This window comes from Daucus carota, chromosome 1 (genome assembly GCF_001625215.2).
Source record: "Daucus carota subsp. sativus chromosome 1, DH1 v3.0, whole genome shotgun sequence".
Taxonomy (NCBI): domain Eukaryota; kingdom Viridiplantae; phylum Streptophyta; class Magnoliopsida; order Apiales; family Apiaceae; genus Daucus; species Daucus carota.
In genome coordinates this window covers 39164508-39286905 of record NC_030381.2, presented here as the reverse complement: position 1 = coordinate 39286905, position 122398 = coordinate 39164508, and the positions used below count along the sequence as shown (strand labels likewise).

Genomic DNA, 122398 nt, shown 5'->3' with positions numbered 1-122398 from the left:
ATGGTGCCGAAGAATATGCTCTCATTAAGCGTAGAATAAACCTAGCTCCGTTATATACTTCTTGAATATGTTGTAATAAAATTATAAAAAAGTAAATATCTTTTCAAAAATATTAGGAAAATAATCTATGAAGTTAACTACTGTAAGTGCGCAAGTGCAATTTAACACAAAAATGAAAAAAGAGTGTGTAAACTGCTAATTTAGTGCGAGGGAGTATAAATGAGAGAGTAAATCAGTAAAGTTGAGTCTTTGAATTTTGATGGCAGACACAGTCACTACTCACTAGTATTCTGCAGCTGCCTGCAAAAATCCCAGAAAAGATGTAAAATGGGGTACTCAGGGCTCCACTTCCATCAATTATCTCCGGCCACACATGCGTGTGTGTCAGTGAAAAGATTATTTTATGTAATCATTATCATCATTCTACTCCCATAGTTTTTTTTTTTTTTTTACATTTGGTGGATTTTGGGGCAAAGATCTAACTGCTGAGTGATGCCAACATGCATGCATGTAAAGATCATAGTATTTTAGTCCACATTGTAATATTATTGTAACTGTATTGCATGCAGCATGCACAACTCACAAGTCACAAGTCACAAGTGATTGTTGGTTTGCTAAGTGTTAATGAGAAAAACAGAGGCAACAGCACATCAACCATTTGATTAGAGACTAACCTTGTGGAGATCCACAACATAAACCCAACTGTTGAAGGTTTTAACTCAATCTGTCCAATTGAAAACTCAGACTTGGGGTTATAACAACAATTAGACTTTTCCCAAATGTGTTGCTACTTTAGTCTCTGCAGGAACTCCAGAAACAAAATTTATAGCTGTGATAGAAATATGATTCTATTTTACTTCAATCTCATCATTCCCTTAATTAACTTTCCAGTAATAAGTCTCTGTACAAAATGATATATGCGCTTTGAAAAATCCCTTTATCTCCTGAACCCGTAAGGCTGTTCCGCAAATGCTTACTAAAAATGATTTTGTACCAACCATCTTCTCTGTCTGTCCCTGACCATGCAATCAGAATATACACTATTGAAGAGAATTCCAATCCACTGGGAAATTGATTGCGCTTCATTAACCCCAGACTCGTGCTTTTCCTACAATTACAAATGGCTGAACTGGTAGGGGTATCCCATTGGCTTCAGTTTAGTGGTACAATTCACTTGGCACACAGATTTCCCTTAAGGTTCTGTCTGTGGAGTCTTTGATAGCACATATATTTCTTGATGGGAGCTTCCTCACAATTAAACCACATCTTAGGCCTCCACTGTCTTGATTCTTGAAACTGATCAAGACTGAATAAAGACAAGTCATCTCCTATCTCGATGCAGCAATAACTGTTTTTTGTTTATGAAATAAATGCTTGGACTTGGTTAACATACTTTTTAAAGCTTTTAGTATGTTTTGTTGCCATCAAAATGCCAAATGCAAGCAAGCAAAAGTTTACTACTATATCTACTAACAGCAAACGAAGTTTTTTATGAAAGGTTCTTCACATTTATGTGGTGTTTAACTGTTTATACTGCATAGTACCTGGGCTTTGTCCAAAGAGATGGCCCTCTGGATTTCATGGACTGCTCTAAGAATGCAAGTTGCTCTATGGTCATTAGAATCATGTTTTGTGCTCTTAATTCATGATATTTATTTCGAATACCTCAACCAAACCTCAAATCATGTGAATGCATTCATTTCAAGTAGTGTTGACAATCAAGTACATCTTATAGTTTGATAAAGCAGTGTTGCATACCACATCTTGCTGAAGGAACATCAAAGTTAAAAGCAATCATCTTATAAATGCATATAAGTTTTTGCCAGAAACAATCTTTCTAATCTAAATACAAGTAAGAGTGCAAGACTATGTACAATTGACCTGCAGACACAGTTATTTCCGCGCTGCTTGCAGAAGTATGATCACTTCTTTTTCATTTTACTAAATACATGGCAAGTATGACAACAGAAACAATCTCTCCGTCTCTTAAAGAATGAGCCAAACTATAGGCCTAGGCGACATACATGTCACTAAGAACAGGTCTGAATTTCATACTTTTTCATCATTTGCACTGGACACCGCGGTATTCCCCTCTGCTTTCCTGGGAAGCAGTAGCAGTATAGCCCGTAAAACGCCTTTGACCACCCTAATCATCCCAACTGCAACAATTAGGTAATACAACCACCATCCTACAACATCTGCCACACCGACACTACTCAATAGATGTCGCTTGACCTCTGCAACAACGACGAGGGCTTCCACCTCATCCTTCAATCTCCACCACCACAGAACACTAAAGCTAGCCGCGAGGAGCACCCTCTCAGCCCACCCCTCCTCTCTACTAGAACCAAAAACCGTGTCATCAACAACCGGCTTCACAACCGTCCTGGACCAGTGAAGCATTGTCTCATGTAGCCCAAAGAAAAACATAACTCTGCTCACCAAACTCCTCTCATACCCAAAATTCGAACCAGTAACTCCTTCCCCTATGCTCCCCTCAATCCCCAAGCCTACAAGAATCTGCAATGCACAGATAAAAATCCAAGCCGTATAAATGTGAGGACGCACCACAGGTTCCTGACGCTCATTCGATGAAACCACAATCCTGCCATTACTCAATCCATGCAAAAAGGCCGAAACACTCACAGTAGAAACAAGCACATGGAGAAGAATTGGATTAGTGTATAAAAACACCGAGAACAACTTAGACAAAGGCTGATCATTAAGGTACAGACTCGAATCAAGAAGGTACTGCGCCGCACTCAGCCTAGCTATCAGCAGAAACGACAGAGGAAGCAGCAGGCTCAGCAGAGTAGTGGTCAGAATCTGAAAGCCCTTCTTAAAAGAAACAGAACCAGAAACAGAAGCATTCTTCTCAGCTTGGCCACATTGTTCCACCTCCATTTTCTCGAAAACACGAAAAATCAAGAAAATTAAAACAAGTGTTGCAGAATGTTTTGCTTATAGACTAATGTAATGAGGCAATGTATGAACTAGACAAGGCCTTATATATGACAAGTTAAGGTGGTTTCCACGACTTGTAGAGAAGTTGACATGGGGCATTGTCACATTCCGAGCATTTGGTCAGGGACATTGTTTAGATTGACTTGCATATGTGCAATTTTTCAACTTCAAGAACCTAAATACTTTAATGGTCATGGTTTTTTAACTACATGTTGTACATGTATAAGCATGTATAAACAAGTTGGTATCAAGTCAAATACTTGTTTTGGCTCTTTGTTTGCGATAATGAAACATATATTTCAACTGATATTATAGCTCGTTTCACCTAACAAATTCTCAATATTCCTTCTAGCAGAATGCTCAACTATCTTATATTCATACAATAATTTAATTTTTCTAGTATGTACATAAGCATATGTTACGTATTAAATTTTATATTTATAATTTATATTGATTGATTCATATTTGTTAATAATGATGAATCTGAAATAAATTAGATATATAAAATTTAGTTCATGAAAATACACTAGACAAACCGTAATAAGTTTAGCATATAAAGCGCATAAACATTTCTGACATTTATAACTTTATGGGTAAATATTGAACCGCAAAATAATGAATTTGTAAAATTTTGTAAAAGAAGTTCATTTCGATCATGAAATTTTCGAAACATTAATTTTAGTAGACTAGTAGTAATGAAAGGTGTGGATCCCACATATTTATATTAGTAACATAGGGTCGCGCTAAAGAGAGTTAAAATAGAACGAAAGAACCATTAAGATTCTGCTGCAGAACCCTAAATTTTAAATTGATTTTTAGTATTTAAATCTAAATATATGTTTTTTTTCATGTTTTTTCATCGTTGTGTGTGTTCAAAAATAATTTTAAAATAATACATCAATATTGACCTTTTTTGCATGTGAAGGCTGAAAAACCCTAACTAATACCGGAAATCTATAGGTTCTCCTTCTTTCTTGAACATGACCCTAGTAACATATACGTCCAACTAAAAATGCGATAAAAAATTATCTCATTTTGTTCAATATATATTTTCTTTAAATATATGATAGTATCATTATATTTTGGAGCGGTTGCCAAAATGTACTTATTAGGCACAAGTTTGGTGAGAATGGAATAAGAACAACCAAGAGAGCAATGAGGAAAATTTGATCGACTTGTATAGATGACAAATGTTTATGGAGAAAATGGAGGCATGTCCTTTGACTAGCAAGCGCGTAGTATCATTGGCAGGCCTAATATATTTAGGTATAAACCATGTTTATCCGCAGCAGTTCGTTAAAAAAATTCAAAAACAATGATAATAATTAATATTATTACGTCGGCGTTGATCATTTGCTGACTTTGAGAGAAGAAGTACATGACATGCTAGAAGCAGCAGCTCACAGAAAATTGCCTGTGTCTGTAATTCTATTGTTTGTATTAATATCTTATTTACTTTTAGGGTCCTGATCCCTGACAATCATTTGTCAGGACTGTTTATATAACACATTATTAAGGATTTGTTATAATTTTCTGTGGATCAGAAACTTTGTGTTGGATAAGGGCTCGATGTAAATGATTGTTATGGACCAAAACCCTTATTTTTATTGGTTAAAGGCAAGGAAAATTAAATTGAATCAAAAAACAATTTGTGCCGGGATTGCCTTGTGTTACAGGATGATTACTACTCTATGGATAAAGTAATATTTTTATTAAAATAATATTTTTCTTGGTCTCATTATTATTATTCTATTTTTTTGAAATTTAAATTTCTTATTAAATTATTTAGCTACACTTATTTTAGTATAATTATGTGTGATTTCTTAGTTTTCAATTATTGTCTAACCAAAAATATTCTCTTCTAGTTAGATTTATTACATATTTGCTTTTCTATAATATTCTTATTTTATATATTATATATATACACGAAGCCGTGTTTTATAAAATTATTTACATTTTTTTCCTTCTTTCTCCCGTTTCATTTCTTTTCTTTCATGATTGTTTGTTAATCATAAAAGTTTTATGTGTCCTCCAGTTAGATACTAGAATTTTGTTTGATATAACTTTCTTTTCTTCTCTTTTTCTTGCAAATTTTGCTTTTTTTTTCTTTTTAGGATATGTTCTTTTCATATATCAAAATTTTATTATTTAAATTTCTGAAAACCTGATGATTGTTTTTTGAATGAAATATGTATTTTTATTCGGACACTGTATTTAGATAGAACTCATCAAAGAGATAAGAAAAATATCTTCAATCCTCTTGTGATCTAATATTGTGATAAATAAGACACCACTCTATGAAAAAAAATATTGTGATAAATAGGGGCACCACTCTTCGCGGATACATGTTCAATGGTTTGAGAAAATTGCAGATTGTCCGGTGAAGCCAATAGACAAACTATACTTTAATGAATAGTCACTGTTGAGTATTGCCGCTTCAAAACGAATAGTCACTGTTGAGTGTTGCACCTTCAAAACGAGCTTCAAGCCAAACTTAAACTGAAGCCCAGTTTAACTGCACGTTGAAAACGAGATGCCCAGAAGTCATAGGAGGGTAATGCATCATAATCTTCATTTAGCACTCTAATTACCACCTTAGTCTGTGTGTATTAGCATCACAGTCTAGTTGTCTGCGACTCTGTGGGCAACAAAAAAAACCTCTATCTTTTTTCCTGAGGCCTGCAACACATTCTTGATTAAAGAAAGAGATTCTAGATAAGAACTTGTTGGGCATGAATTGACAGAGCTGAGGAAAGATTGACCGCAACTAGTTAGTTCGTCGAGCTCTTACCAATCCATTAGTTCCGCTGATTTTGACCATACCAAAGACTCTGATTGACCACATTTACATCATAAATTATTTGGAGCCATTGTACTTTAACAGAACAAAGATAAAGTAATCGTCATTTATCAGAGTAGAAATCACTGGTGTTTACACCAAATTACACTATAGACTTCAACTGCTTGTCAACTATAAATGAGACGAGCTGCTTACCAAAATCCTGAGCAATATTGTCATGTGGTACATATTTGACACTCGTTAAGATCATTAAAATTTTTAGCACATAATCAAATTGCCGCAATACATTCTATAATGCGCGAGTTTATGCACCAATACAACTAGGGACTTGCAGTAGCTGCCAGAGGCTGCAAAGCTTTAAGTGGATTCATGATAACACCATCAATAAGACCATATTCTTTGGCTTCTTTGGCACTCATAAAAAAATCACGGTCGGTATCCTGGTTTATTTTCTCCAGGCTTTGGCCAGTGTGGTAGGACAGATAACCATTAAGATTTGCTTTGTGATGCAGCATTTCATTGGCCTAAGCATAAGTTAAATCAGTAATAATCAGGACTTCAATATAACAATGAACAAACATAAACTCTAACAGTGGTTGGCAAGCCTTTATCCATAAGAACACTTTTGCAAAGAAACTTCAATACGTAACATAAATTCATAACAAATCACCTTAGCTTAATACTTATCAATCAATGCAAAGGAAGACAATTGAAATAGGTCATTTGTCTCGCTATTTGATTATGATGATACCGGACATGTTTAGATAACTATTTTGACAGTTATACTTATATTTGCAGTTAAAACTACAAATAGTTTCAAAATATAGATGATTCAAAATGGCCCTTGAATTAAAAACAGTCAGACAACTTCAAAGTCACAAATTATTTGTTACACAAGGTCAATCGAACAACTATCTACATGTCGATTATTCGAGCATAATGTATTTAATCACCATGTAAGTGTGCATGTGTGCTTAAGTATGATGAGAAAACCTTACAAAATCAACTTTAAACGGCGGATGCAATATGTACAGCCTACCAAGGTCTTTCACAAGTTGCAATAAAACGAAGAGAGTTGAGCTAATATCAACCACAAAGTAACATGATGCACATTTATATAATCTTGCTTCTTTTGTTCCTCATCTCTTTGCTGTTTTAACTTGGCTCCTATCGTGTTATCTTTCTTTTCACTGTATTTTTCATTACTGGCATGTCATGCACCAGATGATCAACTAGGTAACGACTAGTCACCATTCACTGCACTCCAATTATTGACTCTTAGCTTGGTCAACTATAGGACATATTAGGCATAAACTTCACGTCGACAATACTTCAGCGATTCAACCAGAGAAAATTTTAAGGCTAGCTAAGAGTATATTTTTGAATGCAAGGGAGATTACGCCAATAACATTTTCACACTGGACACTAATAGTTATGTACTACATGTAAAACACAATTTACCTTCCAAAGCATCAAGAAGAATGTGATGCTTTTTTTAAAGTATATTGTGGCAACTGAAAAATGGAATATAGTAAGACACACCTGAATATCAATATCAGTTTGTCCACCTTGTGCTCCACCAAGAGGCTGATGTATCATAATCCTTGAGTTTGGCAAGCTGTATCTTTTACCTTTGCAAGTCATTTAGACAGGAAAATATCAGGTTACCCCAGAACTTAGCAAAATAGGGAGAGAAACTCATAGTGAGTTATACTAAACCCCAACTCCTTACCTTTGGTTCCAGCGCTGAGCAGGAAAGCTCCCATACTGTCAAAAGACGAAGTAAAAGTAATAATTAAGAAATAATCTATGGTAATTCGAAAGCAAAAGTTGCAAATATGAGGTTATAGACCCTTGACAGCAAATCAACTGCAGAAGGTATAATTAATATTACAGCCTCAAGAATTTTAATTTTCTAAGAGACAAAAACATAGAAGCAATTAGAAGCTCTTTCTGCAGAATGATAAATTACTAATATCTTTTATTAGCTACCAAATTGTAGCAGTTAAGTATTGCAAAAATAGCACGACAAATTTTGCAGCAACCACCACATTTTCATATTGCAATGATAAGATGTTATTTAGTCTCAACATAGGCTAATGAATCACAGAGACGCACTCATGGAAGACTAGCACTTGATCACAATGGTAGCAAGGATGAATCTAAAAGCATCAACACGAGTAAAACTGATAATTATCAGCAAGCACACGACTGTTAGAAAAAAGCCACTCGAATAGCTTTACCTAGCTGCCAGACCAACACACACAGTGGAAACATCAGGTCGAATATGCCTCATAGTGTCAAATATGGCCATACCTAGGGTCATAACAACCAATTAAAATCACATCTAATAATCCACAGCATATTATTATTAGGACATCCACGAAGAGCAAAAATATTACCAGCAGTCACTGACCCTCCTGGGGAGTTCACATACATGACAATATCCTGCTCAAAAACGCCCAATTAGTTACAATGTTTTGATGGCATTACAATAATTGCTACCTAGTAAAGTATTTGGTTTCAGATTCATACAAAGAGTAATAAGTTACAAAGAGTAGTAAGTTGGTAATAGCTGTTTTCGATAATATTTACAAAAAACATAATATCAAATACATTTAACCACAAAAAAGTAGTAGGTGAAGACGGGAAAATCAGTATAATAAAATTGTTTCCATGAAATATTATATATGGCCAAATGCTCTTCTAAGCATACTAAAGAGAAGGAAGTAGTTTCTAGGATTAATAACAATAAGATACAGCATGCTCAAGTAAACTCTATGCATTACCTAAAACAACACATCACGTCAAGGAGGAAGTACGAACCCCCTTGTCATTTTAAGCCAAATAAATTAGTAAGAGCAAGGATCATTTTTTTTGTTTCATGTATTAACAACACAGAGCATCTAAGACAATTCTCTTGTAGAAAGTCAAACCCGTCCATCTCCAAACAGATTTCTAACTTGTAAGATAAACATTGAGTGCAGTCTAGAATGAAACAAGTAAATGTCCAAATCCCTCTGGAAAGGGTAGAATGTAATACAAACAAACCTTATTAGGATCAACAGCATCGAGATAGAGAAGCTGGGCAACAATTATGTTTGCCATATCATCGTCAACAGCTCCACCACATCGTATAATTCTCTAATAACACAATTATAAAATCCAGCATAAATACTTCTCATAACTCATTCAATAAACATATAAGAGCAAGATACAACTTAAACATCCCTAAAAATTAGGTACTTATAATTATATGTCTTTACGTGTTGAAAAAGTTGACTAATGACACTCTGGAAACGCTCTTGCATCATTGGAGGGGGACCTTGTGCTTGTGCATAAGCTGGAAAATACGGTGACGATGGAACTTGCAGATCATCCCTAGAACAATCAGACAACTAAATCATTCAAAACCCCATAACAGAAAAGCTAATATTAGGAATCACATATATATAAACACACAAAACCACACCTGATAGACCAAACCCCTGGCCCTGGCAATGAACTCCTCTCGGGTGCCCTAAAACCACCAGAGTACACAGCTTTCACAGAAGACGCTCCAACTTTCTTTTTATCATTTTTCCTATATTTTTCCAAAACAGTCAAAATAAAGAACAAAAAAAAATTTCCACACATCAAGAATGTAAATTGACCAACAAAGACCTCAAAAAACACTAAAATGAACTGTAAGCAGCTACACAAACATAAACAGACACACAATAGCCTTCCAATTCATACAAACAACCATAAAGTCGGATCTTTATCTTAAAACAAAACAACAATACCAAATTAAAGCCTAAAAACAAAAAAACTCAAAACTTTATAGTAAAACACAACAAAGAATTACCAAATACGAAGAGGGTTGAACTGAAATAGAGAACTGGAACAAGGGTTTTTTGGGTTTGGCGAATTGAAGAGGATAGAGTTATTTAACAAGCAAGTGGTTGAATGTGCCATCGGAAACTACGCCGGTAAAAGGGGGCTTATCTTATCGAAACGGCGGCGTTTAATGGTGGGATTGGTGAAAGAGTGAGTGGTGAGAAAAACCCAGAAGTCGTTGTAAGTGAACTGTGGGTAATGTTGAGACTTAAGATTGTACTCTTCTTTCTTGCCCTCTTTCGGATTTTTTTTTCAGGTTGAGTGCGTAATGTGACTACTGTACCATGGAGTTATGGATTAGGCTAGTGACCCGACCCGTATCATTCTTACCCGATCCACTGAATTTCGAAGTCTTTTGCATTCCTTTTCTTTTCTGAGCATCCCTTGAAGCAAAAAAGAAAAATTAATACTCCCTCCGTCCCGGCCATTTCTTTACGTTTGGTTTGGGCACGGAGGTTAAGAAATATGTATAAAGTAGTGGAAAAGAGAAAGAAAAGTGGATGAAGTGGTGGGACCCATTAATTTTTAAATTATAAAAGAGAGATAGTGGAGTAAAAGTAGTGTGAAAAGGAAGGAAAAGTAGTGTGAAAAGGAAAGAAAAGTTGGGAAGTGGTGGGACCCATTGACTATTTTTGATAAGTTTTGGAATGTAAAGAATTGGATGGGACATCCCAAAAAGGAAACTGTAAAGAATCTGTTGGGACGGAGGGAGTAAAACATTTGTCTATCTGATCGCCCTCTTTATAGGAGAAGAAAAAGCTCTTTAAAAAGGAACGAACAGGTAGATTTTCTCTATTTATCATGGTGATAGAATTTAGAAATATAAACTAATCAATTAATCTATATATTCAAAATTTATCATGGATTTTTGAATAAATCGAAATTTTTTAATCAAATTAAAATGTAGCAAATAAATCGATCAAATTTTTTCAAAAAACTAATCACATTTTTAATTTTTTTTTAATCAAACTAGAATATAATCGATGTATCAATCAATTTCTTTCAAAAAATTAATCACATATTTTTTAATAAATCATGAATTTTTAGAACACTTTTACCGTGAATTATCCTCTTTCATGTACTGTGTACATGTAAGAGAAATTGGAAGTAGTTAACGTGAAAAAGAAAAAAAATCATCACTTCGCTAATAACATTTAAAAGTCTAATTGGTAGAGTATTACTCCTGTGCCAAGTTTAGTAGTCATTCATGAAATTGCTGACTTGTCTTTTATATTATGAAAACAGTCTTAATGCAAACTAGAATTATTTGACATGAAAATATAAATGGATAGCTATTAACTTCAAAATGCATCATATAGGAATAAACATAAGCAATCCTTGTGATCTTTATTGACAAATTATATAGGAATACAAAACAACATCACAGATGATATTCATCACATATTTTTTGATTTAAATGTGAGGTAATATTTGCGTCCAGTGAAAGATGCAGTGATGCATTAGCAAGCAGTTTCGGCTTGCAAATTATCATGAACTGCCTTGTAGCACTGGAGACTGCAGAGAGGAACCCGTGATTTGGAATCTCGATACTTGTATGGCTTATCACAAGACGGACCAGCACATTTTTCCCGCGGAGGGGGGTAACTGAAAATTCAAACAGGAAACAACAGGGAAAACTCAGTTCTAACTTGAATAAAACAAGGATTAGATGGCGAAATAAAACAATGCACAAAATTGGAAAACCCAAAACAGGGATTTCAACGAACAAGTAAAAAGGCTTAGAATTTTGCAATTGAAAAAGTGGACATGCTAAAGATGTATTCCAAAAGAGAAAAAAGGAAATCAGATTAACTTGATATAAGAATTATGTTATATGAGGTGAAATGACGTCACAAACCATGTTTTACTTGTACATACGACAACTCAACATATTTTTAAGGGGTCCCACCATTTGCAGTTCGTTTCATTTTTCAAATCAACCGCTTTATAATCTATATATACTCCAATGTATAGATGTGTATATTCATGAGGTATATGTAGTGTTGCCTTGTTGCTAGAAGAAAAATTCATACTTTTATTCATGATGATTTCATATAACAGCTCTGGCCTCTGTAAGAAAGACACCAGGACCGTGAATATATCAAAACTCATTTTGTTTCATTCTCCAACTTCTAATAAAGACTTTTTTAATGCATATATAAATTATTAATTTCGGGTGATTATTCATGATTTTTTTAATATATATTAAAACGAAGGAAATAAAGTGAAAATGGGGTAGTAGCCGGTAGGTTTCTTCTGCATGTGATGAACAATTTGTTTCACTCTGTTTTAAAAAGTAAATAAGTTGGTTTAACCTGATATAAAGAACGTGCTTATATGAGGTTAATCTGATATTCAGTAACCTCATTCCAAATATTAATGATATTTTACATTAGGATGATAGGAAAAAGAAACCAGACCTGCACGGTTTGGGGTCAAATATATGAGGCAAACCAATATCCTCTGAGAATATCACTCTTGTTCCAGTTGGACCAATGACGCATCTAACAGTGTTTGGAGGAAGAGTCTGTGAATTTGCAGCCCTTTCCTACAAAGGATAACAATCACAAAAATAAGGGACCACAATTGTTACTGTTGCTAGAAGAAGCCAATTAAGCATGTTAAGTATATAATACACACTAGACAAGAAATTACCTGAGCCAATTCTTCCTGGCGCTTCTTTATCTTATCCTCTCGCTTCTTCCGACTAGAATCTTGACCAAGTATTTTCCTGATCGCCTCAGCCTAATATTGAGAAATATGATAACAAAGTCGCAGTCTAAGATGCTAGAAGAAATATATTTTATAAAACATAATTTATGACGATTTAAAAAGCAAGACCACAGCAGACCTCTGACTCCCGGGCAGCCTTCTCATTATGCATTCTACGTCTCTCAGCAGCTTCCGCTTTCTTCAATTGCTGTTCCACTTCTGTGAGCTTCTCCTTTTGTTCTAAACATTATAAATAATAATGCAATAATTTAGTGGACATAATAATTTTTGTGACTGGTATATATCTCCGCTGTTATGTTGGAAAAGGTTCCAGTCTGGATAAAGGGTTTTATGACTTCAATGATGCTCAAGATTTACAGGTCATGCAGATCTTTGAATTAGCATACATGGTCTAATAATCATAATGTCGTTTGGCTGGGGTGAATGGATTTGGAAGGAATGGAATGAAATTTGAACTATGTTATCGGTAATTGTATATACATTTCATTTATTCCTCCATTCCATTCCTTACACCCGCTACTAGATAACTAGCCGATTCGTATTTTGCCTTGACCGGGATACTGAAAGTCAAAAAAGAAAAAAAAATGATAATAATTCAAGCAATCTCGAATCGTATAATAGATACTCACTTCGGGGTGGCGGCGGCGGTAAACCGTTTGGGAACTCAATTGAATTTGATGCAGACAGAGAAGATGAGTCCTTCCCACTGAGACGGGCTCGTTGACGCGTTGTAAGAGCAAATTCCCTCTTACTTTCTGTTGGCAAATCAGGGGAATCTTTCCTTGGGATCTTCTTCTTTCTACCTTCAAGCTCCCTACCCTCAAGCTCACTATCAGATAATAGTTCTTCCTCATAATCTGTATCATCCGACAGTCCATCTGATCTATTCTTCTTCCCATCTTTACCCGATTTTGAATGGCCAAAATCTTTCAAACTTTCATACCTTGCACCTTTTGAAACCCTTGATAGACTTTTATGTTTTGAGCTCGATTCTTTCCCCACATCTTTCAGTCCCCCTGAAACTCTAGAAGTTTTAAGCTTCTCCAAGTATCGGATCTCATCATCTTCATCATCATCATCATCATTAAACATTCCACTTATATCACGTTTCTTTGACTCTCTCTTGCTCTTTTGTAGATCAGACTTCACTCTTTGTTCTTTGTTTGTTCCAGTAGAATGGTCATCCTTTTTAAGAGTAAATCCAACTCTTGAGAAATCCTTCCACGGAATTCCTCGCAAGCCAGACGGCTTACCTGAAGTAGGAAAATTGTCGTCATCCAAATCATCCTGAAATTCGCCAGACAATAAGACATTAGAAAAATATGCAACCTATCGCGCAAAAGTTACAATAAAGCAAAAGAGTTGACAACCAGTCAAAGCATGCAAGTGCAAACACCTTTGCTACAGAAGTAGCTCTAAGGAATCGCTTACATTCAGTATATTTAAAAGACTTCCATTAAACATAGATATACATAATCATATTTTACAACCAACAAATGAAAGCAAAATCTGGAGATTAAGAAGTGGTCGCGGTTTCAGAATATTTATAGATTCTTTTATTTGGAGAACATGTATAAATTATATATATAGACTGATATCAGAAAGAAAGTCATCGAAGTTATTATACCATCTCAAAATTTTCCAGATCTTGATTGTTAATTATATCAATCAAACTAGTTTAAGTACCAAGACAGACTAGAGTGCCATTATGTAATTCTGTACTTCTATATCTTTCTTGCCACATCAACTTCTAAAAATATTATAATTCCCACTGCCAACACATACAAAGAAAATAAGTATGATAACCAGATACAGGTTCCAAGCTCTTATACATCATCACAACAGCTGTCACATGCATTTGGTAAGTTGCTATTTGCCAAACAATAGAAGCCCAACCACCAACTGTATAACTTATATATGAGATAGAAATAAACCTGAAGACTCTGTTTCTGCAGTGGCCGGGGAGCTTCTGGAAGTCGTACACTCTTTGTAGAAGATCCACTTTCTGATGTAGCTTGAGAAGTCTGAATGGTACGAGTGACGCCACCAACCTTAAGCTTAACTTTTTTGAACTTGGGTTCATGTACAACCACATCTGGCTGCTTACTTGAGAAATTAACACCTTCATTCGGTCCTTGCCCGGTAACATTATCATCCTCCAAACCTCCACTTCCATATAAGATGCCTGATTCTCCCTCCATCTTCTGAAATGCAGTTTCACCATCTACTCTCGACGCTGAGGACCTAGAAATACACTGATTAAGGTTAAAAGTTTTCCTCTTGGAACTGCCATCATAACCAGTATTCTCATCACTGGAGGCCTTGGCTATATCCTCCGAGGGAGGTGTAGAGGATAAGGATGACAGTGATTCTGGTTTAGGTCGACGAGAAGTTTGGCTTCTCTTTCTTCTCACTGCGTTTGTAATACCATCGAGCCGTGTACTACCATATTCATCCATCAGATACTGATTTAAGGACAAATTACTCTGTTGGTTGTTCCCTGTAGTTCAATCAGCTGCCAAGGATAATGCTGCACATAAAATATAATTTTTTACATTGCTCGTCAATAAAGAGACTTTAACTACTCATAAAAATACAAGAAAACACTACAACAAAATATCGAAATAAAAAATTCAAGAATACAGCACATAAACACTGAACACTTTACAGCAAAATCTCAATATTAGGACCACTTTGGAGTACAGGATCCATCAGCTGGAAAACCTTTACTAATTTAACATTGGACTTTCTAATAATCACATAGCTAATACAATTCAAGAACTATTGTCAGCCCCCATGAACGATAACAATCCATAAAAATAAAAGACTGAAATGATCATTAGTAACAACTCATAACATACACCCATCCAAAACTAAAATTATCCAAGAAAACACCACCAATAATTAGTTCCAAATGAAACTCAACACACAAAATTAAAATACCATCAAACCTAATCTTCGAAAAAACATTCAAACAGATTAGTAACAAGTAACACCACAAACCCACTAAACACTATGATAATACTATTCCAAAAACCCAGATAAGAATTCACAGAGACAATGCTAATATGCCATCAAAAAATAATCTTCAATAAAATCAAACAGATTAGCAACTACTTACACACATTCAACACACAAAAGCCAAGAAATCACAATATTTCTTTAAATCCGGATGAGAATTCACACAAACAACATGAAAATGCCATCAAAACCAAATCTTTACAACATATTCAAGAACCCCACAAATCAAAATTCACAGATCCCCATAAAAATTAAAAAAAAAACAAACACAGCAAAGAGCTCAAATTAAAGAACCCCTCAAACAAAAAAACTTATAAACTACATAAATACACAATTTATACATCAAAGATAGAAACTTTACCTGTTTCTTGATGAATTCTTGAATTTGAATTGAGAAAATCAATGATAGAGAAAAGGGGGCTTGAGGGGCTAGGGTTGGAGCTGTGAAGATGAGAAATAGAGATAATGTTGTGTATGTATAATGGTAAAGATGAAGACTTGTAGTAGTAATCTCCTCCATTTGTATTTTTTTTAGTTTTTGATAAATACATGTGTGTAAGTGTGTACTCCTGTGTCCCTGTAAATTTGAGAGAAGTTTGTAATGGGCCTACGAGGCTACTACCTCAACGTTGAGACTTGAGATGCTCTGTGAGCTTGTGCAATTTCTGCCTTTCCAAATTTCATATACAAGGGGTCTTTTGAACAAAAATAATACTTCCACCGCTGCAAGGCCAATAATATTTTTTCAAAAAAAAAATTCTGAAAAAGATTTGACGTCTAAATTTTTATTTTAAAAAATTAAAGAAAAACTTATGAAATTATATTTTAAAAAAGTTTCAAAATACGTACAAATAATGAACGCAAACAACCTACTCCAAAAAGTACCTAGACTTCTTCAAAAAAATATTATTCTTATTGTTCGTTTTTAATTTTAAAAGTAAAAGTACCTAGACTTCTTCAAAAAAATATTATTCTTATTGTTCGTTTTTAATTTTAAAAGTATTATATTTAGGTGGGTCGAAAATAAAGACGTCACACTCGTATATATAGTTATCGATTATAATTTATATATGATCCAAATATATGTAAATTATGATATATGATTTTAATATATTTATTTTTTATATGATTCAAATATGTGTGATGAGGCTATAATTTCAAGACATGACCTGGTGATGTTTATTTTTTCAAGTAAAAATTATATGTAATGTTTACATGTTTATTTTTTAAGGTGTGATTTTGAATTAATATGTTTTGTTAATTGTTAAATTTTATTAGTATATTAGGAGTTAGTATTTTGTTTTTTTATTAAAAAGTATATTTATATATTACAATTACAATTTTTATTAAAAAAATAAAAATTCCCTGAATTTTCTCAAGGATCCCCGTTCCTGTTAGAGGCAGAAAGTGGCAAAGAAAAGAATCTCCGTGTGAGGTTCGGATTCTTCAGGACAGGTCGGGAATTGGTATTGAATTCGGAGATTTTGGGCCAGGATAACACTACCTATGCCGCCCATCCCCAGGCCAGAGCAAGACTAGTGGCAGTTTTAGCAACTTTACTGATAAATTATCTCCGCAAGTTTGCTCAGGAAGAAGAATAATTTTATTGGTTTCGAACAAGAATTTAATCTTTTGCCAGTATAGTTTGATCAAAGAGTTCAAAAATACCTTACTATAATATGATTAAATCGTATATAACTATAAATCAAAAGTTTCAACTAACCGAAATTTATGAGAAAAGAAAAATGCTAGATATTTCAAAATTGTTTCAATTTTTTTTTTGGTAAAATCCTAACTGACAAAATTCGATTACTGATAATAGTGAGATATATATAAATTACACAATTAAAATTAATTAATTATTTATAAAAAAAATTGGAACTGGAGAAAACTCTCTTTGTTTGTTTTAGAAGTTGTCGCAAATTAGGAATAGTTTGTACTTTCCAAACATCCCTCGGAGTTGTATAAGCTAGCTGCTATCCTATATAAACATGCAGACATGTCTGTAGGGTTTTTAAGAAACCATTCATTCTTGTTGATCAGATTAAATTCTATAATTCTACACACCAAAGCACATAGAGAAGAGAAAAAGAGAAGATGGGTACAGGAAAGAAGAAGATAGAGATCAAGAGAAAGGAGAAGCAACAGGACAGAATGGTTGCTTTCTCAAAGAGACGCAAAGGCCTCTTCAAGAAAGCTCATCAGCTTCATGCTCTCTCCGCTGCTCACATCGCGATTCTCGTCTTCTCTCCAGCAGGAAAACCTTATGTCTGCGGAGATCCTTGTTTTGATGACATTGTTGACAAGTACTACTCTGGTGCAACTGCTAATGCTGCTGCTGATGATAATGATGTTGTAAATTGTAATAATAGGAGTACTTATGGTGATGGTAATGATGCAGATGAAGATTGTAAAGAGATTGGAGAGTTGAAGTTGTGGTTAAAGAGGATGGATTTTGATGGTTCTGATAATGTGGATGATCTTCTTTTAGCTAAGAATGATTTGGAGCAGGTTAGAGACAAGTTGATCAAAAATGTTGCTGATTATGGTGAATAATCTGATAATGTATGATTTGGAGCAAGTTACAGACAAGTTCATCAAATATATCGATGATTATGGTGAATTATTTTTCTTCCCACCAGGAGCGACACTTCAACAAATTGACAAATTGTACAGGGATACAATACCGGAAGGATTAGGGACTTATTTCATTCAAATTCTACATTTTTATTGTTTTGATAGTTCTTTTATAAAGATGATTTATTACTATACATCTGCTTTAAAAATATTCATGATTTGTTAAAAAATCTCCGATTAATTCTTCAAATATATTTTACCGATTATACTCCCTCGATTTATTGGAAAAATCTTCGATAAATTCCTAATAAGTTCTAATTCGGTAGGTCAATTGATTAGTTTCGATTCTCGATTTCTGCAGCCATACGATATATAGATAACTTCTTTTTGTTTATGAGAGTGTTTGCATAACCTTACCAAGGCATATGCATGAGTAAAATTCTATTGAATTCAGCTTTTGAAAGTAGAGAGGAGAATGTAAAGTTCAACACAGACCATCATTTATCATTATTGAATGGATTCGATAATTCAAGAGGTGACAGCCTCAAGCTTGTCAAGGCAATCATTAGTCATCCCTGTAGCCCAATCGCTGAAGATTTTAGCTTCAAGATCTTCTCCTACCATCTCCCTGTAACATACGTTGCAGGTGTCGATATTTGCAGAGATTGAAGTAAGATCCATATTGACCTTGTAATAGTTATCTGATTCCAGGTCTTCAATGGTGTTCTTCATGTCATCAAGGGCAGCTTCGTACACATCTTGGCATGTCTCTAAGCAATCATACGTTGGTTTTGAGGTAGCTGGATGCTTCACCTGCGTCTCAAGGCCCTGAAGATGTTCTCTAGTTTTCTGCATTCCAAGAATCATGGCAGAATTGATGAATCGGGTCATCTGGGTCTTGGAATCAACAGGTGCAAGTGCCTCAGGGACGGGGGTCGATTCTGCTTGAGGAAATAAGGCGAGTAGGAGCGAGGCGATGGACATGACAAGGACCACCTGGCCAATGTTGGAAGCCATGGTCTCTTCTATCTATTTAAGAAGAGAGCAGGCTAACCAACAGAGGGAGGGATTGAAAGAGAGCCTGGTGAAATATAAAAGACCGAATCTCGAAAGGCCTGAGATTTAAGGGTGGTTGGATATTTGCCCAGTTATCAAGGATTTAAGAGTGGCCAAGCTTGAAATTAGGAATCTTATGAAATATATTTGGGATACTTAAGAAAGTATAGAATATTATATGTACAAGAAATCTGTATAATTACAAACTACAACTTAAGAGCTACTTTCACTCAAGTACAGACCTTCTCTCCTACAAACAGACTAATGCACTTGAAACTCAGCTCTCCTTGTATGCATCACCACAGCAGCCTCAAATAGTATCACTCGAAAGTCGAAACTATTATCTTAATGCAGTCAATTGCATACATGTATAAGAAAGTAATATATTCAGATTTTGATTAGTCGAAGATGCATACACAAGAGAAGTTTTGTTAAAACCTCGAATGCAGAAGCTACGCAATAACATCCAGAAGGCACAGATCTTTAAGGTCTATTGCTGACGGGAGCGGTGGGATCAAGTCTATGCCTTGGGACATTTAGATGCTTCCATGTTATCAGTGACTTGTTTTCTTCTAATGGAATTTGGGCATATCTCCAAACAAGGTTCTTTGAGAGTGATATCATCTTCCGGTAAGGGTGGCAGAACTCCAAATTTAAACTGCCCTCAAAAATCAAAAGAAAAAAAAAAAAACTTATTAGACACAATAGTAGGGCATAGAAAGACTGTTTCGCTGCAGCAGTAAAATAGTAATTCTTCATTTCCAGTTCCAACTTAATGATTTCTAAAACCAAACAACAAAGGAACATTGTTGCAAGTACTCAAATCCCATTAAAACAGATATTATCTCAATTAACTTAGGATTGCATGTGTTTGCTCTGAGATTATGATAAAAACATAAGGCAGCAGACAAGTAGGATAGATAGAAGAATGCCAGACAAGAGCAGCACCAGCACAATTATAAATTTTTTAAAATAGATTGCAATCTGTAAAAACCAAATAGTTTTAGAGGTCACATACCTGACAGCTATAATCGCTGAAGTTTGGCTCCATTAATAAGGGAACCCCCATGCCAGCCTTCATGAAAGTCTGAAATAATTATTAAGCAACAAAATTTATAAGACTTTGCTTCATATATCATGTACCACATGTATGAAACATCCTTTTTAAGACCCTGACAAATTTCACTCAGCGAGATATGTTGTTGCTATAAAGTCGTGTTCAAATTTACACTGACCAGCTCTACTGTTTTTGAGCACTGAAAAGTCTGAGTTCTTATTTAGTGACCATATATGATTATATAAAATAGTCAAATGTGCATTACTTAAACGCAATGACTCTACTTAACATTCAGTATCTGTTGTACAATTTGCTTAACTTGTCATTGTAAGACTGGGATAAATGGCTTATCAAAGCTCGTTGCTTAAATATATAAAGAAAAGGATATTTTTCTAGTATTATCAAGTGTCTGACGATTAACCAATTGGGTGAATATCACTATAAATGTTTGAGGTTGATAAAAAATTTATTAGAATATATGTACATTAAATTTTATATTCAATGCACATAAGTAAATGATGACAGGAACATGTATGCGGCCTATGTGTTTAGTGTGAGATTGGTGCTGATGCAAGGATTAGTAGGTCTTTCTTACAAACACACACTATCAGCTTTGCCTAGGAATATTCTTCAAAAATACATGTCAGACGAAATGCATATAGAAACTCTGGCCAGAAGTTTAAGATCTACTAACCTGTGTAGGAAGCTTGCATGTGTTAATGCATATACCAACACATTTGCTTTCCTCTAAATACTTGCATCTTTCAACAAATACCTATAATAACAAAATTAATAATGTGCACCAAAATGAAGATGACGACTGCAGGATTATACAGGTAAAGATTAATCGGGCAAGGGGAAAGGCTTTCCAAAGGCAAAATGCATTACCCCACTCATTAATGAGGATCCATCAGGAAGATCAACAGAATTAACTGTGCATGGGCCCATGAGCCATTGACAAGATAATGCAGTCACCCTGGCTTCAAAGAACAGAAATTACAAACTTTTAGCAGTCTTTTAAATAGTAGAGCACTAATAATCAAAGCAAGGAACCACACATTTATTTGTCTGAAAGCACCCTGACAAGGACGAACTTACCAACCATCACTGCCGCTACTTTCCCTCCAGCAATAGGTGCAATTAGCAATTTGTAAAGCTCTAACAGTAACGGAGGAAACAATGATCTTAGTATCCGTACCTGTTTTAAGAACAAAGCTACTGATATCGGTGACTAATGGCATATCTATTTGGAGAAAAACAGTTATCACACAAAATTGTATTCTAACTCTTTATGCAGATGTATAGAACTAAAGAAACAAAGTTGCAAATCATCTTCTAATATATCGTTTGCATCAATTCTAGTTTCCACTACTTCAATTTTCAGACCTCCATTGACATTATACTATAATGAACTGTAACATCCATAGGCAACAACATATAAAGATCAAAATACCGCTGCTTCTGTTGTTTCAGAGTTGCTTCGACCAATCATAAGACGATTTGCTACTTCAATTAATCCATCATATCCAGGCTTTCCCGAATCCCATCCAGCCTCCTGTTGCCAACATTCCTAAAAAGTTACACAACCACATGATCCAAAGATGCAGTTTTGTACTTCAAAGAAGGGAACCCAATATTCAATATTCCCAGTTTTTGCTACCCTTTAAATTAATTTCACTACTTAACTAAATATTACACAACATCATCATAGTAAATCAGACAAATACATACCTATACACACTCCAATTTCTTGAAAATTAAATGTAAAATTAAGGAGGTAAAATTGAAAATGAACTGACCTGGACCATTTTATTTCGAAACGAATTGAGGAACAGGTTGTCCAAAACATTGGGTTTGTACTCTGTGCTCAATCTTTCAACTGGTTTTGATTTTATCTGCTAATCATCAATAACCAAAGAAAATCAGTTCAGTGTCAGCATACAAAAACAGCTTCTTTCAAAATTCGAGATTTATAAATAAAAAACATCGACAAGGAAAAGAATTTTACAGTTGTTTGTGATTGAGAGAGACACGAAACACGAAAGCCATGGTTTTGATTGTATAGAAGAAGCTCAAGTTTTGGGTGAAGAAGACGATTTGAACAAGACAGAGGAAAATGAAGCAGAGCCATATATGAATATTCTAATAACAGGTTTCATTACACAACTACTTTAACTGCTTTTGTATGCTGATGTAAATACCGCCAATTGTCGTAATTAAGTTGCAAACAACATTTCAATTATCTTGTAATTATGTGTTTAACCTCCAGGTCTAGGGTGAATCATTTTCTTTTTTTTTTTATGTCTATGAATTTTTTATTTTTAGAATCTATTTAAATTACAACCACACATTTATAAATTATATTTATCTAACATCCAATAACTTTTTTTATATGATTAAGATTAAGTCAAACATTCATTTCTTAATAACCGTGTTAGTCAAGGAAGCTCGTACAAATTAGGAAGGAAGGAGTACTAAATTCGATCAAATTTCTTGCATTGTTTATATTTTATCCATGTCTAAATTTAATTTGCAAAGGATTTGGTTTTACCATATGATTCTAAAGCTCCCCAGAACCCTCATACAATTGTTTATATAGATAATAATAATTTGTAGCACGGTAAAAACTTGATACATGAATATTTGTTGCACGTAAAATGGGTCACAAAAATGTTTATTTTACGATCCTAATATAATGGAGATGCCGTCTTTTTCACCTTAATTATTTTTCAGTTCCCTAGATTTGCCAGAAAAAAAAAAAAAAAAGGCTTGTACACCCGGCTACTGTTACCTTTCCTTTCGAGTAATATCAGACCTGAGACTTCACAAACATCACTGAATTAAAAAGAATTAAAAAGAATCAAAGTTAACTGGTTTATGAATAGCTAAATGAGAGCTGAACGAAATTTACTTTAGCAGTAGAGATGCGGAAGGGATCTGCTAAATTCTAAACACCTATGAGAAATACTCCTACAAAATGCCTGCTTGACATAACTTCAACGACAGGGAGCCAGGCAAATGAATAGCCTTTTACGACAGAGCTTTAAACTTTCAGCTCCAGTTTCACATCAATGATTCCTATTGAAGATTTGGGTCGATAATGTTCATCTGTGTCAACCTCTTCTATTTCCTGAAAGCACATTGCAGGAAAATGCACTAACATTAGTGTAAACACCAAGTTGAAGAATAACACTGTAAGATATAAAACCAAAACTCATTCCTCGTTATCTTTGAAGGAGGTTGCACCGTTAATTAGCAACAACAAAAAAGAAGTGAACTTGTGTTCCAACCATTACAACTACTGTATATCAGACTGGAGTGCTTATGTATTTTAATTAAATTGGGAGTCACCCATGTCTGGCAAATAAGTATATATTTGTCTATTTTCTCAGACATAGTGTCACAACTAAGTTTGCTACTCATATAACTTCTTTCGGCCATAACAATGGAAGAGAAAATATTTTTAAGGACATGATACTTAAAGTAAAATATCACCTGAACAACATCTTCACCCCTGATTACTCGACCGAACACATTAAGCTTCTCGTTCAGATCCGGAATTGGGGCAGTAGTTATAACTAGCTCAAAACCTTCCTTGCCATGTTTTCCCTTAGAAGTACCCATCATAAATGCATCATGCTTCACACTGGACCACAATGGAAAAGTTGAGGATTGGGTGGGGGTAGCAATGAAAAAGATTAGATTTTTATCAGGAAAGGATTTTGTAAGTGAAACAACCAGTACAAGAAAAACAGGAAGAACCTTGTATCCAGTTGGTTGTAATGTCTGCCTTTAGATGTCCAATCTTCTGTAACGCCATTTATTTTTGAATCACCTCCATGGATTACAAAATTTTTAATCACATGATGAAATTGCATCCCTTTGAACTGTCCATTATGACTGTAAAAAAACACTTATCTTGTGAAAAGTTAGAGTAACTAGGCTCGACTTGACATTTTATATACAAACAATAATTGCACAACAAAAATTGCAATCAGCTTCTATATCTAAACAAGCATCGGTTAACATTTAAGAATCACATTATAAGAGTGAGTGTGTGTGGTATATCATCTAGTAATACTCGAAGATCAGATGAATTATTATTTTAGCGAACAGGAACAGGGTCCACAGACCTAGACTCGCCTAGGTTTGTTAAAAATTCCAAATACAAGAAATTGCAAAAAAAAGATTCCACTATAAAAATTCTGCTACGAGATTTTATTTATTTATTTATTTAAAAAATCAGCCAAATAATTTTAAACTAATAAATCAGATCAAATTTATCAAATAATGTCAAATTACACATATAAGAAAACTTGTTATGTCGAAACTAGTGAACAAGCAAATGTTAGAATGTAGAATTTAAAGTCATGCGCATATGTAGGCAAGATGAAGATTTACAGCTTCCAGATTACAAACGGAGTTACCAGTTAACAGGTACCCACAATTACAAAATTTTCTTTATGTAAATTACAACTTATCAAAATAACAGAAAGTAAACTACAGTACCTTTTGTTGTAGGCTACATAGTAAAGACTAATAGGGACATACTTACCATGCATCAATGAATTCATTAACAACGTCAGGAGCACCGTCCTTGTAAAGTTCCACCGTTATCATGCCTTTAGAAGTATTGAAGATCTGTGATTGATATCATGTCAAAATACACTAAAGAGAAAACTACAATAAGATTTTGCAAGTACAAATGTAAGTTAGAAATCTCAGACCAAATCATATGCCAAAAAAACCTATGAGCCAAGAAAAAAGTAATTGCTTGTGAATAATATAATGTCTAAGGATGTAACAACCTTAGAGAAAAAAAAAAAGGAAGTTTGGTCTTTAAGGGCTAAGGATTGTGCATTACAAAATACAATTAACATGCCTATCACTTGCATAGCGTCAACTTTTTGGGTCATCAAGTACATCTAATAACAATTAAATTTCAATTTATAAACTCTTACAGCATATCTGGGCACTTCAGATTTCTTTGAACCGTCATATGCACCTAATTTCTTCAGGGAAAAGAAAGAGTATGAGGGGAGGCAATTGGATTGTTATCAAATTCATAGCAGAAACCACCCAGATACAGAAAATTTATTACCTTACGTATTGGTAACCCTTCCCTTGTCTTCTGAATCACCCTGGACCTAAGCAAGTGATTATGGAAGTTCTTAAAAGCCAACACAAAATTCGGGTCATACATATAAAGTATTTCAGTACAGTATTCAGGACTATGGCCTAGATGCTCGAGAATTGGTCAACTTATCTAAGGTTTATCATTTAAATACCATATACTACATTATTGAATGGGCACATTAAAATGTATAGCATATTAGCATCTAATATGTGTCTATCTCAAGGTACCAAGCACACAGCGTTGCTTGGATGGTAAAACAGTAAAAAGCCGGAATAAAGCAAGGAAAGCAACGTACAAAAAAATGCAGAACCATGGGTGTTGACTCACTGATTTTACGCAAATTGTATCTTATAATTTTTTTAAAACAATCCATATGATGAGCACAAAACATTTACATCAGAATTAGCTTGAGTAGCATTTGACAGTGACTATTGAACTCGAAGCATCCTCATAGTGTGCTGCAAAACCAGAGGCATTTAACGTGTTGCAAACCATAAAAAATATCCCAGAACATAGATCCCTTGGGAATGAGCGAACTGCGGAAACAGTACGAGTATGTACTTATAGGGGGCCTTATTCACAGCTAGATTACTTGACAACCCAACTCGGTCTTAGTAGAGTCTTTCAGTGGCATGTTCTCATTGTCCAACTAGATTGCAGATAAAAATATCAAGGTGTCCAATACATAATAAAGACAATGCTTACATGGTTCTCAATTTTGAATCCAAAGGTTTCCAAGACAAAGTTGCCTCTATTATTCATTACTTGCAAGAAGTTGTTGATCAGCATATTGTTGTAAAGTTCTTGAATAAATCTCCAAAAAGCGGGGCTTTGATTTATTTCTCTTGTGGATGAACTAAAATTGATTTTCAGTAAATAGTAATATGTCAATTAAGTCCACCTTCATTAATTAATGCCAATACCACCCTACGGACCATACCAGTTTAGAATTCTTAGAAAAAGGCGATAAGAAAAAAGCCAAATATTTAAACATGTCATTATATATCCAATTTCACAAAATAAAATGTAGACGAAACCAAAATATGAACACACAGACCTTTGAATCCAATGTCTGTACGAGGCTAACCCGAAGAAAACCAATAGAATGACAACAACGCCATACAAGACAATTGTACTAGCACTAATTTGACTAGGCCCCTTCTTCTTCTTGCTTTGCTGTAGTAGAGCTTGAGGTTTAATTTTAGCCATGCAGCTAGTACAGCTTCAATTCTAAATAGTTTATATTCAGTTAAATTAACCTGCCCACAAGTCAAATCTCAAGGTTATAGATTTCTGAAATCCACATTTACAATATATTAGCTACTGACTTACATTTGAAGAAATATAGTCCAGAGTTGTTAGAGAGATGCTGTGGTCTAATTCTACATGTTTTTAAAAAATTTATATTTAGCGCCGCTCTGTAATTACGATAGCAATTTTTATCTAGTAAAAACAGTTTTAGCTTAAAGACAATTGTCCAGCAAATATTCTACACTTCGCTCGCACACATTTCTATAAATTTAAAAGTGCAAACAATTCTTCTCAAATTAGAAAGAGCCTGTATAAGTATATCTAATGTTTCACCGGTAGCAGCATTTACCACTTTTTTGATGATTACTTCTGTCAATTACAATTTAGAGTTCAATACTAACAAATTAAAATGTGTGCACATATATACATATGCAAACCAACCCTCCTCTCTCCCTCCCTCTCTCTCTCCCCCGCTCTCTCTCGGATACAAACTCTCTCCCTCTCTCTCTCCCACTCTCTCTCGGATACAAACTCTATCTCCCTCCCTCCCTCTCTCTCTCTCCCCCCACCCCACGAACAATCTTGTATACATACAATTTCATCACAACTGATTGAAATCAAAGATAACATCTTTACTGACAAAAGGCGATTAAAACATGAACAAATACACAAAAGAGAAGTGGCAATCAAATCTTTATACACTGTTATCAAAAATGAAGATCAATAAAGTTAATTTACTTACGAGAACAGATCGAACAGTGTTTGTGTGCACTGTGCTTCTACGCTTCTCGCTCTCAAACTTCTGTTACAACAAAGACTGCACAAAATTACGACGTTACTATTCATTTTTTACTTAAAAACCTTTTGTAATATTACAAAAATAAAAATTGTTTAGGAATTTATAAGAATAAAATAAATTAGTAAGTATTCCAAAACTCATTTTTGAAAATATTTTTAGAATTTATTTTGTTTTTATAGGACAGTGGACAGATATTAGTAATCTATATTATGCCTACTGTTGAGACATTGTAATATCAGAACATTACTATTTCATTGTTAACTTAGTCTTCTTGTTCTTGTCATGGTAACAAAAAAACTAATAAATTAACCACTGCTATAAAACATTGTTAACATCCATGCATGATGCATGTTCATATTCTTAGACAAATTGCAGAATAGGCACTTCTCCTCCTCCAAGGTTTTCCGGGTAAACAATTATGTTGAAGTTTCTGGCTTTGTTTCCATCCCGGTCACCAGCAATATGTTATCCGCATACTGATAGTCTTTTTAATTGGTTGATTATTTATATTACGTTTAGTACTTCCAACGGTATAGTTGCTGAAATTTTTATGGATTCCGAAAGTGAATATAGGTTGTTGTAAGGGATTTCCAATGAAACTAAAGAAATTGTTGCTGAAAAGCCCTTACTCGTACTTTGAAGGTTTAGCCAAATGCTTTCATGTTGGATTAGATCAAGAAACAGGCATAGCATTAATACAGGACATTGAGAAGGTGAAAAAGTCGGCTGAGCTCTTTATAAAAATGAGTAATAGTTATTTATTTTGTTTTGTCAGGAAGCGAGTAATAAACAAAAGCCACAAAATCAGAGAGCGCCATTAGAACAATCTTAAAAAGATAAATTGATAGGCAGAGATATACATGCAACCCTGCCATGGAATTTGTAGTTCATCTTATTTAACATTGTCCCTCTATTGGTAGCATCTATGCCCAATCCCCATACACATTTTTGGCTCCTGGATTGATTATGTTGCCCAGAATGTCATGACCTGAAAACGTGTGTTATAGCTGTTGAGGTTCACTTCACCTGAGGAGAGAAATAATCGTATCCATGGTTCTCCGCCTCTCCAGGCCTCTCAAGTCCTACAGATGGTTAAGGAGATAGTTAACACTAATTTTTTTAATATAGGAGGTTTCAAAAACGGGCAATCTGAGATCCTCTTCTCCCTTTTATCATAAATTCATAATCCAATAAAAGTGCTACATGAATTGATGCCTCTTGGCTCATCATCCAGGAATATTGCCACATGATGCAAGGCCTCCTCCAAAGCCATATTGCCATCATGCTCATACTTATTAATTTGCAGACATTTTTTTAAAGATTTAAAGGACTACTATTAATTCAAGATTTTACGGAAATTTGTGTACAGTATTTAGATACATCTTGCAGTTCATACTAGCCTTAAAATTCCAAACATATTCTGACTTGTGATACTATGTTTTAGAGTTACATTATTGCTACTGGAAGAGTCTGATCAAGAGTTTATTTTGAGGATTATATTCTATCACGTAGAAATACTGTTGCGTATGGTTTGGGCAATTAGAGAATATAAAAAGTTAATGAATGCATATTAAGGCTTAAGTTGGTATATTCATATGAAGACTCTTGCAAAATTACTGAAAAGTTTCAGTTTGTTCAGTCAATAAATTATGAATCAAATTATAGCAAATAGAGGAAAATTGCTACGACTTTTTAATATTTCGTTGATTATATAATATTCAGGCCAGCTTTGGAAGACTGGGATGTGCAATTGGTTTTGTCATGCAGATTTTCCAGTAAACAGAGACTAAATAGATAAATAATAAGAGACACCTTTAAACACATAATTATGTATTTAGAAGGTATCATCTGTGGTTAGTTTAGTTTTCTCACATTTCATGGATTGATTTCACACATTGCAGTAATACCCTTTCTAATTGATCTTTTCTCCTGCTCACCTTCCCTTCTGGTTGACAATCTGTGAGAAGATCTCATCAGGCTTATCCTCTGATTGTTCATTTTCATCGTGGTCGCTTCCAAGACTTAAAGTGTTCCTGTGCATAGCCATTAATTTGGCCTGATTAATCTGTTCGGCATTATCATACTCTATGCTTCCACTTGGTGCTGGAGAATGATTCACACTAGTGGGATCCGACTCAAGTTGCAGCACAGATTCAAGGTTCCAAAGGACATCTCCCATTGAGGGGCGATCTGTTCCATGATCAGCTAAACACTTTTCAGCCAATTCAGCAAATTTCTTTATACACTCGGGATTTACTTTTCCTTTGAGCTGGGGATCAATTATCTCATCCAGTGTCCCTTTTCTCTGGCAATGCATGGCATAATCAGCAAGGCTTACCTGTTCCTTGGGAAGGCTAGGATTGAGAGCAGGTCTAGCACACAAAACCTCAAAAAGAACAACCCCAAATGAGTAAACATCAGATTTTTCGGTCAATTGTTGTCTCCTGAAATACTCAGGATCCAAGTAACCGAAACTACCCTTTACAACAGTGCTAACATGGCTTTGATTCATGTTAGGGCCTGTTTTAGATAACCCAAAATCAGATACTTTTGCAACCCATTTATCATCCAGAAGAATGTTGGTGGTCTTGACATCCCTATGAATAATTGTGTACTTAGCCCCAGTGTGAAGATAATGCAATCCCCTTGCTGCACCAATGCAGATTTCCAGCCTTTGCTTCCAAGTTAGAGTAACTTTATTTTTATTGTAAAGATGCTCCCTTAGAGTTCCTTTTCCCATGTAGTCATAAACCAGTGCCATCTCATTACCCTCTTCACAAAATCCAATAAGGGACACCAAATGCCTATGCCTGAGCTTCGAAAGCATCTCAATTTCGGTCTGAAATTCATTAACTCCTTGTTCTGAAGAGGGGTTTGATCTTTTAATAGCTACCTTTGTATCTCCATCAATAACACCTCTATAGACCTTTCCGAATCCACCAACCCCAATAACATGAGATTCATCGAAGTTCTTGGTTGCCTGCAAAATTTCAGCCAAAGAGAAAAACCTGCAATTGGCTGCTGCATCAGATGAAATGTTTGTACTGCCATTGCTCTTGCCAGAGACTGTAGTAGCTGAAGTATGAGAATGTCCGTAAAGTGGCAGCCAAGATACTGAATCCCCGTGTTGTTTCTTGTTCCTCTTGTTGACAATAAATATTATGGCAGCCGCAATGCCAAAAGCAGCAGCACCACCTGCAGCTCCACCAACAATTGCACCTATGTAGCTTTTTTCAGGAGCAAATTTCTTGTTATTAAGCTCCATTTGTTTAAGCATCAAATCTGATATTTCGGGGTTGGGTCCTGCCAAGTTAGACTTTGCATCACCAAGCTTAAATATCTCCAATCCATTCAATGCTGCATCATAAAACTCAGGCTTAACATTCACATTAGGATGAAGTGCCACCCAGATCTCTTTATTGTCCTGTTTACCATTCACATTTACAACATAATCCTTTTTCACAGGCTGGTCCATGCCGCCTGCCAGTGCAATGATATCCAATGTATCTGCTGCAGTTTGGTTATTGATATAAATCGTAAACACCCTTTGATTCACCTTCTGATATAGATAGTCACAAAAATGAAGCCTCACCAAATAGGTAAAATTGGCATCAACCTCAAAAACCCATGTCAAGTTATAATTTTTGTTGATATTTGGATCCGGACCCATAGATCTTGCAGTGTTGTACACATCAAGAGGGGCTAAAACGCCTGTCAATCCGCTGTCTTTGATTGTGGTATTGGCCTTGTTGGTGACACCGCTAGAGGCACCAAATATATAAGCCGAATCATCATACCAACTCCTCATTAAACCAGCTGAATCATTTGTTGGTGGAACAAATTGTCCACCAACATTCAGTCTGTACATTGTCTCCATGCTGGCTGTCGTGGCCGACACCATCACCCCTGAATCTTCACCAGAAACTCCCACCATTTCTATATTATCATCAAACATCTCCGGTGTTTCAATGACCTCAATTCCATTAAGAAACGCAAACGTCCCACTATACTTATCAGAAGGCTTAAAGGTGAGACTCAAGTCATTTTTATTGGAAGGGGCCAATGCATATTCCTTAATTATATACGCCTGTGATAAGGCCATAGCAGTTGTTGCAGCACTAAAATTGTTCAACAGGGTAACTCCTCCAGCATTAACCGAAAAATAAGAGTTGGAAATATTAACATTCGGATACGAAGATGGATAGAAATGCAGCCTTAGGAAAATCCTACTGCTCCCATTCACAGAAAATTTATAAGATGTCTCAGCATTAAAAATCCTAGCAGTCATATAAGGAATATCAGAAGGGAGTGAAGAATCCTTTGTTTCGGCTTTGGTTTCCACCGTTTTATCCGAATTCACAAGATACTTTGCATCAGGCTCCCATTTTCTGCCATCTGCATCATTGCCACCCTTCTGATCTCCACAGCTGAGAAAAATCTTTTGGCCCGGACCAGGTTGTGCATGAATGATGCTAAAGACAATACATAGTTGTACATAAAAAACGACAAGACCGGAATTGGAATGCATGGCTTGTATTGGCGTACAGGAAAACAACGAGATCACGAATGCAAGTCAAGATCAAAGGTTGAAGATTTTCCTGTACGCCTGACAAACGACGAGGGAGAGTTTGGTTTTGGATCAAAGGGGCCGTGCAATGCTAATTTAGCTCTGCTCGGCCATGGAGAAGGAGATAGGCCAACCTACATTGCCTGAAAACTTCACATGAATTTTACTTTCATGTCATTGTTTTCCTTACTAATTATAGCTGAAATTTTAGGTCCATCTCATTATAACTATTTTCACACCCTTCAACTTCGATATTATTACAAAGCTATCATTCTTTTATTTTGTGTTATAAACTGGCGCATAATGTCTTTGATCTTTGGTGTTATAAGCAATTCTTTTGCTTTGCAACCATCACAGCTATTTTTAGGGATGGCACGGGGGCACTTCGGGGTCGGGGAGTGCTATCCCCATTCCCCGCCTCCGATCCCCGAATTCAATACCCATCCCCGACCCCGCCCCGAACCCCGAACGGGGATTCTTTTTCTCCCCGATCCCCGCCCCGAACGGGGAACGGGGATCCCCGCGGGGATTCGGGGAATTTTAGTTTTTAATAAAAAAAATAATTTTATAATATATAATATACTCTTTCAATAAAAAACAAACTACTAACTCATAATATACTAACAAAATAATATTATCTCATATTTTTAATATTAAATCATATTAAAATTGACTTATAATATAAATAAAAGACAATATTAAAATTATTAAATATATTATATTACAATATAATAATAATCGATCAATAAAAATTAAGATTTTTTTTTTAAATTTTAATAATATTATAAAAGATATCTATTTTTAATAATATATTTAGTATAATATATATAAATATATTATTATTAACATATAAAAATTATTTTTTAACATATATATACAATCGGGGTCGGGGATCGGGGCGGGGAGACACGAAACCCCGACCCCGCCCCGATCCCCGAATTTTTTATAAAATTTTCCTCGCTCCCCGCCCCGACCCCGAAAAATTCACCGAATCCCCGACCCGAACGGGGCGGGGATCGGATCGGGGTCGAGCGGGGCGGGGTAAATGCCCATCCCTAGCTATTTTGATACAAGGTCACTACTAATTACTAGAAAGTAGAAACAAGTCATTCTCTTCTGCAATAAGTGTTCGTAGTAAGAGTATATCAAGATCTTGACACTGAGTTGAACATATTGGCAGGGGGAAAGTATAACTTTATCTAGATAGGCAATTACAAAGTTAGCATGCTCTCCCGCTTCTACACAATCTCCGTCCCATTTGTTCTGTTTATCAATCAAATTCCGCTTTTTGACTTTAAATTACAGCTAGTGCGTGTTTGGGTAACACCACTTCTGGCTTTTTTCGATTAAAAGCTGACTTTTTTTCTTGACCCGTTTGTGTAAAAAAGAAGACTCATTTATAAGAAGTCGAGAATGCTAGTTTTTGAGGATTTCTAATCCAATTGTTTTCTTTACTTTAAGTCAGAAACACTTTTTTGAATTTACCTAAACAGCACAATTATTTTGTCTTTGAATCTAGTTTCTGATTACTTATTTCTAGCAGTACATTTAATTCTTATGACATGTCTAAGTGGCATTGACGGGTAAAACTACAATTTCATGGTTCTATCTTTCTAGTTACAATTAAATTGAAAATCTTCGCATTCAAAATTGCTATAACTTCTGGCAGAAAAAAATTGCTACAACTTAATAAGTAATACAATGAGATTCTGGTAAATTCAAAAACATATTGAGTTTGCTGGTGAATTTAATATTCAAAATAGAAATTTCATAAACACGTCAAAATATCAAATTGCTATGAATTTTCAATTTTGTAATTATTACAAAATAAATTGTTAGATTCTCACAACCAAATATGGTTCTCCGTCCGATGCCCACTTTCTGGTCTGTCCGTCGTTAATTTGTTTTGCTAATTCTGCTGGGCCGCTGGCTAGGTTTTGGAATAGTACACACGCTGACCAATAGACATTTTGGCATATTGGGCTGGAGCCTCCTTTTAGTGTTGGGGTACTTGGTTGGCCCATATGTGCCAAAAACTTACTTTTTCACGTTACATAGTACACTCTTGATAAGTAAAAATTGTTTCAAATTAATTGTCCCATTTTATCTTTCAATGCAATGTAGTCAATAGTTGTATTTTCTACAAAATTACATTTCCTAAATCAAATATATCCCATATATTATACTTGGTCAATGCAATAAATGTAATGATAAATGAAGTTTTCTACAAAAGTTAGTTTTTCTTAATATGTGTGATTTGTTCAAAAGTGTACCTGTATTATGAAACGGACGAAGTATAAATAAATATTATCGATTTCACGAGCCTCGACAACTAGTTTCCAGATAACTAGTATGTTCCGTATGTATATATCTCACCTTTGGTGTTCTTTAAATATTTTTAACTATTTTTATATTAATTATATAATATAGTTTAATAAATTTCTTTTTATTTATGTAATATATCAAAAAATTCGATGTATAATATTCTAAATTTTATAAAAAGACGAATTCTAGAACGCACATTTTTTGTAAAGAAATTTTTCATAATTTGTTTATAAATACAAATTCATATATTTTGAATAAAAATTATGAAAACAATTCAAAATAAAAAGAGTTCTTGATTAATGAGTTCCTCATAGAACCCAGCCTTAATTTCACATTAAAAATTATGGGTGCACGAAAATTTATATGTTTTGGCCGATTTTGATTGGTGTGGTGATTGTATATGTAGGGGCTCACCATTATTAAGATATGAGGGTCAATAAAAATCTCTCAAACTCATAAAATTTGGCCCTTAGCCATGACACACACTAAAAAAACCAAAAAATTATACTAAATGAGATGACAAAAAAGTTTGATAACATATGATCATAAGTAAATAGTAACTCGGTTGGATCCGATATCCGTGAATTCGGAAAGTCTGACATCTCTATAATGATGATCGAAATGTATTTCAATAAGTGTTGACACAATTTTGTATTAATTCCACAGACTCTGAAAAGATGTAGTTTGCTTAAAACGACTACCCTACTTATCTTAAACGTGGACAGAGGTAGATTAACCCATGTGCTGCATGCAGCCGCCGTCACTAACTTCATACTCTATCCGTTGCTTGGTACCATCCTCAAGTTTAAACAACTTCATATTATATAATTGACTTGAAAGTGAAATCACACTAACCACATTACTTAACATCCCTACAACTTTGTTTTTCTGACTTAAAAATGTGTTAATCCTATCTGTTCTGTTAATCATCTGCCACCCTTAACCACTAATCATAGCACTTAGCTGTAATTAGGACCCATATACAACAGAACGGCCCAACGGGTGCTTTCTGGTCTATATTTCCAACATATTTAAGCACCTTTAGCTAGTACTGATCCATTATTTTGTCCCTACGACTATTTATAGACTATTGATAAATGGTGATTATCTAATACAAAGTGCATGTGGCATCCTCAAGACCTCAACTTTGACAAAAGTAGTAGTACTGGTAAGTGTTAACATGTAACTTGTAGATATGAATGTAGCCCTTAAAACGGGATAGAGGTGAGGATAAGTACCTATATATTAAAAACCATTATATAAGTATCAATGTGATAAAATGACTTAGGTTCAATTATAATGAAATATTTATTTGGAGATATGAAAACAGGCATGCAAATGCAAGGAATTGAACTTAAACTTAATTTTTTTTAAAAAAAAAAAAAAAAAACACATAGATGGATATCATTTGATTAAATAATGGCGAGGTACATGAATGTCAGAAGAAAATTATGCTTGCAGATCCCAACATGAAGATCTTAACGCAACCCTTTTGCTGAGAGGAACATTGACATGTTGCTCCAGTTTCCATTAATTAAATAAGCTTCCCGCTAGGGAACATGGACATAACTACCAAAACTGCTTAAAATTGAGGAAAATTTGCAGGGTTATTGAAAACAAGTCGTGAGAATAAATAAATATATATATAATAATGCACTAATATGCATTGAATTTGGAAAAGTAAGAAGGAATAATCCAGGGTGTTTTGAGTAGAAATGAGTTGATTAAAGGAGGTGGGTTTTTTAGGTATACTTAGGAGGTTGAGTGCTATGAAGAGCTATGATCATGGTTGCATGTGCTTTAGGGTTTGAGAACATGCACAAAGCAACAAGCAAAGTGTTAAGGTATACATGGCACAATAGCAGTCCCACATTTATCACCACCCCCTTTGTATGGGAGGCATGCAACTGTACGACAGAATTAAATATTTAACAATTTGCAACATTATCCTTAATTAAATAAAATATCAGAAAACTTAAATTATTGTTCATATATTTCTGGTATAAAACCCCCATCTGTTGCCACACTTGAAAACCAGCCAGTTTTCTCTTAGACAAACATATTACTAAGAGAGTTGAGAAATGGGAGGATCTCCACAACCTATTAATCTTGTTTCCCTCTCTAGTACTACTAGATCACAACGGATTAGAAGAAGAAGGCAGATAAAGACTGGGAAAAGACCGCGAAGAATCGCGATGAAGAGAGGAAGTAGAAGAAGGTTTGGTGGTTTAGAAGGTTCTAGAAGGCCAAGAAATGAAGTGGGGAGAAGGGTGGAGGTTCTGAAGAAGCTTATTCCAAGCAGCAGTGACAGCATGGGATTGGATGGGCTGTTTAGAGAGACAGCTGATTACATAGTGGCTTTGGAAATGAGGGTAAAAGTTATGCAGATTATGGTTAAGGCTTTGTCAACTGTATGATTGTGAAGACAGCAAATGTTAATTTAAATGATTGGATTTATATATTCTTTTGCATTTATGTTTTATGATAGCAATTGATTTTGGATGGATCATATCTGCACAGGGATTAGTTTTGGTGTATTGATATTATTGTGTTTCTTGATAATGCAAGATATTGATGATCGCTGACGGAATTTTCTATCCATCACTATCTTATCATGTAATTTTTTATTGTTAAGGGACGAATTCAGGCTAAAACTCGAAGAATCCTCTTTAAAAGTTATTGGGGCCGTTTGGGTTAGCTTAAAAGAAGTGACTTCTTGCTTATAGTAAAGAAGTGGAGTAGAAGTGAGAAGTAAATAAGTTAATAAAGTGTTTGGAAAAGAAGCAGAAGCTGTGAGAAAGAAGCTAGCATTTTCAGCTTCTTAAAAGTGCTTCTACTTCTTTACACAAACGGGTCAAAAGAAGCAGAAGTCAGAAGCAGCTTCTGCTTCCGTAAACCAAACAGGCCCATTGTATTTCTTCATCTGAATTGAATCAATTTTAATGAATTAATAAAATAATATTATTCTGAATTTTAATACAAACTTATTTCCGTCTCACTCCATCATGGTGCACATTTCCATTCGCATGCAGCAATAGCAAGCAGGATATCATATATAGAAATTATGCAGGAAAAATTCACATTAGAGTATCTCCAACCATGTAAAACTATTAGCTAAAAATCATAAATACATACCATAAATAAAAAATATAGAAATTGTGTAAGAAAAACATCAACTCCAATGGCACATCTATCTTGTCTATAAATATAGTCAACATCCTGATGTTGGCTATATTTTGTCGAATCTCTATAGGCCTGTAAGAAGATTTCACATCATTTATTATCATATTCAAGTGATATATTTTATTTATAACAATTTAAAATATTATTTTTTTTAACAAATATGGCTTATAGGCTATAACCTTACAAATGAGTATATGTTCTAAGATATTCTCGAGATGAGCCACGGTCGAAAACCAGGACCTGGGACGACAGAGGATAAACTCTTAACCACAATCTAAAATATTAATAACATACTAATTTTAAAATATAGCCAACCAATATAGCTAATAAGAGCATCTCCAACCATTGAAAACCCTTGGCTAAAAGCTGAGTTGGCATACCTAAAATATAAAAAAAAAATTAGCCAACAGCTCGAAAAACTCAACTCCAACCATACTCAGCTGTTGTCTGTGAATTTAGCCAGCCTCCTATGGATGGCTAAATTTGTCTATGAATTTAGCCAACCTCCTATGGATGGCTCAATTTGTCGAACCTCAACATGTCTGTAAGAAATCTGTAGGAAGATTGCATGTCATTTATTATCATATTGAAATGATATATTCTATTTTAACAATCTAAAATATTAATAACATACTATTTTTAAATTATAGCCAACCAAAATAACCAATACCATTGAAGCAATATGTCTTATAGGTTCAGCAAATTTTAAATAATGTCTTACAAGTCTAATTTGGCCACCGATTATAGTCAACTCCGTTGGAGATGCTCTAACATCGAAGCAAAATATCTTACAGGTTCAGCAAATTTTACGTAATGTCTTATAGCTCTAATTGAGCCAACTATTTTTAACCAAAACCGTTGGAGATGCTCGTAGTGAGAAATTTGTAAAAGGATTTCATGTTATTTATTATCATAATAAAATAATATATTCTATTTATTACAAACTAAAATATTATTAATCAATTTTATTGTACATCTATTAGTTACCTAACTTTGGATGTTTATATGAATTTTTTTAATATTATATCGAATTGTTCACATCAATTAATTTGATTGAAAATTTTGATCGATGAAATTAGATTGGATAATAAAACAAAATATCATGAATATAAATTAAATCTATATGTATATATATATATAGACATAAGACATGTGTGATTCTATCCGGATGATCAACTCAATACACTAACGATGCCGAAAAGTTCTATTACTTTGATTTTCAAGCCAGATGGGGTTTTAAAGAAGTTCATGTACCAGTGTACTTTTTAACTGCAAGTTAAGAACAACTTAAGATATTCAATAAATTTTGTATTCCAGCATAATGTTTTATATTTGATCTGTGTAAAGTTTGCCCAAACGGAAGAATATATAAATTTTGACATAGTTTTAACTAGATCCAGGACTAATGAGGATTTGTGGTTTACGATTGACCATGGCCCAATACATGTAATGGCCCATACTTCTCATTGGGTCCTAGTGGATTAGAAAGGACAAATATTTATATTTTTTTTGGCTAATTGAAATGACTACTATTGAAGTTAGTGGATAAAACTATCCAATCTGAATAAAGTGATGAGGGCAGCCGCGAATGCAGGATTTAGTTCCCGGGGAGCGAAAATATGCTGAATCATTAGAAATGTTGTATTCAAACCAAGTCGAATGTTCTTCAAGTTTGAACCAGCTAAAAATAAACCTGCGATTTTCATTTTCAAATTGTCTCCACAGAAAAGTTATATTTGGTTGAAACGGACCCTTTTGTAAATTATATCTTCGCAACCTATCTTTTTCATTTGCGGCAAATGCATATACACTCTTTCTCTTTGCCGAGTCTGTTGGTAACTCAATCTAATGAGCTATATCGATGACCTGAAATGGCTGAGTTGTAGGATCTTCCTCCATGGACAAATTCATGTATCCGGAATTTTGAGTAGATATTTCAGTAGCATTCTCCGATTACTTTCTTTTCGAAAAATACCTCTCCATTCTATAATAAAAAAGAGAATTACAATTGAGTCAAATGCCAACAAAATCTATAACAAAATTTCATAGAGACAATCAAATTGAGGGCTAATTCTTTAAGAACAAAAAGTTTTAAAATTATCATATAAAACTAGCCAAATCGTGGTCTCAGTATGTTCACACCAAGCAAGATAAAATCGCTCATAATATTTCACTCCCCTCCTTCCATTTTTTTTTAATTTTTGACATCTATATTACGGTATGAGAAAATAATAATTTTATTTTAAAAAAAATTCTTATATCAAATTAAGGTTGAGATCCTTAACTTTTATTTATAATTTTAAAAAAAAATTTATATTTGAATATGATTTTTAACATCTTAAAATATGTTTAAAAAAATCAAATATCGATTAAAATAGAAAAAAAGAAATAATATTTCTGAAAAATATTGAATATATCATCTTTATCATCTCATGCAGGTGTTAGGGGCAGTGGCGGATCTGACTATAAAGTTAAGGGGGGTCAATTTTTTTATAAAAAAATTTAAAAGGGTCACAAAAAAATTAATGGGGGTCAATTTCAATTTTACAACCTAAAAATATGTATAATATTAAAAAAATAAAAATTTAAGGGGGTCAGTTGCCCCCCTTGCCCCTTCTAAGATCCGCCTCTGGTTAGGGGCATATGATTGTTAATATGTCTGGACATAGAAAGTTACTCCATCCATCTTAAAAAAGACAGGATAAATCAAATTTATTTTTTATAAAATGGAAACCCCATTTATAATCTTGCGGTCCTAGTTCAGCCAATGCCTCGATTATCTCTATCCTCTTGCATAGATCTAATTTTATTTTTTTCCCTATGGGTTCTATTAATGAAATTCTGTTTATCCAAAAAAAAAAAATGGAAACCACATGATATAGCAGCTTCAGTTCTCCACTCTATTACCCACAAGACCATTTTCAATGGCGTAAAATTTTGCCGAACTCATAAAATCTTTTGGGAAGATAATACTGATTATATAAATTGGGTATATATATTAATGATATATCATTATATCTTAAATTATTATATTCATTTTTACAAAACCAGAAATGAAAAGAATTTCACGTAAAACGAAAACGAAAATATATTCCAGCAAAATGGAGGTGCGTAGATAAGTACGACCCAGAGACGGAACAACAGTGACAGAGAGAAGAGCCGAAGAATATAACTTCCAGAAACAAACAAAAATAACGCCTGTAATTTATAATAATATTTTAATTTAAATATACTTTTGTACGTTTGTATTGAGCTCCTCAAACGTACCCAATAAGCAATCACACCACTAGTTATTTATTTAATCTTACTTATCCTTTTAAATTCACTCACGTCACACCATTCTGATATTTGTTAATTCCACTAAATTATTTATCTATTTAACAGCTCATTATAAAATGTAAAGCATTTTATATATGATCTAGAGAACGTATGCAACAAGCAAAGCCATGCCTCCAGAATATTCCCAAACCGCGTAAAATCTGGAACATGAACATGAACCGTCCGATGTACGAGAATTGACGGTGATAAGCAAACACATGAAACACGTGTGGGTCCTAGGATGGTAGACCGAACGGTCGCGCATAGGATTGCGGAATGATGGCAGCGGGTCCGCATATCGTGGTCAAGTCTGCTTCATCGATAATCGTGATTTGTAAATATAATACTCCCTCCGTCCCTTTTTATCTGTCCATTTTGGAAAAAAAAACACATACCAAGGAATAATTGATGGTATGAACTTTTTCATTAAATACCTCTAATTAATATCTTGAAAATGGTGGAATACTCCTACTTTATGTCTTGAAAACATGAATTCAACCAAGTTTTAAATAAGTCAAGCCTTGAAAATTGAAATTATGGAGATATATTTGAAAAACTATCATTAAATTAGTTTTGAAAGTATAAATGGACAGATAAATATGGACAAATTTTTACTTCCAAAGTGGACAGATAAATAGGGACGGAGGGAGTATAATTTTTAATTAAACAAAGTGATTAGGATGTGATTAGAAACTGATTAAAATCATGTGATTGTTAGCCTACTGATCTATACTTTTTTATTAGGAGTAGGCTACTAATCTTTGTGATTTGATTTTGTTCTGATTTAGCTTTCCGTGAATCGTGATACATTGCATCGAATTATGTACTCCCTGTTTTATATAAAAAAAAACATCTTTTATATTTAATTGGATCATACTCCCTCCGTTTCAAATTAGATGTCCACTTTAAAAAAAAAATACAGTTTAAAAAAAGTGTTTGTTTAAAAATTAATTGCATTAAATAATCAAAATATGTGGAGTAAGATTGATCTACGAAATATAAACAAGAGATATGTGGAGTATAACTGACTTTGGAAATATAATTTTGCATTGAAAGTTAAAGTGGACAAGTAATTTGAAACAAATTTTTTTTTTGAAAGTGGACATGTAAATTGAAACGGAGGGAGTATTTGGCATTTTATCGATTTCAGAATTTTTTTTTTCCATATCTGACTAATGTAATTTCACGATTATACTAATTATTCATTTCTTGATAACTGACATTTTATTTTAATATATTAATAAATATTTATGTATTCGATTGAGATTTTAATTGATTGTTTTTAGTTTATGGATTTTATGTGATTTTGATTTTGTGCGGATTCTTGATAAAATATCGCAGAGTTGATGAGATTTAAGTACAGTGCTTCAAAATCTCATGGATTTTGATGGGATTTCAAAAAACTTAAAATACACTGAAGAATGTCACAAAATCTATCATTTTATGAAATCTAAAAAAATCCATCAGCATTTGAATACCACTAGATTTTAATGGATTTTAAACAATCCCAATTGAATATCATTTGATTTTAAAGCATAATTTGAAATCCCAATTGAATACCATTTGATTTTAAAGCATAATTTGAAATCTCAATTGAATACCACCAGATTTTGTTGTATAATTTAAAATCTCAATTGAATATCTCAAGATTTTAATGAATTTCAAACAATCCCAATCGAATATCCTCGGATTTCATGAATGAAAAAAATGCTATAAAATCTCAATCCAATACACCCCTGTTAATTATAAACAAAAATTGGGACAGAGAAATAATGTTTTTTCCAGAGTTAATTATACTTTGTAACTCCTGTGTTTACTCTAAAAGCAGTTTAGAACTTGAACTTTAAAACGTGATAATATGCACCATACATTTGACTTTCCCGTGCAAGTTGTAACCCCTGGTCACTATTCCGTCCAAATCTGCCGTTAACTTTAAATGTTTGAGAGATAACAGTGTGTATATTAGTTTCTAACATCTACTTTACCCCGTGACCCTCAAAAATTATGTATTATATTTCTGAAATATATATCTAGATTTAGACTCTAAATATTTTTTTTACATAAACGCTATAAATTATTTTAAAATTCTAAAATAAATATATTTTAAAAATTATTTTAATTTTTTTATAGTACATGTTAGCAAAACAAAAGAGGTTATAGTACATGTTACAAATATCGCTGCAGGGTTGTTTACTTTTTTTGGATTCTTGTTAATTTCTTGTTAGTTGACTTCTTCTTCCCTTCTTCTCCGCTTTTGTTTATTCTTTACGTTCCTTCCTCTTTCCAAAGTTAAACTTAAATTTCTAGAGGGAGATAATGAAGTTTATTTATAATTTCTGAATTGGTACACTTCCTGCAGTTAAGTAGGTTCCGCTCCAATCTTTCGTCTTCTCTTGCTGTGGATAAATATAGGAGATTTCATTAATCAGAATAAAATATGCCGGGACAACCCCTAACTGACGATATAACTAGAGGTAAAAATAAAATAATTTGTTTCCTGATTGTTTAACAAATAAAATAAAATTTTAAAGATTCTTGAATATAAGAATGAAATCAAAAACATATAGATGAATCCAAATTGCACCAACATCCCTGAAAACAGTAATATCACAATTGACTTTAACACATAAGATCCATTAATAGCCCAGTGTTCAAAAACTCCGATTGCATAAACCGAGGTTAGAGAAACTGCACCACAGCTATCTACTTGTTGGATTCAAGCTATAGACATGCTGTAAATGGCTTCAAAAAATGAGTTTGTGTAATAATCACCGCCCCTCTAGCCTTGATACGGACTTTCTAGATCTCCAAACATCAATTGAATCACTCTCAAAGGAGCAAACTAACAAAACAAAACACACCAAAGTATACTAAAACATGCGACACACTCCAAAAGAAATGCAATTGTCAATTAGTTTATATTGTTTATTTTTACAAATATTTTGACCCCGGAGTAGAGGTATGAAAGTATGAGTAGAGTGTAGAGCCGCAAACCAACTTGAATCGAAGATTCCTTTATCTCTTTTTTTTCCCCCTTGAAACCAAGATTTCTTTATCTTAATTTTTTTTTTCTTTAAATAACGAATTGGAATTTGCTTTTAGGCGGGGTATACTTTTGCAATACAAATTACAAACGCACGTGAAACTTTGTTTAGGCATTTTCCATTGAAAAGTGACCAAAAGAACTACTACAAGAAAGGCAAGCCAATTTGCGATTGCCGACCCTTCTCAGGTCTTGTGGACAACGAGGGGTTTCACACTTTTGTAACAGATTAGCTATATGAGATCCTAAGTTATTATTTTAGGAAGTATGCATAAAAATTCACTCCAGCAGAGTCTCCATTTATTTTCTAAATGTTAAGATCTATTTTTCATTCCTCATAAGTACGGAATCCCTAACTCATTCCTAATTTGATTTTTAATGATTAAATATTCAACTCTCACCTTTTGCACACTCTTTCTCACATTTTTTTGGTTATCTTTTTTTAAAAGAATTTGAATTTCATATTATAATAATAATAGAGAAGACAAATAAGGATCATTGTTGGAGTTGTCAATCAATACAAAATTGCTATTATTTAAAATTTGAATTGTTTATCATATATTTAGAGAACCTTTTTAGGACACTGCTAAAGATGCTCTTAGTGGCTTATAACTTAAAATAAAATTGATGTGAACAAGCTTTTAAAGGAAAAATTATCACGGCTTTATTTTCCGAAAAAGATGAAGCATAAATAAGTCCCTGTTTTTTCAGAGTTCACTCCTCAAAAGCATTAGGACGTTTTTAATTCGAGTAAGTTATTAAAGACTTATTTTAATGCGTCAGATGCAGGATATGGAGCATCAATGAGGTTGATTATAATCATAAGACCTGTAAGGTACTATGTTAAATTTATCGAATATGTAATATATATTGTGCTTGAATGTTACTCCCTCCGTCTCTCTCCATTCTTACATTGGAGGACGTCGGCGTGACACACACTTTAATACTTCTATAAAGTATAATTCTATAATCTTTTTTAGAAATATTTTTTTTCGAATAAAAATTTAGTGTTTAAAATTTTATTCAGGGAAAGAAATTTTTAGAAAAAAGTGATAGAGCTATGTTTTATAGGCGCATTAAAGTGTGTGTCGAGCAGTTTAAAAGAAATGTTAAGAAATGAGTGGGACAGAGGTAGTATTAGTTATATTGATTGACTATAATTTAAAAATAATATATTTATTAATATTTTAGATTATTATAAATAGAATATATAAGTTCAATATGGTCAAAAATTGATATCCCCTCCGTCTCAGCCAATTCTTTACGTTTGTTTCAAACACGTTAAAAAATATGTACTCTCTCCGTCCCAACCATTTTTTTTATCCTTTCTTTTTTGGGATGTCCCATCCAATTCTTTACATTTCAAAATTTACCAAAAATAGTCAATGGGTCCCACAACTTCTCCACCTTTCTTTCTTTTTCACACTACTTTTACTCCACTGTCTTCTTTTTATACATTAAAAATCAATGAGTCCCGCCACTTCACCCACTTTTTTTCTCTTTTCCACTTCTTTATACATATTTATTAACCTCTATACCCAACCCATTTGATAATAAATGGGAGGGATGAAGGGAGTACAGAGTGGTGGAAAAAAGAAAGAAAAGTGGTGAAGTTGTGGGATCTATTGATTTTTAATGTATAGAAGGAAGATAATGAAGAAAAGAGTGGTGTGAAAAGAGATGAAAAGTGAGAAAATGGTGGGATTCATTCACTATTCTTGATAAGTTTTGAAATGTAAAGAATTGGGTGAGATATTCCAAAAAGAAATCCGTAAAGAAATGGTTGGGACAGAGGGGATATGTAATTTTACTACATGTATAACTTTGACAAATATATTCATCCATAAGAGTTCGACTATAATTATAAATAAAAGGATAGTATGCGTTGACTGTGATATTTTCGTGAGATTATCTGTATTTCTTATTTTTAATCTGTCAACTCACTTTTAAGCTAAAGGCTTATTATGGTTCGAGCTGCACATTGAATATCTCCAATAGCCTTTCTACATTGGCTCTTAATTTAAATTTTGAAGAAAGAGTGGTAAAAAGTTGCTCCAATAAATTCTTAATAGCTTTTTAAGAGCATCTTCAATGTGATTGGTTATAATCGTTGGCTAAATTGGATTTATAGGATATTATCTAAAATTTGCTGAACTTGTAAGACATTGTACTGAGTATTCTCTCTCCTTTCTCATGAAGAACTCCTTTAACGACTCTTAACTAGTACTCCCCACGTTTCAGCATGTTCTTTACGTTATTTTTTTGACATGCATTTTAAGGCTCACATAAAATATCGTTCAATAATATTACTTTTTAACTGTTTCTCAAGAATAAAAATTTGATATCTAAATTTTTATTAAAAAATAAAGAGTGATTGACATTTTGCACCCCTTATGTTTCGACGCTTTTTCGATTTGGTCTCAAACAATTTTTTTTGGCAGTATGCACCCCAAAGTTTGAAAAGCGCTTGGCTTTGCACCCCTTTGACCAATCTCCGTTAATTGACCGTTAAAGTTAACAGATTTCAGGTTTTCATTTTGCACCCCACAATTTTAATTTTTTTTTCATGAGTGTTTTGAAATATTTTTTTTCCAAAATTAGACACTTTTGAAATATTTTGAATTATTTTTTTTCTAAATTAGACACTATTGCCTGCTGGTATTAATGACATTGTTTACAAATGCGCTGAACTTCATAATATTAAGAACCATATGTGCCATAGGATGACAAAATAAGTTAGGAACTTTTTAAAGGATTGATAATATCACTTCAGAGCCTGAGGATGTTGGAGATTTCAGCCATATTAAAATTCTCATATTATTCTGTGTAAAACGAATTGCTATCTAAAACAAACAAAAATGATGATACCTGATAAATGCCCAATATCTTTGCAAGGCAGGTGGAGCTATGTGAAGTGATTGATTCAGATAAATACTTTAAATATTCTGGAGCGAAGTCGATAAAAGACTCCAGTTCTGTCTTGGTAACTTGTTTAAGTATAAACCTGTCATCTAAAGTTTTTGCAAAGAAGACATCGCTCTTGCCACCCTGCGCTCCCCACTTCTTACAACGGCTAAGAGACCGTATATAATCTAATTCGTTGCAACAGATCTTCCGCAAAGCCTTAAATCTCCTTTCACAATAACAACTTACATTGTATTTTACTTTCTCAAGTGGACCTTCATCTGTAAAAGAAACCTTAGCACGCATATTGTTGTTGTATGAGAGCGAGTCCAACCCTGAGGAGGCTTGAGAACTGGACATGGATAAGAAGCTCTCATCAGCAGAAGCAAGAGGCTTGAGAACAACAATGTCATTAATACCAGCAGGCAATAGTGTCTAATTTTGAAAAAAAATATATTTCAAAAGTGTCTAATTTTAAAAAAAAAATTCAAAATACTCATGAAAAAAATTTAAAATTGTGGGGTGCAAAGTGAAAATATGAAATCTGTTAACTTTAACGGTCAATTAACGGTGAGTGGTCAAAGGGGTGCAAAACGAAGCGCTTTTCAAACTTTAGGGTGCAAACTGCCAAAAAAAATTGTTTGAGACCAAATTGAAAAAGTGCCTAAACATAAGGGGTGCAAAGTGTCAATCACTCAAAAATAAATTAAAAACGTTATGAAAAGTTTACCGTTTACGAGATCACCTCTGGAACCCTTTCATTCAAACTAAGACACACTGACGACTGATGTATGGCGAGATTTAAGGCAGAAGACTAGAACACATGTTCCGAATATCCGAACCATTTGTCACTAAAAAATTGTTACATTTATTTTAACTAAAGGAGAATAATCTAGTCGACACACATGCACATAACATACGTACTAGATTACTAAAGCCAAACTCAAACTTTGTACAAGCCGTAATAAGCCACGTACACATGGATCGCGTTCACACAGTAACCAGATTACCGGTCAAAACCACGTATGAAAGCGTAGACCACTACCACTCTTACTTATAGCATTTAATGCACTCTCACCCGCCCCTCCTCTTTTTGTTTGTTTGGTATATTTCGTACAAATCCTTGACCGCCACCTGTCAGTCAACACTGTCTATATTCACCTCATCCTCCTTCCTTCACTGTCCCCTCTCTCTCCCTACTCTCTCTCCTCCCTCTCTCTCTTCCTCAATCTCTCTCTCTCTCTCTCTCTCTCTCTCTCTCCCTCTCTCCCTCAATCTCTCTCATTCTTACAACATGGAGAGGAAGCAGACTGTGAAACAAGAGGAGGCTCAGAAGCAGAAGAGTTTTGTAGTGGATGATCAAACTGATAACAACAACATCAGTAGCAGCATCAGCAGCCCATTAATGTTATCTGATATGTTAGGGTTTGGTGATCAGAAGAGCTCAGTGGGCTTCATGGAGCTCCTGGGCCTTCAAGATTTTAACAACACTTGTAGCAACAGTTCCATCTTTGATTTATTAACAGCAGAAGAGCTTGTAGTGGGCCGGAGCCCAGTTCAGAATCAAACTCAACTCAATCCTTATCAAGAATCATCAGAGGTTTTGAACAATCCCCCAACTCCCAACTCCTCTTCACTCTCTTCTGTTTCAAGTGGTGAAGAAAAGACTAAAGTTGTGGCTGATGAACAAGAACAACAGCAGCAGCACAAAGTCACTAAACCACAGTAAGTTTTCATTTACTACTCTTGTATTGGTTTTTCTAAAAACTAAAAAGTAAAAAAGTAAAAGGCATTTGTGGAAAAGTGAAGACTTGTTGAGTGTTGATTTGGTTTTGTTTCGGGGGAGTTTAGGTTGAAAGGCAAGAAGAGTGGGAGTCAGAAGAAAAAGAAACAGACAGAGCCAAGATTTGCATTCATGACAAAGAGTGAGGTTGATCATCTGGAAGATGGCTACAGATGGAGAAAGTACGGCCAAAAAGCTGTCAAAAACAGCCCTTTTCCTAGGTACCTTCCTTTCTGCCATTTTTTTAAAAAAAAGTTAAATTTTGTAAACATATCAATGTTTTCAAATTTATTTTCAAAAATACTGTCCGAAATTGCGAATGAGGTTGAAACGCTGATTGAAAATAGTTGATTTTCAGGTTTCTGGAGTTACAAATTCATTTGATTAGAAAATGAATAACAAAGCTAGATTTAGTATTTCTGAATGCTGAAAATTGGTTTTTAAATTTGTAGGAGTTACTATAGGTGCACTAGTACCTCATGTAATGTGAAGAAAAGAGTGGAGCGTTCTTTCAATGATCCAAGCATAGTTGTGACAACATACGAAGGCCAGCATACACATCAGAGTCCGGTGATGCCTCGGGGCATTCATGCTGGAGTTTCATCGGTTTCTGGTATCTCTCCCTTGAATTTCCCGGCCAACATTCATATGAACAACCTCATGATGCAACAGCAGCAGAACTCAAACAATTTTGCATTGCCTTCAAATTGTAGCCAGAATACAATGATGAATAATTATCCTAACGGTTATACAATTGCAGACGGGGGAGGTCTCGGGTTCGGGCCCTCCTCAGCTATGGCGTTCTTGAGAGACAATGGCCTGCTTCAAGATGTGGTGCCTTCCATGATAAGAACAGAAGATCAGTAGATGCATAACATCAAGTTTCATATAGTACGACTTATAAGTTATAAATATGTACTTATTCAGTAATTCTGTTTAGTGACTGACTAGAACTTGTAGCTTAATCTGTAGATGGTCCATCATAACTTATGCAGTTTATTTCTTTTGTTGATCAGCAAGTAGCTTCTTGCAATCTCTGATGTTTCTCAGTCTGACATGCTTCTTTGATCCAATGAAGATTCTGGTTTCTTACTTTCTTCAAATGTTGTATATTCAATGTCCATTCAACTTCAACCTTGTTATTTTTGCCAGTTTTACTTTGTCCTTTGTCATGTGTACATAGGGGTCCAATTAACGTACACTGCTGAATTTCTTCTTAAATGAACCCAATTCATATCATCATATAACGGACCTAACAGTGAAAAAGAGTAGAGACATTACGTAATCCTGAACTCGATTCTTATTTCTCACTTATAAATTAACGACATCCGCAACTTTGTTCTTGTAATTATGCATGCACTTATTTGTTGTACTAGAATTCTGAATTCGACTCTGACTCGTTCGTAACTTTATAAGTCATGATTTTCGATCGTTTATCATAACCAAAAATCTTGCTATACATGAATCTGCATCTACACAAATTACGCATATACAAAATGCCTTGGAATTTATGAAAGAATTCTAGCTTTGACCTTTTGGTACACAAAACAGCTAGCTAGATGGTGGGGTTTGGCATTAGATTGAGCATATTATTGGGCCAAATTCAAGTACGTAAGTGTATTATATAAGTGAAACATTGGATTAAAGAAGGCGAATGTGTCAGCTCATTGCAGCGTGACTGTGCGAGTCACCGACTCGCCCTATTTTAACGTGTTAATGGTCTCGCGCCGAATAACGGTATACATACTTCGTCATATTCATCTCAAAAGGCCAGTGTGTAACTACTATTTTTTTTATTTTCGCGTAAAAATTTTCATCAATCAAAATCTTTCATTCAAAATGAAAAATTATTACTAGTGTATGCATATGAGACATATGCACACACTAGAAAGACCCATCTTTAAAAGCTTTAGCACCCCGGGTGCTTTACTTTATACTGCATCAGAACAGAATACAAAAACTGATTAAAAAGTACCGCCCTCTAGCTATATCATTAGTATTAATGAAAAAAGGCCTCGATGGATAGAAAACTTGAGGAAAGTGATTATATTTTTGCAACGTACAACTAATATCCTTCTTCCTTCTCTCTTTACAGTTTACATAATACAGTATATTATGTAATTCCCCCTTCTAAAGGATAAAGGGAGTTATAATATAATAATATTAATAATACTATCAAACACTGAGAAATAATTAGATGAAGTGCAGATACACTGTTAATTTAATGTCTGAACATACAGTATGTCTGTGAAGAGAACAGTACGGATGGGTGGAGAAATGTATACTGCAGTATTTAACGGGGGAGCAGTAGAGATTAAGGTAGGGAGTGGAGAAGCCATTTTAAGTAAGAGAGGATGAGAAGAATATCTGGGAGAAATAAATGTGAGAGCAATAAATGCACAGAGATCTTCTTCAAGAGGTTGGCAAAAAGTATGAGAATAGAACTTGAACTACTCCTGACCTAATTTTATCCTATTGTGAATTATTGCACCCCCAACCACTGCCACCCCTTCACTCCTATCATTACAACTCCAGGTTTCTCTCCTATCAACACTTCAGTTTTGGGGTTCCTGGAGTAACATGTTTCCAACTCTTAATTTCTTACCCTAATATAAACCAATATCGACCGACAATCTCTCTACCAAGGATCCGAGTTGTCGACCATGGATAATTTGATATCCACACAAGAGGAGCATCCACTCGGATACAATGTTACTACTAACACCGAACCCTTGTGTAACTTTTCTCACAATTAAGATAAATATATCCGAAACGGTTTGGACATCTCCAGAACACAGCACCACGGCCATTTAACTATCAACTACTGTAATATATGGAAAGTGACTCCATCATAGAAGCCTAACAGCAAAACGGTGTACATATATCAGATTAAAATTTAGCAGAAAAATAGATCTAATAAGTGAAGGATGAACGTCATCATTATTTTAATTTATTCCACTACTAAGTGATGGACCTTTGTCATGAAAACTTAATTTTTCCTGGCCATCGATATCATAGAAGCTTTACTCTGTACTGAAAAAGTTTCTCGTCTTCTATCTAAGCAAAACATATTAAAGGTGCAACATTACAGGTACTAAAGTTATAAACACTGTTGATGAAGCATAAAACTTTGTTTGAAAACCTTTTAGTGAAATGCAAAGTTCAATTATGAAATATTAGCAACACAGAAAACTACAACACAGACACCAGGAAAAAACTATTTCCTCCTGCTTACTTTAATATACCCGGCACTATAAATTTGTATTTCAGAAGCATTCTTTCCGACAAAAACAGAAACACTTGATACTAATAAGATAACAGTGTATCTGAACATCTCTGAGCCGGTTCAGCGAAAAAGTAGAATATAAAATGGCAACTTTAAGTGATGCACAAATTAATTCCACGACTATATATAATATGCTACACAGTACAGAAAAGGAAAGTAGACTGACCAGTAACGCTACGTGATTTGATATAATTTTTCAATATGTAAGCTACATTTGAAGCTAAACCTGTTGCATTTGAAAACCTTGATCAGTTGGATGAATCTGAGAACATGGCATGTACGGTTGTTTACGCTGTGAATTTCCTTGCTCCAGGCCCTTTTGCAATTGTTGTTCATAAAACAAATATTCCTCAGGTTTCTCCCACTATTTACCAAACCAATAGATAATTAGCAATTCAAACAGTCTAAATCAGGATAAGAAAGAGTTCATACATAATTTTGTCAGGAACTGACCCGGCTCTCACAAGTTGCACAATTGTAGTAGTACAAGTATCCATCTGGACAAACATGCTCACTCCAATCACAATCTATAGAATCTTCTGGGTCGTTGCTGAAGGGCTCAGGAGAAGCATGATACCCCATTGAAGTTGAGACCTGTACGATGCTAAAACCTATCACATGCAACCTTCTGGTTCAAGAAGACTACAAGTACTAAATATAACGTTCATACTATTGCCTCTTTAAACTCCCACAGAAGTTAAGAGAGTGATGCAAGATTATAAATAAACTAAAAGAACAGCCCTTTTGCCTGTGCACTTAACTATCTTGACAGATAACACCAATATAGACTAACCTGAGGTGATGAAGTGGGCTGTCTGCACCGATTTGGAATATCTTTAAAAGATTGTACCGGCCTGCAACAAGCAAAAAACAATAAAATATCCACTATCAAAAAGAGTGAAAGGAATTGTTTCATGAAACTACAAAGTCCTGCTCGAAACTACTATTTATATCAATATTTAGAGCAATATAGAAAAAGTAAAAGAACAAAAATCTATTCAAATTTCAACATTGGACATTGGAAGGTCATTATCTAGAACAAATATTACGTGAGCATTAAACACACTTGCAAATTATATTATGAAGCACAAAATAAAAGATTCTGCTGTTTCTTTTCATGAGTCACGCTTCCATGCAGGTAGGTTAAGGGGATTTGGAAAATCAGCAAGCATGGTTATCAGATTTCAAATCAATATCCCCTGTATCATTTATTTATCATAGATCTTATTGCAATGAAATTAAGCAGCACAATAAATTTCTTAAAGTTAAGTGGTGCTGGCTTAACCTTGAGTCTTCAGTTTTTGGCCTTTTAGGATCTGCAAATCGAACAATTAGTGGCTGGTCACAACCCTGCATAACAGATAAACAGATCTCATGAAAACAGTACTCCCCAGGGTTTTGTTGCTTTGATATTATAGTATCAGCAAACATGAATTTTTGAAGAATATTGATGAGAGCGATAACACTCAGAGTGTCTTACTCTCATTATATATGTTCCATGTAATGCATTAATTGCAGCAACGGCCATATCCCTGTGTGAAAACTGAACAAATGCATATCCTATAAAGCAGACCCAAAGCAAAGTAGTTAAAATATCGAAAACGGAAGTCTAACTATAAAAAAAGATACACATATGGAGCCAATTGTGAAATGCTGCTAAGTGGTTCAGGCAAAAGCTGAATAAATAGGCTATTGGAGTTGACTCAAACAATTTCGCTTCGCTAATATGACTCTATTAATCACAAATAGACACTGATTAACTCAGAGAATAACTAACCACGGCTTTGCTTGAATTCATCGAGCGCTATGAAGACATCTTCAATAAGACCAAATGGGGAGAATATCTGATTGTATTATACAAGAAATATATAACATCTTGTTAGAGTCAAAGGCTTGGAATAACACATATATATACACTAGTGACAATAACAATAAGCAGATTGTGAAAGATGGCGATCAAAATATATTAAACTGAATCTATTGCTAATAAAGAATAATTCAGCTCCAACGATTTGTTGGGCCTCAGCTGGGATGCTAATACACACACACACACACACCTCATCATAGTTATTATGAGAAAGGTTGTCGTATTTTTGCGAATTTATGTTATTTGTTGAATATGAACCCTTTTTTTGTTGCTAAACATAGGGTATTAGTGAAAGGATGTGGTGCCATTTAGTTGATTTGCAGATTACCTATTCCTACTCCATTTTTATTGTTCACTCAACCGTCTCATGCTTGGATTTTGTATGTCCAAACACACTAATATATACGCCATATTTTTTAATGCAAAATATATAGTTATCTGGACAGATGAATAAGTGCTTTGATCACACATATCAATTTCCCGTTCTTGATGGATATGACAAATTGTGACAAACCAGTTGCAATGCTAGTTGCAATGCTAGTTATTTAACAAAACACAAAAAATTTAGGTTCAAACTGTTCCAGCAAGGACCTACAGACAAGTGCACTTAGACCAGCAGGTTGTGCAGGAAAGCAGCAAAGAAGTGGTAAGCATAAAGCAAGTACACCTGTACACACATCTAAAACATGATATGACAAGAAAAAACTAGTACTATATTCAGTTTCTGTATGACTAAGTGTGAACACAGTGGAAAGCATACTTCTCCAATTTCCCTTTTGCATGCTTGCTTGTTCAAACCACCAACATACAGTTTGAATGTATATGTCCCAAAGTTAGAGGCTGCGAAAGAGAGACTTGTCAGAAACATATAAGAAAAAGAAAAATTAAAGCTTAGTCATATATAAAGCATTTAATTCCAGTAACATGTAATATTATTAATATCCATGCAGAAAATTATGTTACTCCCAACATTGCAAGCTACAAAATAGGCATGTTAGACGAGAGTGTTTGACCCTTGCCAAAGCATGACGCCATGACCCCATTATCATATATGCATGCAAAAAGAAGCAGCATAAATGATTTATTTTCATATCGATCGAGTTCTAGTTAATCAATATTACATCTTCAGACAAAACTTCTAGGTGACACTTTCTGCAAAGACTACAGGGACAAGGTCCCCAGTCACTTTTAACTTATGCTAGGCGTCACCCCAAGGGCAAAACGGGGAATGCCGAATGCACTATTGTTAGAACAATAAAATGTAAAAATAAGTGGTAGTAAAGGACGGGGTAAGAAAAATAGGTATAAATACAGATAGATGGCACTTGGCAGGGAGGAGAAAAGGATATCAGTATTGTGTTTTGTAAACCCATTTTGGGTCTGGGACTTTTCTGGGTGACTCAAAGGCCTACTGGCCTAGTGGTCTTGTATCAAGGAAGCTAGACTTCTTATATCCTACATAATAATTAATTAATATAATCTTACTAGTTACTACTCTTTTTCTTCATATTCACTTCCTGTATTTTGAGTTTGTAAATTCATTAAATCTATACCACATTCTCACATACAAGTGCTTCTTTAATTGACTTCTATACTCATAGGCATGCCATTAAACTTGTACCAGGAGATAACAATTCCATCCACTCGTTTCACAATGGGAACTAAACAAGTACTTTTTATGATCAAAGACAAAAAATCACAAATTCCAGTTTTGAATAAGATTTGCCAAATAAATTCAAGCCAAAACTACTAAACATAGTTCTAAACCAAGTGCATAAACTTTGCTTTTGATAGAACCCATAGTGCATAAAAGAAATTTAATACATTTGTTAGTTTTAAGCACTTGATATAGATATCAACAGTGTTCCAAAAGATGCAGTACTGTAGACACAAATCTGTACTTAAGGTCACGTTAAGCACATAATTAATGAGATCGAGTTCAAGTTTCTTAAATGAGCCGAGCTGCCTTACTGAATACAAAATCTTTCACTATCCCATAATTGAGCTCAATTTCTACTTAACAAAGCAAGAACAAATTTAACTCTAGTCAAATTCAAGTTTTTTACAAGTATTTTTATCGAGGGAGCAAGGGTTGCGTAGATCGGCCAAAATTCATAAAACAAACAACTTTATTCAAATTTAGTTGATTAGATAGTTTGAGCGGGTTAAGCCCAGATAAATGAATTTGAGATCGAAAGGCTCTCAAGTAGATTGATTTGAAGTACAGTCCAATTATTGGTCTATACTCTATAGGCATGGAGGCAGGGCACAGTGTTCAATATTTACTGCAATTGTACTAATCCATGCAGAGGAACCATGACACCCAGATGAAATAGAGATATCGTACAATCTATACAATCAATTACAGAATTACAAGTCACATATTGTTTTGGCTTTCAATTAACCTAAAAGTTCAATTACCCGGGCGTCTCCGTTCTTTATCATCCGCATATCTAACTTTGATAGGGGCCATTTCCTGGACAAGACAAATATAGACACTGAGCACAATGCAACATAATTAGAGGCAACACACTTTGTTAACGTCCAGATAAATTACCCCTGAAAACGTGTATTGGTTGTCTAAAACTTCTATCGCCCGATCAGCATCCTCAAACCTTGAAAATTTTACAAAACAAGATCCTGCAAGATAACACACGTCACTTACTATCGAGGACCGGTTTATAGATATGATAGGCTGACCAGATATATAGTAAAGAAGAAAATTAATCATTAGACATGTAGTTTATCACTTCAAACATAACTTTAGAATCAGGCGTGGATTCCATCAAAAATATAAGGCCTGATTTTACCATAAAAGGACAGAAAGTATGTGCTCCTAACCTTCATTTGAATATACATCGTTCAGCAGCACATAAAAGTGGCAAATAATTATTAATTAAATATTAAGAAACAAAAATTTTTGGAGCCAAATATATATATTAGAATAGGCCTTAATAGCTTACACGTGCAGAACTGCAGATTTTAAACAGCCAGTAGACATCTTTGCATCGACTTAGCAGGTTTCAAACGTGCAGATCAAGCACTAATAAATATTTAGCACTGGAGTAAGACATGCTCCAAAAATGTTTTGGCATGTGCATCATCTGGAGATTATTGATATTATTGTAAATTTATTTTGTACTTGAAAATCAGATCATATATCCTCACTCTGTAATTTAAGATCAAGTAACAAGTAGACCATCTATAACCAGAGGCCGAGTATATTGAGGCCCATGGGGACGGTCACGTGCCCCCATAATAAAACAATTTACTGGCATTTTTTTAATTTGAACTAGGTGTATATTATACTACATGCCCCCATAAATTATTGAGTTCACCCACAAATTTATACAGAAGTTAAGGATTGTTAAGCATCTAATAAGTAATATGTAAGTCAGAAAATATCTCACTAAAAATAAAATAAAAGGAAGTTCTAAACAGTTAATTTCGCAATAAGCTGTTCAAATAACACATAAAACGAATTCTTTTTAACTCCTCTATATTACAAGTTGTCCCAGCTATTTCGAAGACATTGTGCTAAATCTAAAATTTGAACCCTTTTCGTGCTAAAACCTGCCAATTACTTATAAGGTTAAAATGTCATGCAATACAATTTTAGTTTGAAAAATTAGGATACATATTTTTGGCTTTATTACTATGTATATGGTATCATTATGTATACGGCACCCCTGGTCCACAGTATAAACAGAATTTTAGTTGGTACACTAGTACTACAGTACTCTAGTTCTATACTATACGTGCCTACATGTGTGACTTCCAGAAATCATGGAAACATAATCCATGTGAAATACGTTCGAAATCAGGTTTGAAATAATCCCTCTAGTAATGCATCAATTGGGATCAACAAAAAAATTATCAGCTATGACATCTCGGAGGCTTGAATCATGACTTCCAGTCAGATATGGACAATCAGAGCAGCAGTATTTCACGTAGAAAAAAAAAACACTCTTTCTAGCATGACAAGATTTAACGTAAAGAGTACAAGTGCACATATATAATAGTATAAAAAAGAAATAAAAATAGTTTCACAATCACTTAGAAACATAGATAGGGTCATGTTCAAGAGAGAACCATTAGAGAGAGAACCCATAGAACCTTTACCGTATTTCTAGTATTAGTTAGGGTTCTGCAGCAGAACTTAAGTATTAGTTAGGGTTTTGCAGTAGAACTTCACATGCAAAAAATGTCAATATCTATGTATTACATTTTAAAATTATTTTTGAACACACACAACGATGAAAAAAACATGTATTTAGATTTAGATCCTAAAAACCTATTAAAAATTTAGGGAGTGGTTCTATGGTTCTATTTTAAGGACTGGTTCTCTCTTGAGCGTGACCCTTGGAAACATATATATATATTTCTAATATACATGATATTTGATAGGTCTGATTTAAGAACTTATTGAGCCTACTCCTGGTGTGTGGGAATTGTGTCCTGAATCAGGACAAACTATTTTACAGGTTAAACAAGTTTCCCTGCATTATAAAACTCCTTTAAGTAAGACCAGGTGATCAACGATCATATCTCCATGCTGCTATACCTTGACATGGTATGCAACATGATGCTGCTAGAGTAGAATAATAATGTACATACGACATCTACTAACCTTGTTGCATGCCAGTTCTTTTGTCCCTGAGAAAAACAACCTCAATGATATTTCCATGTTCTCCAAACACGGCGCGTATCTGATGTTAAAATGAAAAACAGGGGTATTAGCAGTACATTATTAAAATTAAAAAGCATACAGAAGAGTCCACAATTAGTCAATTAAGTGACTATTAGTAATGACCAAATCACGCCTGCAAGACTTCCTTATTAACTCTTTTGGCATTGCGTTATTACTAACTACTTCCACTTTTTTACTTATCATTTAACCACAACTGCTCATGTTTTCAAACACGAACGAATGTTTAAAGAAATGTTACAGACAAAATAGTAGTAACAAAGACTACAAAGTACTTGAAATCTGGAAGGCAGTGAGTTAATTTACATCGTGTTCAGTAGCATTTCTCGGTGTCCCTCCTACGTAAAGCTTGGCAACAGAACCGCCTTCACCACAACCTTTAAAACAAACACTATATTCAGCAACACTATAAACAACACATATATGCACAAATATAATAATCACCAATTCTCACATAGTATCAATTTTTCCAAATTATCAAAACAACTAATACGAAAAGTGCAGAACAATTGTTCTCGCGGATTCTCGTGCTAAAACTATTATCGAAAAAAGAGGATACGGACCGGAACTGAAATGTGGTCTTTTACGGGGATGGGGAGGGAAATTGAAGCCACCGGGGCCGCCAAAGGGGTCGTGTTCCGGGTAATAATTCATGTTCTGGTTGTGATGATAGTGGTGAGCACGGGGATTGTCGGAGGACCAAGACAACGTCGTGGAGTTAGGGTGGCGATTGTAGTCGTAGAACTCGTCGAAGTTGTAATCGTCCATTGAAATTAAAGAAGTTTTGAAACCCTAATTTTTAGTGTTTGATTTTATTTGGGGAAGATGATGGCAAGTGAAAGCAAGTTTTTTTTGGAGAGAAAGCAAGTGAAAGCATTCCATATTTGGAGTGAAATATGATATATTTGCATTTATTTCACTTGTTTTCCTCATTCTAAAAAACTCGGGAGCACAAATAAAAGTGAAAGTCATATAACTTTACTTCCCTTTCATTTGCTTTCCTCTCTAATTATAACTCGGGAGCAGGGTGAAATAATTTTGATTGTATTTGAGATGCAGGTATATATATATATATGGGTCCAGTTCCTTGGCATATAGGCCCTGTTTGAGAATTAGCGGTTAGTGGTTAGATGTTAGCGGATCGAATTACCTGTTTTGACTAGTTGTTTAAATTAAATATTTTGATTAGCAGATCGAATTAGATGTTTCTCGTAAAACTGTTAGGTAAATAGTTAATTGATTAGCTTTTTATGACACAAACTAAAACCGTTAATCCAAAAAACTCCTCAAAATAGCTTTTTGAATCCAAACCTCTATTTCACTACCAAACACTAATATTAGCTTATTTTAGTGGTAAAACCTCTAAAGTATCTCAAATTTCTAATTTTGCCTCAAACCTCTAACTTTCAAATAGGGCCATGATTGCTAGGGACTGTTTAGGTGGCCTACAGTTTCTGGGGGGTTGTATGCATATACAGCGTCCAAGATTATATTAAAATTATAACATGTACAACGCCTTTTCACCGCTGGATGGGGATATTCCCATAGAATGCTTTTTTAAATAAATATTCAAAATTTTTTTAATAAAAAATTGATAAAAAATCCCAATCTTTTATAAATAAATATTCAAAAATTGATATATTTAAATATATTATAAATAAATATATAAATAAATAATATATTCATAAATAAATATTCAAAAATTGATATATTTATCAAATTCACAATCTTTTATCAACAATTACATAAATCTACATAAATAAAAAACACAATAAACAAAACACTCCCAACAACTTTTTTATTAATAATAATAATTACATAAACCCCCACCTGAAGGAAAAAACAAACAATACAGCGTCTAAGGAAAATACTGATCTTGCCTAGTATTCGCCGCTAGTTCCCAGACACAACCCCGCAGAGCTAATCACCGTACCAGTACCTCTGTTCCTGTTTTTCTCTCATTTGTTTCTAAATCTCTTGTTTATACCACACCAATTCGAAACACAATCTGAAACTTGTCCCATCTCTCTCAAGAATCATAATTATACACACATCTGTGTGTTTCATATCAATCACTATCGAGATCTCGCTAGATTTTTACACTGACCAAGAATGATATCAAACTGAGTTGTTGCTGATGCTAAACTAGTTATGGTAAGAAAGTGTAGAATTTGGTGGCCCACCCATCTTTCAACTGACCCAACTCACTCTTCAACACTCTTGTTTGGTTGGTTTCTTGAATCCCCCTCCTCGGACTTGTTAGATGTTGTTGTTGCTTTTGGATGTACTCATACTAATGTTCACTCCTCCAAGCTTCAGGTATAATGATTTGATTTACCCGCGATGCGATACGTTGATGATCCTCTTGATTTCTTGCATTTTAATGCCTTTTAGTTATATATGTGTTTGTGTGTTAACTGAATTCTTGGTTTTGTTTATAGAGGACTACAATGCTGCAAAATTTGAAATTTAGGAATGCTTTGAATTTTTGGTTATTTGTGTTATCGATCTTGCTTATAAAGTGTCTGATGGTAATTATGAATTGGATTGGTTTGATTTATGGAGTTGTGCCCTAATTAAGTTGTCGTTTATGCATGTTTTGGGTGATGATTTAAAAGATAGACTTAAATTTGGAAAATAGTCACTCAAGTTAGGATAAGATTGAGTAATTTTGTTGTAATAACTAGTTTTCCGAACCAGGAAATCATACATCGGACAAATGAAAGGATGCCAATGGGACTACAAGATAATTGTAAGCTTACTATGATTGGTTGTTGTCAAGCAAATTTCCAGGGCGATGGCAAATCGATAGCTTCTGTAGCCGAAACAAACAATGGCGTTGACTCTGTTAATGGCATTGTACATTCGAAGAAAGGTCAAAAAAGATTAAAGACGAAGAAGAAAAAAAATATGTTGGAACTTAATAGACGGGTGTCTATCAAAAATAAAAACTGGATCCAGCTTGTATATGACTTTTCAGAATATGTTGGTAAAAGAATATACTGGATTCCCAAACTGCAGCATATAAAATGGGACGGTATGACAGTACCCGATCTTCATCTCCACGTATGTAAGTCTTGATTAGCTTTATTGCACGCTTAAGTTTCAGTTGTACCGGTGTTTTTTCATCCCCATTTGTTGTAATATGTCTTTATACGTTTGCAGGTGATAGCATATGAAACTCCTAAATATGGTGGTCACCATTTCTCGTTGGGTTCTTATAGTACTTCTGAGCATACAAAGAGCACTATTAAAAAACCCATGTGGGTTGAAGACCTTCATGAAAAGCAGACGCTTCCTGACTTGGTAATATATCTTGGTTGATAATGGTATTTGTCGTTTTCCAAGATGTTAACCCCGTTTCCATGTTTCTTGGAATTCAGGATACGGCTATCTTGGCAATTAATAGTGCTGCTGCTGCCAAATCACTCTTTGAGGAACTTGTGCTTCCTAGTGTATCGACAGCTCGATTGTGCAGCCTGTACATGTAAATCATTTCTGCTTTAATATAGTTCCTCTTATTAGCTTTTTCTTCTGTCAAAAGTTCTAATGGTATGTGCTCTGTGTTTCAGGTTTCTTGCCTTAACATGGAGACTTTTTGCCATTTCTGTAGCTTCATTGTCCACTTTAATCTATGTTGTTCTTCAGTTTATCCGGATTTTGCTTAGTTGTGGATCAAAGTCATGTATACATATCATATCAACAAAGTTATTCAGCCGTACGTATAAGAATGTTCAGTTTCGCTGTTGTCAAATATTGTACTGGCCTATATTTCTTCAAAATAGTGCTCACAGGTAGTATGGTCTCTGTCGCCCAACGTATATGCTTGATAAATTTGTATTATTATTATATGTGCTAGATTATATGTCTCATTTGTTATACTCCGTGAACAAGAAAGTAGACCAATATGTGCTTTATTACGAAAGGAACGATATGCCAACCATTTTTGTCTGTACTATAATTTACCACGATGGTAGGCGACTGACTTATGTATTTTGTCGCCTTACTGTCTCATTGCATATTGGTTGGCCTGTATTTTGTCATCTTCTCTCTCTCTCTAGTCTCTCCATGTGAGGTTTTTATTTTTCCTTTCTAACAATTTTCACTGATTTGTAAGGTCTACATCATGCGTGGAGTATGCAGAAAAAGCTGCACTACGGAAACATTCAATGTGGTCAAATCTTGCGGTTGATGTTCTTTTTGGAAACATTCTCGGTGTTTTAATGCTGAGTCATTCAGGATCTGTTACCAGTTGGACTTTAAAATTGTTCGCTAACATTACTAACTATGTATTGCGTATGGGTTGCGTGTCTTTGATGGGAAACCCAGCGGGTTTTAAGTTAAACAATGAGCTAGCTATTGTTCTAGGCATGCTTTCTCTAAACGCAATACAAGTCTGGTCTACAATCTGTTTTTTCATGAGCTCCTACTTCCTATATTTCATCAGAGGGGTTGCAATATGCGGAATTCTCTTTGGTCTAACCACATCTGCTGCGCTAATCGTAGACTTCATCACATTTGCAACAATACATGTGCGGTGTCTTCATTGGTTGATCTCGCTTATATTTTCACATCAGCTACAAGCTGTAGCTGCTTTGTGGCGTCTCTTCAGGTATTTTGCTTACTGATAAAATAATCTAACTATCGTACAGTTTCCGTTCCAAAAGTACATCACCACATCCTTTTAAATTAATCTTTGTTTCTGGAAACCAGTAGTAGTGAAGCCACCAGGTAACACTATAACTAAATTTGCAACATTTTTAATGTGAAATTGATTGGATTTCCTTTACGTACCTGAATCGGATATAAACATCTATAGATTTAATAATCTGTCATCTAGTCAAGCCGAGGTCCTCAAATCAGGCTCTGGACAAATTAGCTTCTACATATTATATTAATAAGAAACATTAGTGATTTGATCTAAGATCTAACTGATATGGCTTCTCATGCTTGGTTCATAGCTGCCTCTTTTGGCCTAACTAATAATGAAGAAAACATCTGGACCAAATAAACCATAACACAACCTTTGTGGCTGTATAGTCTATATAATTGAATTACGTAATTATGTGAACTTTCCAACTGAATCCAAATGGCCCTAATCTTAGGACATCTATACTAAACTATAATAACCGAACATAGGTATAAATTTTAGTTTGGTATAGTACCTTTATATATGGTTATCCCTTCTAATGACATCCGTTAAAATTTCAATTCAGATCGATATGAACTGTTAGATATTATACTAAAAAAAATTAACAAATGTTTGAGGTTCGATTCTCACTGACAATATATCAAAATTTAACTCAGACAATATTAATTTTAAAGATATAAATAAAATGTAAACTTCTGACAGTTATATTATATTCAATTTTAAAAATATTAAAAAAGCAAAAATATAATTAATTAAAAATTAGTGGAAAAGATAAATTATTCAAAATTAACCTGTGCTTTGCACAGGCTGTAAGCTAGTAGATAGTAAAAGATGGAACACTATAATACCGAAATTTTCATCAGTGAAAAGGATTTATAATGCAACTAAATCAGAATGGCATGAGTTTTTTCATTAAAAAAGCCATTATATAGCCTCCCAAATGTACCAGAAAAAGCTTGTAAGAAAAATTCAGGCTGGATTTTGATTTATATCAGCATCTTGTATTGCCCACGTGGAGACTTGGTTGGTGGTTGGAATTAGGGCTTAAAGTGTCATCCTTGTGTTTGTGCATGAACTATGCTAAATGTCTGTGTACTTTCAGTAAAGTGTTAGTTGATGTATTTACTTTCTCCTTGGAATTTTTATAGTCATGTAAAGCAAATTGCCTTTGTACTAGACTGACCTCTTGGAAGGAATTGATCCAATTTTCTTTGTGTACTAGCTTTACTTTTTCATGTCATAGTTTACTGATTCATATTATAATGATTAACTGGAGAACATTTGTTTGTATAAAGAAAGATTTATTTGTAAATTGGATGGTTGAAATAGGAATTCACGGATGACTGTCATTTAGGTATGCGATTCTTTATATCTGAGAAAATGTAATTTATGTTGCAGGGATCAGAAGTTGAATCCTCTTCGTCAGAGGTTAGATAGTTATGATTATACAGTGGATCAGCATGTTGTCGGCTCTCTCCTGTTTACCCCGGTGTTACTTCTGCTGCCCACTAGCTCTGCTTTTTATATTTTCTTTGCCTTGATGGGCACAACTGTCAGTTTTGTTTGCATCTTCATCGAGCTTGCTATATCTGCCATTCATGCCACACCTTATACAAAAGTGTTCCTCTGGATATTAATGCCAAGAAGATTCCCTTCTGGATTATGGGTTGAAATTGTGCGTTGTCAGAGTGATGCTGTTAATGGTTTGGAGACTGGAGCAGTTGGCAATTTGGTATTGTTTCTTCACAGCAGCTGCTTAAATATATGTAAGTTATTGAGCTAATTTTTTTTGGTCTTCATCAAATTATGTTTATACATCATCTAGCATAAATAACATTATGAGAGCAAGTCCAATGCCATGCAAACTTGGTTGGCTATAATTTGGAACTAAAACTCCAAATTAGTTGCATAATTGGATGCAAAATATGCATAAATGCATTATTGGTTTCAAATTTGCAACTAACTAGCCACATTATCAATCAATCATGAATGAAATGCAAGTTGATGTACTTTAAATAAAAAAGTTGGGAGTGTTGTACAAAAAGTTAGTTAAATTTGGAATTATTTTGTTGCAAAAGGCAACTAGGATAGGAGGACAAGTTTTATTTAAGCACCAAACACCACTTTTTGTTGCCATATAGCACTGGCTATAGCCATTTTACATCTATCGTTGGACTTGCTCTAATAACTGATCACAGTGTTGCCTGAAGTCTGCTCTATGTGTTTATCAGTCACTTTCACTCTTACCCAGCATTCTTGGAATCAACATGTAAAATTAGTAATAGTTTAGGATCATTTTGCAGTCGTAAATTTATTTTCATTGCTGTTATCAACTCTAAAATGTTCAGGTGTAGTTTAAAGTTGAAGATCTTAAATGTCATTATGATTACTCGTGAAGATGATGATGAAGAATGAAAATGTATCTTTTGTTTTTGATCAGCTGACTAAGACCTACTGTGCTATAATTTGTGTGGAGGGTAGACTGTCCTAGCAATACATTTTTGAAGCTGAACTAAACTAGTTAGATCCTGCTACCTGGATCCCTCATTCCAGTAGCCTATGGCAATGTTCTTTTGAGATATTTTGCGAACACGTATAACTTTCATTGGTTCTGCCAGAGTAAATTTTGGTAACAGTCTTAGTGCGAACTTTTCATAAGCTCAGTTACCTGAACATATACTGACATATGGTTATTAATATGAACAATTTTGGCTTGTTAGAAGATGGTTTGGTATTCCTTTCTAACTTTTGGAAAATTTTCTCAGGGCAAGTAGTCTTTCCTCATTATAAATTCCTATTCTCTGCTGTTTCAAGAGTGTCTTTTGCTACATCAATGTATGGAATTTTAATTGGACGAAGGTGAGTACTATTATTCTTGGTGTATGTACTTAGATGTACTATTCAATCGCTTCCATTTCTAAAACTGCTGATATTTCCCAGTTTGCCTTCTGCAATGAACAATTTTTCATCCTCGCTGACTCGCTTACCTATGACATTGCCCTGGATGTCCATCCCTTGCCAGGAGTATTGGAAGCTTTGCTATGATGCAGTGCTTGCACGCAAAGAGTGTACTTTGAACTAATCTTTGTAAATTGTTTTCATTAGTTAGGTATATACTTTTTAGCTATAGTCTAGGGCTGCTAGAGTTAGTGGTCGTAATCGGTGCCATTAGTGTCATTCAGATGTTGCAGACCACAAGTTTACAACTACTCTGTTAACTTTACTATTCAGATTTTGTAATATCAGTTCTTAGGATGATGTTTACTCCTTCGCCCTGTGCTTTTTCCCCTTCCCCCCTTTGATGTAGCTTCTGCTGCTTCTTTTTCCCTATACTGTTTAGTTAATGTGTAATTGGAATTTAGGAACACCGAACACCAAACCTAAACTTTTTAGGGTCACAGAGGCAGCATTTTGTTCTGTTACACACTTGGACAGACGCATGAAGGCAACAATCAAATTGGAGCATTTTCAACAAAAGTAAGAAATAAATATTTAATTGGGTAATAGCAACTAAAAGAATATAGCGTTTGCCGTTGATAAAATCTAATTATTAAATTTGTATGATATTAATTTCTCCAAAGTGTAAAAGGAATATAGCCATGAATATGTGCAAATATTTTTTTATTTAATTATACAATAAAATATGATATTTTTTATTCAATTATACAATAAAATTTGACTTGTTTTTATTATTATTAATTTTTTAAACAAACAAAATTTCCAATATTCTATTGGTTACTATCAATTTCATACCAATTTTTATTCCAATACTTCTATGTTTAAAATTTTATGGACACTATAATAATAAAGACTAACTTTAACACTTCTGGTGTGAGCATTATCAGCATAGGTTATATAACATTTTTGATGGGTGAGTTAAGGTGAAAAACTTCACACTAAGAAACTATAAAGTTAAATTAATAATGACTGTTTAATAAAGTAAAAGAATAACTTTTGATACATATAAATTATTGACTAAAATTATTAGCAAGATAAGAATTATAAATTTTTAAAAAAAATATTTTTTAGTATGCTCATCAAAAACAAATATATTTTAAATTATAGTCACGATTGTAGATATCGGAAGGGACGTTTATTTTTTGATTTATGATTAATTAAGAATTTATTCAAGATTTTTTGGATTAATCAAATTTTTTAATCAAATATAATCATTAAAGTAGTAAAATATTTTAAAAATATTAATCTGGTATTAATCCAGAGTGACTGGAGTATATAAAATAGAAGAATGGGATGAGAAATCATACAATTCAGAAGCTAGAAGAGGCTACAAGCCCTAGCAAGTTCTTCACTCTCGCCGCTGCGCTCTCTCTCTCTCATCTCTCTCACTTCAATTTAAGCTAAGGTACTATCTTCCCATCGTTTAATTACTCTTTTATAATTTCACTAATTTAAACCCCAATTATATCATTACATATATTAACAACACTCATATTAATCTAGGGTTTTCACTCGATTTTAAGTTTAATTTGGTGCCAATTATGATTTATTCGTTTTGAAATTGCGGTGTTTCTGGAGTTGATGCCTGTTTGTGTGTTGTGGAGTACAGTCAGTGCTTTCGATATCAATATTTGTTAGATAATTAGAGAGTTATAATGTTAATGACGTCGTTTAAGTGATTACATTGAGAGAAATGGCTCCGTATACCACAATTTTCACAAGTAATGCCCAAACTACCGGAGTTTGGAGAAAAGGCCCTAAATATCACTTATTAATGCCGTATAATCCACGTTTTGATTTTTGGAAGAAAACACTACATAGTGTTGCGTTTAGAACTGAAAAATCCTACAAAACGTAACACGCTTTGGCGTTTTAGTGTTTTAGTGTGAAACGCAAATAGCGTTTAGGTCTTCAAAATGCTAGACGATCTGGTGTTAAGGAGTGAAAGATGGATGAATACTACACGATCTAGCGTTTTGGATTGCAAAGTGATATTTGGGGCCATCTTCTCCGGTAGTGATATTGGAGGCCTTATCCCTGAAAAAAGTGATAGAGTGGGCCAACACCCTTACATTGAGTAGGTGCATCAAATTTTTATGTTGCCGGTTACTACTGTGTACAATTTTGGAGTAATTGGAGATTTAGCTAACGATAACTTTAAAGGCAATGGTCATGAGGTAGGAAGCAGGAATGCTTTAGGTTACCCGATGTATTCCTGTATCGAATGCACCTGGAATTGAATACTCAGGGATAATCAGGTATTCCTAATTATATATATTCACTTTTAAGAACATACGGGTTTTTATGTAAATTAGAGTTCCTTGGTTTTAGATACTTATTTTATGCATTACATTCAATTTTTTTTTTTTTTAATTTTTTTAGTTTTGTAAATGGATTTATCATTCATAGCATCAAGTGTATAGTTATACTATTGTTTTAGATGCTGTGGCCCTACAGATGGATTTCTACGTTATTATAATTAATCTATATATTATGCCCATGTTGCTTCTTAGAACTGCATACATATGGAGATGAATTCCGTGATTTAAAGGACTCACCCTTTGATTGGTCTTTTCCTGATCTTTTAAGTGAATATTTTTTTGTCACTGTTGCTCTTTATTTTAGCTTTTATTTTGCAAGTCCTTAAAGGTAAAATTGTAGGCTGTAGCTGTTCAAAGCAGGTATTGTCAGTGTTCTTGCTATTATTTCATGTATCCTTATATACTAAAGACAACAATATGCAGGGAACATCGTGATATTGAATTTATGGTCATATTCTTTTTTTTCAGATATGTTCTGTATTCTGTAAATTTTACTGTCAACTCGTTTTTTTTTTTAAAATTGTTTTTAGTAGTATATCTTATCTAATCATACGCGTTGACAATAACCTATTGTGGCAAGGCATTAATTGTCATTTGTGTGCAGCAGGTAAAGTTCCTTGAAACTCGGTAATGGATAATAGAGAAGGTTCAGACATTGATGATGACTTTAGTGAACTTTATAAAGAGTACACTGGACCTCCAGTACTTAGTAATGTTCGTGCACAAGATGTACCAAAAGGAAATAAAAGATCTCATGCTGGTTCCGATGAGGAGGAGGAACCTCGAGATCCTAATGCTGTCCCAACTGATTTTACTAGCCGAGAGGCTAAGGTTTGGGAGGCTAAGTCAAAAGCTACTGAACGGAACTGGAAGAAAAGGAAGGAAGAAGAGATGATTTGTAAGATATGTGGAGAATCAGGCCACTTCACTCAGGTACTTTAAGGCTAAGTGCATTCGAATAAATGTCCTTGATTATATATTATTCAACCACAGATCATAAAGCTAAAGAGTGTCGGTAAAAGTTATAAGAAATCTACTTTGTGTGATATTTGAATATGGGGTTTCAGATTGCTGAAAGCTGAATGCTTTAAAATTTGCTCATGTATGCTGTTGCTTGGTGTATGGGTTAATTATTGTTTGAGGTTGTCATTGCAATATCTGGTTATTATATAGTGAGCCTTCTCCCCTCCTTTTGATAGTTATGATGTAATTATAGTGTTGTTGTGAACACATTAATAGATTTTTGGTTGGCATGATGTTCATTGTATCTTAACTTAAACTTTATCTGGATAATTTTATCTTTTGATATTTTTACAGGGTTGTCCATCTACTCTTGGAGCTAATCGCAAGTCTCAAGATTTCTTTGAAAGAGTTCCTGCAAGAGAACAACATGTGAAAGCCTTATTTTCACAGAAGGTGATTAATGGGATAGAAAAGGATATTGGTTGTAAAATAAAAGTAGAGGAGAAGTTTATTATTGTAAGTGGCAAAGATAGGTTGATATTAGCCAAAGGTGTGGATGCTGTGCATAAAGTTAAAGAAGAGGGTAACAAAAAAGATAGTTCTAGTTCTCACGTGGCCAGATCCAAGTCGCCAGAGAGGAGTCCTGTTGCAACTCGGTTTACACGCTCTGATTCGCAAAGGTCTAATCACAGTCCTCAAACTGCATCTCTGTTCCAACAGAGATTTGGCAAACAAGAGAAGGCAGTGGAAGATGATGTACGCGAGGATTTGAAAAAGTTATCAAGGTCTTCTCCAAAAGGTAGGGATTGTGCAGGATATATGTACGGCATCCATGTAGACATGGTGATCCATGCTTGTAGTATAAGGTCTCTAAGATCTTCAACCGTTCTATTTTGGCTACACTTTTTCCTTTTCGTTATAAATTGCGCTCATTATTGTAATAATTTGGTTGCTGCTTATCATTGTGTTTGCAGCGAGAGGTAAGTTCTTATCTTCAAGCATTATGTGTTCGATTCGGCAGTAACTATATTGGGTATGTCCATTTCAACGGGTTTTCTGCACAGACAGTAATATACTGAAAGCAAATTCAGACTCGTTTTGGTTTACAATAAAATCATAAGATAGCATACCTAGTTAAAGCCGGCATCATTAGACACTATACTTAGATGTGCTTAACCCACTCTTCCTTTGGTGAAGCTTATGTTATTGATGGAGCGAGAGGTCGTTCAAGCCATTCAAAGTCTCCAGGGCATCCTCCGTACAAGGGGACTTCCTATAAATCATATGATGGTCATAATCAGAACAGGGGAGGATACCAAACAGATGGGTGGGATACAGAGAGACGTGGATCTGACTTGAAAACTAGCAATAAGATGGATTATCCTATGTTTCCCCGGACGTTAGAAGAATTAGAGTTGGAATATAATAGGGATGCCACAGATCTTGGTAGAATTCGTGACAAGGAAGAAGATGAAGAAAACTACAAGCATCGTGAGGTAGGAATGTCTAACTCATAACTCATGCTGATTTGACACACCTTAAATTTTAATTGACATTTTGTAGGCACTAAACATCATATTCGAATATTTCTCTCCTCAGACACCCACACATCATCAAACAAACCAAAAACTTCCTAATCATTCATGGGACGGACATAGCCATATATATAAATTTTGATTTCTGTTATTTTCTTTTGTTTGGCTGATTCTATTGTTGCACTATCTGCCTCGTGTCTATCAATCTAGGCTGTTAGGGAGATGAGGGAAAGTTTTACAAAGAGGATGGCTAATTTGAGGGAAATGCATGCCAAACAGTGGGAAGAGTTTCTTCACCTCAACACCCAAAGGAAGCAAGAAAGGGCAGTCGAGCAGTTGTCCAATTCAAGGTATGCTGGTTACAGACAGCCTGGTTATTCTGATTTTGACGGTTATGAGGCAAGTGCTCATTATGGAGGGAATTTAGCACCAGAATCTAGAGGCAGGTACCAAAACTCTGTAGAAACTTTCCCTCCTTCAAGGTCCCATGATGCTTATGGTGACTATCAACGACAGAGGCACGAAGAGTTTGGAAAAGCATATAATCGATACTGAATCAGTATATTGGATTTAAGTTAGGTGAGTTGTCTCGTATTTCAAGCTATGTTACTTGGATTGTTCTGGTATTTGTTCAACTTAAGCATTAGGTATGCGTTATTTAAATTATCTCACTTACCAGGCAAAATCTATGCCCCATGATATGTTTTTTCAGAGTAGTGCTTAGGAAGAGGCCGAAAATGCATAGGGAAATTTTTGAATGCCATATGCAATATAAAGATGCATTTTATCATAGCAGTGCTACTGCTTTTAATTAAGCCATTTTCTTTTCGTAGTGGTAATTAGCAGAGATTATTTTGTGGGTTTTGCAAATTTGTTAAATATTTACTCCAAAAATTTTCAGGGTTCAACTCCTGGTCGGATACGAGTCATGTTATAGGAGAGCCCCTAATCTTAGGTAAGTATGTGAAATAGTAGCTATGATGTTATGTTTAAGAAGCTGATGATGGGAAGGATGTTGGATGCTACATTTTGGCCTGTGTGCCTTTTGAACTTCATTTATTTATTTGTTATTTTAGTAGTGAATAGATTTGAACTACAGCAAGAGACATGGTTTATGCTTGCCTTCTAGTGCACCTTCATTGACTTGTTTTTGGTTTCATGCGATCTTTTTATTATGCACCAAACGAAACCGGTTATTCTGTCTGGATTGTAAGTGGTCGTTTTGTTTTGCTTATACTCGGCTGGATCTAGTTATGTATGAACAATTTACTCAGAGTTGGCAATATCTTAAGGTCATACAGGCTTCTTTGTGTTCCAGACTTCCGGTTAAGGGAACGCACTGGACATCGAGTGAGCATTTGGTGCTTCAAAATATATCATTTTGGCAGTATAGACTATGAGATATTATCGGATAATTTTATCCACCCTACGTGTGGAGCGGATAAAGATGGGCAGTTGCTGCTGCTGCCGCCAATGGTTTATTCATTCTTGAATAAGCCACCGGTTTGCTTGTTATTATATAAATATAAAAATCGCAGGTGGTCATCATAATATTATAATTGCTGTTTCTGAAGCATGTCGATTACTGATTTGCTGAAATAAAATTATATTCAAAATAAACAGCCGTCTTACCCACCTGATTGGTAGTACATCTTTAAAACAATGTCTCTTTTCTTTAAATATAATATAATAATACTAGTATAATATATCCTGTGAAATAATCTAGAAGCCAGCTAATATTTCTACTCACATTAAATAGTGCTGAAATGATAATCTTTTTAAAATCTTCTAAATTGATTATTGAGTACTAATAATAATAAAATCTATATAAACATGAGTCATTTAATTAAAATCAGTTATTTGTCTGACACATTATAATAATTTCAGTCAAGAAGCAAAACAAATAAATAAAGTATACTAGTTTTTCATTTCGAGATTAAAAATATTGTCCAAAATTACATAAAAAATATCGCTGTTGTTTCGGAGAAAAAAGACAAGAAAAGACAAATGATTGACTAGCAAGCCAGCGTGTCATATGTGCAGCTCCGCCATCTTCATCCATCACAAGAGTTGCAAATTGTAGTATAATATAACCAAATTTCATCACCCGCCCCTGTTGGTTCGGACAAAACTCACGCACAAAGCACCTCTGTTGATGTTCTTCTCCGCCATCTAAACTGGGCTTCCCTAGATTCTTCCGGTCTCAACGATCACCTTACAGAACCGGGCTGAGTTTTTCTTAATTATATTTACTAGGCAAGGCCTTTACTTATTTATTATTTTTATTTTTTTATTTCTTTGCACTTAAATTTTGTACGTGTCATCCTATCACTTGCTTCATTTTGTTGTTATAGTTTATGATTCTGCAATAGAAGTATCATTTTGACAATCTAAGCTTTCAGGCATTGTATAATTTACATTTTCTTAGAGTTTTTCTAGTCCACCTTTCAGTCAAATAGATACATACTGTATGGATTATACTTGGCAATGTTCCGAAATTTGGGCGATTTTCTCAGGAATTAAGCCTGTGCTGCTACAAGTGTGTAGAAGAAGTTTTTTAGCAATTTGTTTTCGGGAGGGGTGTCGCTTTAGTGAGGTTTATTTGTTGTGGATTTCTAGGTAATTATTTGATAGATTAATCTTGCTTACATTGCAGGACTCTTTGGTGTTTTCATTTTTGAGGAAATTAAATGGATCATAGTGCCTTGGAAGACAGAGACCTTGAGAGTGGAGGAACAGGCAGCGAAGATGAGCTGAGTAGCGGAAGCATTTCATCCAACAAGTCAGCAAGAAGTGTGTTTGGTAGACTTAGGACTGATATTTTGGGTTTTGAGGGATATGGCAAGGATGAGTGTAGTTCGAGCACCTATAACATGTCAGGAAATTCTAATCAGGCTTTGTATGAAAATAAAGATTCTTTAACAGACAAACATTTAGAACAAGGCATAGAACAGCTGCCTGTTACAGAGAAAAAGAACATAAAAGAGAAAAGGAAAAATTCTTTTCGAAAGGCCTCTAGACCCCCTCGACCTCCCAAAGGTCCAACACTGGATGTCTCAGATTTAAAGTTAATTACGGAAATTTCTGATCTTGCTAAGAAGAGGCGTGCAAGGATTAAACGCATCAAGGCACTTAGGGAAATGAAAACCAAGATAGCATCGCCATCTTCTTCATCATCGTCATCGTTGATCGGTAGGCTAGCTGCCATGGTGGCTACACTTCTCCTTTTTATTGTTATTCTCTTTCAAGGTATTAATCTTATTTCTTCAGTTCATATGTTTCGAATCTTTTCGTTTATGTGCACTCTTAGTTGTAATCTCCTTCTCACATGTGCATATATGTATACTTGATTAACTATTAACTATTTCGTTGGGAATGGAATGTCGTGTTGTCCTGAATTTCACTCATGGGTTTCACTTCTTTAAGCTATCTAAATCCGCTTATCTGATTTAATTCATGTTTATATTTAAGCATGGTAGCAAAAGTTTTCTGTATAGATGCTCAAGCCGAGCTGCGTTCAATTTATAGATTATATAGGTGACATCTATAGCTCATCAGTATGCATTTGTATATGTACTCTTGTCGCCCAATGTTTTACTTTCTAAATTATGATTAGTTATCTAGTTGAACTTTAGTGTGTGTAAATGTTGAAGGACTTCCCTGTTAAAGGAGCTGGTATCTTTGTTTTCTTACATTGCTTTGTAATCTTGAAAGCTGAAACCATGCCAAGCATATATACTATCTCCATTTCAATTTCTTGGGAAGAAGTAGCTAATCAAGAAGTCTTATTTATCTCCCACATTGTTTTACCAGCAAAGTGTAAGCTGATTTTTAAAAGTGACTTTTCTTAATGCACTTGATAAAAAGTGTCCCTTTCGACTGTGTATGCAGAGATACATAAATGTTGACCAATAAAATTTCTACGAATCATTGTGATGGACAATTTTGACATAAGCATTGACATCAATAAAATTTCCTAATGGTTCAAAGCTAACCATCATAGATAAACCAGGACGGATGAACTGTTGACGATTATGTGATTTAGTTTGAATCTGTCTTCATCTTTTCCAGTCATAATTAAATATGTTTGGCCATCTTATAGATGCTGCTATCAGTGATCAAGTCTACATGAACACCTGTACCTTTCCTAAACCTAATATTATTAGCAAAACAGTGTGATTATTATCCAGTTGCCCAAACATACTTCTCATTGGGAGAGTTAAGAAATGCCAGTGCATGATTAGGTCCTATTACAAGAGCTGCTTAGTTAATTTTTCCAGGAATAGATCGAAACCAAAACTCCCTTCATTGTGTAGCAAAAAATATTGTCCTTTATGTTTATGTTGCAGGCATTTTATCAAAGCACACTTCAAGTGCTAGCTTCAAGGGATCTCCTGAGCCAGCTGCAGCAGCACACGACTTGATATCAGTTCGCTTCTTCAACAGCACCCCTATAAGTGGGGGCAGTGCACCGAGTTCCATACTTCCCAAGTCAGTCTTATTGTCTTGTTTATCTCTTTTTCACTGTTTTGGCTATGTTAATCTATGAAGGACGTTAGTTCCTGTCAACTGCGACAAAACAGCCATTTGGAAAATTAATTTGCACAATGACAAAGGCCAAAACCTTTTTGTTGGACATTGTGACAAGCATTTGTTACTATTCATTAGTGATATGTCAAAATTCCATAGTCAACTCCTTTCCACAAGAATAGGTTCATTTTACTTGTGAAGCTGATTTGCAAATATCTGAATCTGGAAATTAAGTATTTGTCTAAAATCAACGAAATTTTGCTATGAAGTACTTTAAGGTAGATGCTACAATTAAAACTCTTTACACGCGTGCGCGCACACATATATTTATATACTACTTAAATGAGATATGCTGAGAAATCAATTTTTAAATGGATTTATTTTGGTATATTCATTAACGTACCTTCCCTTGGGCTCTTGAATGGTTTTATAGCATTCATCAGGCCAGTCTTTAGCAGTTCATGTAAGGCAAGTTCTAATAAATGTTACTGATTTGTGTTCCAGATTGTATGATAAAGCTGGTGGAGGTTCTGGATAGTTTTATGTGTGAAAAGTGATAAAATTGGCGAGACACATACACTAGTAATGTGCTCCACCTTGTGAGTTCACTCGAGATTTTTCATTGATATTCTTCTCATTGTATGTCACGTGTAAAACCCTCTGGCACTTTAGAGAAACAGATATGAGTTTATCCTAATACAGTTAGTTCATATCAAATTAGAAATAATCATAAATCCAGGTTTGCTTTTTGTTGATTGTTGCGAATTATGTCAATGATATTAGTAAGATTGATTTGGTCAAATTTGAATGGGGATCTTTGTATATTACTCTGCTTGGTGCTACTTTATTGATCTACTGAGCACTAGCTTACTGAAGACATTTATTTTATATATTGTTGATGCATGTGGTTGCACCAACTGAGTGTGCATTCCAGTTGTCTAGCTAACCCTATGTTTGGTTGCAAGTAGATGAACGGAGTGAAAATAAATGAAATTTAATACTTTCTGCCATCCGTATCAGTACAGATTTTAAATAGAAATGACATTTCTTTCTTCATCCAGTTCATTGTCTTCAAGATAAAATTGACATTTGTTTCTGCATCCAGTTCACTGTCCTTCACAAGATTTATTAAATATTTGTTTGATACCCTTGCTATGTAACAAGGATTATCGATTTATGTCCTGATAAATTCGTAGTGCCACAGCACATGTAAGATGGACCACATACTATCTGCATTCAACATCTTATCTTTTTAAATACACAGTCTTGAATAATGCTTTTTACTACAGTCTCGACTCCCGAATGCTGTTCTTTGCACAAACAAAATGGTGGAAAACCATCAAAGTTGCTTGGTTAATTTATCTTTGACTAGTTTTACGGTTTCCTAGTGTCTGTGATGAATCTTCTTAATTGCATGCTTCCATCAATGTCACAGTAATTCTTACTATCTGGTTTCAATGTTGCAGATATTCTTATATCCCATTGCACCAGAAACCCGAGGGTAAACACCATTCCATCAACCGATAATGTATTTATGTAGATGTACAGATAAGTGGGTATTTCAATTGATTACTGAGTTGTTGGTGATTGTTACTTCTTCCTGTATGCTACAGACTTGTATATTTCTTCACCATTTTAGAGTCAAACTTGACAAACTGAGATCTAGTGTGATTCCATCCCGTGAAGCTTAAAAAGAGCACAATCCTTTTTGAAAAAGGTCCCTACAGTTAGTAGTTTAAGTAGATAAAAAAACTTGTACACTTGCTGTATGCCATAAATGGCAAATAGCAAGAACATCACAAGCAAGCACTCTCCCATGGCTGCCTGCTTACATCTGTAAATATATCAGACTCGAAATTCGACATTTTAGTATGCATATTCAGGTACTGAATTCAGCCCGTTACCAAATTCGTTGGTGAAAAACTAGTGAATATGTAATACAATGCTGCGTATTTGATTTATTAGAATACGCTCTCTGCTGATCGCGAATTGTAAGTTCAGCAGCTTTTTTTTTTTTTTTTTGGTCACAGTAAGTTCAGCAGCTTATGTGTTGCAAATACATCCACAACTTCCAGTTGTGATGTACATGTTTGAAACCATTAGATCTTTGTAAAGGTCTATATTTGTTGGTGAAGGCAATATATTTTTACACATGCTATTTGGCTGTAGACTCTGTATTTCGTGATCCTTTGCATGACTCCTGAGTCCCGTGAAGGCCTTGGTTATTCATAGGCGAGACCTTCTGCATTCACATAAAAAATCTCGTAATTACGCTATGTCCCGGGACTGTATGATAATTATGTGCACATATTCATTCCTATTGCAGCTGTAAAGTGGGAGCAGTAGTGAGATATTTGGTCATAAATAAGAGCAATGAGCTTTCATGTGGTATGTTTTTGGCAGAGAAGATGATTGATTACCTTTTTGACGTGAATATACAGAATTTATAACTTGTAGGTGGTGTTTAAATGAATCTGCTGTGTGTTTGTCTCGACACCTGGTGTCGTGTCGTGCTCACCAGGATTAAGTTAGAGCTGCTTTATCTCTGTTTTTTCAGGGTCTTAAGTTTGATTGGCTCCACAGATCAATCTCGTTTTATCACTGTCAGAACAAAAAGCCCGATACATTTGCCAATCTGTTATTCGGACTCTCCCCTGCAGTAAAAAAAACGTTTGAGAGTGTCAAAATTGTTAGATTAAGCATACCTAGATGATGTTTACCCCACACGCCGTACCACATTTTAGATTGCGATAGTTGTATATCACATGCATAAACACTAACGAGTGCAGAAATATCGATATTTATGTAACACAATTTTGAAAGCATGTAGTTAATATTTAATATCACTACACCACATTTTAGATTATGATACTTGTATATCACATGCATAAACACTACAAAAATATCGACATTTGTGTAACAACATGATTTTCAAAAAGTGCAGTCGATGTTTAATATTACAGGGTGTATCGAACTACATTTTAGATTGCTATACTTGCATATAACATGCATAAACACCACGAGTGCGAAAATATCGCCTTTTTTTCCGGGTTCATCTCGTACTTTGGTCCATTATTTTCCGTCAGTGTCATATCCATAATTAAATTTCTCCCCTACCTCTATCCTTTCCTATTTACTCCGAATCACAAAAGTTAGATGAACGAGCTAAAGGGCCAGCGTGTCACTCTCCCTGTTTGATAGATACTTATAAGATCAAGTGAATGACAAAAATTTAGCAGACACGTTTCACATTTGTGGTGTTACTGAAAAATGATTGAAATATAGCATAATAATATATATTTGAGACCTTTCTCTGACATCTTAACATTTTAGATAGACTTGTTCTCAACATTATATCACAACTCAGGTTCGATGAAAATCTCAAATTTGATTCTCCGTCACCCGAATAAGAAGACACTTTAAGATATTAGATGGACCGGTCAAACCAGACATTTCATGGAGTCGGTTCGTATAGAGTCGCCTTTCTATCGTAAAACACTTTATTGAGGCAAGTAGAATGTAATTAATGTCTATAAGTCAGTTTACAAGTCTCACGTTAATCTTTGTTAGCAGGTGTGCATCACAGTGCATGCACTTGTGTCACTGGGACATCAAATTGCACCAATGCTGTATATATAGAACATTGCTAATCAAATTTCTTCAGTATCAAATCATCCAGACCTCCTCCAGTTTAAGTCTTAAGATGGTTTTCTTTAAATCATTCTCTTTCATAAAATTTGTCCTCATTCTCTTTCGAGTTCTTCCCAAACATTACAACAAACAGAAAGGCCTTCAGATTAGTAGCGCCAGTGATGTTTATGTTGAATCTTTTCCGCAATTTAAGCATCGGTGCTCAGAATCTTCTGAGACTACTTTGATCTTCAATGTAGAAGGAACTTTGTTGAGATCTTCTTCACTGTTTCCATACTTCATGTTGGTGGCTTTCGAAGCTGGTAGCATCATTAGGGCTTTACTTCTCTTGCTGTTATACCCTTTTCTTCGTTTGATTAGCGAGGAAATGTCTTTAAAAGTTATGGTTTTGGTGTGTTTCATGGGGATAAAGAAAGAAAGTTTCAGAATTGGAAGCTCGGTTTTGCCAAAGTTTTTCATGGAGGATGTCAGTGCTGAAAGTTTCGCGGCTCTGAGGATGGCTAAGAAGAAAATTGGTGTGACTGAGTTGCCGCAAGTGATGGTTGAAAGTTTTTTGAGGGACTATATGGAGGTTGATGTTGTCGTTGGAAGGGAGCTAAAAGAAATTGGTGGATATTATGTTGGATTATACGAAGAAAAAGAGACGAGTAAACGAGCTCAATGTGCAGAGGCAAAATTGTTCAGAGATGTTGCAGAACTCTCCAGTACTGTAATTGGATTAGATAACATCAGCTGTTCAACTCAAAATCAGCTCTTCTCGGGTTGCAAGGTACGTAAATAATCTAACTAATTCCTCTTGAAGTATCTTTAAATTGCCCTGGGAAATGCACAGATATGAACTTGTTTCTGTATCTGTAACAGGAGATTTACATGGTGAGTGAAGCAGAGAAGCTGAACTGGAGTATCCTTCCGCGAGACAGATATCCAAAGCCACTTATATTTCATGACGGAAGATTGGCCTTTAGGCCAACACCATTATCCATCTTAGCCATGTTCATGTGGTTCCCTTTCGGTTTAGTTCTTTCTATCTTCAGAATCACAATTGCAGTCATTTTACCACTCAACGTATCCCTTCCAGTTCTATTTTTCTCAGGAATTAAACTCAGGCTCCTGAATTCTGACAGCTTAAATAATGCTGATCATGATATTATTGGCCCTAAAGGAACTCTTTTTGTATGTAATCATAGGACACTACTAGACCCCTTGTTTCTTTCTTTCGGTCTAAAGAAACCTGTTGCTGCGGTCACATACAGCCTGAGCAGACTGTCTGAGATGATCTCCCCAATCAGAACCGGAAGGTTAACTCGAGACCATGATCAAGACAGCAAGATGATGAAAGAGTTGTTGAATCATGGTGACTTGGTTGTCTGTCCTGAAGGAACAACTTGTAGGGAACCTTATTTACTGAGGTTAAGTCCTTTGTTCACTGAATTAAGTGATAATATTGTCCCTGTGGGAATGGACTCTCATGTGACAATGTTTCATGGCACAACTGCTGGTGGATCAAAGTGTTTAGACCCCTTTTTCTTCATGATGAATCCTGACCCGAGCTACACAGTCCGATTCCTCAACAGGGTTCGCGGTGCCTCGTTGTGCAAGCAGGGTGACAGATCAAGATATGAAGTTGCAAATGTTGTACAAAGTGAGCTTGGCAAGGCATTGGGGTTTGAATGCACTATGCATACAAGAAAGGACAAGTATTTGAGCTTGGCTGGTAATGAAGGACTTGTTTCTGCCTAAAAATTCAGTTGGTGTAATATTCCCATAATGTTCCATGCAATATCATGTGAAGATGATCATGACAGGAGTCTGGAGGTAATTAATTGTTTTTTCCTATTAAGAGAGGGGTTTATTTATTTGTACTCCAGTTAATCTCTAAGGAATGTAACTTGATATGTAATTATCCTTAAGTGCAGTTTTTAAAGCTTGTAAAGAACTCCAGACATTTTTATTAGTTTTATCCTCTTTTCTAAAAATCCTGATTTATCAAAACCTCCCCTGTTCATCTTCTATTAATCCTTAAAATATATTTTAAGGATTTATGGATTAAACTCCGATTTGCTGCCGGAGTACCGTACTCACTTTATTCTTCATATCTACTGGAGTACTGTTCGCATTATATTCAACTAACTTGCTGTACCAGAATTTAATGTGTCGAAGTGTGTACTAGCAGTACTACTTAAAATTCCAACACAGATATTTGCTTGGAAAATAAACGAGTATTAGCTATGTATCCATCTTGCTTAAACTTTGATCGTCTATTAAAATTGTTGTACTATTATGTTGTGTTTGGTTGGGGTGAATGATTCCGGAAGGAATGGAATGAAAAATGAACTATCTTGTGGATGATTTTTAAGAAATTTCATTCCTTCCTCCATTCCATTCCCTACATCATATGTTAGATATCACCCCTTCCATTTGAGATGGAATGCTCTATTCTGTTCCATCCTCAATTTCTTCTCAAATCTCATCATAGCAATTTTGCACTCCTTCAAATTTTTTCAAAACTTTCTTCCTAACTCTATTAGTTTCAAGTATTTTCTACTCATTTCATTCCATTCCATTCCATTCTCCCCAACCAAACACAACATTAAAATTTAAATATTCAGATGAGCTAAAATGAAATGTGAGTTCCAACCTATTGTTACATTGGCCCCACTGTATAATATTTATACAATGTGATAATAAATCAATTACTCCCTCCGTCTCAATTTATAGGTCCATTTTGGAATAAACACGCATATTAAGAAAAAAGTTGGTTAGATAGAATCTTATCTCATGTATCATTAATTAATGCATTGAAAAGTGAGAATATAGTTTATTTTCAAAAAAATCACAATAAATATAGGGATTTAGTGCATTGTAAAATGAGAATAATGTTGAGTTTCAAAAAAATCACAATTAGTATGTAGATAAATTTGTATTGAAAGAAGAGAGGGACAAGTATTTTGGGACAAATTTTTTTCCCAAAGTGGACCTATAAATTGAGACGGAGGGAGTACCAATAATTCTATGAGGATTTAACACTTTCAAAATTTTGAATCAATACAGTTTCAGATATTCTCAACTAGGATATTCTCGAAGTTTTCATAATGATCTTCGGCCTAAGACGTACTCTGTGTCATTTTGGCATGGCAGATGAGTATTTAGACTTAACCCTCTAAAGTTTGTAATGCGTTCCACTTTATAAGAGCATCTCCAGCAGAGTGCTAACAGCTTCCTTAAATATATAATAAAATATACCTCTTTTAAGGGATTCCTACATTTTATTGAATGGGAACTCCAACAACATTCCCTATTTTACATTCCTTATTATTATAATAATAATATATTCAAAACTTCCTATACCTCTTTTAAGAGATTCCTACATTTTATTGAATGGGAAAGTGTGAGAAAAGAAGGGAAGGGAATATTTTATTATTAAAAGTAGTATGAGGAATGGCTCCCCAATCCTTAAAAATGAGGAATGAAACTTGCATCCTAACTTTTTAAGGCACCACTAAGACTCTGCTGGAGTTATATTTTTGTCATATTCCTTATAAAAATAGCTTAAGACATCATATAAGGAAGCTGCCGGAGATGCTCTAACACCTGCTGTTAAAATTTCTGTTAAAGTTATATATATATATATATATATATATATATATATATATATATATATATATATATATATATATATATATATAGGGATTGGATCAAATAAAAACTTTTTTAAGTTACAAACTTACAAACTTTTTTTTATTCTCCCATCGTGTTAATCCTTAGTTATATAAAGTATCCATGTTGAAAATTCTTCAAAAAACATCACAATTTTTAAAAATAACGCATAAAGAAATCGCGTTTTCAACACATTTATAACTGGGGTTCAACATCGGGTGTTGAACACTAATTATCATTGTGTTGAACATATCTAAAAAGATGTTTAAACTATACCTCTGGGGTTTGGGTAGGGTCTAGAAACATAAATATTAGTTATATAACATGTTTACCTTAGTTCTTACATTTAAAAATTGGATTACGTACTTCTCCACCACTATTTTAATCGATGTTCAACAAAATATGTTAAAAAAATGTTGAACTCAAGTTATATATGTGTTGAACAAAAAAAGTTTGTAAGTTTGTAGGTTTGTACCAGAACCCTCCCCTATATATATATGTTCAACACAATGATAATTAGTGTTCAACACCCGATGTTGAACCCCAGTTATAAATGTGTTGAAAACGCGATTTGTTTATGCGTTATTTTTAAAAATTGTGATGTTTTTTGAAGAATTTTCAACATGGATACTTTATATAACTAAGGATTAACACGATGGGAGAATAAAAAAAAGTTTGTAAGTTTGTAACTTAAAAAAGTTTTTATTTGATCCTATCCCTATATATATATATATATATATATATATATATATATATATATATATATATATATATATATATATATATATATATATGAAGGGTTAGTTCAGGAATATTTTTATACTTGCATATTATAATTTTGATTTTTATTAAAAATTAATCTAATAATTCGATTTTATCGTCTAAATTATTATTTTTACTTTATTACTAATACTCCCAACTACCATTACTTAGAAAAAAATTAAACGTAAGAATTTCAATCTCATTAAAATTGTCTAAAATATTTTCTTTCTCGAATAATAATTTCTTAAATTGTAAAAATTCTAATCTCATATTTCATTTGCATAATATGGTTTTAAAAAATACAATTTGATCATACTTTATTTGATTGCAAAATAATATTTTATTATAAAAAGAATTAATTATTTTAATATAAAACTGAATTATTATATATGTGATTTTGGTAAAATCAAAAATTATATTATGCATGTACGAAAATGTCTCATTTAACTTTAACGAAATTTTTTAACTAAAAGGTTACAAACTGCAACACGTTATGAACTTTGGAGTGTCACCTATCAGTTTTAAAGTATAAATGCTCTTCTGTCAATAAGCTAAAGTTAAGGGTTACAAAATGTAATCATCCCTAAAATCTAAAACGAAATTCATAATACGGTTTTTCTAGTGTGTGCCCATGGGCACACACTAAGCACCAAATTTTATAAGTTTTGAGATTTTTGATTGGCTCATGCTTCTTTATACTGGTGGACCTCCTGCAAATTCACCAACCACACCAATCAAAATCCACCAAAACTATAAAATTTTATGCTTAACATGTGCACATGGGCACACAGACAAACCCTTCATAATAAGATGGTAGGGATAAGTTCTATGGAAACCACGTTTTCATTGGAGACTTGAAGACCACTTATGTACTGCAACTAAAATACCAATAAAAATAATGCAAAATGTATTATTTTTTGAATCATGTTCTACAAAGAACATTATTTTATTGACAATCTTGCAAATTTTATATATTTGGCAAATAAGACACTAAAAAACATATTATTTTATAAAACCATGTTTAGTGTGCAGAACATTTGTTGATCTTGCATAACATACAGTTCCACTTGTACAGCATAAATAAATTTCAACATTTTCAATTAAATAATGATATTCATCGAATGTACTTCGGCAAACAATAAATTTGGTAGTGTTTTAATTGTAGAAGATAAGTAGTCTCTAAGGTCTCCAATGAAAACGTGGTCTCCATAGAACTTTTGTCAAAGAGGGTATATATATTTTACACGATTAAATTTGAGTATCATTTATTTAATATTATAATTCATAATAAAAATTGAATTTATCCGAAGTTAAATTTTGATTCAAATTTTGAATGAAATTCTGGGTTTAATTATAAAATATTCTTTTTCATTCCATTAATATGAACTAGCTTCTTAACCGGTGCAAAGCACAGGTTGCTTTAAATTATTGATCCAATATATCTTGGATCTCTTTGTTCATCTTTATCAAATTAAGATAATTTATATTAAAAATAATTTAAATTTAATATTTATTTATATTTTAAGTCATATTATGTTGATGTATATGTGTACACATCTATCTACACTATTATCATATTTATTAAAAATATAAATACAAAAAATATACACTATTTAAAATTTTATTATATAATTAAATTATCACTCTTCTAAAATTATTGAAAAATTGATATAAAAAATGAGATTCTTACCGAATCAGAGTTTTTGTCATATAGTTATGTATTATATTTATAATTATTCATATATATATATATATATATGATTTTATTAAATCATAATAAATATTTTAAAAATCAGCCGATTAGTCGATAATCGAACGGATTTTTAAACGAATTTGGCAAAATTCAGTTAAATTGATGATTGATTGGTTTGTGTGTGTGTGCACACACATCCTCACTATCATGATATTTATGAAAATATAAATACAAAAAACATACAATATTTAAAATTTTATTATTTGATTAGATTACCACTCACCTAAAATTATTAAAAAATTGATGTGAGAAATGAGATTCGTGCTGAATCAGAATCTTTGTAATATATTTATATATTATATTTATAATTATTCTAACATATATATATATATATATATGTATGTATGTATGTATGTATGTATGTATGTATATATAATTTTAATAAATCGTAATAATTAAATATCATTTATAGATACATACAATTTTCTAGAAAATGGCAATTAACCGAATATAGTTGGACGGATTTTGATCCGATTTGGCAAAAAAGTTGCTCTATTATATTAATCATTCTAAAAAATATCGATTAACCGATTAATGTATAGTTGGACGGATTTTGATCTGATTTGGCAAAGAGTTACTCTATTAGATTAATCATTTGGATTAATCGCGAATTTTATGATTTATACTTTTTACAACACTGGATATTTATTTATTTATTATTAAATCATAATTATAAATATAATATACGTATATGTATTGAAGTTTTAATTTAAAAGTAATTAATGTATATTAATGATTACACATTAATGGCTAATAAATACGTTGGTATTAAAAGTCAATAATAACCTTTATATATAAATATATATATAATGAGTAAAGGGCATATTTGTCATTTCGAATTAAATTACTCAAAGAAAAGTAATTAATGTAAATTAATGATTACACATTAATGGCTAATAAATACGTTAGTATTAAAAGTCAATAATAATCTTTATATATATAAATATATGTATAATGAGCAAAGGACATATTTGTCATTTCAAATTAAATTACTCAAAGTTGTTCTATTACATATATAATAGATACTACTTCCGCCCATTTTTACTTGTCACTTTGACTTTTTGCACGTAACTTAAGGTGAGTAAAAAACATAATCTCGCTTATTATTTTTAAATTTTTTTTGTGAATAAAATTATAAACTATAAACTTTAATTCAGAAAAAGAAATTTTCAAAAATAATAAGTAGAAGTATGTTTTTTAATCACCTTAACTTACGTGCAAAAAGTCAAAGTGACAAATAAAAAGGGACGGACGATAGTAATAGATTGCCGTACACATTTCTAATTTGTAATTACACTATCGTTCTCCACAAGAAACACAAAGTCACAAAAAAATCTACAAACTACTACGACGACTACTAATTATTTAGGTGTGCTATCTTCTTCTCTTCAATTTCTTCTTCTACCTCCTTAATTTACACTCCCCACCAACTAACAAACCCAATTCTTGAAGCTCAAACACACAACTCACAATGGCTTGGATGACCCGGTTTCTCGGAGCCGTTACATTTCTTGCAATCGGGGTTTTATTTTCTCCCGAAACATTTGAATCAAAGTCATCAAAGATCACAACTTTCGTTAAGCTAACTCATCTTCTGTGCTTTTCAACTGCTTGGGGTGCTGCTCTTTGGGTCACTTTTATTGGTGGTATCATCATGTTCAAGTAATTCAATCTTACCCTTTTTGCAATACCCGTTTTTATGCTTGTTTCGTGATTGAATTTGATGGGTTTCTTGATTTTGTTAAAGCCCTTTGTTGATTTGTTGATTTTGTATTGTTTTGTAATTGGGTTTGGTGAATTTCTTGATTTTGTAAGACCCCTTTTTAGGTTGTTTAGAATTGTGACTAGGTTTGTTGATTTTCTTGGTTTGTAGGAATCTTCCGAGGCATCAGTTTGGGAATTTGCAGAGTAAGATGTTTCCTGCGTATTTTTCGATGGTGGGTGTTTGTTGTGCGGCTTCAGTGGCTTGTTTTGGGTATACACATCCATGGAAGTCAGCTTCTAGCTCGGAGAAGTATCAGTTGGGGTTCTTGCTGTCTGCATTTGCTTTTAATCTCAGCAATCTCTTGATTTTTACTCCTATGACCATTGAGGTACTTTTTTTTTCTTTTTCGCTAAATGATCTTTGAAGTACTTGTATGTGTATATCTTTTACCGATCATTTGCCTTCCATTTATAATGTTTGCTAGTTGAATTTAAGTCAAACACACCCAGGAAAATATACAAAATTATTTATGATCAAGCATTATGGTTCTGAAGCTTAAACGGAGTGCACATACATGTTAACCATGATTAGATCAATTATAATTACCAGTGACAGTTTCAAGGCTTCTTTTCTACTAGGTAAAATGGTTTTAGTGTTTTAAAGTGTTGTGACGTAAAATGTTAGTGTGAAACTTTTTGTGTGTTTGAACAAATCAAAGAACCTGAATCCTATAATAACTTCAGTCTCCATCTTAGATAGTGCAGACACTTTGTAATCTCTATTTAGAATTTAAAAGTCTAGAGCAAAGCTTAGCATACACCAGCAGGCCAACAGTATCATGAAAATAAGGCGATATCTTGTTAGGATTTGTCATCAAATTTATGGAAATAGAAAGAATTATTCAAGCCGGCCTGTGATTTACTATTTTACAGTAACAACTATCTCATGTGCCCTGACCAAAAAACACTATCTCATGTGCATTGATTCTTGACTATCTGGATCTGCAATTCTTTTGCTGTATCCATTTTCTTAGCTCTTATTATTTGTTTCACTGTAATTGACCTGACGATTAAGAATTATGGTCGTTTACATATTATCAGTGTCACCCTAATATGACAACTTGATATTGATCAAAGTTTAATTATTTTTTTTATCTTATATGAATCTAGACATTATATGAGTATTTAGAGATAACAGTGGATTGAGTTGACTTAAGTATGTTTTTAATGCGTGAATTTGGTAACTAGTCATATGACATGGATTTTGCCCTATTTGTTCTATACTTCAAGACGTGTATATAGGGGCAATATCTTGCTTGCCAATGTAATAGATGCTATATGCCTATATAGTTCTTCTCTTTTTTTGCCTTTATGGTGTTTAAGTATCTGATTTGTCACTATACATCCGGTTGTGGATTTAGGAAGAGATGAATATGTGAGATAATAACACAAAAGAAAACTTGGGTGAAATTACCACAAAAAGTCCACCACCACAGGGGTTTCCTACTGCAGAAGGGAGAATAATTAAGGATCTCAACCCATGAACAAAGACGAGACTTAATTTTATTAATTTAGGACATGTTCCAATATTTAAGTCCTACTAATATGTGGGGAATTACATGTATAGGAACAGAAAACCCCATGGACCAAGGCCCGTAAAGCATTGAGCTTATATAGATAACCTACTACATACTCAAACTGCTAGACTCGCATATAAAACATATAAATTCATATGCTAAATTTCTATATGATTAAACTATATACCATGAAAAATTAAAGACTCCTATTTGTACTTCCGTTCATCATCTTCTGTCACTTGGTATAGAGTTTAAATAACGTATTGGCCTATTTTACGGTTTAGATGATGAAACAACGGCACAAGGTGGAGAGAGAATCAAACATCGGAGAGGAAGTTGGCTGGACTAAAAATCAAGAAGTAGCAAAGAAGAATCCAAAACTTGCTGCGATGAACAAGAAATTTGGGATGATTCATGGACTATCCTCTCTTGCCAATATAATGGCTTTTGGCAGTCTTGCTATGCACTCATGGTACTTGGCAGGTAAAATTGATCTTTAGAGTGAAGCTCATTGGAAGTTATCCGAGGAAGCTGTACCTTGTTATGTTGAATGTTGGGTCTGAATCATCGAAATATTCCAACTTATTCACTCGATATCGGTTTAACAGACAGGTTTGTGTACAATAAAGGAGATATATTATATAGAAATTCAGTTGTTTCAATACCTGGTCTTGCTGTTATGCTTAGAAGTCCTGCAGAGCTTCAACATCAATAACTATCAGAAGTTGATATGATATCTGCTTTAGCTTAATAAAGTGAAGATATAGTTTCTGCCGTTGGTGAAATTAGTATACATGTCACTAATGTCAGAAAATTCCCATTTCTGATATGGCATCCTCATTTCAAGGGATAACTTAGGTCCCTCGTGATTCAAAGGGTATTATCAGGTGCTATAATTTCTTGGAGCTTTAAAACAAGGAAGACTTTGTCAGTGCTTGATTGTCCTGCATAATCAAGCACTGGCAAAATCTAGTTGCTCCGAAACAAGCTGGAGATTGTCGAGAAGAAATTGGGGGGGGATAACTATTATAAATGAGATAAAAAGCATATTTCAATGTAGTTAGAAAATCTCCAACTATGAAGGTTTATATATTAAAACTAAAATTAAAATTTTAAAATGTGGGTTAAAAGTCAAAGTGTAACATAAAAAGAATAGAGAAAGTAAATTAGCACAGAATTAAGAAAAGAACAAATATTGGAGTTTTTCCTAACAAATAACTATTATAAATGAGAATAAAAAAACTCAATGTAGTTCGAAAATCTCCTACTATGAAATTAAAACTAAAATTTACAAAATATAAGAATTCCATGACGGGAATAACTTTTGGACCTAAAAAAAACTTCATGCGTCTTTTATTTTATTAGGGGTCGTTTGGTTTGTTCCGAGGAAACGAAATGGAATCTAAAAATGAAAATGTGGAGAAATGAAAGTAATGATCGTGAATTATTTATCTCTTTGGTTTGATCGAAAACCGAATGAAAAATTATATAACAAACTACATATCTGATTTTTATGAAATTATATAATTTCAAAAGAGTCAAATATATTATGTTTATAAAATTATAATTTAATATATATTTTTAAATGTTAATATTTTTTATTTAAATTCTATCAATTTCTTAATAAATAAATATATAAATTATATCATTTTTATAATTTACAACAACTAAATTAATTTTTTTATATTCAAAAATATTTTACATATATTTCTATTTTTTAATAATTTTTTGCATAAATTATAAATGAAAAGACAAAAAAGTAGGAAAGGGAAATGAAATATCTAGTGGGGAGGATGAATGGGTAAAAGAAACTGTGGGTAAATTCAAAACTAAAAAAGATAGAAAGGGAGCGAGAGTTCTAATTAAACAAACACTCACGAAAAGAATTTATTTTACTTGTTTCCCTTTCCATTTCTCATTTACTCTTAGCCAAAGGGGCCTCTTATTGTATCAATGCAATTTCTATTATTATATTGACACTAGTGAAGTGATGTGAAGGATTTTAATTGATAACGATTTTTGGATTTTTTTGTATTAGAAAATCATTATTTTTAATGAGATGGAAATAATAAAAATTTATTATTTAAGTAAAAAATAGTTGTTTTGTACAAGTTATACGTTTCGTCACCACCACGGTGTGGAAAATCGTTAGGTATGAATATGTTGGATACCCGTGACTCGATTGGTGAAATAGTATCTCTCCCCCAAAAAGTATGTTTTTTTACCGTCGCACAAAGAAAAAATGTTCATGTGTTTCCAAAAAAATCCGTTATGGCATGAAATATAAATTAACCAAGTACTATTTTAAAATATAGTCTGAAATTGACATTTGTTTTTGAGGATTAAAAAATATCAAAACTTTCCATCTGATAAAAATGTACTATGATGTGACTGTTCAATTATAAAAAACTGAGCGCTATTCAACATTCTAGTTGCATTTCATTTCCCAGCAATTTAATGCAAATCTACTCTACACACAGTGTTCTCGAGCATCTCCAGATAGGAACAGGATGCTAACCTCGATGGATCAATGAATGTTGATAATTCTATAGGCCCCTAAAATTATTGTTCGTGCCGGAAGCAAAAACACTATCAGCAAATGCATGTGCTGCGATGCAACGAGCCTACTGAAGCGTTTCATTGATTCCCTACCATTCTGTAAAACGCCAGCAAACGTGAACTGATTTTGATCCATGTTAGTCGATGCTACAGGCTTACCCATGGTGATGCTGGAATTGGAGCCACGTGTTGCGACAAGGGGCCACCAGACCTTGAGCTTGTGCACTCTTTGGGCTTTTCGTACTTGTTTGAGCTCTTGGCGGATAACATCCCCTACGGATTTTAAGTATGATCGCATGTCATGATCACGCAGAATGGTTCCTTCTGTACCATATGATGAGCGGTCTCTCAACATCTCAAGTGGATGTGGTGAATTAAAAAACAAGGACTGTGCAGCTCGAATCTGCTTCTCTGCGTCCATGACATCTGAAACCGGGCAGCTTAATATGTATAGACCGCTTCCAGGCGGAAGCAGCTCATGGTGTGGAGAAAATTTCTCGTCTGGCTGTAAGATTAGAAACTCCCCCATCGGAGAATACAAAAAACCCTGTTATGCAATGTTGAACAATTAAGAAAAATACTTTTGGATTACGACAGTAATAATGAGTTTAGGCCATATTGTTTCCTAGAGTAATTCATCACCTGATTTTTAAGACATGGATGATTCTTAAAGTTCCTATTAACGGCCTTCAAAAGCTCTGCCACATGGTTGGGATAATTGCACGAGAAAGCTCGAGGTACTATGTCTCTGTGCATTGCTATAGATTGGATATGACTTCTAGGTAACCCAAGCTTCTGAAGCAAACGATCGCCTCCACACATAACTGAGGGTGCGCCAAAAGTGATCACAGGAAGTAAAGAAGAACGTGGGACTTCGCCTCTGATCAGCAGCATAAGGTTAACCAACAGAGATAAGCTTCCCCCAAGTGAGTGCCCAGTAAAGCGCAAGATAGCATGACTACCATAATTCTTAACATGATCTCGGACCTCGGGCAACATTTGCTCATAAATCCCCTTTGCAGCCTCATATATACCCCTATGAACAAGCACGTCAAGTCCCTGGTCACAATAAGGAAAGTGGTGCCACATTATATCAAAGATTTAAAGCAATCATGACTTTGAAAGACAAATGAATAACAAGAACGCAGATGAAAACTATTTAAAACTACCTCAAACTGAATGGGTTCAAAGAGTAGATTAGCCTGCCATGATGCCACTGACTCAGACCCCTAAGATTAGATTCCAAGAACATATCAAATAAGCAACACATTGAACAAATAAATGCATAAAACTACAAATGCTGCTAAAAATCATTTTGCCTGACAAAATCTAGCTAAGTGTCTCCTAATTTATACATCTGACAGGAAGTAAAAATCTTCACTTTTGAAGTTTTTAGGCTACCTGAATGATGAAGAATCTTGTGGCAGATAGATCATCATCACATACGAACCAGCCACAAGGTGAATGGCTTGTCGAGTTCAGATCATCAGCAACAGCCTGCTTTATTTCATCCTCTGCTGCAACCACAGATGTCACTGATTCAGTGTTTGCAATAAAAGAAGCCATGTCTCCGCTCATCATATCAAAATTGTTCAGCATATCAACATTGCCGGTACTTCTGCCTCCTTTGGCCGGGTCTTCACTCACTTCGGTTTTAGAAGATTTTAAGGCAAGTAAATTAGTAGCGCGAGAATGCAAATAGGAAGCAGCAGATGCAGCGATTTCATAAGCAGGAGATTGACTTGTTCGATTCACATCTCTCTTTTCTACAATGACTTCCAATGTATCCTCTAGGCTTACTCTTGCTTCTTGAACCTCGACTGAACCTCCCTCCTTGTCTTGAATCTGAGCGAAAGCATTCTCCTTTTCTTCAGCTAAAACTCTCTCTTTTTCTGCATTCAACGCCTGCTCTTTCTTGTCTAATGATGAAGTCACATATCGAAGTCCGTGACTTTTCAGAAGATTACCTGGCTGCACCACCACATCAATTAAACTAAATCTTGGCGCACATATACATTTCAATTAAAAAAACTGCATAAACTAGTTTAAAGTAATAAATCTCTAAGATTACAGTCAGGTATACTATTACATACAATCTCATCAGACTGGGAGAAATAGTACAGCAAAAAATCCGGAAGACCTAAACTCCAGAACATTAACAAATGATATCATATTAATGACAAATAGCATCGCAAACACTGATTCGTAATATGATTACACTTCATCAATTTCCACAATTAGCTACAAATCACCAATCACAATAGTACAATACTACGAATCAATCTCAAATAAAAATCATAGCGGACTGAATTAGTTACCTTGATCCGAGGAATCGAATAGGCCAAGCTACCTAAGTAAGACATCTGAGCATACAATCTGGCTTCTGCCAATGTAACCCTTCTCAGCATTTCCAAAAATGATTTCTTATCCATCTCTATTTCCTTTTCATCATCATCATTACCACAAACACTACACTTCTCTTCACAACAACAATCACTTCTCCGATCACCCTCACCGTCATCATCAACATCATCATATTTCTTCTTTTCCACCTCCAATTCTTCGTCATATCCACTTAAAATTTCTTCTTCTTTCCGAAAAGACCCGAGACGAAGAATCTTAAGAACCCAATTCCCATTTCCTTGATCACCAAGTTTCTTGTCATCCTCCACTAAGGCAACCCTGGCCCGACCTCCTCGCGGCCATAAGGCTCTCAGAGGGTACTTAAATGAAAAACCCCACGACGGTGCAAACGCCTTTCCGGGAGCACTGGCACGCACCTCTGAGACAGTGATCGGCGCTGCCTTGAGAAAAAGGCCATCCATTATACACAACAAATTTAAATATTTCCGACAACCTCTTGGTCCAATGATATCTCTCTCGCTCCGAAAACACGGAGTTTTATTAATGAATAATATGGGTTAAGGGTTTAGAAAAAAAAAAAAGTAATGCTCTTCTGCAATGGCCTTTCTGTCACCAAATTTTCACCTCTCTGTTTTTCAGGCCAAAGTTCTAACAAGGATTAGCAAGAAGTAATCTATATTATTTAATCAGTAATTACGTGATTAACCGAAGTTATTTTGTTTTTGTGGGAGAAGCGTGTGGCTTGTTTGTTGAGGAAGTGTGTTTATGTTTCAAGTACCAAGTATAGTTATAGGAGGCCACGTGGAAAGTAGTACAAGATGTGGTGGATTGTCAGCATAAAATATCCGCGGAGAGTTAGATTGTTTACACGTAAACGTACTCGCTATCATTAACTGTCTGCATCTACTATTATGCTGTACCTGCTTCCCTTCTCCCGCCGCGTGCCCCTCTTACTCATCCAATAACTACTTCCCTTCGCGTCACAGTGGGCCGTTTGGCTGGGTTTAAAATAAGTATTAAATTAAGACTTCTAAGTGATTAAAATGTTTGAGAAATAAGCAGAAATCGTGAAACAAAAGCTAACATTCCTAGTTTTTTATAAGTGCTTCTTGATTTTTTATACAAACGATATAAATAAGTGCTTCTAACTTATAAATTCAGAAGCTGGACTTAAAGCCCAGCCAAACACCCCCTAAATAATACCTATTTTTACCGCTACATTTATTTATTTTTTCTGAATCAAAAATTCAACCGACACAAGTATCTCCGAAAAAAAAGACCGAGGAGACGAGAAAACAATAAAACTATTAAACGCACAAATCAACCGACACAAGTATCTCTGAACAAAACAGACTGAAAAGATGAGAAAACTATTAAACGCATAAGGAAATCTAGCTAAAATATGAGCTATTTTGTTCGCCTGTTTTTAACCTGACTAAGAAATATTCTACTATTATTCTTTAACAGTCCTCCGCACTGCGGTAACAAATCGTCAAGCTCTAGCAAGTTACTTTGTCATTTTCTGGACTTCGATTTTTCACGGAGTTTAAAGTCGGGGGAATATGAAATTCTGCTTTATTAAGTCAAACTAGCACTGTAGCCCGTGCGAGGCACGGGCATGTTCTCATATGTGTGTATGGATATTGCTATTCTTGTTATTGTCTGACAATGTCTAATAGAGAGTTTGAATTTTGAATCATAGTTGTTGTAGTGCAGTTTAAATATATCTTTGATTTTTTGAGCGTGCACTAACCGTTAATGTGAGATAAAAATAGTTGTCCTTAAATAATGTAATCAAAATATCGCAGTGATATTCCTATACCAGTGAAGTTCAATCTTGATATTTAACTGGTTACAGCGTATTTTCTTGATTCAACTTCGATAGTGGACTGTCTTGTGGTTAGTTAATGCCCATTTTAACTGAATATTCATATTTAATTAAATGTTGTTCGAAATTGGTTATTTCGGCCAGTAATTCGCCCAAGATTTTAATTAAAATTATAAATATGTTGTTCCACTCCCAGTAGAGTGTCTCGCTGATACTCCTCTACCCATGGTGTATCACCCTGATACGTATCCGGTTGTGATGTATCATCATGATAATTCTTTTATAGTAAAATTTTTGTAGATATTTCGGGCCCTCGTTAGCAAAGTATTACAATGATATTCCTATACTAATGCAGTATCACCTTGATATTCAATTGGGTGTGACATATCTCCTACTACTCGTTCGATATTGGAGTATCTTGTGGACAGTAAGGCCAATTCTAATTGAATATTCATAATTTGATTAAATATTGTTGAAAACTGGCTACTTCAACCGGAAATTTGCACAAGAATTTAATTAAGTTTATAAATATATTGTTCCACTCCCAATGGAAAATACACTGATACTCCTCTAGGTGTGGAGTATCATCTTGATACTCAACCGGTTATGACATACCATCATGTTAATCCTCCTATAGTCAAATTTGTTTTGGGTATTTAAAGTCTTCCTCACTGAATACGTATTTTGGTTAAATATTGTTGAGACATGGGTATGCTGGGTATTTAGGACCCCATTTTACTAAATATTCATCACTTCATTCACCTAATTGATAACTTCAAACACCTAAGTTAAACAACTAATAATATCCTAAGTATCTTGTACTGAGCACGGTTGGATAGCTCAGTGGTTAAGAGCTTATCCTCTGTCGTCCCAGGTCCTGGGTTCGACCCTGGCTCACCCCGAGATTTCTGAGAACAGATACTTACTTGTAAGGCTATAAGCCATATTTGTCAAAAAAAAAAAAAAAGTATCTTGTACTTATCATTGCCAACTAAACTATTTTAGCCAATAATTGTGATCCCACTTCAGACATACCCCCTGCATCTTAACTGATGGTCTGATCTTGCGCTTGGGACGTTGGTCCTCTTGCTGAGAAGGCGCAGCACAAGTATCACATTGATATTCATCTACCAATGGAGTATCACCTTGATATTAAACTGGTTTTGACGTATCATTCTGATACTCCTCCAACAGCGAAATATCTAGCTGATATTTATGGCCTCTTCTTAATAAATATTGATATCTTGATAAAATATTGATGAAAATTGCCATTTTGGTGGATATTTATTCAAGAATTTAGTTAAACTTACAAATGTATATTTTGCTCCATTCCTAGTGGAGTATCACACTGATACTCCTCTACTCGTGAAATATCACCCAGATATTCAAGAATTTAACTAAACTTATAAATCTCTGTGTGTGTGTGTGTTTTGTTCCACTCCCACCGGAATATCACACTGATACTCCTCTAGTCGTTCAGTATCACTCTGAAACTCAACTGGTTGTGATGTATCACCATGAAAATCCTCTTATAGTAAAATATGTTATGGATATTTGGGAATCTTTATACAGAATATTTGTATTTTGAAATGTTGTTGAGGCACGAGCATGCAGGGTATTTAGGGTCCTTTCTTATTGAATATTCATATTTTGGTTAAACTTTTGCTGGAATGGGTTATTTTGGCCGGGCATTCACCCAATAATTTAATTAAAATTTTATAAATATATGTTTCTCCGCTCCTAATGAAATATCACATGATACTCAATTGATTGTGACGTATCGTCAAAATAATCTTTTTACAGTAAAATATTTTAGGGGTATTTAGGGCCCACTTCACTGAATATTTGTATTTTGGTTAAATATTGTTGAGACACGTGCATGTTCTCATACGCGTGAATGGATATTATTGTTGTTCTCACCGTCCAACAATGCAGATGGTAAAGAGTTTGTCCATGTTGTTATAGTCCAATGCAAACATGTGTTTTATTACTTGAGCGCTACATTAACCATTAATGTAGATTATAATTAACTCATAATGCGAGCAAAGTATCACAATGATATACTTCTACTGGTGGAGTTCCATCTTGATATTCAACTGGTTGTGACATATCATCTTGATACTCCTCCGTCAGTAATGTATCTTGTTGAAGACCTTTTTACACTAAATATTCATTTTTTTGGTTTGATATTGTTGAAAATTAGATAATTTCAGATAGGCATTCATCTAAAAACTTAATTAACGTATTTTTGTTAAAAATTATGCGAAATTAGATTATTTTTTTTACTATAAATTAGTTAGTGTTATACTTGCTTTGACGATGTAATTAATTACCTGCCCATTAATAATTAACATATTATTTACAAATTTAATTACAAGTATTAATTTTATGTATTAATAAAGCATGCAAAAACATTAATTACATGTCTAATTATGAACCTATTAAAGTTTTAGATATAATTATGCGTATTAATTGCAAGTTATGAATCATACGTATTAATGGAAGAAGTATTAAGTGCAAGTTATTAATTATGTGCATGAATGAAAATGAGGGTTAAAAGGGTAATTTACACGGCGAATAAAATGTGGCACGTTGGCCTATTATATATATAATAGATTGGCGACAGGAAACTGAATTTCAATTATTTATAGAAATATATCAATTAGTAGGATCCTTAATAAAAGAAATACAGTAGATGTTATGTATGAATCACTCACGTATTATTTTAAATTCTATTCTATATATTCGCGGGACTTATTTGGAAAACTAACAGTGATATGCAAGAATAAAGTATTTTTATTGGAAATATTTCTCTAATGAATTCTTTAAGAACCTTCAAGAAGATATTATATTATCATTTAAAAGGACACTTCATATATTTATATATATTTTGGAAAAAAATTAAATTAAAGAAATTTACAAGAATCTTATCAAAAGAATATATCTAAATTTTCCCGTCTAAAAAAAAATAGAGAAACATATTATAATACTATTTTGGGATTGACCAAATATGAAAACAAGGATGATTTATTTTGGGATTGATCAAATATGAAAACGAGGAAGATTTATCTCAAGCTACGTATTTTTTATTTTATATATCAGAATAAATATTATACTAAAAAAGTTTACAAGAATCTTATCAAAAGAATAAGTATAAATTTCGAAGAGCACAAACCAAACTCCAGCAGGAACGGTAATCAGAAATTTGACTCCACTTGCAAGTCAAAATTTTATTTTTTAATATTCTAAAACATATGATAATATTAACGTACACTGTAAGGAGCCATACAGCCTAAACGAAACGATAAACTGGGAAAATCGGGAGACATGCATGCAAAAGTAGAAAACGGCCCTTCGCAGTTCGCCCTCTGGAGAGCCCTCCTCTTTCCGGGTCCAATTTTACACAATATGAACGCACAACATTCCGCCAAAGCTCTTACAGAATTAAATGAATTTGCAAATCCAAAACTTTATATGCCATGCAAGTGAAAATTCAATATCAGTAGATTACAACTGACCTAGGCTACAAAATACTGTAGCGTCATATACTATTATCTGCTCAATGCCACTCCTGTTAGAAATCCATGACAAGGGGAAATCTATACCTTCAAATGTAGAAAATTCTATCTAAAAAGTTGACCTTCGAGGATTTCTAAGGATTACAGCACAGATATCTTCTTATGCAGAAGCTTGGAGCAATACTCGTGGTGCCAAAACCTTACTGCTACGGACAACATGTTACAAGGGGACAATTGACCCATATAAAATATATGTTTCTATATCTAACCGAGTATAGCCTTCACTTTTGTCTTCTGGTCCTCTGTCAAGGAGGTAGGGAAAAGAACCTCAAATGTGATGTACAAATCGCCTTTCTTGTTGCTTAAATGCAATGGCATCCCTTCACCTTTGAATTTCCTCACCTGTTTGGGTTTTATGATTCCCTGATTGCCAAACACAGAACAATCACAAACTTACACAAGCCTTTCTTTCCAGATAGCCAAAAAACGAAAAAAGATATCAACTTTAATCTCTGCAAGTAAATAAAATCCACCTTTGAGCCAATTTCAACTAGATGATCGTCTAGATGTTTTATTGTCTTCTCAAAGCCAACAAGAGCTTGTACCTTAAACCAGTAAATACAATCATGATTATCAATTCAAGGTGAATACATCGAAAGGATAAATATAACAGAAAAGATAAACATCACAGAACAAGAAAGGAAGTAAAAGCAGCAAAATCACAGTAGCAGGTAGTCTACATATGAGTGACATTGGTCATTGGTTCAACAGCCAAAACTGTGTAGCATCTGAGATAATAGTGTAAATAAAAGCTTACACTGCCTGCATATCAGGAAACATAAATCTCAGCTCATTTAACATTTTGATTAAGACCAAGCAATCCTCATTGTTTTTTCTGTCCCTTTGTTGTGGGTGGGCTTTGAAGTTTCAACAAATGATGCCCGGAAGGGTCCAAAATTTACTTGTTAGTATTCACTATTCCAATTAGGGAATTACTGATCAAAGTGTTGCAGACAAGGTAGTATACAGTCACCCGCCATAGTTTAATGTAACGTGTGTTTGCATGTCTAAAAGACATGGGGGAGCGAGATCAACAACTTTATACATGCATATTTTTATTGATCTGATAACAAAAAGAATAACAAATATCAAGTTCATTAATTTACCAGAGTTATCGTAACAGTTGCATGCAAGTCATCTCCTTCCCTTCTAAAAACATCATGGGGTGCTGTACGGACTCGGAACTGCGAACAAAATTAGTGATTGTCATGACTATCTCAAACAGAGAATAATCACCATCAAGTCAAGGAAATATATCTAACCTTGAGATCTCCTGGTTCACCATCTATGATAGGTTCACCATCTTCGTAAAAGACCACCTCCTATACAAAGAAAACAATAAGTGGCTTTCTGCAATATATAAACTTGTATATAAGGCAATTATAAGTTTTGACATTATGTTAGGTTGAGTTGAGTACACAGACAAGAATAATAGGAGAGTATACATACGTGCAAGCAGACAGAACATGATGCATTAAATTATAGGACAACTGAAAGCATAATGGTATTGTGCTCCCAACAAATGGGTGTGTGTTTATACTTTTTACATCTTTAAAGTGGGTGAGATACATGTTCATATTTAATAGTTTTTTTTATAGTAATTTAGTTGTATACAGCAAGCTATGTGTTTCCAAGATTGGTCATGGATAATCACAACATTGTCCAATGCAGTGCTGAAAAACAATATAGTTGGATCTATCTCAAAAGCGAAATAGGTGTCCACAGGATAATAAAAAAATCTTATAACTAATAATCAAGTCAAGATACTTGCTGGTGGCAGTTAGCAAGAATAAAGTCTAGCATGTATAAAGCCAATCAAAATAACTTTCACAATGATAGGATTCCGTAACATACTTCTTACTACTTCTACACATAAACAATAAATGAAAGAAATATAATATACATCCCATCCTTCAGATTTTGCCAAAATCATTATTCACAATCCCTAGTAGTTGAAGCCTAAATGTGAAAGGCATCATTTAGACATCTCGCCTCAACATATTTCACAAGCATGCAAAACACATTTAATTAACTCAATATTGGTTACAAAATAATGCTTCGACACATCTAATTTATATTCTAGTGTTGCCTTACACATCATTAAATAAAAATAGACAAAGAAAAGGAAAGAAACAAGAGACTTACTTCCCCATCTCGCATTCCTTTCTCAATATCAACAGTAACTTCATAGCCCTCTCTCACATATTTGACATTTGGGCATTTCTCACAAACCTGGAAACAAATAGCATTAGCATAAGGATGCTTATGCAACATATAGGTAAGTTGTAAGATGCTAAGATGAAAATGATAACAGCATATATGATGCTTTCAAATGGCACTCAGCAACAACCCCTTGTAATTGACAAAAATTAATTTTACTATTTAAATCTTGAACTTTGTGTTTGTGTGTGTGTATAAGCTAGTTTAAATACAAGCCAAGAGAAACTAGGCCTGTATGACATCACCCACCCGCGACCCAACCCCAACCCCACTCAATCCACCTCGCGCCCACTAGGGTATCATTAGTGATCATCTATAGGAAAACTTGGCGCAGGCTCAAGAAATTACAATAACTGAACACGGATATGTAAACCAAGCAACTAAGTTACATAGATTAATATGAAGATTCAAGAGTCATACTATATGCTTTACTAGTGTAATTTTTTCTATTGTAAAGACTATGTTATAGTTAGGAGTGAGATCTCTGGAATCTTAGTTCTAGACTGCAATCACACCATTTATTATTATTTTTGTAGGAATATCATATTTATTTTAGTTAAATTTATCATTCCATTGTTAAGAGAATCAGAAATCTGCAAGTGGAATTTAATAACCTATACATGAATGGAGCTAAAATTTCCAAGCAATGGCTGTAATGGACAACACAAAATACCTGTTCAGTCATTTGCTGGAACATTCCTGGACCAATTTGCTTGTGATAGACCTCGTTTCGGCAGTTACAAGACCTCTTACCGGGAGCAGGCTTTAAAACATTTTTCTCCCTCCACACCTGATTTTATGCAGAAGCATCACGATGAGTTTCACATTAGGTAAGAGGATAGTAAGCACCATTTATGATAGCTGGCTCATGATGTTCAAAAACTAGACTCCTAACTAATTTAAACAAACATCAACCATCACAATGAACCATATCACTTGAGGATTTTATTTTTTTGCCAAGCATGTTATGCATCAAACTCACAACATATGGTTTAACCGTAAAATTATATGTAGTGATCATACAAGATGTACAGGGCATGCATCAGTCAAATCATCTTTCACACCCTCAAGACATTGCCCATGCAATTTTAAAACAGATGCTAGGAAAGCAAACATAGAAATATATCCTGAAACATGAACTTACCTTCATTGTTCCACCCATGTATAAATCCTCCAGAGTTGCCTCTAGTTCAACAATTACATCATCTCCTTTCACAATTTTCTCTTCCTCATCCATTGAACCTCCACCACCAAAGAACCTGTACAGATTTTAGTTTTTAGTACTGGAAGAAATGTGGTCGTCGACATCAATCTATACATGCAGAAGCGTGATGGATTCTTGCATGACTATTAAGAAGAATCACATTTGGAAACTTCTCAGTCTGAACTCAATTCTTCACATTCTTAAATTTTGTAGTTTGTACTAGCACAAACTTTACTTTGGTTAGGCTGCTGCACCAGAAGAGAGCCAAATCAAAGTATTCTTTGACTTGAATCATAGCATTAGTAAATCACAGTATTCTAGAAGAACAGTGTGTTGAGGATGTTTTTCATTCACAGATTGTAAGCCTTGCCAGAATCCAAATCGCTAGCTAAAATGTAATACATCATGCCCAATGTAGATATTCTTTGTCCTATAAACACCGTAAAGATAACATAAAGACTGAGATACACTATATATGTGCATATGTATAGGTTATAGCCAGATTAGAAGACATCTTTTACGGAGATTTAATTCTTAATATAGGTTGCAAGATATCTGCAAAAGGTATCAATCAATATTCAATGATTAGGCAATTTTGTGAATCATGTTTGAACCTCTAGCGAATGCAGAAAAGTTAATGACGACTCCTTAAACTATTTTGTTTTAAGAAATTTGCACATTTTGTACTTCATGTACATTACTTTATCATTTATCATAATTGGCAACTACAGAATACGAATCATAGAAAACGATAAAACTTATTAGCTCTACTACTGTCCTACATGTACATGACTTGTGATTACAGAAATCATTAGCAAATAACACAATACAACTGCAAAGTAAAATAGCAACAACTTACTGGCTAAAAATGTCCTGAATGTTCATACCGCCACCTCCACCTCTTCCGCCATTTGCAGCATGCTGCTTAAGTCCCTCCTCTCCATACCGATCATAAATTCCCCTCTTCTCATTATCCGACAACACCTCATAAGCTAAATCATTCGCCACAACAAACAATAAGCACACTAATTCACAATCATCTACAGCAAAATACCTAAAATCCACATCACTAATCAAAACCTAAATAACAAAATTGTACCATTATTAATCTCCGCAAACTTCTTATTCGCTTCCTCATTGCCTTGATTCTTATCAGGATGATACTTCAACGCTAGCTTCCGATACGCTCGCTTAATCTGATCATCTGGCGCGCCTTTCGGCACTTGTAATATATCATAATAACTCTTTCTGCATCACATTTTCATCCAATTACACATAAATACAAACACGCACTAAAACACACAGTAGAATCAACACTTACGCAGCGATTGCAGAGAGAGCATATGAGAACAGGCATAACAGATAAATCAGCTTCGATCTTCGCTGCAGCATTGTATATGTACAAGATCTCTGAGCGCAAAACCTAGGGTTTTGAATCAGATCAACACAGCAGCAAATTGTGAATTAGATTCGAGATTTTATATATATTTGATATTTGTTTGTTTAGTTGAATGCGAAGACTTCACTAGTATTCCACACGCGCTGAGTTGTGATTTTAATTTTTGCTCGCAACGTGTTCTGTGTGAGAACTGACCAATCAGAGACGACTACAACAGCTATCAGCCAATCGTTGGTTGCCACGTATGCTTCACTCTCGTCTGCTGCTCTTTTTGAGTTTTGTCAAGTTGGATACTGATATTTACATGTCAAACGTCTCGGTAACGCCGATATTGGGCCTTTAGTTGAAAGCCCAATGGACTGGTCCAGTTGACATTGCAGTCTTGTTCTTGGATGTCCTTGGTGGTTTAAAGGCCCGGTTCATATGGGATTCTTCATTCTTGAATTCACGTTTGTTTTTCGTACTCATGGTGAATGAAGCGATTTTAAAATGCAATTATCAATATGAGTAAAGTCGCTTTGTTTTCTCAAAGCTTTTTTGTATAGTTTTGTATGAAAATTAATTGTTTATATCATTAGTTTTGTAATCATACATATATTATGATACAATAAGTTATATTAGAACAAAGATATGATAAATTAACACACATCCGGTTATGTTATGTAGCCCCGTCCTCCAGCTGTCCTGTTCCAGCAAATTTTTTAGTCATTTAATCCATTTTTAAGCAAACAAATGATTTGAACAACTAAATTTTTTCTCGTTCAACTATCTCTATCTTATCCACCCGTTAACAAATGGGATTTATAACTTCATTAACATGAAATTAAATGTACATTGAAATTGATTGCAGATAATGTGTATAATATTTGTTATTCTAATTGTTTTATTTTGTTCAGTATTTAAATTAAATATTGAATCCGCATGTTTTGGAATGAATACTTATTCAATTTTTTTTCATAACAAAAAACAAAATTGAACTCACTTACATTTAATTATTTTTTCATATTATCTTTTATTTCATGAATTTTTGTATGATCACTCATCCTTTATCCTTTATCCTTTAGATTATAAATCCTGTTGCCTTTTGGAAGTCTTTTTTACACCCCCTACCCCAAGAGTTGATGCTTAATTACATAAAATGCCATTCCAACTTGCTAGAATGATATGTTTTAAATACTTCTAAAATCTATATTTCATTAAATTAAATATTAATAAAAGACAAAAGATGCCGCATGGTTCGTTGATTTCCACCATCCCGCGTGCAATTTTCTCGATATTCGCGTACTCTCATTTTCTTTATTTCACTAAAATAGAATGGATACAGTAGCAATCCAAGCATGGTCCAACTCAAACCTTTACGCCTTCCATCTCTTCTTCACTATTTCAAAAAACAAACAAAACTGCAGCTTCTTTTTGTGCAAGTATCATCATAAAACTCTTATTTCTGCTGATTTCAATTTCAAAATTCAAATTCATATCACGTCGTTGCTTTCTATCATGTTATATTTTGAATTTGAATTCAAACTCACTCAGATATATTTCTTTTCTCTCTAGCCTCACACAGCCGTTTGCTCCATGTATCATATGTCCCTCTCTCTCTCTCTCTCTCCCTCTACCCGAATCTCTCTCTTCCTCCCTCTGTCTATCTCTCTCTCCCCCGGCTTTCTCTACACTCTCTTTCCGTTTCTTCGTGTGTTTCCGTCCGACTCTCTCTCTCCCCCTTACCATGTCCCTCTTTTCTAATATATATGTAATTGACCATTGAGGCAGGTAATTGACTCCGGCACATATATGTTTTTTTCTTGCAGATATTTGTGTTTTGATGTTGCAGCTGTTTGTTCTTTTATTGATTTAGGTTGTTCTTTTTCTCAATTTATGTACTAATTCTGTGAATTTTTGTGTGTTACAGGGGAGTGAGTAGTGATCTTCTAATGGAAGAGATACGATTTGTGCTTCTTCTCTCTCTATCGTGTTCCCCTTTTTCTAGGGTTTCAAGATTCTCCAATTTAATCTCTCTCTCGCCGGAGCTGGTAATCTCTCTAACCCCTCTCCATTTCTTAATTCTATTTTCTTTAATTACATTTACTGTATATTTGTTAGTATTTTGCTCAAAATTTTATTTGTTTTGCCTTTTTTTTTTTTAGTTTCAGTTTCACCGCTTGAGATATATGTTGTTTGATATATAGTGAGTTTGTTTTTAAGATGGATGCTTGTGTTTTATTAGTGCAGCCCAACTATTTGATATAAGTTCTAGGAGAAACTCAAAGCTGTTTTTTTCTAAATTTTAGACTTTGAGTTATAGAAAGATATGTTGATTAAGAACACATAGTTTATGTGATGCTTTATTTGACACATGTCTTCTTTCTGTTTTTGCAGGTTGGAGACTTCTCTGAAGAAATTATTAAAAGAGAAAAGCTTTGGACAGGTACTAATCATGATTATGTGCTGTTTATAAGTTTTGGGAAAGATAATGTTTTGGTAAAATGTGCTTGAGTTTTTTGAATCAATGGGTTTTAAATGTCTTGAGAGGAAAGGTGTCGCAGACTTCTTGCAAGAAGTAAGTGTACCTTTTTTATATAAGATATATTTTCAAGGGCACGTACAAAATGAGTTTTACGGAACATAATCTAATATGTTTTGTAGGTAACATCAAAACATGATCAGAAGCAATGTTGGCTGCATAAGGATGAACCTTACAGATATGTTACAGCCCAGGAATTTTCCAAAGCTTACCTATCATTTCATAAAGTGATGTAGTGCAGGTAACTTTCTTCGTTAGTTTCTGCTCAGTTCTCAAAAGATTTTAACTGTTCATGTCTGAAAATGTTTTGAATTGTTTTGTCAGTTCACCGTTTTGGAGGTTAAGGTCATTGAAGGTCACCGAACTACAATTGATGTGGTGTTGGTCAATGGTGTCCTTCATGAAGGTGACCAGATAGTTGTCTGCGGTTTGCAGGTATTTAACTTAAATTGTAATTGTATGTAGTTAAGTTTTAAAGTTGCTGATGGATGCCACATGTCAGGGAACTAAATGTGGATTCTTTTATAGGGACCTATTGCTACGACGATACGAGCTTTATTGACTCCTCATCCAGTGAAGGAACTCCGTGTTAAGGTGAGTTCTCTCTTGATTATTTTTTGTATGAGTTTCACTGACTGTTGTCTTTTCTCTCCTGCTAAGTTTCTCAGTAGTCTTTTTTTTTTTTGAATAAGTTCTCAGTAGTCTTTTAAAAGGCTATTTTGGGACTCTTATTCATTGATCTGCAAATCAGAAATTCATCGAAAATGCTTATGTTACTGTTTGATGATTGTTCAATGTTGCATAAAAATGTATTGTATATATTTACTCAATGATCTTATAATATTTTTTTTAACAATATAATATATAATTTTATATAATCATAATAAATGTTGTGAAAATATAATTTTACTATATCAACTTTACTTTATTTTGTGAGACATATAAATACGAATTTAATTTTAAATTTTAATTCTGAAAAATTATATTGATTTATGTTCATCAATTCATGTGGAGTGGAAAAACATTGTTCCACGTGGTAAAACATTGTAGTGGAAGCACTTTTTTGAGTGAAACCATCATACAAAATAAGAACTCTCGGGTCTACCACCTGCACCCAGAGGATTGTCACAAGTTGAAGTGACATTTGATATTGATGCCAATGGTATGTTACTGTTTCTGCAAAGGATAAGGCAACTGGAAAAGAGCAGCAGATTACGATAAAATCATCTGGGGGGCTTTCTGAAGAATATGGTCAGGGAAGCAGATTTACATTCTCAAATACATCAGGAGAGGAAAGAATTGATTGACCTCATAAATAGTGCTGACACAGCTATATATAGCATCGAAAAGAGCTTGGGCGAGTACAAGGATAGGATACCATCAGAGGTGGTTACAGAGATTGAGACTGCTGTGTCGAGCTTGAGGACAGCAATAGGTGGTGAAAATGCTGAGGAGATCAAGTCCAAGCTCGATGCTGCAAATAAAGCCGTTTCAAAGATTGGGGAGCATATGAGCAAATAGACCAACCTGCCAGCCTACCAAGTTCAATCAATTAAGACTAATTCAAATCAGTGCATTGGTTCACTACCATCAGTTTTTTGTACTTGGAGACTCCAAAGTCCAAAGGTAACTTGAATGCTGAGAATAGAAGAGAGTAAGATTTTTACATTTATTTAAAATGCGGTTATATATAAAATAAACTTCGATGTAAATATAGTTGTACGTCTTTTTGATCTTGCCTTGAAGGTTTGCTTTTTTAACTTAGCATTTGTTGCTCTGTTCTGTAACAGGAGTGTCGTTATGCTATTGGACTGAAAAATGTCCACGTTTTAGATATATAATTTGAAAAATGTCTCCATATGGACGAATTGAAATCTTATGAGAGTGTCTTGGATTTGCTTTTTGTATTTTCAGTTATTTGATTAACATGGAACATATCATGCTTGCTTATTAGATGTTAAAATTTATAATTTTTACAGGTTTTGCGCTTTTATAGATCAAAAATGGATTGAAAGGCTCATTACGAAATAATAATTTTAGGATTGGGTTTTGAGCACAGTTGGTAAGAGCGTTCTGTTATGTTAATATGTTATACCCTGGGTGGCAATTGCTTGCTTGAGTTCTGATAAACAAAGAACGAAAAGTAAGGCGATTATAGATGGTAGTTTGAGCTGGAAAGTTTGGCCTATTGGAGTAGGGTGGAAGAGATTTCCATTTGTGAATATTTGCTAAATATGAAACTAAGATGGCCTCTATATACTTTATTTTACGTGGTGCTTATCTTTTTGTCCTGTCTGATCTGAATTGATATATTAAGGAATGGAGGGCTTGGGCACATTGAAAGATTTTAGACTATACGTTTTATTTCAAGAAGCAATGATTGTACAGTGGAGGATGACAAGGTAATCGGGGTATTACTGATTACTGTTTTGAATTATAAATTTGAATAAACCAAATGTGTTTCTGTTTCTGTTTCTCATTTAACATAAGAGATAATGTTGAATTTGGTTTAGTATGTTTATAGTTCTTCTCTGTATGTTTAATGAGCTTACAGGATTGCATTCCTTATCTGTGCAGTGTTTGAGTTTAATTTTTCTGGAGGCAACTAATTAAAAGCTTGTGAAAAGCTATGGAAACCAAAGAAGAGACACCCAGTGTCATTGCAAGACTGATGGGTTTCTATGAAACGCGACACCAGCGCCCATTCATAAAAAGTACAGAGTGCTCTCTGAGGACTACCAATGATAGCTGGATACTTTGCCGTTACTTGCAACTTCCTAACAGACAACAAGCTGGTAGACTAATGTACACAGTACACACTTACTCACATATGTATGCATGTATGTGTTTGGATAGGTTTGTTCTTATTGTCTTTCCTGTGCATCTGGTCACTAAAACATGTCAGGCATTTTACTCTTTACAGAACAAGCCTAGAAGAGAGATTTTTTTAACCAAATTGGTCCATTGGGATTCTATGGTGTCTACAGACTACAGTAGCAGCATTTCAATATATTTCAGAGCATACCCTAAATTAAGCATTGTTACTTGCAATAGGACCATTTGTTATTGGTTCCAAGCTGACATTGATTTTCTTACCATAGACAGATACAAAGACAGACACAAATATTAGTTGCTCTTCTTGGATATTTAGTTTTGGGACACACGTACATGTACGGGGAACTTTAAGCCAACATTCATTTTTTTTTTTTAGCAAAAGTTTATTACCTTTACAAAAAAATTTAAAAATTAAGAATTCGGAGGGAAAATACCACAAAGAAAAATGAATATTTCTCTTAAAAGAGAACCTACCCTTAAAAAATTATTTTTGATTGATATGTAAATAAATTGTAATGAAATGAAGAGAATATTTAATATTTAAAATTTAAAATATAACAATAATACATTATATAACATTTTTGACTTGTTCAAATCTAAAGTGAAGCTTCCTACACTTGAACATTAAAACTGTATTAAGTGAATATTAATTTTTGATTCGACCCGATTTTCTTATTTTATGGAGGACTTTGAGTTATAAAAAAGAAATATAAAGAGAGTGTGAAAAGAAAAAATTGGATATAAAATGGAGATTCATAATTAATACTCCCTCCATCTCATTTTAAGTGTCCTATTTGACTTTTGAATAGTCAAATTGACCAAATTTCAAAAGAAAAAAAAAATGTTATCATAAAGTACATACAATATATTATAAAACATAATTTTTAGTTTTTTAAAATAATAACGAATTTATTTTTTATACTTGGTCAAAAATTGGTTAATTTGACCGCTTAAAGTCAAAACATGACATATTTTTTTAAAATGGGATGGTGGGAGTAATTGATAGATACAAATAAATTTACGAAAGTAATGTCAGATGTGTTTTGATACAATAAAATTGTTATTTTTCAAAAATTTAAATCATATAAAATTCAAAGAGATTTTTCACAAGAAAATGTAATAAAGTAGAACAACATAGTGAGCATATTTTTTATAAAAATACCGAGAGTATTTCTTATATTTCTCATAAGATGAAACTTTATTTTTCAAAATTATGTTTGATTGAGATGTAAGTAAAGTATGACAAAATAAATAGTATGTTTAAAAAATGAAGGAAATCGTGGCGAGATAATTTGTTAAAATTTTATTTACAAAATTATTATTTTAAATGGAATATGGAATTTTTGAAAATTAACGCCCATGCGTAGCGGGCAAAATTACTAGTTTCATTATTATTACTATTGAGTGAGTGTAACCCAAGTTTCAAAATGCAAAGATAAATAAAATTTGTCAGGCAAATAAGTAATAACTCCATTAGTATGAGTAGGAGGCCTTTTGAGAGTACCCCGATAATAAATCTGGGATTTAGCCATAGCCCAGAATGTACAATATCATACTAATATAAAGTTGACGAGTGTTGCACAACCTAAGAGCCGACCCAATAAGTAGTATCAAAACCGATGAGTAAGAAGTTGATCCTAAAATTATGGGTGCTAATTTTTTGATATGGGAAGGTTTTTGGATGATTTTTGAATTGAAGAGAGATTATTGAATAGGGTCAATTCAAGTCTCATATCGGGAAAAAAAAATATCTTCAATATAAGTATCCAAACAATTTCATTATGTAGAAACCTTTTGAGAAAAACACATATATAAATACATGCAAACTTAATCATTATATTGAACAAGCAATATCATATTAATACAAATTTAACCTGTGTTGCGCGGTCAACGACATTACAATACATTCAAAAGAACCCAATCTAAAATCTGTTTATCAAACTCGACCAAAATAATTATTAATTAATTAATTAAAATTTGCTAGATGATATTTTCATCAAACCGACTTTATGAGCATTAATTTGAAATGAAGAATTACAGCAATCTTAGTGGCACAAGCCCATGGAATGAAGTTATCGCTTCGGACCAGGGCCCTATCATTTTGGAGCCAGAGAAATGTAGTATACTGTACACTAGAAACCACAAAAAATTCAACTGTCAGCGTTGATCGGTTATAACAAAAAAATATCAAAGTTCACATGATCGACGACGATGATTAGTTTTAGGCACATGTTTAGCTAAATCGATAATATTTATATATAAAATAAATCATTATATTGACCGGCTTTAGGTTTGAGAAAAAGATCAAGCAGTAAATCCAACCGCTTCACTGAACACTGAGTGTTATGTGTATATATAATCGACGGAATTATGATCAATTATATTTTTAGCCGACTAGTCAAAACTATTGATAAACAAAATTGAACATGCGTGATCAATTATAATATAATAGTCAATTTGTCCTAGATTTAATTCAAACCGTACAAGATTGACCATAATAGCCGGGTGATTATAATTAGTTGGTCAGATTTATTCACAACTTAACTCGAGTTTAAACAAGACTAACGACTCGTAATAGATGATCTTCAATTTTAAAACCGACCATAATTCCTACTAATAGTACAGCCATACTCCTATCAACTCAGCAAAACTCATGTTCGCCTGAATGAAGTTGTTCGATTTTATCCCAAAACTTTTCTTGAATCGATCAATTTTAAAAAGTTTTTTTTGTAGTGTAGAAATTAAGAAAAATAGAAGAAACAACACTAAGAAAAAGAGGAGAGAATGTATTAAAAAAAAAAAAAATCAGTTTTGTGGGTGCTCGTGATTCTCGAAGAAGGAGAAAAAGAAGAATTTATTTTTGATATTTTATTTTTTTTCCCATTGTATCCTTTAAAAATCTCAGGAACGTGAACATGAATATGACCCGGTTTGATACTAGTGTTGCAGCCTTGCAGGTAATAAAAGTATTTTTTTTAAAAAAATTATGAAAAAGTGTTTAATAAATTCAAATCAACTTTTCTCAACAATACATGTTTTACCCGTGTTTTTCTAATAAAACAATAATTTTGAATATCACTTTAGTTTCATATGAATACTACAAAAAGAATATAATAAATCAATTTTATACCCGCTCTTCTCATTTATGAGTTTACGATCAACCGCTCTTTCTAGTTCACAAGCATACTAAACAATGGCATGGGCACGCAGCATAAAGAAATCATGCACCCTTAGTTATACTCATAAAAGGACTCATTAATATATTTGGTGTGCTAGTAACTATCATAAATTCATAAGGAGCTCATATTGTTCAATTTCACAAGCAATACAAGCAAAGAAAGGACTCAACGTTTAGGCAGACACTTCGGGAAATAAAACAATCAAAACAATGACATATTGACACAAGTCGAGGTCATGCGAAAGTCCAGATAAATCTAGATAAATATCGGAAAAAAACACCCCAAAATACGTGACTATGCATGAAGACGAGTCCTAGTACATGTGTGGTATACGTTTCGAGATTCAAAACCATTGAACTTTGCATGGAAGTCCGAGTGCCACGAATGGCTACACATAAGCACTTTTTGCAGTGTGATGGATCAAGTAGACAAGTAGTTAGCCGCCTCCTATCAAAACTTCAAAGTGCTGTATAAAGCCATAAAAGCATAGGTTTAATCCTTAGACAGTCCAACCGTATATTCCAAATTGGGATTTGAGCCTATTTATCATGTATCCTTATTGACACCACAGTATGCCGTTTTCAAAATGTAAATATGGGATTCAAGATTTCAGATATGCAGTGAAAGAAGATAGGAAAAATGAGAGATATCTGCAGGTTATCCGCAGGTTATCCACAAATCAAGATGAGTTATTTGGGATAAAAAGAATTGGATGTGTTAATATTATTTAAAGTAAACAAAGATTTGTTTTGCAAAAATCTCACACTTATATATTATTTTATATTTTATTAATTAAAGGGTGCTTAATATTTCTTATTTAAAGAAATAAGTTTTTAATTACCAAAAAGATTTATTTTTTATAAAAATATAATAAATCAAACATATTTGATCCATGATTCATTTCGTTCTTGGTTCTCAGGATCTAACTTATCTGGTGATATTTCTTGACACAGATTATTGAGTAAATGAAGTCATTAATGTGAATAGATACTTAATCCTCCAACGTTTAAATTATTGAATTTAAGAATGTTATGAAGGTATTTAACACAGTCCTGTATTAGTAATTAATTATGTTAATGTAGATGAGTAAACAGTACTCCTATAGTTATAACCGCCGAATTGAAGCAACACTATGGCCTACGGAAACATGAAAGATTACTTTGTACCAAGACTCTTCTTCTTATTTTGTTCCCTCCACAAGGCCCACGGCTCCCATGACCTTAACCGTGACCTTAAGACATTTGTACAGTTGTACGTGTACCACACTGACTTTAATTTTAGTTTTATTGACGTACGTTGTTTACTTACAAAATTAATATATAGATTTTTTAATTAAAGGACTTCAGTCTTCATGTACAATAATACATTGTATGTCTTAAATATGTTTATGGTTATTGATATACGTATTTAGGCGGGATTTACTTTTAAGAAATACGAGTCAAAATAATACTCATTAGAAAATCAATAGTGGGCATATTTAAATGTTTTATCATTTAAAGTAAAATTATTATTTTTATTAACTTTTTTATAAATTAAAGTCACATAATTCTGTTAACAAAAAAAAATATTAACACAGTCTATACTAGTAAAGTGGCCAAGAGTTATGACGCTAAACCAAAAACAAAATGAACAGGAGAACTTCTGAATACTATGTGCACCTTACACATACCACTGACGTACCCTAAATGAGAGTCGGCCAATCCTCAGAAACTGAGAAGACACGCACTGCAACTTCAAATCATACATTTTTTATTTAGTTAATTTTCGAATTCAAGCGAAATTTTAATAGAATTTGATTACTTTTCAAGAATATAATTAAAAATTATTGACTAATATATCTGTTTTGTATGGATGTTTGACTTTTTAACTCATATATTTGCTAACTTAATCTCATAGTTAAATTTATTATCTTTAAGTTAAATTTTCGAATAATTTCATTTATTTGTCAATCCACCTGAAAATTCTCAAAATGTATGACAAATTTAAAACAAAATGTAATTGAAATTGATTATAAAAAATACTTTATAACACTAAAATTGGGTACAAACTTTTTTATAAAATGAGTTTAACATATAAATAATAACAATTAAAACATCTCATTCAAGTATTATATATTATTATAAAATTTTATATTAAGTCTTGTGCATGCAGCCGTCTCTTTTTACATGTCGATTTTGACCACTCAAATTGAGTATCAATTAGCCGTCCGTTGTAGTCTATAGATTAATAGAGTAACGAGGCCGCTGGCTGATGTACGAAGACTTTCGTAAAAATCTGTATGAAAACAGAAAAAGGTGGGAGTGACGAGAAAACATATATATGTGAAATATGAACGTGGACATGGATGCCCCGTCAATAGCTCTCGACGGTGGAGAAGCCACGACAAGGGCCTTGATATTTTAAAGTACCCGTGTCACTCTCTTCGCTTTTACTTCATTTCACCAACCTCAGTACTCCTTAGTGACGACACACTTCAATTCAATTCACCCAGCTCGCTCTTGTGCTCTTATATATACGCACAAATCTATTCTTAAATCTCTGTACATCTTTCGTAACTTGAACAAGTACAGTTACATACATTTGTAGGTTTCTGCTTGTCGCCTAGCTTCAACTTCTTCTTTTGGCTAGTCAATTTGTTTACATGCTGTATAAAAGTAGATAGCTCTCGTTCAGTATTAACAAAATATTTTATGTTCGATTCTATTAGATCGAATTCGATTCTAGTGCATTTTAAAAAAATCTGGACTCCGTCGAAATTTGAGATTAAATAAAAGATGGGGAGAGCGCCGTGCTGTGAAAAGGTGGGACTCAACAGAGGGAGATGGACGGCTGAAGAAGATGACATTTTGACGAAGTATATTCAGGCTAACGGTGAGGGCTCGTGGAGATCATTGCCCAAGAATGCTGGTAAATTTTGTGACTTAAATTTACATTTGAGATATATATAGTTTGTGTTTTTGTGTGTGATTTTGTGGGATTGTTCAGACGTGGCGGAAATGATGGTAATGTGTGTGTTGATGTTATGAAGGTTTGCTGAGGTGTGGGAAGAGCTGCAGACTGAGATGGGTCAACTATTTGAAATCAGACTTGAAGAGAGGCAAATTCTCTTCGGACGAAGATGAAACAATTATCAAGCTTCATTCATCTTTGGGAAATAGGTCAGTCTTTGACTCTGATCAATGACTCAGTTTTGTGTTTCTTTCTGTTGTTTTACTGGTCTGTTTTTCTTAGAAAAGTTAAATATGAACTTTACGACTACATCTATTTTTTACCTAGCAAAATACGACTTCTACTTCAGTCAGCGTCGGTTATGATTCTAATTAGCTTCAAGTTGATGTATTTACGAACTTTTTTCGAAAAGTAGAAGTTAAAACTCACATGCAAGTCCTCTGAGGTGAGTGTGGATTTTTCGATTTCCGTAATTGGTTGTAGGAAAAAACAGTAAATTTAAAATATGCTAATTTTGTCCCCAGCTCCAATTGTACTTCCAACCAGAATTTATTACTTTTGTGACTGATGGAGATGCACCGGATTGATTCTCGTTACGGTACTATTTGGGGTTGTTTGATTGATTTTATAATCATACCTGATTCATGATCGATCATTTAATTTATTTTTAAAGATGATTATTCTTAATTTTACTTAGTTAAAAATATTTAGAAAGAAAATAATGACGATGAATCAAAGTCATCAATTCCTTTGGGAAGGAATCGATGACCGCATATAATTGACCACTAATAATTACTTGAAGCTGATATTCCTCTAGTAAAGAATCGATGACGTACGGTATGTAATTGACTATTGATAATTACATGAAGGTAGAATCGTGTTTTGTGGTTTTCAATTTTGAATGATAAGTACATATATGTATCATCATATGTTCTATAATATCATGTTATATATATAATTGAAAAATATAATATATATTTACATTTATGTATCAAGAATATATATACTTATATATAATACATATGTTTGGATATATTCTTTATAAATATATAATGAATAATGGTTATTTATATATTATATCATATATATGTATATATATAATATATATATATATATAAATTTATATATTTCGTGCATTTATGTGTTTGTGTTGTCATGTATATACATATCTCAAATTAAATTTAGTCATCTTATTTCAAATCCATCTTCGTGTATTGAAAATGTGAACTCATATCCATATTTTTCATGTTATCTTTTTATATTCGTGTTCTTATATTGTATATCAAATTGCTGGCTCCATCCATTCTTTTTAAGAAAAGGTCAAGCACACGAATTCAGAAATTAGCCAGGATTCTTACTATCAACACACGACTATCTCTATACATCAATAATTGGTTTCCTCTGTTTAAACAGCGAATGTATAGTATTTTTCCTTCTAATTTCTGTATACATAAATAAAAATGTCAAATCCTGTCCGTTAAGCAATTGAATAAAGTCGTACTAGAATATAGGTGGCACCAAGTTCTCTCCTTACCTTTGAAAGGACGAACATGATAAGGTAGCACAGTGTACAACGTTAATTATACACCTCTTTTTCTCCATAAAGATATATGCATGATTGATGATTGTCCGTGACATTTGTTTTAGGTGGTGCTTAATTGCAAGTCACCTACCCGGTAGAACAGACAACGAGATTAAAAATTACTGGAACTCGCATTTGAGCAGACAAATTTACAAGTTTCGAAAGATTATTCAACAATTGAACCACGAACCAGTTGTTGTGGACCAGCCAGTGCCCAAGTCCAGGACCACTGATGTGGCTCCCAAGCCACCAGTCAAGAGAACACGTAAATCTATCACCAAGAAGGACACCAAAGTTCCTGATAATTCTCCTGATCAGAAAGTGGTGGATAAATCCCCGGAATCGGCTACTTCTAGTCGGGATCTTGGTAATGGTGGAAGTTTAGTAATTATGCCCGCGACACCGGCCTTGGAGGAAGATGTCATGAGCAGCATGATTAATTTGGATATTCCTGAAGATAAGGAAACTATGGATGATATCTTCCTCAGCTCTTTTCTTGATGACATAGTATCTGATCAAGGTCTCGAAGCGGACCTTAATTTACAAACCCTAAACCAGGTGCCAGTAGGAGATCCGAATGGTGAATTGTTACTTAGTAATGCTGACGTGGAAAATTGGCTTATGGATGATGGTAATACAATCATGCCTAATCCGAGTTTGATGCCAGAAGGCGAGAAGTATGACCTGAAGAACGGTGAATTAGATGTTCTGGGGTGGGACTGCGGCGGCAACATGGATTGGGACGGCGGATTTGAAGACCAGAATTTATGGGATAGTGAAGATGAGAAGCTGTTTTCTGGTCTGTGGGAGACTAGTTGTGATAAAGGTGATGATGGTGATCACAAACAGGATGCAATAGTTGAATGGCTGTTCTCTTAATCATGTTGTTAATTAATATTAGCAGTTACGTACATCTCTAGGTCAGGGAACATTGGCTAATTAGTTACTACAATTAAGACACTGTTAGTCCCTGATCTTGTTGCATTGCATGCATTAAGTGGAACTAGGATTCCACTTTAATTTGGTTTGTGTATGTGAAGACAGTAATTACTACTACTAAAGTTGGAGTAATTAGGTTGTAGTTAGGTGTTCTATCTTGTGTATTAAGGAGATAATGAATTATAATGAATAATAGTTATTAGATGTTTGGTTGGATTGGGTAAACTCAAGTCTGATAGTAGTGGTTTGACTCGTCCAATAGAACTAACCTGTTTCATGCTTGAAAATTTTGATAATGCAAGCTGAAATTAATTATACTTCTTACTTATTAAAATTTTAGGCGCATAAAAAATCTACTTTTATTATTGTCTTTCGAATTCTTTCAGAACAGCAATATAAATCAAAAGTTTTTATTTACAAAAAAATGTAAGAAATATTAATGAAAAATGTTTTTTTATGAATTTTAAATTACGTGTAGAAAGTTAACGACCCAAGGGAGTATATAATGTAAATTAATTTAATATGATAAGAGAATCATATGAAATTTTAATTAGCATCTATTTGCTTAATTTAATTAATATTATAAATACTTTATGAATTTAAAACAAAATAATAAAGAATAAATTTTAAAACTTGTTAACAGTAATAGTAACTTTTACCATGTACCTAGAATCACACATATAAAAATATGTTCAGAATAGTATCTCATATCAACTTTGACAATGTTTTTAGCTTTAAAATGTTTTTATTTGAACTTAATTATGGATGGATATTTCTTAATTTAAATTAAATTCGCGCAAGACCTATAATTCAAACAAATATATAGATATCATATATAGCTTTGACATATATGACTAACTGATATTATTATCCCGAATTTAATTATCCTTTCAGGAAAAGAACAGTAAATAAGAAATTGATTATCAAATAAAAAGACAAGACAGGATAGTTTTGCCTTTCCTGTGTGAACTTATGTATAAACGTACAAAAGTCCTCTTTCAAACATCGTATTGTAGCAACTAGCACGTATACAAAGTATGCGCTAGAATATCCTTAAAGCGGAAATACCGATACATATACAGAGTCATTGCTTTCATTTTCTAACACAACTCTTGACCGCGATACATCGAAAAAAAATCATGAATCAATATCTTTTTATCTTTTAGTGAAACACATAATTGATATATGTTGCATCACTTCAGTCATCACTACTATAATATATAATATTTATTAGACTCATTTCCACTTTAATATTTACAGTTTAAGAAAATCCTCTTTTTATACTTTACTATTTAATTGTATTACACAGTATTTCGAACAGGTTCCTGTATATAATTTTTCGTTAAATAATATCCTCATATTTTTATCAATAATAAAATATAGCTAAATTCAATCTGAAAATATAATATATAAGTTGAGTAAATTTCAAGATGATAGCTTAAAATTTTAAATTTTACAAGATATTGGCTTATTTTTAAAAATAATAAAATTATGACAGGATTTTTCCTCCGCTTTCTAAAATGTCAATTCTCGTTAACGATATGTCATTAAGGATTTGAAATTAAAAAATACTTACAAAATGGTAGCTAAAGTTTATTGATAACGAGCTGTGAAATTTTAGCCATCTTGAAATTTATTCTCAACCCTTTTAATCACGAACCATAGTTAACGGCAACTATTTTTAATAGAGAAGAAAAAATCCGATCATAATTTTGTTATTTTAGAATTTAAACCACTATTTCATAAAATTTTGAAAAATTTAATCATCATAGTGGAATTTATTTTATATCAGTATGCTTCTATTAAGGTGAATGGAGCAAACATCTCAAATATCTGCAGTACCTTTGGTAGGGGTCTGAGGGTTGAGAGTAAGCCCCCACACATCAATATATGTCCACAGCATCATCATGTGATCTTCTTGGATTACAAATTTACAATTTCACAAATATATGCACACACGGACCTGATCACCTCAATGCTACGAAGTCATTACAAAAAATGATTATACGATGAAGATTAAAATGTAAATACTTTTACGAAGATATGCATGATTCAATGGGATGCGTTCGTAGTAGATCGTAGACCAGTGGGTACTATGAAACGAAAGGAGGTGTTGCTTTCAGTTGGTTCCCAAAATTTTGTCCTGTGAACAAAGTTAATGCTCGTATTTATTGTAGCATATTACAGATTGCAGTGGCTACCCTAGACGTGACCATCTACTCTTTTAATACAGGCACTACACAACGGTGGATCACCGTTCCTCATACATGACGAGCCCCACTAAAGTTTATACTGATAATTAGTGATGCACAGACGATTTTAGGTGAGGCAAGTGTACAGATTAGGTGAGGCAAGTGCTTAATTAATATGTATGTTTAAGCTCGAAAGTTCTAAGTAAAAGGGTAAATTATAAATATTATGGGTTAACAGAAAAAAAGAAGATTTTGTGGAGATGAAATAATTATTAAGCACATCATTAATTTGCTTTTATTTTATCTACTCTTTAATTACTTTTAATTTTGTAGTTATTTTTTTTATTTAAATGAAAACAATTAGTAGATCAAATTTTAAAAGTCTCATTATATTATCTAAAATACTAGAATTCATAACTTTTCATTTGGTTGTGAGAATTCAAGAAACATGTATAGAACTCTATAGATATAGCTTTTAGTTCTCGTGCACATACACGAGGTATGTTTGATATTTACTTTGACTTTAATGCTTCGAGTGATACCCCGTTAAAATTTAATGATTAATTTGATACTAGCTTTTCACGTCACTTAGTGAGCATCTTATCATTTAACCCTATTCTCATTATATATACGAGTCCATATACAATCTAGATAAATAAATATCAAATTATATTTTATTCTAGTAATAAGATTTAAAATATATATCATCTCTATTATATTTGGATATTATACGATAGATGGAATTAAAATTACTTTAACATTAATGATATTATGGACTTTTTTGTCAATTTAATTTATTAAAAATCCTATGTGATTAGATATGAACTATAAGGTTTACTGTTACTCTAATCTTATCGACCTTTTATCATGTACAGTTTTCTGATTATGACACTAGAGGGAGATGTATCACAGAATAGAGATGACATATTCCTCAGTTGAATTTAATCTGTTGCAGCCTGCCGGTAATTGCTTATAAGGGTTGGTTTCAGTAAGGGCATACATGTATTTAATGCTACCTCCGATAAGAAATCCGACTTTTTAATGATAAAATATACGGTACTTTCTCCGTTTCAATATACATATCATTTTGAATTGTTACTAATCAATTGACTATATTTTGACTGAAATTTATATATATTATATAATTCAAAAGAAAATTTAAAAAACATCAATGAAAAATAATTCCAGTCTATTTTAATATATAACTTTCAATTTTCAAAAACGACAAATAATTTTTTTTAATAGTTGGTCAAAATTAGTCAATTTGACTCCTAGAAAAACAAAGGATCATGTAAATTGAGACTTAGTGAGTAATAAATAAGAAAAGAAAAACTTGAAGTTGTTTTTAGTATATAAATAATAAAGAAGTATAGAAAAATAATAATAATAATAATAATAATAATAATAATAATAATAATAATAATAATAATAATAATAATAATAGTAATAATATGACATAAATAAATTCATATTAATTTTATAATTTATTAAGTATACTCTAAACGGGATTCAAGAGTTATCTCCTGCCTTTTACATCAAGAAAATGGTCTTCAATATTTTCTACCACTTTTTCCTGCCAACAATCTTACCATTTGTGAAGGAAACAGAGATCAATTTCTTTTTCATTTTCATTCGAGAGTTATATGTGATATATATAATAAATTTTATAATTGAAATTATTTTTTGATTAACCAGACATATATCTATATAACATTAAAATAAAGTTAATATTTGCATGTTTTTTCTATGACTTTACTACTAACAGAATATTATGTAATTTAATTACTAAAACAAACAAATTATTACTTAAAAAGGATTTCTAGTTTACTAATAATGACACTGAATTTGAGAGAATAATTATTCTCTCAAATCTTGATAAATAATATTTACGAAATCAAATATTTTTTATTTATTTATCAATATTAAAGAATGTACATGTTTAATTTCTATACTGGATTTTTATTAAAAATTTTAAAATTTATAATGATCATTAATTTATAAGTGCACTGAGCTGACACGTAAACATATATACCATATACCATCATATGATATTCTTATTCTTTGAACACCTTTGCTTTAGCACCTTTTTTAGCCAAGTACTTTCGGTACTTTTGTATGTGTTTGTTACGTATTGATTACATATACTATCATATATGGTGCATAATCTCTATACATGCACTTAAAAACTTCCATCCCAATTCAGCTGATAATTGAACTACCCAGCTGCGAGGGCCGAGGCTAGGTGAAATATCATATCTGAGGGAGATGGAACGTGTCAAGTTCACAATTATAGAAAGACTGATATATGTGATCTTCATGAGAAATTGGGATAATTAGCGTAAGATAAATGGCCGTTTAAATATAGCTGCAAGCCTGTAATCAACTAAATTATTTATTAGCATTCTGGATTTTGTGCTTGGAATTTTTCAGCGAGGTAGGGCTACAAGTACAATGCTAATTAATGTTACTGAAATCATTTGCTAATTACTGTCAGCTCTGCTTTTCTACAAGAATCGACAGGCAATTCATTGTCCCAGTCCCATGCTTCAATCAAAGAAAAGTAATAGTACACTGCAAAGTTGTTTAAACGTTGGACGGATCATATGTATTTATGTAATAGACAGCCTTATAACCTTAACAATATTCATCAATGTCCATTTGATATCGACTACTTAAAAACCAAAGCACAAGCGAAAAAATTGGCATTTAGTATTTAGCATTATTCCACC

The 122398-nt window shown here is 33.7% G+C and overlaps 20 protein-coding genes across 40 annotated transcripts; 10 read left to right on the top strand and 10 right to left on the bottom strand.

Annotated features, from left to right (window-relative positions):
• Positions 1-1778: 1778 nt before the first annotated feature.
• On the bottom strand, positions 1779-2996 carry LOC108196269 (uncharacterized). The gene has a single exon (XM_017363479.1). The coding sequence runs from the start codon at positions 2902-2904 to the stop codon at positions 2050-2052; it is 855 nt and encodes a 284-aa protein (XP_017218968.1). The 5' UTR covers positions 2905-2996; the 3' UTR covers positions 1779-2049.
• A 2844-nt stretch (positions 2997-5840) lies between these two features.
• Positions 5841-9937, bottom strand: LOC108205058 (ATP-dependent Clp protease proteolytic subunit 5, chloroplastic). The gene is made up of 9 exons (XM_017374831.2): positions 9612-9937; positions 9237-9347; positions 9031-9145; positions 8816-8908; positions 8167-8212; positions 8008-8080; positions 7497-7531; positions 7307-7395; positions 5841-6288 (listed from the first exon to the last, which is right to left on the bottom strand). The coding sequence occupies exons 1-9, from the start codon at positions 9719-9721 to the stop codon at positions 6085-6087; spliced, it is 876 nt and encodes a 291-aa protein (XP_017230320.1). The 5' UTR covers positions 9722-9937; the 3' UTR covers positions 5841-6084.
• Positions 9938-10938: 1001 nt separating this feature from the next.
• Positions 10939-16006, bottom strand: LOC108205334 (uncharacterized). The gene is made up of 7 exons (XM_017375257.2): positions 15759-16006; positions 14311-14906; positions 13006-13663; positions 12495-12595; positions 12299-12388; positions 12064-12191; positions 10939-11248 (listed from the first exon to the last, which is right to left on the bottom strand). Exons 2-7 carry the CDS (start codon positions 14833-14835, stop codon positions 11104-11106), a joined length of 1647 nt encoding a protein of 548 aa, XP_017230746.1. The 5' UTR covers positions 14836-14906; positions 15759-16006; the 3' UTR covers positions 10939-11103.
• A 1488-nt stretch (positions 16007-17494) lies between these two features.
• LOC108222471 (floral homeotic protein APETALA 1) lies at positions 17495-17953 on the top strand. Its single transcript, XM_017396396.1, has one exon. It carries the CDS (start codon positions 17495-17497, stop codon positions 17951-17953), a length of 459 nt encoding a protein of 152 aa, XP_017251885.1.
• A 417-nt stretch (positions 17954-18370) lies between these two features.
• Positions 18371-19125, bottom strand: LOC108212279 (uncharacterized). Its single transcript, XM_017384007.2, has one exon. It carries the CDS (start codon positions 18989-18991, stop codon positions 18503-18505), a length of 489 nt encoding a protein of 162 aa, XP_017239496.1. The 5' UTR covers positions 18992-19125; the 3' UTR covers positions 18371-18502.
• Positions 19126-19155: 30 nt separating this feature from the next.
• On the bottom strand, positions 19156-22256 carry LOC108212258 (beta-carotene isomerase D27, chloroplastic). Of its 4 annotated transcripts, none has more exons than XM_017384002.2 (8): positions 22096-22255; positions 21887-21982; positions 21541-21642; positions 21186-21285; positions 20976-21067; positions 20782-20862; positions 20049-20117; positions 19156-19688 (listed from the first exon to the last, which is right to left on the bottom strand). In XM_017384002.2, exons 1-8 carry the CDS (start codon positions 22216-22218, stop codon positions 19551-19553), a joined length of 801 nt encoding a protein of 266 aa, XP_017239491.1. In that variant the 5' UTR covers positions 22219-22255; the 3' UTR covers positions 19156-19550. The 4 variants fall into 4 exon arrangements, with proteins under 4 accessions (XP_017239491.1, XP_017239485.1, XP_017239475.1 ...); XM_017383996.2 differs by having other exon boundaries at positions 21887-21985; positions 22096-22254; XM_017383986.2 differs by having other exon boundaries at positions 19380-19688; positions 21541-21657; positions 21887-21985; positions 22096-22256.
• A 653-nt stretch (positions 22257-22909) lies between these two features.
• LOC108195225 (peptidyl-prolyl cis-trans isomerase CYP21-4-like) lies at positions 22910-27351 on the bottom strand. Its single transcript, XM_017362185.2, has 8 exons — positions 27218-27351; positions 26282-26483; positions 25189-25234; positions 25049-25099; positions 24643-24728; positions 23850-23987; positions 23583-23733; positions 22910-23217 (listed from the first exon to the last, which is right to left on the bottom strand). Exons 2-8 carry the CDS (start codon positions 26431-26433, stop codon positions 23131-23133), a joined length of 711 nt encoding a protein of 236 aa, XP_017217674.1. The 5' UTR covers positions 26434-26483; positions 27218-27351; the 3' UTR covers positions 22910-23130.
• Positions 27352-29023: 1672 nt separating this feature from the next.
• On the bottom strand, positions 29024-32071 carry LOC108215389 (receptor-like protein kinase ANXUR1). Its single transcript, XM_017387893.2, has one exon. It carries the CDS (start codon positions 31800-31802, stop codon positions 29208-29210), a length of 2595 nt encoding a protein of 864 aa, XP_017243382.1. The 5' UTR covers positions 31803-32071; the 3' UTR covers positions 29024-29207.
• A 4176-nt stretch (positions 32072-36247) lies between these two features.
• Positions 36248-36583, top strand: LOC108215398 (transcription factor UPBEAT1). The gene has a single exon (XM_017387902.2). The coding sequence runs from the start codon at positions 36248-36250 to the stop codon at positions 36581-36583; it is 336 nt and encodes a 111-aa protein (XP_017243391.1).
• Positions 36584-47703: 11120 nt separating this feature from the next.
• LOC108204668 (probable WRKY transcription factor 48) lies at positions 47704-49489 on the top strand. Its single transcript, XM_017374219.2, has 3 exons — positions 47704-48339; positions 48466-48618; positions 48850-49489. The coding sequence occupies exons 1-3, from the start codon at positions 47909-47911 to the stop codon at positions 49262-49264; spliced, it is 999 nt and encodes a 332-aa protein (XP_017229708.1). The 5' UTR covers positions 47704-47908; the 3' UTR covers positions 49265-49489.
• A 2117-nt stretch (positions 49490-51606) lies between these two features.
• LOC108204667 (flowering time control protein FCA) lies at positions 51607-59146 on the bottom strand. 2 transcript variants are annotated; one of them, XM_017374216.2, is made up of 12 exons: positions 58822-59144; positions 58565-58635; positions 58181-58259; positions 56108-56190; positions 55972-56026; positions 54311-54390; positions 53461-53527; positions 53164-53243; positions 52969-53033; positions 52477-52537; positions 52137-52277; positions 51607-52047 (listed from the first exon to the last, which is right to left on the bottom strand). In XM_017374216.2, exons 1-12 carry the CDS (start codon positions 59024-59026, stop codon positions 51904-51906), a joined length of 1131 nt encoding a protein of 376 aa, XP_017229705.1. In that variant the 5' UTR covers positions 59027-59144; the 3' UTR covers positions 51607-51903. The 2 variants fall into 2 exon arrangements, 1 of the variants encoding a protein (XP_017229705.1); XR_010286558.1 differs by having other exon boundaries at positions 51907-52047; positions 52137-52294; positions 58822-59146.
• A 956-nt stretch (positions 59147-60102) lies between these two features.
• Positions 60103-66179, top strand: LOC108199029 (uncharacterized). The gene is made up of 9 exons (XM_017366821.2): positions 60103-60577; positions 60959-61324; positions 61424-61564; positions 61642-61745; positions 61831-62052; positions 62376-62870; positions 64308-64675; positions 65675-65768; positions 65850-66179. The coding sequence occupies exons 1-9, from the start codon at positions 60410-60412 to the stop codon at positions 65989-65991; spliced, it is 2100 nt and encodes a 699-aa protein (XP_017222310.1). The 5' UTR covers positions 60103-60409; the 3' UTR covers positions 65992-66179.
• A 953-nt stretch (positions 66180-67132) lies between these two features.
• LOC108205065 (uncharacterized) lies at positions 67133-71843 on the top strand. 2 transcript variants are annotated; one of them, XM_017374840.2, is made up of 6 exons: positions 67133-67272; positions 68796-69121; positions 69506-69950; positions 70349-70647; positions 70897-71265; positions 71588-71843. In XM_017374840.2, exons 2-5 carry the CDS (start codon positions 68819-68821, stop codon positions 71239-71241), a joined length of 1392 nt encoding a protein of 463 aa, XP_017230329.1. In that variant the 5' UTR covers positions 67133-67272; positions 68796-68818; the 3' UTR covers positions 71242-71265; positions 71588-71843. The 2 variants fall into 2 exon arrangements, with proteins under 2 accessions (XP_017230329.1, XP_063939523.1); XM_064083453.1 differs by having other exon boundaries at positions 68793-69121.
• Positions 71844-72660: 817 nt separating this feature from the next.
• On the top strand, positions 72661-78082 carry LOC108222463 (uncharacterized). 7 transcript variants are annotated; one of them, XR_010286553.1, is made up of 6 exons: positions 72669-72942; positions 73343-73935; positions 75036-75177; positions 75721-75798; positions 76683-76717; positions 76830-77384. XR_010286553.1 is itself a non-coding variant. In XM_064083459.1 (5 exons), the coding sequence occupies exons 2-5, from the start codon at positions 73377-73379 to the stop codon at positions 77560-77562; spliced, it is 756 nt and encodes a 251-aa protein (XP_063939529.1). In that variant the 5' UTR covers positions 72661-72942; positions 73343-73376; the 3' UTR covers positions 77563-78082. The 7 variants fall into 7 exon arrangements, 3 of the variants coding, with proteins under 3 accessions (XP_063939529.1, XP_063939526.1, XP_017251875.1); XR_010286552.1 differs by lacking the exon at positions 76830-77384 and adding an exon at positions 77543-78082 and having other exon boundaries at positions 72671-72942; positions 75721-75815; XR_010286551.1 differs by having other exon boundaries at positions 72671-72942; positions 75721-75815.
• A 707-nt stretch (positions 78083-78789) lies between these two features.
• LOC108204465 (probable glycerol-3-phosphate acyltransferase 3) lies at positions 78790-81012 on the top strand. The gene is made up of 2 exons (XM_064083450.1): positions 78790-79636; positions 79729-81012. The coding sequence occupies exons 1-2, from the start codon at positions 78806-78808 to the stop codon at positions 80605-80607; spliced, it is 1710 nt and encodes a 569-aa protein (XP_063939520.1). The 5' UTR covers positions 78790-78805; the 3' UTR covers positions 80608-81012.
• Positions 81013-86306: 5294 nt separating this feature from the next.
• On the top strand, positions 86307-88982 carry LOC108207394 (uncharacterized). Its single transcript, XM_017377848.2, has 3 exons — positions 86307-86701; positions 86913-87132; positions 88605-88982. The coding sequence occupies exons 1-3, from the start codon at positions 86511-86513 to the stop codon at positions 88818-88820; spliced, it is 627 nt and encodes a 208-aa protein (XP_017233337.1). The 5' UTR covers positions 86307-86510; the 3' UTR covers positions 88821-88982.
• A 1688-nt stretch (positions 88983-90670) lies between these two features.
• Positions 90671-93986, bottom strand: LOC108214526 (phospholipase A1 PLIP2, chloroplastic). Of its 2 annotated transcripts, none has more exons than XM_017386561.2 (5): positions 93198-93986; positions 92281-92850; positions 92049-92108; positions 91522-91938; positions 90671-91426 (listed from the first exon to the last, which is right to left on the bottom strand). In XM_017386561.2, the coding sequence occupies exons 1-5, from the start codon at positions 93702-93704 to the stop codon at positions 90848-90850; spliced, it is 2133 nt and encodes a 710-aa protein (XP_017242050.1). In that variant the 5' UTR covers positions 93705-93986; the 3' UTR covers positions 90671-90847. The 2 variants fall into 2 exon arrangements, with proteins under 2 accessions (XP_017242050.1, XP_017242060.1); XM_017386571.2 differs by having other exon boundaries at positions 90671-91384.
• A 4534-nt stretch (positions 93987-98520) lies between these two features.
• On the bottom strand, positions 98521-103655 carry LOC108205409 (dnaJ protein ERDJ3B). The gene is made up of 10 exons (XM_017375354.2): positions 103395-103655; positions 103173-103321; positions 102933-103065; positions 102014-102128; positions 101543-101659; positions 100795-100881; positions 99912-99971; positions 99756-99833; positions 99123-99194; positions 98521-99012 (listed from the first exon to the last, which is right to left on the bottom strand). Exons 1-10 carry the CDS (start codon positions 103463-103465, stop codon positions 98854-98856), a joined length of 1041 nt encoding a protein of 346 aa, XP_017230843.1. The 5' UTR covers positions 103466-103655; the 3' UTR covers positions 98521-98853.
• Positions 103656-104757: 1102 nt separating this feature from the next.
• On the top strand, positions 104758-109031 carry LOC108205372 (ABC transporter G family member 48-like). 9 transcript variants are annotated; one of them, XM_064083418.1, is made up of 8 exons: positions 104758-105238; positions 105382-105502; positions 105849-105897; positions 106007-106029; positions 106116-106234; positions 106318-106428; positions 106522-108395; positions 108571-109031. In XM_064083418.1, the coding sequence occupies exons 2-5, from the start codon at positions 105404-105406 to the stop codon at positions 106227-106229; spliced, it is 285 nt and encodes a 94-aa protein (XP_063939488.1). In that variant the 5' UTR covers positions 104758-105238; positions 105382-105403; the 3' UTR covers positions 106230-106234; positions 106318-106428; positions 106522-108395; positions 108571-109031. The 9 variants fall into 9 exon arrangements, 3 of the variants coding, with proteins under 3 accessions (XP_063939488.1, XP_063939491.1, XP_063939485.1); XM_064083421.1 differs by having other exon boundaries at positions 104762-105242; positions 106496-108395; XM_064083415.1 differs by having other exon boundaries at positions 104763-105242.
• Positions 109032-114325: 5294 nt separating this feature from the next.
• LOC108215648 (transcription factor MYB1) lies at positions 114326-117693 on the top strand. Its single transcript, XM_017388181.2, has 3 exons — positions 114326-114914; positions 115036-115165; positions 116604-117693. Exons 1-3 carry the CDS (start codon positions 114782-114784, stop codon positions 117415-117417), a joined length of 1077 nt encoding a protein of 358 aa, XP_017243670.1. The 5' UTR covers positions 114326-114781; the 3' UTR covers positions 117418-117693.
• The last annotated feature ends 4705 nt before the right edge of the window (positions 117694-122398 follow it).

What these genes read in the sequence shown, in the direction of transcription:
- LOC108196269 (XM_017363479.1), bottom strand. Translation starts at nt 2,904, where the DNA reads ATGGAGGTGGAACAATGTGGCCAAGCTGAGAAGAATGCTTCTGTTTCT.
- LOC108205058 (XM_017374831.2), bottom strand. Translation starts at nt 9,721, where the DNA reads ATGGCACATTCAACCACTTGCTTGTTAAATAACTCTATCCTCTTCAAT. An exon ending in TTCAACCCTCTTCGTATTTG is followed by an intron (nt 9,348 to 9,611) that starts GTAATTCTTTGT and finishes GGAAAAATATAG; the next exon opens with GAAAAATGATAAAAAGAAAG. An exon ending in TGTGTTGGTCTGGCAGCTAG is followed by an intron (nt 7,532 to 8,007) that starts GTAAAGCTATTC and finishes GTCTTTTGACAG; the next exon opens with TATGGGAGCTTTCCTGCTCA.
- LOC108205334 (XM_017375257.2), bottom strand. Translation starts at nt 14,835, where the DNA reads ATGGATGAATATGGTAGTACACGGCTCGATGGTATTACAAACGCAGTG. An exon ending in ACCGCCGCCGCCACCCCGAA is followed by an intron (nt 12,596 to 13,005) that starts GTGAGTATCTAT and finishes TATAATGTTTAG; the next exon opens with AACAAAAGGAGAAGCTCACA. An exon ending in AGGCTGCCCGGGAGTCAGAG is followed by an intron (nt 12,389 to 12,494) that starts GTCTGCTGTGGT and finishes TCTCAATATTAG; the next exon opens with GCTGAGGCGATCAGGAAAAT.
- LOC108222471 (XM_017396396.1), top strand. Translation starts at nt 17,495, where the DNA reads ATGGGTACAGGAAAGAAGAAGATAGAGATCAAGAGAAAGGAGAAGCAA.
- LOC108212279 (XM_017384007.2), bottom strand. Translation starts at nt 18,991, where the DNA reads ATGGCTTCCAACATTGGCCAGGTGGTCCTTGTCATGTCCATCGCCTCG.
- LOC108212258 (XM_017383986.2), bottom strand. Translation starts at nt 22,218, where the DNA reads ATGGCTCTGCTTCATTTTCCTCTGTCTTGTTCAAATCGTCTTCTTCAC. An exon ending in CTGAAACAACAGAAGCAGCG is followed by an intron (nt 21,286 to 21,540) that starts GTATTTTGATCT and finishes TTCTTAAAACAG; the next exon opens with GTACGGATACTAAGATCATT. An exon ending in TCAGCGATTATAGCTGTCAG is followed by an intron (nt 19,689 to 20,048) that starts GTATGTGACCTC and finishes TTTTGAGGGCAG; the next exon opens with TTTAAATTTGGAGTTCTGCC.
- LOC108195225 (XM_017362185.2), bottom strand. Translation starts at nt 26,433, where the DNA reads ATGGCTAAAATTAAACCTCAAGCTCTACTACAGCAAAGCAAGAAGAAG. An exon ending in TACAGACATTGGATTCAAAG is followed by an intron (nt 25,235 to 26,281) that starts GTCTGTGTGTTC and finishes TCACTTGCTTAG; the next exon opens with GTCCAGGGTGATTCAGAAGA. An exon ending in AAGGGTTACCAATACGTAAG is followed by an intron (nt 25,100 to 25,188) that starts GTAATAAATTTT and finishes TTTTCCCTGAAG; the next exon opens with AAATTAGGTGCATATGACGG.
- LOC108215389 (XM_017387893.2), bottom strand. Translation starts at nt 31,802, where the DNA reads ATGCATTCCAATTCCGGTCTTGTCGTTTTTTATGTACAACTATGTATT.
- LOC108215398 (XM_017387902.2), top strand. Translation starts at nt 36,248, where the DNA reads ATGGGAGGATCTCCACAACCTATTAATCTTGTTTCCCTCTCTAGTACT.
- LOC108204668 (XM_017374219.2), top strand. Translation starts at nt 47,909, where the DNA reads ATGGAGAGGAAGCAGACTGTGAAACAAGAGGAGGCTCAGAAGCAGAAG. An exon ending in CACAAAGTCACTAAACCACA is followed by an intron (nt 48,340 to 48,465) that starts GTAAGTTTTCAT and finishes GGGGGAGTTTAG; the next exon opens with GTTGAAAGGCAAGAAGAGTG. An exon ending in AAAAACAGCCCTTTTCCTAG is followed by an intron (nt 48,619 to 48,849) that starts GTACCTTCCTTT and finishes TTAAATTTGTAG; the next exon opens with GAGTTACTATAGGTGCACTA.
- LOC108204667 (XM_017374216.2), bottom strand. Translation starts at nt 59,026, where the DNA reads ATGGACGATTACAACTTCGACGAGTTCTACGACTACAATCGCCACCCT. An exon ending in ACCAATACACGTTTTCAGGG is followed by an intron (nt 56,027 to 56,107) that starts GTAATTTATCTG and finishes TGTCTTGTCCAG; the next exon opens with GAAATGGCCCCTATCAAAGT. An exon ending in AGCCCACTTCATCACCTCAG is followed by an intron (nt 52,278 to 52,476) that starts GTTAGTCTATAT and finishes AGCATCGTACAG; the next exon opens with GTCTCAACTTCAATGGGGTA.
- LOC108199029 (XM_017366821.2), top strand. Translation starts at nt 60,410, where the DNA reads ATGGTAAGAAAGTGTAGAATTTGGTGGCCCACCCATCTTTCAACTGAC. An exon ending in AGCAGACGCTTCCTGACTTG is followed by an intron (nt 61,565 to 61,641) that starts GTAATATATCTT and finishes CTTGGAATTCAG; the next exon opens with GATACGGCTATCTTGGCAAT. An exon ending in GGAATTTTAATTGGACGAAG is followed by an intron (nt 65,769 to 65,849) that starts GTGAGTACTATT and finishes GATATTTCCCAG; the next exon opens with TTTGCCTTCTGCAATGAACA.
- LOC108205065 (XM_017374840.2), top strand. Translation starts at nt 68,819, where the DNA reads ATGGATAATAGAGAAGGTTCAGACATTGATGATGACTTTAGTGAACTT. An exon ending in AATCAGGCCACTTCACTCAG is followed by an intron (nt 69,122 to 69,505) that starts GTACTTTAAGGC and finishes ATATTTTTACAG; the next exon opens with GGTTGTCCATCTACTCTTGG. An exon ending in AAAACTACAAGCATCGTGAG is followed by an intron (nt 70,648 to 70,896) that starts GTAGGAATGTCT and finishes CTATCAATCTAG; the next exon opens with GCTGTTAGGGAGATGAGGGA.
- LOC108222463 (XM_064083456.1), top strand. Translation starts at nt 73,377, where the DNA reads ATGGATCATAGTGCCTTGGAAGACAGAGACCTTGAGAGTGGAGGAACA. An exon ending in TATTGTTATTCTCTTTCAAG is followed by an intron (nt 73,936 to 75,035) that starts GTATTAATCTTA and finishes TTTATGTTGCAG; the next exon opens with GCATTTTATCAAAGCACACT. An exon ending in CCGAGTTCCATACTTCCCAA is followed by an intron (nt 75,178 to 76,682) that starts GTCAGTCTTATT and finishes TCAATGTTGCAG; the next exon opens with ATATTCTTATATCCCATTGC.
- LOC108204465 (XM_064083450.1), top strand. Translation starts at nt 78,806, where the DNA reads ATGCACTTGTGTCACTGGGACATCAAATTGCACCAATGCTGTATATAT. An exon ending in AGCTCTTCTCGGGTTGCAAG is followed by an intron (nt 79,637 to 79,728) that starts GTACGTAAATAA and finishes TATCTGTAACAG; the next exon opens with GAGATTTACATGGTGAGTGA.
- LOC108207394 (XM_017377848.2), top strand. Translation starts at nt 86,511, where the DNA reads ATGGCTTGGATGACCCGGTTTCTCGGAGCCGTTACATTTCTTGCAATC. An exon ending in GGTGGTATCATCATGTTCAA is followed by an intron (nt 86,702 to 86,912) that starts GTAATTCAATCT and finishes CTTGGTTTGTAG; the next exon opens with GAATCTTCCGAGGCATCAGT. An exon ending in TTACTCCTATGACCATTGAG is followed by an intron (nt 87,133 to 88,604) that starts GTACTTTTTTTT and finishes TTTACGGTTTAG; the next exon opens with ATGATGAAACAACGGCACAA.
- LOC108214526 (XM_017386561.2), bottom strand. Translation starts at nt 93,704, where the DNA reads ATGGATGGCCTTTTTCTCAAGGCAGCGCCGATCACTGTCTCAGAGGTG. An exon ending in ATTCGATTCCTCGGATCAAG is followed by an intron (nt 92,851 to 93,197) that starts GTAACTAATTCA and finishes GTGGTGGTGCAG; the next exon opens with CCAGGTAATCTTCTGAAAAG. An exon ending in ATCCATGTCTTAAAAATCAG is followed by an intron (nt 91,427 to 91,521) that starts GTGATGAATTAC and finishes ATTGCATAACAG; the next exon opens with GGTTTTTTGTATTCTCCGAT.
- LOC108205409 (XM_017375354.2), bottom strand. Translation starts at nt 103,465, where the DNA reads ATGCTGCAGCGAAGATCGAAGCTGATTTATCTGTTATGCCTGTTCTCA. An exon ending in TCCAGCAAATGACTGAACAG is followed by an intron (nt 100,882 to 101,542) that starts GTATTTTGTGTT and finishes ATTTGTTTCCAG; the next exon opens with GTTTGTGAGAAATGCCCAAA. An exon ending in GTGAACCAGGAGATCTCAAG is followed by an intron (nt 99,834 to 99,911) that starts GTTAGATATATT and finishes TTTTGTTCGCAG; the next exon opens with TTCCGAGTCCGTACAGCACC.
- LOC108205372 (XM_064083418.1), top strand. Translation starts at nt 105,404, where the DNA reads ATGGAAGAGATACGATTTGTGCTTCTTCTCTCTCTATCGTGTTCCCCT. An exon ending in TCTCTCTCTCGCCGGAGCTG is followed by an intron (nt 105,503 to 105,848) that starts GTAATCTCTCTA and finishes CTGTTTTTGCAG; the next exon opens with GTTGGAGACTTCTCTGAAGA. An exon ending in TCGCAGACTTCTTGCAAGAA is followed by an intron (nt 106,030 to 106,115) that starts GTAAGTGTACCT and finishes TATGTTTTGTAG; the next exon opens with GTAACATCAAAACATGATCA.
- LOC108215648 (XM_017388181.2), top strand. Translation starts at nt 114,782, where the DNA reads ATGGGGAGAGCGCCGTGCTGTGAAAAGGTGGGACTCAACAGAGGGAGA. An exon ending in ATCATTGCCCAAGAATGCTG is followed by an intron (nt 114,915 to 115,035) that starts GTAAATTTTGTG and finishes GATGTTATGAAG; the next exon opens with GTTTGCTGAGGTGTGGGAAG. An exon ending in CATTCATCTTTGGGAAATAG is followed by an intron (nt 115,166 to 116,603) that starts GTCAGTCTTTGA and finishes CATTTGTTTTAG; the next exon opens with GTGGTGCTTAATTGCAAGTC.